The sequence below is a fragment of the Bradysia coprophila genome (assembly GCF_014529535.1).
Source record: "Bradysia coprophila strain Holo2 chromosome X unlocalized genomic scaffold, BU_Bcop_v1 contig_416, whole genome shotgun sequence".
NCBI lineage: Eukaryota > Metazoa > Arthropoda > Insecta > Diptera > Sciaridae > Bradysia > Bradysia coprophila.
This window is the reverse complement of record NW_023503334.1, coordinates 22771-166949: the sequence shown is the minus strand read 5'-3', so window position 1 is coordinate 166949 and position 144179 is coordinate 22771. Positions and strand designations below refer to the sequence as shown.

Below are 144179 nucleotides of genomic sequence, written 5' to 3'. Positions count from 1 at the left end.
TTGCCGCGATTCAAGCTTCAGTATAGAGAACATCAGAAAATAGCAGACCCTTCTTCTATATATATACTAACTTACCCTTACCACTGGGTTAGACAAATCGCGTTTCGCGGACCGTCCATTCAGGGTTGTAGCCGAGTTATTTTCTTGAATGTATTATTTTGCACACATTTTCGGATATTGAAGAAATTTTTCGGTGGAAAAAATATTTTTTTTTGTTGTGCGTCGGGGATGATGTATACAAATACAACGTCGATGCTCATGTTTGTCATGTTTAGAGGGCTGTTGAGTTTGGTTTTAACATAATTTTTATGATCGATTGGTGCATTTATAAAGCATTGCCTGTGCGTATGTGTGTATGCGATGAAATTTTTAAATTGCTGAATGGTTGAATGGGGGATTTATGTGCGTTCTTACGGCTCATATAATCGATAAATCTATATGATAATGTGGTCTGGTCGAAATGATGGTTTAAAGAAATTGGACTTTGTACCATACACGCTAATTTTGTGAAATTGTTTGACGCTGAGTATGACATTTTTTTTGTTATTCAACGGTTCAATAAGTGAATATTTTTGGACGTAACTTTTGAGGAAAAAATAATTTAATATTTTGACCACTCGAATTTCGCTCGGATCAAGTTTCCTCAAAAATTTCCGATAAAGATTATTCGCGACATTCGAGATTATACAAAAAAAAATATTTTTTTAATTTAAACAATTAGAAAATAAATTTAAAATTCGGACAATCAATTGTTGCATCACAAACGAATAAGTCGGACTTAGCGTAATTTTTTTTTAAATTAATTTGCTCAATTTAAAAAATTAATTTTCCTCTCGCAACAGGTAATTTAAATTTCAACAAAAAATCATAATTTTTTTGCAACGACACACGACATCGAATGCCGAAAAATAATAGCCACCAATGATACCATTTATTTAGTTAGTAATTGTGCGTTTTTATGTGCTTAAATGCAAACCATACACACCAACGATAAACTCACGCGTGAAACATATACTTCGACAAATTATAACAACAAAAAAATATTTTGTCAGTAACAACATCCGCATGCATGCATGCATATATAAACTGTAACTCAAAATCAATCTTCAATATTTGCAACAAAAACACAGCCAAATACATATATATCGACATAAACACCTACAAAACTTAATACTACCTACAGTACAAAAACGAAACACACGAGAAAAAAAAACCAACAACAACACACAACATTCAAAGCAATACATCTTGAATGCACTCCTGTCGCCATTCTCGACCCTTCTCATACCCCACTACCATTTACATAAGCATAGCCGTGTGGCCGTCCTCGGATCCGCGAGAACGATGAAGTAAAAGGCAATGGCTAGCCAACATATAACAGAAACACATACTAAACGAACTGGAGAAAACACACATCACTTTTAGTTATCAGTAGTCAGAGAACCGCCAAACTTTGAAGAGAAAGGACCGAAAACATCTTAGAGGATATATATTGTGTGCTGATCAACCGTTTTATTTTATTTTCTATATTTTTCGAATATTTAGTGTACAATTTGGCTCGTTGCGTCGTGTATTACAAAACTTTATGGAAAATATGTGATTTTTTACGGTTGCAATTTTTGCTGGTTTGGATGCAGCATTTATGAGTGTGTGGTGTTATACGATATTATATCTAGATAGATATATACGACGGATTTATTCTTTTTTGACACTGAATCAATAGAATTTTTGTAGAAACGTGGTTCACGTTTTTATTGAACAAAAAAAAGTTTAGTTTTGGTGTGCAAAAAAATACGAAAGATAATAAAATTATTCGGACGCTCAAATAATAATAATAATAATAATTGCCAGTGGTCGACTGACGACAAATTGACATTTTATTTTCAAATATAAAGTTAAGACCGTTGCGCGTAGTGGCTAATTGATATAGTGAATTACATTCTTTTTTTGGTTGCAAACTATACTCGGAACTACACATCCACTAAAACCATTAACCGACAACGAAAAAAATCAGGTAATTTTAGCATTTAATTTACGTTGCTTGAAAAGTCGTTAGTGAAGGTATATTACACGTAAATTGTGTGCCGATTAACCGGCCAATAATAATATTTCGCAAGAATTTATGAACTTATCGATTTTCGCTGTATAATTTCATGTTATAGCTAGAAATCCGTTAATCTTTTGTTGGGATGACGCGATTCGATCAGTTGACAAGAATTTTTGAGTTTCAAGTGTTTCATAAAACGAAAACATTTTGTCGGGATTGGACATTATAATTTTCATTCATTTCTGTTGCGTTTTAATTGAAGACGCCAAAGGGGATTTTTGAAATGTGATTTTGTTTTGGAATTATTTTTATTAGCGATAATTAATGGTATATAAACGAATGAAATGTGACGAAGGTGGGTCACGCGGTTCGTTTCAATTTTTCCAATTATCATTCCATTCAGTTTTGCCAATTTTTAATTGATTTATAGGTTCGCGACATTTCGTTAATTGTGTCCTGGATTTACTAAAGCGTACTCGCTGGAAAATTTTTCCGCAACAAATATTTTACCGAATTATTGTTTTATGGTCGAGTTCTCACCGATTTTTTTGTTGTTGTGTGTGCTACAATAAATAAAATTTCATTAAATATCTGGTGGACGGATTTGAACTGATTCCTTTTAATAAGAACCACACACATCCGCACAACATAATCTTTTGAATTGATAATAAACTGAAAGTTCTGCACTCAGATCGCATTCATCCTGACAAACCCACAATTGTTACAAACATAAAATCCCAAAAGAATCTCTCTCTTTTTTATGTTATTTGCTAATGCTAAATGCAGGAAGCAACAAGCAAACAAATAAACAAACCAACTGACTATCTTCTGCTTGTGAGTTTTTTATTGTTTGTTCGCGGTTTGTTGATTAAATATATCGAAAATTCGTTGAATGAAAACAACATTTTCAAAAAAAATCAGAAAATGTTCATTTTTCCTAAAAACTTTTCCCATTTTAGAGAATGATAAAGAGTGTATAGTGCGGCTAATTGTTGGGATGTAGCAATAATTAGTTCTCGGTAAAAATTAAAGCCAAAGTAACTTTTCATTATTTATTCATACCGAAGTTTATATATTATATATACTAAAGTCTTACTCGCTAAAACGAAAATTTAAATTCACTTTAGATCTTCATGAGCCTTCCGTCAGTGGAAAAATTTCAGCCAAAATTCATTAAATTAAACACACGAACAATTTGTGGTTTGTGAATCTCGTGAGTCTGTGTTGCGAAGCAACAGATTCAGTGAAATCTTTGAACAAAACAAAACAAAAAACTCGAAATTACTCCATTCACATCTTGTTTAACGATTCTAACTTTTGTCTTACACAGTTTACAACATCCCTTTCCATATGAAGAGACGTTACAGTAAACTATAGAAAACGAGCAACAGTTGTTCTACGTTCTGGCCTATAAATTGCGATAAAAAATTGACCAATTTAATAGCTCCGGCCAGCTAAGAAAATGAAATAGCCGATGATTCACTTCGATATCTTTTTTGCAACATGACCACTGCTTATAATGTCTACGATTAATCATTTATGACATGCCTAAACTCCCAATGAATCGAGAATAAACAGCCAGATCGTCATCTAATCACTTTACGTATCGAAATTTTAGCATAATAACAGCGATGTCCGTCAAGCAAAAAGAAAATTTCAATTTTAAACAACAGCAAAAATCTTTTTCCTTTTGAACGGAGAAAAAGAACTTCGGAATACATCCCAAACAATACGACTATTATGTTCCCGGCTTACGTGATGTTCCCGGCTTACGTGAATGGAGCGACACACATTATTGTCTAACTAAAATGTTATCCAAACAATATTTACTCACTGTAATGAATTACAGTTTTGATATCCTCATTAAAAGGGTTCACTAAAATAAAGACCGGCAAGCAAATTTGATTATGGTCATTCCGTTGAATATTGCAAATCACTTTCGTCGAACTTTACATATTTTATCGTTGCCGATTATAATAATTTATGATTTTTTTCGAGCCCTGTTCAAATGTCGTTCAATTTTTCAAGTTATCCACAACAACGATTTATGTTAGAAATATTTCTGTGGACACATATGCCTAAATGGTGCCTAATGGTTCGATTTCTTGAAAAATAGAGTGTGTTGAAAATCTATTGTCTGCCACAGATCAACTGTACTAACTTGACATTTAAACAATAGTGTACCATAGCTAAAACAGTTTGAACGACAATCGAACAGGGCTGGTACCAGTGGTACCTCCAAAAATCAAAAATGTGCTACTACCACTTTACCATAAAAATTGTCGTAAAATACCATCGATTTTAGGCAATTGCCGAAGACAATTAAAAGTTACTATAACAGAAAATCGTTGTTGCCGAAAACTATAACTATAACTATAACTATTTCTTTAATTAAATTAATAAAAATTTGATATTATTTAAAAAAAAAACCTTGGAACGAGCCGAACAATTCGTATGATCTGGAATTTCCAATTGTATCACAGAAATCGGTTAAATTTGCATTTAAAATGTTTGTCGATTTATTTGACTGGATCTGCGTTGGGTAATCAAAATTCCAGATCATAAGAATTGTTCGGCTCGTTCCAAGTTTTTTTTTACAATAAGAATCAGATTTTAATTAAATTAATTGGAGAACTAGACGCAAATGCGACTTTAATTCGCCACCCACCGGTTCAAAAAATATTTCGGTACATGTTGTGGTATTGTCGGTAATGCGCTGAGCCGGTATTGCACACAGTTTGTATATGGAATTTCAACCTAACAAAAAAACATTCAGAAAATTAAAAAACGATTCGATGTTTTTGAACGACATTCAACAGGGCTGGTACAAAAATCAAAAATGTTCTAAGCAGCGACAATAAAAATTGTTCTAAGTTACACCCCTGTGTGATAGAAGTGTATGAAACACCGAATGTTTTCGCCACGAAAAGTGTAGTGTAAAATGTCGAGGAAGCCGATTTCTACACATTTCGTTAAGTCTGTTTTCAAAATATAGAATCCCATTCATAATTTACTGTTGGTGTATGTTGTGCCATCGTTGTAAGAACTCATAAATGCCGTAAATTTGCCGGTTGGATTTTGTTCAGAAATATTTTTATTAAAACTAAATTAGGGACAATTTGTAATTGAATGAGTTGTTAGAGTATGGCTAATATGCAGTACTAATACGTTTGTCGTTAACGGAAAAGGATTGAAATTTTGTTTGAGCTAACTCATAAGATCAGGTTGTGCGGCTTGTGACATGCATACCAAAAGTTGCCTAATATCGTAACGAACCCTTAAGACTACGCGTCTACTACTAAGCATTCGTTATTCTTTTGCTATGGTGTCAACCATCGCAACAACCTGCAAATTCAAACACCCTTCAGCATAATTGACCGATGATAGTTAAACGGTACATCCATCCTTATCCTCTATATCATTTATCATCATCATCAGCATAATTCGATGACAACAGTAAACAAACGTGCGAATGGACATATACTGTTCGGCAGGAGATGTATCTCGATACAATTTCAAAAATCTACTGATCATTTCAACGACGTAATGTTCTTCAATTCCCAGTTTAGTATATCTCTTTTCGTAGAATAAATGAAACTTTCGTTTTATTTTCTCATAACTGAATACCGAAAGAAAAAATCGGTGACGCGCAGGCGTCGTAAAAACCATTGAAAGTAAAAGTAATTGCAAGCACAAATTTTCTTTTTATTTCTAACTTCATCGAAGCCAGTCATTATCTCTCTGTAAGCGGCGCATAGAAAATGCTTTTAAAACGAAAAGCAATAAATTTTTTTCTTCTCGGCCACGTGATTGTTGTGAGAGAGGATCAGGTACTACATTATGGATACAACCATTGCGACGACACATCACCAAATTGAAATCGGAATTTTATTGAATGGGATGATATTTTAATTGAATGGGTTGATATATTACGTTGGAAAATAGATAATTTTTGCTGTTATCGGATGGGCTATAATTATTCTAGAGTTAATTCGATGAGTCGCTTTTTTTCGGATGAAATATTGAATGACTGTGGCAGTAGCGCCGAGTATAGGGGGGCGAGGGGGGCGATTGCCCCCCATGACAATGCAAAACTTCTTTAAATTCCTAGGGTTTTTCACAATTTTTTTATCATTTTGTGCTCTTTGCCCCCCATGAGCCCCCCATGAACGAATTCAAAGTCGGCGCCTCTGGACTGTGGTACATAAAATAGCGACTAGCAAACTCGACAATTTTTTTGTCTGATCATGACATTAATCTAGGGGTAAATGTCTTGGCCTTTTTGCGGTCAGCTTAATTATGAACAATGTTTTAAGAAAATTGCAATCTGTTCCAAACAGACTGTTTTATGCATTAAAGAAAAATTTAAATTTTCAAGTTGGTTAGTTCCAGTGACATATTTAACATACGACCAAAATTGCATTCATACTCTGGTATACGGTTTTCCAAATGGAAGGAAAAAGTTTTTCTTTTGTTATAATTCCCCAAAAGACGACTTGTTAAATGAAAGAATGTTCGACGTTAACAAAGCACTTGCTGCATATGCTTTTTAACTTTTTGAACGTATGAAGCAGTATGAATATAATATTGACAATAGCTCTGTAGATTTAAATGCTGTAGATGGTTTGTTCCATGAAAATACCACCGAGACATATTCCGTCATCAGACGCTCTATTTAACTGATTCTGTTCTTTAGCTAACTAATAAATTGTTAGCACAGACCTCTGTGCCATATTATGACACTACACACATATCGTCAGTAACCCTACGTAGCAAGAGTGTCGGAGGGTGCAGCAGGAATGTTGACAGCTGGTGTATAATAAGCGGGTGTGAAAAAGTATAAATTCTGTGCCAACAAAATCTGTCGTTTTTGTTGTTCGAAAAAAAATTATTTTTTTGGTCTTGTTGCATCGTCATCGAATTTGTGGCGAGCCTGAATTGACTGACGAGGGCCAGATGACTGAATATATATAATTTCATTTGGAAACTTTACTCTTCAAAATCAGTACTGCCCATAAGTTGTACATGCACTCATCATTGACAAATATGTAGCGATGTGAAAGGCGTCAAAGGGTAGTACATTTTGAAATCTTGAGGTGTTAAATGGTTGTTCTTGAAAATTTGCTTTTACTCTGACGTAAAGAATTTGTTTGAATTGAGAATTGTTAAGAAAAATAAATTTTGAATTTGGCTTGGTCGAAATAGGCAAAAGATATTCATTTCTTCCGCAAAATCTGCTAAATTCCCTAGGTTCTGAATGCTGAGACACATTTGAGTTAATCACGAGAGCAGTGCCACCCAAATTTACTGCTGGCGCCTCCTCAAACTTATAAGTGAATTTTCTGTGTAATGAAAATTTATATTGAAAATAGCCACTGTACGACTGTGCCGTTCAAATTTGGGTGCCATCTTCTGCCTGCTAAGTCTTAGCCTGTTCTGCCAGGACCTAAGCATATTTTCAAATAATTCTATCAAGATCGTAATTCATGAATTGTTTTAAGCGATTCGATGACACACATCATGCAAATCACATTTTATAATTATACGTGAACTAGCGAAAGGTATATTCAATACCGTGTACATACCACAGCACATGGCATTATTTGTTTACAAAATCAAGCATGGTTTTCCGTAAACAATCAACATTTTCCCCTAAACGTAATTTATAAAACATTCACGGACAAACATGAAGAATCCAAGATTTATTCGTTTCTATTTGTTCAGACCAATTTCATGTGCTTTACTCACAGACATTTTGTATTTCTCTTTTTCATTCTCTTGCTGCTTGCTTTATGTAACATATCATCGTATAAATGAATGAAAACATAATCGTTTATTATTCCATCCAATAAAAAGTTGTATTGTTGTGCTTTACACTATAAATATTTGTGTTACGTTACGTCGAAAAATAGAGAGAGAGAAGCAGGAATTGATGTATATAATACACACACCAAACGTGCACGTATATAATACCGAACAGATAAAAACGGAGAGATAATTTACTTTTATATATTTTTCGATCTTTTTTCTTACTCTCTGTCCCAATCAAAAGGAATAACATCGCTGGAGACTTTTTTGAGAGAGCGGAACGCATTTTCAACGGAATGAACTTTAAAATCAGCTATGTTTTCTTCACATTTTTATTTTCCCAATTTACATTTCTTCATCTTCATCTTCTATGTTTTACATTTGTGAAACATTTTGAATGCACATTGATATTAAATACGCGCTTTTTGTACGTCTGTGCTTCTCCTTCATTATAAGTTGTACGTACAAATGTTTCGTAGTTCGATTGTGGCAATTTCCCTTGCTTCTGGGCTGACATAATTTTCGATATAAGATGAAATTGGACCGGTTTCAGATAATTGAAAACATCATTTGGCGCATTGGGATGAATCACATCCAGTAGTTCACCGGAATAATCTTTAATTTTATTTGCAACTAACCGTCTGTCTTCAAAGCGTTCGGCGTCATTATCATGTTCATCAATCGTAATGGTGCAATGAAGTTGTTCGTCCTACTGGTCCTGAACATTTTCCAACTCATTCATGGCTGCCGATTCCGTGACTGCGATTTCGTTGGTAGTTGCTTCAACAGGATATGATTCTTCATTTTTGTAATGCTCCAATAAGCCCGTACCAGAGTCGAATTTCCACAAAGTGTTGTGCTGCATTTGAAATAGTTTCTTTTTTGTCAATGGTTGAACGGTCTTTACGGAGGCCTAACTTACCTGCTCCAGAATTTGACACAATGCCTGATGGGTTTTTGGCATTTTCAGTCTGTAACATCGAGACCCTTCTTGCAATATTGTAACGGTTAGTTTCCTCTCCTTCAACTTACTACTTCGTCTTCGTAATCTATCAGATTTACAGCCATAAGTTGGCAAACTTTTCTCTTTTAATTTACTCGCGAGCTCTTTAAGCGTTGACATTTTGAACGTACTGTACGGTACAGGTATTTATACATCTAGATGAACGAAAGAAGAAACAAAAGGGGTATAACGTGCATGCTATAGCAACATCTAACAGACTTTTCCGTATATAGTCGGTATATTCCATATGTGTGATTAGCAATGCTTCTGATGCCGTTTTGTATCATCATGAACTTACCACGATATCTGATGCAGTTTTGTTGGATTGGCAAATTAACGTTTCACATTAGCTTTAATTAATATTTCTGTACATTCTGTATCTTTAATTTAATCACCAGTAACCTCGGCAGTAACGCATTTCAATCGTTACTCGGTCAGACGACCAGAATATTGAAACAGACTGAGTCATTGAATGTGCTAGCTATGAATTTAATTGATTTTTATGTACTACTTACTCACGACAAAATTGAAATTAATTTTCCCCCTTTCGTTCATGTTACAGATTCACGATGATGCCCTCAGCGAAAGGTAAGCGACCGTTGCGTCACTTAACTGCCTGCGACAAAATAAATGCAATTCAACGAATTCACGATGGCGAATCGAAAGCATCTGTGGCAAGAGACATTGGTGTGCCCGAGTCCACATTACGTGGCTGGTGCAAGAACGAAGAAAAACTGAGATACATGTCGAACAATGCCGGATCGGACAATAAATTAACCGTTGATAAATTGGCGGAAAAAATGTCCGACGATTCAGCATTGGCAGCAGCTGCGGCTGGCATGTTTGGTGGACCACCCGAAAAACGGGCCAAATTGGACAGTTCGCTCAATTTTGTGTCGAATGGCAAAACCAAATACGATGACATGAACTTCAAAAGCAGAAATTCGATTGGTGCAATTGACTTCAGTAGCGCCGATAAAGGGCTGGGAGCGCTGCATTACAACGGCCTAGGTTCAACCAACTATGGGGGATACAAAACATCGCCAGATTTGTCCACAAATGGTCGAATTAAATGTGAAGAGAATATGCTACGCGGGTATGGAGCTGATGTTAAACCGAGTGATCCTACAAAATCCGACCTGTCAATGGCCGCTATCAGTCCGTTAACCAGTCTTAGTCATTTATCGGGCATGTCCGGCATCGGTCAGAGTCCCTTGGGTTTGAGCTTTAATGAAATAGCATCAAATCTCAGTCTGATTGCTCAATTAAATAACCAATCGAATCTTGCCAACGTAGCCGGACTAAATAATTCGCAAAACAACGGATTACGAACAGTAAGACCAAAGCAAATGTCCCAAAGTTTAACCGTTAAAAATGTTGCTAAATTGCAGCACAAGAATTCAGCAATGGATAACATTGGCATGGGAGTTGATATGATCGATAAGCCGAAGAAGCCATCAGCAGCTTCATTAAGTCGAGACGCGCCGGTCGGTGGAGCACTTTGGTATTGGATCAAACATCAACAGATGCTAGGCTTAAACAATTTGTATTCGGCCATGCCGAGTTCGGCCAGCCCGAGTCGTTCATCGCCCGTACAACAGCAACAGCAAACAACACCACAGCAACAACAAAAACCCCAATCAATGATGCCATCGACAACGACATCGTCAACACCACCGCCCCTGTCACTGACGCCACAAACAAATTCGTCAACACCAACATCAGACGATACAAAGAATTCGTCGTGGTTCTGGCAGTGGTGCAAATACAATCAATTTAACGGCGCCATGATGAACAACAAAACGAATTGCAATAATAACCGGGACGGCAGCAAGCAAATATACGATAACATTTTGTTCTCGCACCTGACCAAAGACATTAAAGAATGCTCAAATTCGCCATCACCCAGCAATAACAACATCAGCAACAATGCAAACACACCCGAAGACCTATCAAAGCCGAACCGCAGCAGCCCAATAACGCCCGGCATGCCGTCCACCCATTCAATCAAAACCGAACTCGAATTGGACTTAAACGATATGGCCGGCTCACCGACCACATCGCCGCCGATGCTGAACGACCATTCGGAAGACATAAACGACCGACAGACCGCATTGGACAACATTCTGTACAATAATAACAACAACAATGTGGTCGTCAAGAATGAAAGCGATGCCGAATTGAATGGACTGCCGGAGGCGGTTCAATATGCGGAAAAGTTCCTGAAATGGTTGGAAACGTATTCGGATCCAACGATAACGGCACTGGACTTTTTACAATTCCAAACGCTGCTGAATAAAATTAAGAAAAGTGCCGAACGAATCAACAATCCCATTTTGGAGAGTTCGAAAATCCGTCGGAGAAAATAGGAAATACCGAAAATGTGTGTGGTAGACGATAATGATGATGATGTTGATGATAGTGATGATAATTTTGATGATTATCGATAATCTCAACATCATTTTTTTTGGTAGCTAAATATTTTCTTTTTTAAACATGAAGAGAACCCCTTTTACGACTTTTTTTGTAAATATTTTTTTTTCTGTTTAAATTATCTTAATTCTTAGATAAGGACACTAGCGTATTGAAAATTCTAGTAAATTTTCGGATATACCAAAAATTGAAGAAAATTAATTTGTAAAAATGAAAATACATACAAAAATGATGAAGAAGAAAAAAATGCATCTCCAACCACACCAAATGTGTAAATAACGATCTCAATTTAAATGTAATTAATTAATTTAATGGAAAATCTCAAAAATTTAATGGTTAAAATGTAGTGCAAAAGTGGAATGAATTGAATATGTATTTCATTCCAATTCGATACAAAGTTATGCATAAGATGAAAGAGTATTAATGAATTAATTAGCATAAAACGAATTTATTATTAAAAAACAAAAAATAAAGAAAAACAAAGAAAATAATTTAAAAAATGAAGAAAAAAAAATTGAAAAAAAAATGTTAAAAAATTCCAAAGAAACTTTTTTATATTAATTTTATTGTGATTTCCTATATTAGACACTCTCACACATATAATAACACACAAAACAAACAAAAACAAAGGTCAAACAGTGAAAAAAATGTTTTGGTCCCAACAACAAATATACGTAAATACTCAAAATATGTGAAATTAGAAAATCTAAATAAAATGAATCTTTTGAATTAATTAGATAACAAATTTTTTTTCCAAAAAAAAACGAGAGAGAGACAAAAAATTAATTACAGTGATCTCAAAACGGAGGGAGGATAGAGAGAGAGAGAGAGATAGGCATATTTATACCAGAATCGACAAATTGAAAATTTTAATGATTCAATTTTTGAATTTTCATTTTTTTAAATTCTTTCGAATTCAAAAAACATCAACACAATAAAGTAGACTCGGCAGAGGCAGATTGACATAGAAAATTCTTTGACACTCAAAAGAAAATTCTGTGCTAGGAATATCCTCAACTTTGTTGAAAATCCGCAACAAAAATCCTTTTAATAAAATCGTTGACAATTATAGAAAATCCCTTAGAGGGCGTTCAAAAATGCTTCAAAATTCTTTGAAATTGACACCAAAAAAACCTTGAAAATACGAAAATTCTCAGAAAATCATTAGAGGATACAACATACACGATTATTTGCCCCTCCACTAAATCTCAATCCAAACATTTTTATTTTGACGTCTGTCTAGTCTCGTTTTATTGCTAGAATTGCGTCGGCAGCCATGCATTACGTCCTTCTGGTCAGTATGAACATTTTGTGTCGGTACGACATATCAAATTGGCTTTAAAACATTTCCCTGTAAATTTGACTGTCTCCACCTGTAAAATTTGGAAAATGTTTAGTGAACCACTTTGTGCGAAAAAGTGCTTTTGTCGCTCTACGCGTGCAACGTTTAGTTACAGTGCATTGATGATTTTGTGGTTGAAATATCAAAAATTCCAGTACCTCAACGAGACGTTAATTTCGACAATCCTTTTGCATTACGTCTCGGTAACAACGTCTGCGTAGAAACAGAAATGAGAAATATTGAATCCCTGTGTTTATTCGCTCTCGGGTATGTAAATAAAACCGATAGTTCGAATGTTTCAACCGGTATTTTCTCTAGATACATTTACAGATATTTTCCTCTTTTCCATGCCATTTTTTTTCGTTAGAAGAACATTTCCACGAATCGGTAACCCTTCGAGAGTTTCATAAAATCGGATCGAAGAAACTTATCATAATTTTACACCGTATCGTATTACACTGTCGTCGTTCGAATTTCCTAGTTATGCAAAGCTAACATGAAATACGTAATGTTCGATAGTGTGTGCGCTGGGCCTTTCTAAACTATGTGGGCAATTTTTGGCGGAATTTTTCTAATACTTTTTGTCAAAATTTATAACAAATTCTACAAATGCTACGGCTACATCACAGCAATGAAAACAATTTAGTTTTGAATGCTTGGTGACAAAGGTGTATCTTACACATTGTAGGTGTCCGGACCATATTTTCACGTGCGACATACCTGTCTAGTCTAGGTATAATTAGTCTCAGAGCATAAGTACGTAATGTTATACTCTTGTGATAACACATTGAATTGAATAGAGTTATTTCGGTTGAAATGTTCGGATCTTATAATTCCTTCCCATTACAAAGACTTACACATTTGCGTTCGTATTTAAAGTTACAGGGGAATTTGGGGTGTTAAGGGTTCAGAAGTCGAAACGGACGTATTGCTGAAAAAGTGGGACCTCCTATATTGTGCTGAAGAAGGATATAAGGTGTTGCTTCTTTTGAGATGGCTTACGTTTTGAAATAGTTGTAACAAATTGATCCAAGAAATTAGTCAAATTAGATGAATATCGACGAAAAATCGGCTTCTGAGCACAGAAATTGAAAATTCGTTCCACTGCAAAAAAAAAAAGATGAAAATTTTCTCATTGAATCATTTGTCAATGTCGATTAACCAGCCAAAATAATCTACAAATGTAAATTAAATTTAAACTAAATGAAAATTGCCAAAAACAAAAACTTAAAACAAATGCAAAGAAGCTCCTAATTTTTTATATTACAAAATAGGATGTGAATTAAATGTCACTAGTTATAAGAGCACTTCATTTCTTCTATATTTGATTATTAACAAATTTTCGAGATTGATCCCGAACAGCGTATGTGACGGGTGTAGATCATATTTCATGACCAGTCCATCTAACAAAAATACGCATATACACATCAAAAGTAAATTCCAAGTTCCATTAAATTATTTTGAAAATCGAGCGCCGAACGAGTGTGTCAGTGTAATTACATCAGTAGTAGGACAAACTTTTGGGTTATCGATTTGGACGAGATATACTTAACAAACCTTTTGATAAAAGAGATTTGCATAAATAAATTTGTTGTAGAAGTTTTTATTCGGAAATTGAAGCATAGGTCGGAACTTTAAGGTATCAGTGATGCAAGGACATGCATCCCAACAAATCGTTTTCTACTACTAATCGATAAAGATCATTCTTCTCTAGTACCTCAACATTACGTGTTTCACAAACAAGGGTTCGGAACAGTCACCCTCAATAATAATCATTCACATTTTGAAAATGTTTTTTGCCTTTTGTTGGTCAAAACTCAAATTATAATGAGGTTTCGTTTCATTTTGATGATGCTCTTTATCGACTAGAAGTAATAAGCGAGTCGAGGCAAAATCCTTCGATGCGACCCAACTTTCCGTATAACAATAAAATTCGTCGAGTGACTTAATTTTGTTGAAAATGTGATAGTGAGGTTTTGTGCCATAAAACTTGAAATAAAAAATTTATTTCGATACTGGAGGGTATCAGTGCAACAAATCGCATTATTTGTCTTTTGAGTGGATTCAATTCGTACCAACAATTTTGGTAAGGCTAACGTTTCCACACTTAATGCTATTAGAGATTTTACTTTTAAAATGAGTTGAAAGCTCTTTCGAGTTATTCAGTCAAACCAATTTTGCTCAATAAATGATAAGTTTGATATTTTTGAAGTTATTCTTGCAAGCAAATGCATAGGGAACATATATAAATATAAACTCCGTCCGTCTCGATGGGAGACTGGAACGATTTTACTGTACAAAATGTTATTTTCGCCTAGAGAAAAAGATTCAAGGAATCTAGCAAAAAGGGAGTATAGGAATTATGAATGATCGTTTGCAAAAATTTTATCGCATCACAAAAAAATCGCTCAATCGATGACTTTGTTCATAATGCATTGGCATGGTACATTGCGGTAGGAAATTACTAGACTTCTGCTTTAGAGACTGTTTGAATTTTTTTTTTTACCGAGTCTTAAGTTGAGACTAGACACTAGTTAGGTGCAGTGGTTTTTTTATTATAGTGAAACAAGTCATTGACCTTAGCATTCCATAGACGTTCCTTCCGTTACAATTACACGCACATTGTTAGATACGAAAAGAAATTACATAACTGAAATTTAGAATAACTTTTCCCAAAGATATATTAAGTCATGTGTGCCAATTAAGAAGAATCGATTGACTTTAATAAGAAAATTCTACCTCTACGGATTTTTAATTCAATTTTTGTTTTTATGAAAATAATAAATTTTCGGATGTTAAAAATATCGATCATGGACAATTTTGCATTCCATTCGAATACAGTCGCCAGAAAATAGAAAGAGAATTTTAATTATTATTTTCATGCCTTAGATGCGAATCGGTACAAACAACCCAAAAAAAATGTTCTTCTCTATCGTCGGGCGACTGGCACACAAAAAATAAAGAGAAGAAACAAAGAAAAGGACAAACTGATTTCAATTTTGATTTCTTAGTTATATTTAGTCAAGAGAAAGTTTGTGCTTGAGACTAACAATTCTGTGTCAATCAGAGAAAAATGAATAAGAACAAGAAAGGAAAAGAAACAACCGGGAAATTTCTTGGCTTTACGAAAATATTTAAATTATATCTTAATGTTTTTCAAAATGTTATTATCTTATAATCGAGAAATGAAAGTCATAAACAAATCCTTAAACTCGTGTTTCTACTTACCATCCCCGGAAATACCGAAAAACCCAGGCAAGTACAAGTTCAACAAGTAGTCTAATGTAGCTACAGAAATACATTCGAAAAGGTAATGAAGATTTGTAGAAGCTGATGAAGTGATGAAGTGAAGCAGTGATGAAGTCAGTACAATTTGGACATGAATTTGGTTCAGCTGGTCAACTCATCATTATAGAGTTACTCATACAAGTAAAATATCTACCTCGTACGTTTTTACAAGGATGAAAACATAGGGTAGTACTGAAACCGTATGAGCAGTTTTGTTGTATGAGTGGCCCAGCTGAAAAACAACTTAAGCAAAAGTCGACTTATGAAGTTGGAAATTATAAGTTACACCTTTGTACACGAAGTTCTGGAAAGTTAGTTATAACGTAGTGACTATTCGTAAAGTCACAAAATGCTATTGGCAGACGAACTTGCCTGTGAATAGTCTTTTTACGGAGGCTATTGACAGGCGCCTGCCAATAGCATTTTCTCTTTTACACAGGCTATTGGCAGGCGCCTACCAATAGCATTTTTTCTTTCACAACATTGGCGAAATGGCGTGCCAATAGCATCAACGTACTTATAATTTCCAAGTTATAAGTTGACCTATAAATTATACGTCATTTGCGCAAACTATCTAATCTTATAAAATCTACGGAAAAACATTTGTTAATTATTGTTCATTCACTTACACCTTACTGGAAAATTAAATTAGAAATCGGGTCAGTTGGCCTGGCTGCGGCTTAGGTACAAAAATTTTTTGGAGATCGTTCTACTGTTATTGACACCATTTAACAAAGATCACGATACATCAAACATATCTGAAAAAATGAGAGACATTAAAAGTAGTGATCTTTGCTAATACCAACGCACTTCTAAAAAAAAGTACTGAAACTAGACCGTGCATCGAACAAATTATGGCACTGTAAAAAGATTTGTAACAAACTTTTATACAAAATAGTCCTCGATTTAGCAACTGTCATTTTGGCTTGAAGTGCGTTGCTGATACTCATGTTTTCATATAAAAATGACGCCCTCTATAGTGCAGCTAAAGTGTTAATATTACCGGTTAGAACTGAATTTCAAAAACTTTGATTCAGCAATAGCAATAGCAACGGCAAAATGCCGAAGGTTTCAAGAATGCATACAAGTTGTAAAAATTGTTGAAATTTTTACAACTACCAGATTTTGAACAACCCTATCTTCTAGCAAATTTTTTTAGAATAATGCAGCAACTGGAAAAAATACATAGACACTGTATATAGAGTGGTGACTTAGTGAAGATGTTACACTGTGCAATGGAATTTTTCTGGTAAGCTCCTTCTGATTCGAACTTTCAAAAGCAAAATGCACAGTTTAACGAACTTTGAATGACACAAATAAAAGGCGATGCAACATATTCGAGCGAAATTTCGAAAACGTTTGAAAGCAGAGATCCCTAAAAGTTCCGTCAGTGTGCAAATAATTTTATTTGGAATGAAACTCATAGAGGTGAATGAACATCGTCACACTGAACCAATAATAGAAATTGAATGGCTGTATATTGGGTATATTCATGTCCATGCTCATTATTATATGGCTCGATAAATATGTGTACGCATGATGAAAATTTGCTTTTCCACGAAGTGAAAACATTGATGAAAATATTATGTACATCATAGCACACGTTTTGATTCGGTGTTCCTACACAACAGTTTGAGTTTTATTCATCTCACTCAACATACACATTGTATTTTTATGTGTATACGTTCATCGAAAAAGCTTTTCGTTTACGAAAGACTGTTTCTTATAAGAACATGGTTCTAAAAGAGTATGCTGCATATGCCTTCAGGTAAGAATCATATTGGAATAATAAATGCAGTAAACCTTCAAAATTTATATAGATGGAGCTGTAATTCTGTGGATTTTGGTTTGGGTCTGGATTCGTGGTTCTTTCAAACAATTTCATTAAATTGACTCTCTTAACGGAGTTTACTTTCATTTTGATGGTTGTGTTTCAACAATCAACAATGTAAACATGATAAATGTTTTCGGGTTGTAAACCAATTCGCTTTCTTATGAGTAATAAAATTATGGCGAAAATTCATACAAAATACTTGTGACACCCATTTCTACGTCACAACCCTTGAACAAACACTTATCAGCAAGAAAAATAATTGTTTTCCCATCAATTTTTTCTGATATTAATCGAACTTCAAAAGTGAACATATTTTTGGTAAAAAGAGACCATTGACCACTCTTGTACCACGTAAAATTTTTTTTCTAACAACAAATTGGAGCATAATGCCGCCCAGTGTTTCAGGAGTATTTACGAGTTACAATCGACCAATTCCCTATCAACTCTCAATCAACAGAAATCTTATGTAAACTACACGAATGTCGGGTTTAAAAAAAAAAACCTAAAAGCCACTTTAAAACCATGAGAATCGGCGGACGATTTTGGTTCGGGATTTTTGAATTAAAATAAATAAAATAAAATTTAAAATTCACCCTGCAAGATATGAGCGAGGATACTTATGATGAATCAATCAATGGACCTAGAAACCGTTTTTTTAATGTTTATCCGACGTAATTCTGAGCAAAAAATTCTTTTACTGTATGCGTCGTGAAATAGTATATTGTGTATCTGTTTTGGACGATTGTTTTTAGGCAATTTCGGAGTTGTAAAATTGTTCATGTAAGGGGTCGAAAACCAGAGAAAAATCTCAAAACTCCCTCATTTTCGGCACCGACACATGAAAAAAAAAATCGAAGATTTTCATTTTGAAGTAATAGACTTTCAGGAGCTATAAAATGGAACAATTTAGAGGCGTGCTCAAAATGAAGAAATGAAGAATGGCCGGAGTTATTTAGTCTTAGAGCCAGTTCATCGACTAAAAATAAAAAATTGCGGTTTAGAAAGTTTGTTTTCGTTAAAGATAGAATCAATTAGGTTGATGTGCGATCGTTTGAAGTTGATGGATGTTCATCCTGCTCTGTGTATTTTTAGGAAATCTGTGAGTAGTTGTAGATTTAATTACTTGTTGCGTTCTTGTAAGGCTTTTTTACTGTCGGATAAGCTGAAAGCTGTAGACGAGATTTTCCGTTCAACACCCGAAGCTGTTACTAACGTGAGGGTGGACGGGTTTTCATGGGATCAAGCGTCTCTGCCATGGTCTTTTGGGGGTATGGGTAATAGGAAAGTAGAAGATTTGGCAGTACCAGCCTATTTGTCATCTGTTTATTCTTCATCAGATTTGTTAAATGAATTACTCCGGAATTTCAATTTACAAATAATTGATGGCAACATTTTACGTATGATTGAGGCAATTCCTCAAGATTATATTCCAGACAATGATATCCATAGAAAAGAGCAAAAGAATTGAGATCTCCCGAGGATCAACGGTAGATTTTCGGAAATGTTTGATTCAGCCGACTGCTTGTGCTCGACTACTTGCGTCATCAACTAAAGAATCTTCAAAGTGGCTGCAAGTGGGCAGTCAATTGTGCGAAGAACATAAATGTATTTGTGGAAAGACGGTTACGAAGGATGGCTTACACGGTTTATCTTGCAATAAAAGCGGAGGATGGATTCCTGGACATGATGAAGTTAAAAAAATCTTTTCTCATGCATTTTCCTCTGCAGGTTTTCCGAATCTAGTACAGCCTCCGGGCATTTCTAGAGACAACGGTAAAAAACCGGACTGTATGACACTAATTCCATGGAGTCACGGTAAACCGATTTTGTGGGATGTAACCATTAGAAACACACTAGCTCCATCTTACATAAGGCAATCATCCAATAAATCTGGATCAATTGCAGATAATGATGAAAGATTCAAGCATAATCATTACATACGTTTAAAAGAAAATTACTTATTTACACCTGTTGCTTTTGAATCACTAGGTTGCACGGGTCCTGAAACAAGTACATTTATAAAGAAATTGGGTTCATTAATGCGAAAAGCTTCTGACGAACCACGATCAATGGATTACCTATTACAAAAGGTTTCTATTGGAATCCAACGGAGAAACGCTAGTTGCATTTTGGGGACTTTAGGACGTAGTAGAATTGATGATTTTTATTTATTGTAACTGGTTTTTTACTGGTTGCGCATTGCAGCCTTTTCTTTCGCTTTTAAAAATAAAGAGGAAAGAAACAAAAATTGCGGTACGGGTTCATTGATTTTCATCCCTTTAAAATCCAAATTTTCCGACGGAACATCAACTTCACACATTCATTTATCCTTTTAGTGATATCGATAAGGCTGAAGAAAATAATTAAGATGAGGATGCAGTAGAGCACTAACCATCTGATAAATTCCTATGTCATATGGAAGGACCGACCAGTTTTCGTTTCTTGACATAAAATCATTTATTTTTTCATATTTTACAATCCATGGATTTTATCAATTTCTTCAACGAGCTTCTCATCTAAATTAGAGGAGGGTTCCCATGTATTATGATCCTTCCTGTATCCCTTCCATTTTATTAAATATTCCACCTAGAGAAGTAGTGAGAGAAAAACAGCTTCGATTAGATTATGGTCAATGAAGCAACCGTCGTATCATTGTTAACCTCTCCTTTCCGAATGCGTCGTCCCAGCACTTTTTCTACGCGATAGTACTTTTTCCTTTGTCGCTTCATCCTCGTTTTGTTTGAAACAGAATTTTTCTTGGACACAGTAGAACAATTCAATTCCATTCTGCTTTCGGTTATTACCTAAGTGATGAGACACACGATATTAGCAGCGAGAAAATGAGTGCTCACTGAAACTTACTTCTGAAGGAACATCCATGTCAATTTCTATCACTTCATCTTCTTCATCATCAATTTGGTTGTAAGCATTATCCCATGCAGTAGCGCATTCATCGGTGTTAAATAATCTGAAATTGGCCACAAAAGCAATGACTTGGATTAGAAAATTCTACATCTATAGCACTGCTGTGCTACATTCGAATAGGGAGCAAGTTTAAAGTTGACAGGTTAAACGTAACGTTCGAAAGAAACTTAAAGCAACACCTGATCCACCGGAGTTTGCTATTTTTCTTTCTGAACGTTGTCGTCAGACCCAAATACCGAAGAAAATTTCCAGTATATTGTGATATTGTCATACCTAACGGCTCTGAACGGTGAAAATCTCACTTGTTTCGTCGGATTATGGTTGAATGACGTCGAGGGTGTGCTTGTAGCAACGTTGGTATGCTTTAAAATCTGAAATGAAAATTTGTATTTGGAAAATTCTTGTCGGAATTTTATTTTAGGTGATTTAGTCGTTCACAAATCCTAAATTAATATCGAATGCAGTCAACGTCATACGTTCTGAATTACACAAAAAATGTTTTTTCCGTTTCCAACTAATGAAGTACATTCTCAATTACACAAAAAATGGACAACAATGTATAAAACAGAACTTTGATGTCGACTCATTTCAAAGATCACTTACGGATGTGTTAGCTTTTGCCATTTTTTGGTAAAAAATATTTCGTAAAAATCCTTAACATTGATAAATTAACAGAGTGTACAGTACAGCTGCGTAAAAAGTAAATAGTTACAAATCAACAAAACAATTTGTGGTTTTTCGAAAAGAATTAATTGAAACGAGCACTGTCGAAACCGTTCATCAGATGCCGCAATGCTATGAATAAGGGATTTCATATTTGGGAAATTTTAGACAATTGAGACAAAGGCTTTTTGTATTAAACTGTTGGCTCAATTCTGAACACAAAATAAGACCAAACTTTGGCTGAACTCCGTCCGAAGCACTAAATTTGAAATTAATAGTTATTTTCATGTGTCGGGGCCGAAAATGAGGGAGTTTCGATATTTTTCTCAGGTTTTCGACCCCTTACTTGAAAAATTTTTTGAGTATCTGTTTTGGACGATTGATTTTAGGCACTTTTGCATGTAGCCCTCACTTCGTTCGGGCTACAACAAGCGAAATTGCCTAAAAACAATCGTCCAAAACAGATACACAAATAACTATTGTGTATCTGTTTTGGACGTTTGATTTTAGGCAATTTCGCGAGTTGTAGCCCGAACGAAGTGAGGGCTACATGCGAAAGTGCCTAAAATCAAACGTCCAAAACAGATACTCAAAAAAATTTTCATGTTAGGGGTCGAAAACCCGAGAAAAATCTCAAAACTCCCTCATTTTCGGCCCCGACACATGAAAATTCTGTTTACTATTTAAATACTATTTGGTCTAAGTCGGGAACAGAAAAGTTGAAAGTTATGAAAAAAAATGGACTCGAACCGCAAACACTCCACTATAAATTGAGTTTTTGATTCCTTTCTGCATTGACATTCACAGTTTCTAGAGTGAAAATTGATGTAAGTGTTTGAACCATAGAGTTATGCTCGATTTCCTCTTATGCCGTTTACGCTCCGTTTGCACTCCATTTACGTTTTAAACAATTAAAAAGAGGCGTGGTTAAGTTAAACGCAGCGTAAACGGAGTAAGAGGAAATTAAGCATTATACTAGAGGCATCCAAAAAATACATGTGCACCCAGATATGTTTAAAACTGACAATCGAACAAACGAATCTCTTGCTAACCAGATTTTGCCTTACATTTTGCTTTGCTTGATGTCAATCGATAAAACTCACTAAAAGTTGCAAACAGACACGTCAGTGTACAGTTAAAACGAGTCCTAATACAAATGCATTAAAGGAATACGTAAACGATTGTAACGGGATATAGGACCAACCTTTGAATCACTGTTTCAATGTTTCAAAAATTTGAAATATTTTTTATAATTTGTTCGCGCCAAGCTTTCTGATTCCATACAGCCAGCGTGTGACTTTTTTTTGACATAAATTAGAATTCGAGATTTCGGATCAACATATTTTATAAATTATAAATCACAGAATTTGAATTTTTAACGAATGAATCGAAGGACGTATGAACTGAAAAATACGCTGCAAAGCCCCAAAACTTCTGGTTTGTGAGCATTCCTCATTTTAATTCTCGATTCTAAGCGCATTTATTACGCACGAGTTATATGCTACAAAAATCTACTTGTCCAGCAAGATACGAACCACATATTGTTTTCATGTCTTGGGTATAGATTTCAGAATAGATTGCGGAAATTGTTATCGTCACTACCGCAAAAATCAGCGATGTCACTGCCATCGAGTCGGCCTTTTGAGATACGAAACTTAAAAATCAAAATTATTTGTTAGGAAATTAAATTTTCGATCACATTGTCAATGAAAATATTTTTCGGTGAAGTGACAGAAGTGACCGACTTGCCTAGAGCGTCCATCGTTAAGAGTCCTGTGAAATAGTGCTCAAATCCACGATCTATTTTTTTTTTTAATTTGTGCCCTTACCCTGAGAAGTTGTGTACGCCAAGGTTCAGAAAGAACAGGTTAAGACACTTACGAAAGAAAACTTGAAAGAAAAAAATTCATTTTTATCAAGTTGACATTTCACACAATCTGTAATGAGTGTGGTTTAGCAAAACCTATCTAAATTGCTAAAATTTGTGTTTCACCGCCTTCATGATCAACTCAGAAGTGTCTTAACCTGTTCTTTCGGAACCTTGGAAAATTCAACTTGATTTTTTTTTGTTAGGTTGAAGACGTCATTATTTTATAAACGTATAAACGCCAGAGAATTTTTTTTTCACTGCCTTCGTGATCAACTCAGGGGTTTCTTAAACTGTTCATTCAGAACCTTGATATACACGTCTGTTGTGGACGGTTTATTTTAGGCATTTTCTCTTGTCACCCTCACTTCGTTCGGGGTACGACTCGCGATTGCCTAAATTATAGCGTCCACAGATACGTAAATAACTATTGTAGCTTCTTTGAATTTTTAACAGTCATCAAGCACTGCAAGCAACAGTAGTTCAAAACAAAATCATATCGACAACATTTTTTAAAATATCGCCGCTCGTGAGATGCGTACTTTAAAATCTCCCTATTTTTTCGGAATAATCTAGCGACAATAACCTTCTATTGCGTAATAAAAAATCCTTTGATGCGCTTTAGAAAAGCGTCTTTTTTATCATTTATCTAAGGGTAGTCGACGTAGTCGAGCTGTTAGGAAAGAAAAAGTGAAAAAGCACGTGATTTCAAGCAAAAAGCTGAGTAAGTTACGCTTCAAATTCCGTAAAAAAATTGCATTGAAGTAAACTTTGCAAACTGTGTACTGCATGTACGTAACTGACTTCAATTTTAAATTACCAAATGAAAATTTTCAGATTATTTTAAGGTTATTCGCCATATTCTATTGTCAAAGCATTCCAATTCTCTTTTGCAGTCAGTGTACGGTTTTTTTTAAATTTGTAGATATCTTCCAGTCGTAAGCATGGATCATATGTGCAATTACTGTCGTAGGCCGGCAGAATTAATGTGTCAACGATGTCGCGATCGATATTGTTCGAAAAAGTGCCAGGATGTCGATTGGCCACAACACAAATTATTCTGTTTCCCAATGCCGTAAGTAAACGATATCGAATCAATACTTTTTCTATTGTTTTTACGAGTCCCGCAACCATATGAATCAAATTCAGCCACTAGGGCGCATAGGTTTTTTACAATCCTTAGTTTCTGTTGATGGCAAAAGACATTTATTTATGACTTGCGTCTTGTTACAGCTCACTGGTGAGACCACCGGACGAAATGACCTTCGTTAAATCAGAACCAGTTGAAGTACTACGACCTCCGAGTCCATCTTCGAAATTCCGAAATATGAAACTGGCAACCGACAATGATACAATTTCAAAGGCTAGTCAGCTTGGAAGTGCCGAAGACATTTTAAAAACGAATGATTCCATCAAATCGAATGGCATGTTGGGCAATAATGTTCCATCCGCTAATATAAATTCCAAGACTGGTCAACAGCCATTGCCCGGAAAAGATGATATTATTCCGAAATCGAATGGTTCCGTCAAAGACAATCGCATTTTACTGAATAATGTTCCACCAGCTGTCGTTCAACAGGAAGTAAAAAGTTCAGTGAAGCCAGCGTACTATAAGACGGACAAAGTTGATGCTGCGTTGATGAGAAAGCCGGGAACGTTGAGTGCAGTTATGCCGAAACCGGTCCAACCACCATCAGCTCAACCACCGAAACAAACAATTCAAGAGCCGAAACAAGACAAAGTTGAGCCACAAAAGCAAGATAAGGTTGAGCCGTCCATACAACAGAAGGTCGAGCCTCCCAAGCAACAGAAGGTCGAGCCTCCCAAGCAACAGAAGGTCGAGCCTCCCAAGCAACAGAAGGTCGAGTCTCCCAAGGAACAGAAGGTCGAGCTTCCCAAACAACAGATGGTCGAACCTCCCAAGCAACGAAAGGTCGAGCCTATGCAGCAACAGAAGGTTGAGCCAACCAAGCAACAAAATGTTGAAGCACCCAAGCAACAGAATGTCGAGCCACCCAAACAACAAAATATTGCGCCACCCAAACAACGAAATGTTGAGGCACCCAAGCAACAAAATATTACGCCCCCGAAAAAGCCTGAGCCAGCACTTTCGCCTGTTGAACAACCAACATCTGGACCGTGGATGAAACCTTTCCCGATGGATGATAACGTGTTTGTCGAGATTACTATTCAGTATGTGGCACAAGATGGTATTGTCTGGGTGTCTTTGGCAAATAAAGAGAACGAGAACAACAACCTTCTCCGAAAAGTCAACAAAATCGTGTCAGTGGCATCCACTCCGAGCCCGACCGACATCAAAGTTAATTCACTGTTTCTCGTACCGTTCGAAGACATTTACTATCGAGGCGTTGTTTTGAAACCAGTTACGTCGGACGACACTGTACTAGTCCGATTAGTTGATTTCGGTAAGATTTTATTGATCGAATGTCCCAGCCATCTCAATTTGATGCCTTTAACTTACAGGAAACGAATGCGAATGCGGCATCGGGCAGCTTAAGGCAGCCCTTCCATCTGTGTGCGAGGCGAACGCTTATGCATTCCCTATCAAATTCAAAAACCCACGCGACACCGAAATCGGCAGTTCCATCAAAGTTAAAAAGGTGTCGACTGAACGCGATGTCATAACAGTCATAGTCGAAGGTGAAGCGGATGTGACGCCCAATATGATCACAATGAATGACATCGATACAGTTCCCCTGCCCGTGGGTGCAAACAAAGATCTTGTTTGCTTGGACTTCAGGTTTTAATAATTTTATCTATGGGTTTTGTAAAATTAGCTTTTTCTTCATTTATTAACTCTTGCTATTAACTTCTTCTTAGCAACGTTGGATCTGGTTATGTGTCATTGTGTATTGCCGATGCAAAGGCTGTCAAATTTATCGAAGATATGGGACCGCAAATGAGCAAATATTGCGAAGAAACGAAAGACGAACACTGTCCCCAAGCGACTGAATTGTGCTTGGCCAAATTCGAGGACGAAGGATGGTTCCGAGCACTTACACTCAAAGTGATCGAACCGAATAAGTTCGAAATCATGTTCATCGATTATGGGAACATAATCACAGTCAGCAGTTCGGCCATCCGAAAGATGACCGACGACTTCACACATCCGTGTTTGATGAACCCGTGTTACATAAAAGGTGAGTGATTCGTGAACACGGTGAATGTGATGAGGAAGGAGATAAATTTTCCATTCGCAATTGTTCACAGATTTTCCTGAAGCACCGACCAAAGACGACATTACGAAGGCTGCCATTTACTTTGACGCGAATCCAGCTCTTCGTGCTGACTTAATTGAGAAGAACGGTGACAAGTACTTTTTGTCTGTCAAATTCTAACTTCTCAATTTGCTGTTTCTCTTTTCTTTCAATTTCATTTCGACGGAATTCGTATTTTCTTCGACAATTTAATTTGACTAAAATGAACTTTATTTACTTAAACGATGAGATGTTAACAAAATGGGTAAATTTTGACCTACCCGCTAATTGAAAAATGATTTAAGCGTTGACGCAATAAAATGTTAAATGAATTTTGTAGGCTTTTTGATCAGCGTTGGATAAAATTCTTGCTGCCGGAATATACACTCACCCAATTCATAGGTCAAAGAATATTCAATACAAGTACTGTGTCAAGCCTTAAAATTAGGGACTGTTAGCCAAGGATTGCGCTCTGTCGTTACGCCTGAGGATCACAGGTATGCATGTGCTAACGTAACAACGTCTGCTGCGTTGTCAACTCATTTTTTTTATTAATTTTGAGAAAAATGTTCTTTTGTTGACAAAAATCTTTTGAATTCTAAATGTAATTCAGGGTCTGATCGTTGTTCCGTACAAATCTATTTTTTGCTGGTTTTACAAACCTCCAACAACCGATCAAATTTGTCGGCCATTTGTACCATTGCATCTTCCAGCGATGTAATTCTTTCGTTTAGTCTGAAATAGGATACAAAGACGAAGTGTTATTGTTGAACTTTGACTGGTATTCGGTAGATAGAAAGGTAATTTGAAGTTATGTTTCGTAGTCTGGAAACAGACCATCTCAACCTGACGAATCTTATATGTTTTTGGGGGGAAATGCTTTATTCAAATTCTTCGATAAAATTAATTGAAAATCTCCACGAAAATTTGCTCCTGTGACATTAAGTCTAGTTTCCATCGACTTCGGAAATTTCTGTACAGACAAAAATACCTTCATCAGAATGAAGGAGCAGTTGGGATATTGGAAGATCATGTTATTTATATGAAAAACGAGTCATCAGAACAGTCGGAGCGTTTGCTGCGACTGAGCCCCGTACAAACCCGTATATCTATTTGACCGTAGGCCTATTGCGCCCGTTAATATAGTTACAAATTATTATGTAATGTGTACATCTTAGAAATTGCGCACAATGCCATTACGAAGCGTACGACGTTTCTTTCAAATGAAACAAAAATTTGAAATTTTTTTAATTTATTGAGTATAAATACACATAGAGCCTCGTATCGGCCTCAATCCGAGGACCCAAATTTAAAATTTTTTGCAACTACATTCTATTGGGCCTTTGATTACCTTCCAAATGAAACAAAAATTACGAAAAACGGATGAAATTTACTCGAGGTTTATGTAAAATGCACATAGCGCCCTAGTAGCGGCCTTAGTCCAAGGACCCAAATTTAATATTTTTTTTCAACAACATTCTATTCGGTGTTTAAATGAGACAAAAATTAGGAAAAACGGATCAAATTTACTCGACTTATATGGAAAATACACATAGGGCCGAGTAGCCTTGCACTTCTAAGACCCTAAAAATTTTTGAAATCGGATTTGATTTACTCAAGATATCGTCGTGACGGACAGACAAAATTTTTATTGCGGATTCGTCATCTAACACTTTGCCCTTACCGTCTGCTTCGAATGCCATCAATTACACACGGCATCGTAAAAAAGCTAGCAAACGGACGAGAGAATTTTAAAAAAATTCGATAATTTTTAGAAATTAAAATTTTGAATAAAAAGTGCTTTCAGCCTCAGAGGTGGTTCTGCAAATCGTGTCTACATTCTTGGAGGACTGCTAAGTTTTTTCGACTTTGTTCTGTTAAAGAACTGAACTTACCCGTTAAATAGGGCCGTCAAAGTATCGTCGTCAATGCATCGAAAAACGTCTTCAAAGAGTACACTCGTCTTATCTCTGTAATTGAACAGTTTTAGAGTTTTTGAATTTGATGGAAAGATGTATGGAAATATTCACAGATCATTTGTTTCTCCGTCACTACCATCGACAGTTTCCTTTTTTCGACGCTTTTCATGCATTTTATTCCTGGTTTTCTTTAGGAATGGCATGCAAGCCGCTAAATGTTCCACAAATCGATTACACTTCGCCTTAATGTAGGACCCAATTTGAATGTCGCTGGAAACGTTTTCGCTTTTCACTTCCGAATATGTGTCGTTTATGATTGCCAAAAACATATTCTAAAACGATTTACAAATGGATTTATCTGAAGAAGCTATTCGATCGGAAAATTTGTTGCAACACTTGCCAGCAAAACGAAAAACATGATGAAAATGTAGGTGATAAAGAATATCGGCCCAAGAATTCGATTAGCCTGTTCAATAGCCAAATAGTCAAAATCGCCCAAAATCGTTCGCAGCAATGTGAACAATGAATCTCGAAAAGTTCGGAAATTTTCATTTTCCGTTCCGAATAATATATAGCCAAGCTGAGCGTATGCAATGAATGCCACAAAGAACATAAAACCAAATCCTAAGAGATCTGTAGCACACTGGAAGTCATAACTGCTTTAAATCAAAGTTTTTTTTCGTAGTGACTATTCGCAGGCGCCTGCCAATAGTCAAATTATTACTAAAGATGCAAATGGCAGGGGCCTGCCAATAGCATCTCCCTTATACAAAATGCTGTTGGCAGGCGAATAGTGTTTTCCCTTTTACGGAGGCTTTTGACAGGCGCCTGCTAATAGCATTTTCTCTTTTACACAGGATATTGGCAGGCGGCTGTCAATAGTATTTTTCCCTTTACAAAGACTATTTGCAGGTGAAATGGCCTGCCAATAGCATCTACGTTTATTTTTCGTATTCAAAATACTCTCCATCTACTCTACACTAACCCGTTTCAATGTTGTGCAGAACTGCTGCATTGTTTTGTTGAAACTGACGTACTTGAATATTTTGATCCACACCAGAAAAACACAGATCGCAATAAAATTATTGTATTGCTCTTCGCAGAAAGCTAAGACATCGAGGCTTATGTATTTATTCGGGAATTTCATGTACTCATCGAACTTATGTTCAATATATTTTAGTCGATATACTGAAAATGCAAATGAACCGAAGGATATCTGGTGGAAAACATACAATGAAATGGTATTAAATTTCTTGTTAGTGTAGCCGGTAATAATTCACCAATATTATTAACATATCAACGATATTCCACACTGATTTGAAATATGACCAAGACTCACTGTACAATTCGAGTATCTCGACCATGGTGTACCTAAAAAAATCGATGGGGTGAGGATGTGCTTTCAATTACGTTTATCGCGCGATAAGGGATCATTCATAAGTAAATTACGTAAAATGTTAAATAACTCGAGAAATGTGCAGCCTGCGAAGTTATAGTATGCTACGGCTACATGAAGTATATAGCGAGACATGTACGTACACGCGGGCTTGCATGACTTATATGATATTGATTCCTTTTTATGTATCGTCCAAAATCATTAAGAAGGGAACAAAGAATGATTAAGTGATAATAATGAGGTGAAAATTGTATTTTAGAAGGGGAAACATTCTCTGCAGACATTCTCAATTGTAGTGAATGTATGAACTGAACGAATTGAATTTCTCTCATCGTTTCATATGTATGATATCATAGCACTGTTCCAAGCATTAACACTGTTAATTTAACATAGAGTCCACAATAGACCGCTAAGGTGTTCACACAATTTCTGGCACTGACACATGTACACGTATCAAAATTTCGAAGCTTATTGACGTCTGACACACGATTGCTAATCCTAGGATCAGTGCTATGGTGATAGGCAAACAAACGTACGCCAACAGAATCTATGTGCTGAAATGCTTACCAACAAACCATAATTAAAAAAGTGATTTCACAAATCATCAGAAAATAGTTCTGTGAATTGACAAAAGTCAACAGCTTCAACGTTCGAATTGAGAATGATGTTTTAATACCGCCAGTGGCTGGAATCTCTGCAATCAGTCTAATAGTTTAATTGAAAATGGATTTTGCTGACGTTAGATCGCCATTCTTACTTAACAATACAGAAGAGGTTTTGGTTGGTGTTAAACAATGAAAATTCCAGTAACACCAATCTAGTACCTCGAGTGATCCACCCTCCGTCCTGCAACTCTTTTATCTGGCTTTCGCTTTTGCATGAATCAGCCGAGATGTCTAAATAATAACCACCACCAGCATAGATGTGTAAGTTGCCGTACAGAAACATGTCTTTTAATTCTTCGGAAGTGTGATATGTCCACCTAGCGAAAGGTATTGAAATTAATTTTTGATTTACGGTTTAGCTAGCTTTTAAGAATACGGAGTTCCATTGTTCGGCCCGAATGGGAGAGTGTCTTCAAGTGAATGTTGATATGAGCCATAGCATTCGCGAAAATTTCGCTTAAAGATTTCATCGATAATGCACGAATCGTTACGCACTTTCAGTTGTTTGAGTCTTGGTGGTCCCATCAATAAATTTTCCTTTAGAACAGTAAACTTTTGATACTCCATATTGGTTCTGGCATCTTTATCACACCTTCCGACATCAGCGTAGATACCGCTCAAGAAAACGTTATTCACGTACACCCAATAATCGTCGATGAGACAGATGTCTCCAAAGGTTATTTCCACATCATTGTCCACTTCGAACGGCCGTTCGATGAATAACTTTTTTATCATGCTTGACATGTAGAACATACTTGTGCCTGACATGTCCAGGGTGACTATACGAAAATTGGTAGAGTCAGTTAGTTGTAAGCGTTTAGAATTGGAATATAACAAAAACTGTTTTTACTTATCGAAATTACAGCTAGGAACACTATAAAAAACAACAATTCAAGCAAAGTGCTTTTAATTGTTAGTTCATCATATTGCTTGTTACTTTTAGTTTTGCGAAATAATTGCAAGAATGACATTCCGAATTCTATTTTGACTTTAAATTGACGGACTACTATTAGTTCAGGACTTTGGTTTACTGTTAATTCTACGGCTCACAAACGTGCCTTGTTCATCCTAATGTTTTAACGACGTTTTCAGTTTACTGAAATCATTTGTAGTATTTCCGACATAAATTTAACTTTCGGTAATATCTAAAGGAAGGCTAGCCTTATCAAGACTACAATAAATTCATCAAAAGTTATATTTATCAGCAAGTTTCGAAGGGACTAGAATGGGTTTCAAGTCCTGAAGTAACAGTGTAGCTAGGCAATAGTTCTTTAAGATTTGTTTCTTATTGTGTTGTTTGGAACATTAACATCATATCAGGGTTTATTTTTGAGGAATTTCAATTCTCAAAAACTTTGAGAAAGTTTCAAAAAAAAAATCCTAAAAATGCAGAACTTTTTCTGATTTTTTTGGAACTTTGTCCAAAATTTTCAGAACACAAAAAAAAGCCTTGCATCATATACTTACCTAAAAGGAAGCAAAGACAATAGGTCATATAGTGTAATTATGCTAGACTCGTTTAGGTAATTGTTTGGACACTTTCAATTTTGGCTAGTGACATGCTCTTCCTTCCTCTCGTCAAAAAAAATGGAAAGCGTAAATGGATGATGTAGTGCCATTTCATTTGTGTTTGTAAAGCGGTATACTCTTCAATATAAATTTTGTGCCATAATCCTTTGCTGTTTTAAGTTATTTCTGTATATAAGGCTGCCTCTTGTGTGAAGCAGACCAACAGACGAAAAATACATAATTTCAGGAAACTATCAAGTTTTTACGGTACGGTCTGGTATTCAGATGATATCCGGAGCTAACAGGTTTGGCCATTTTGTAGTTACTTAGATACTTGCCTCTTAGAAGATTTTAAAATGACAAACAGCATATGGGGTTCAAGGTTCAAAACAGGTTCATGTAACGTCAGGTTCAGGTAATCGTGATGTTCTAAAAAAAATTCCCGATAAATTCAACGACAATTCCAGATTCAAATCCGATTTATGATTGTGATGGCCGAATGGTGTGCAAGATTGTGATGAAAATTTAAGTTTTTTTTCAGAAAAAAAAAGATTTTTTTTTATATTATCGAGGTCTATTACTAGGAAATCAGCTTTGATACAAAGTAAATTAAATTTTATATTTATTAAACTAGTAAGGGTATAGAGCTCTTTATTACACATGTAATAATCGAAAAATTAACTCTCTTTCTCTCTGTCTTTTCATTAGATTCGTTTTTCCATTTTCTGTTGTCATATTTTCTTTGTCAAAATCGAGGGAGTATGCACTTCCTTTGAGTAACCTGCATCAATCATGTCCATCAGGTTTAACGGAGAGTTCTCAGGTTAATCGGATTAATTGATAGTTCGTTAACTTTTTGGTTAGTCGGAGTGCATAACCCCTCGGTCAGAATTTCATTTTTTGTTTTGCAATACACTCGACGGTACTTGACCGAATTCATTGTATAAGCATTTCTTCCGAAATATTTCAAAATTCTGTTGTTTTTTTTATATAAATTTTTCGTTTTTATTCGTTTTTTTGTTTTGTTTTAATTTGAATTTTTTTAATTTTATTACGACTAAAATCATATAAAAAATTTTCTAGAATTTATTTAAATGCTATTGCGCCATAATTTTTTTTTGTATTTTTCTTTAATTTACATTTTTATTTACTAGTGGGGGCATTTTTGTTATATAAATTACTATACTTTACTCGAATAATGTCAGACAATGGTTCAGATATTTCCATTTTTTTAATTTTCTTTTACTAATTGGTCAATTTTAAAAACGGGAAATGGTCCGTCAATGATCTGAGGACACAAAAAAAATAGATTTCATTACCATTCGGCCCACACTATCCGTTTATAGTGTTCAATAGAAAAGTAAGTGAAATCGTTTATTATTTTTCCGAATTTAAAAATTGAAAATTTGAAAAAAAAGTTAAAAAAATGAAAATTTATGTCGTCCAAAGTCAAATAATTTCTTTCATTTATTTTCATTGTACATAAACACACATATATAATAATAGGGATTATTTTCATTAAAAAAACAACAACAAAAATGAGTTTATTTTTCTCGAATTTTAGACATTTAAAATGTTTGTCGAATATAATTGAAATAATAAAAAAAAATATTTTTTGTGACAATACGATTAAAAAAATTATTTTTTCGGTTTTGTTTTTCTTTCTTGCTCGTTCTTTCGCTCAAAAATAAATAAGTTGATTAGAAACTAGGATGTTGAACTATTTAACAAAAAATAAATTTTTTTAGTTTTTTGATGTTTTTTGTAAGTTTTTTTTTAAGATTTTTTTTTAATCAATTTTTTGTTTTGTGTGGAGGTGTGTTTTATTAGTCCTAGAAGCCTGCGGTACTATGTATACTCATAATATAATAATAAATGCTCACTTAAGTCTTATTTTTTTCAGCTCATTATAACGAAATAAAACAATCTATCGATTAATATGAATCGTTTCGTTCCATTTTGTTCTTTTCTCAGCGGCTTCTTGTTCATTAATTATTTTTCTTCTGTTTAGTTTTTTGTACACTCCTCTTATTTGAATCGGTGGACGAAATCACAGTTTTCTTTTTTTTATAAAAAAATAAGCACCGGTCGTCAACTGCGGTGAATATGCAAAAGTCCCATTTCTAATATTTTGTCGTAATTTCATTTTCTTTACAAAAAAAAATTTAAAAAGTTTTTCTCTTTTCGGATAATTTCTTTTCGGTTGTTTTTGAAAGGGTCATTCTGGTTTTCGTTGACAGAATTTTATATGATTTCCGTTTTTCACTTTTTAGATTCTTTTATACTTCATTTTCCATTACAACAAAAGTCGAGACCTTGACTTCCCCGTCCTACTTAGAGTGACTCGGTCGCCGCCATTCCAGCTTTTCGTTGCCGCTCGGAAGTGCTTATAGTATGAGTCGTACGCTGGTTCCAGCATCGGCAGGTACGTCTTTGGGTCACAAAGATCGGTGTAATATTTAAAGAATTCTTTGTAACCGCCATCGAGTAGATAGATTTCGGGATAGTGCAGTGCTGGATATATATCGTTGTTGGCATCTCGATCTTTTGTCCGTAAGAATTTTGCTCTGTAAGTGAGAAAAACATCCGTTAGAAACACAATTCCTTTCAATGCGCTCTCTCTGTAGCGATCTATGGCATCCACTTACAATTTGGGTCCTCGGTGTGAGGAGAATTCACAATGAAATATGATTATATTTCTCTTTGGTTCAACTGGCACCACCGTCGCCGTTTCAGTCTTTGTACTCATTAAAACACGATATATGTCATCTTCTGTGTATAAATTTTCAGCACCCCTTATGTGACCACCTTCAAATTCGTACGGATATCGGCAGTCAATCACACGGTATGAATTTACTGCATTTTTGTAGTCTCCATTTAAAAGCCTTGCCATTGTGTGCACGGAAATACAGGTCAAATCTCGTTGCTTACCGTTCGTTATTGGCAAACAGAATGGTTTACTGTGGTCTCCAATCAAGCCTAGATCAGCTGGAATGAACGAAAAAAAAATGAGTACCGAGTTCACACGCAAAATGTTAGCGAGGTCGCTTACCTTTTTCAAGCGCTTTCATAATATTGAGACTAGAATCGATCATTGAAAATGATTTTTGAAGCACTGGTCTAGCTTGTGGTACATTCTCCTTTCCCTCCATCTCTGATTTCCACCGCTTACTGTTTATGGGACTGCACACACCTCGTTCGGACCGCTTGAAACCATGCATCACAAACGGCGGACTATTTTCACCAAGCGCACTTACTCCTTCCAGGCCATCACTGCTAAGTGACTGTCGATTCCTCCTACTGGAAGTTGTACTTTCGTTTAAACTCACTCCTCGCCTCAGCGGCGGATGTGTCATTTGTCCATGAATAACCGAATCGAAATTGGCTGGTGGCAAATTATCATGATCTTCCATCGCATCCATTTCCAGCAATTCCATATCATAATCGTCATTTGAATTGGACGATTCACCGATACTGTTCAGTGGATGAAAAATGCTACCCAAATTTTTCGGGCTCAGTCGTGTAGTCGGTGTCCTTGGTGAATCCATACGTTTTGGTGCTGTGCCGGACGGTTCAATGAATTTCAATTTCCGACATGCACTCTTAGTGGTTGCACTGGTATCTAGTGTGTTGAAAACGACCTCGCTGAATGGACGACGTTCGATGTCACTGGATGGTGTGATTGTGAAATCCGTTGGCAGATTCTCATGTAACATGAGAGACGATTCGGATGGACTTATGGAACATGGCAGCGGACTACTTAGCGGTGTGTTATCATAAAAAGACATTTCGTTGGATTTTTCCGGTGAATTGCACGCATCCATTGCTCGTGGAAGCTCAGATGCTGATCCACAGACTAGGCTGCTCGCACTGAAATAAACAGAAAAGAAAAATTAAAATTAATTACTGGCTGAATGATTGAGGTGATGAAAGTTTAAGTATACCAAGTCTTATAAACGAAATGCTGTACATTCCTCCTCCTTTTTTTGTGTTAAAACGTAATTGCGTGAGTAAATTAAAATTATTGAAAATTAATTCACAAAATAAAAGGTGTTCGACACACAAACGAGAACTCGAAATGTGTATGCTATTACGCTGGCGCAAAGTGATCAAATGTGAAAACGTTTCGTAATAATATTTTGTTAATGTACCCGGGGAATGGATGCAGTACACGATAGACGATTCGTAACTTGTCCAAAACATACACACACACTTAGGGTGTAATATTGTGAGCCCTATATATAGGGACCCTTATGGTTATATTTATACACATTTTTTTTCCTTCATACAGTTTTAAAGAGGGTAGATAAGTCACAGTGGTGGCGCGAAGCAAAAAAAGAACGTTATGCCACCGGGGAACATATTGGAGGTAAATAGTCAAATGTTTGCTCATGGTTTAACATTACGTCATACACTGATTCGAGAGCCAGTAAATTATGTTTTGCCTATCAGCATAGGCCTGATTGCTAGTGTTAGAATTGTAAGTTTATTGGAAGATGAGAATCACGAACAATTTTATTTTGAAAATTTTTAGTTTTCCACATTAATCCGAACGGATTTCTCTTAATGTAATATGAACAAATATAAAACTTCACACACAGTTTCTAGACTCATCGAAACCTAATCAGACGCCTATGAACATTCACTTATACGGACGTGACTGTATGGGTGCACTGTTGTTAATTCAAAAGCGACCACATGGTAGAGGCAAAGAGAATAAAAATGCATTGCCCGCCAAGAAACAACACACAAATACGACGAGAGTTCTTTTTTTTTCGTGTTCAATCGTACCCTCAGCATGTGTAATAACTAAGTGGAACACCCTTCTTCAGTTCAAAAACCTACCAATACCACTGCATAGATATTTTTGTATACAGAGTCGAAACATTCAACTTATATTATGGTGAAAAAAGACGATATATATACGAAATTCAAGTTTTTTTTTTATTTATTTTAACTATTTTACTCGTCATGTACACATTTTGATTGTGCATACATATATAGCATAAACAGGAGTTTTCCCTCTATCTCTTGGTTAAATTAAAAATTAAAATGAAAAAAAATTCTGAACTTACAACACATATAACTATATGGATGATTTACAAGTCATACATGATGAATCAAAAAAAAGGGGGAAGACGGCACATCCGAATCACTCTTAATTTCTGCTTTGTCTCAATAAAATTAAAAACAAAAGAAATATAATTGTCTTCCGTGACAATTATTTCGAATTTATTGAGACAATCTCCGATTCATTCAAAAAATGTTACAAAACCAAAACAAATAGTGTTACGACGAGACACAACACTCATGACCTAGCCCAATAATTTGTTGATGTTTTTTTTTTATATTCTTCATTCATTTCGGATTTTTATGCCGTAAGTTTCTCGTAAATATAGGTAATTGAACTTTTAAAAACGGAATGACGAAAAACGAAATAATATAATGAATGTGTGGGCATTTTTATTTATGAATAAATAATAAAAAAAAAACATTCAAGAAGAAAAGAACAAAACTGAAAACATTTTACGATCAAGACGATCTGGTAGCCGATATACAAACCATCGCCAAAAAATTCTTATCAAAACATGTGATTGGTGAAAGGAAAATAAAGTTTCGTTTTTTCGTATGCTCTTTTCGCTTTCAACTTTTTTAACGATTCACCGAACGTGATAATTTAATTCCTCCTTGAGTTGAGATGTATATAAGGTGCAAAACATTAAAAAGATACAGGCGCGAAATGTTAAGAAGATGATGCATTAAAATGTATTTCTTCCTGATTAGGCTGATAATCTGTTAGCAGTGAAAACACCTTTCTTTTGGAATAAAAAAAAAAAAAACAAATCGGTAAACGGTTTGTGGTTAAAGAAGACACGTTGAATGAACGAACAAGTTGTGACCAAAGGAAAACGTTTGCTTAATTATTCGTAAATACTTTTAGCTGGAAAGAAGTAAATTTCTTTTCTTCTTTGTCATGGGACCCATAATGATTTTAAATCATGGTACATCGTACCACTCTGTAAGTAATTATTTTTTTTGCCATTGCACACAATGACGGTGTACCTTTTGAACAGGAGTAATTATTACCGTCGAGGTAAAGAATCGAAAACATTTACCGATAATAACCGAAAGGAAAGCCGTAAAATGGTTCTATAATGGGCACGCAAATAAAAAGAAGTTTGCGCAGAAGTCTCTTGGAGTCATAATTTCAGATTCAACTCCAAGGCTAAATACTGCAGTTTCATCCATTTTAATATAAAAAAATATGGAAAAATAAAAGCAACGATTGTTACCCACACACACAGAATTGTCGAGGAATAATCATATCAACAATCTTACTTATTCTTGGTCATATATATGTGCATTTGGTATGGTAAAGAAAACCTCTTGAGCCATGCTGAAGAACTTGTTGTTTTCTTATTCTATTTGTAGAAAAAGAATCGAAAAACGTATAAAAATAAACTCAGCTGCATTGTATGTATTGCACTCGAGATACAAAATGTGCCCTTGCCTTTTGTAGTCAGCTATATATGTGACTTAACGTTGAACGCGAACCGATGATGAAAAAGACGAAGGTATTATTGACAAAAATAAAGAGAAAAAAACACAACAAAATTGAAGTTACAGGTAATTGTATGTATCTAAAAACAATTACGAAATGATATTGAACTGTTTTGAGACGGAACGGGCACACACTGTTCTGTATAATGGCATGTGCATCGGAAGAATTCTGATTATAAATTATTTACACATTTGTTCGAAATTGCATTGTGCACGGCATCTGTATATAATGCAGATAAGTTTATGGTGACCGGATCAATCGGAAATGACCAATTCAAAGCGACAATTAACAGAATGAAATAAACTTTCAGGAAAAATCAATTACGAATTTTTATAAAAACAAACAAAAAATAATTGAAAGACACTTTATGTTCGTCGATAAATAATTGAATTAATTTAACATAACGAATAATTATGCGACAAAGTGGATGAGGAATATTATATGTATATATGCGCGGCAAAAGCGATATATGTGCTGTGTGTTTCGGGAACAAAATACCCTTATTAAGAAACCAAATTTATTTGTCCATTCTTTAAGTGGAAAAAAAAATATTTTTATTTTGGAAGGTATAAATGGCGGAAATCATAAATATATTTGCATTTGAATAGGATAGGGTTCGTTGTTGAGCCGATATGAACAAAGAGATCGTGCTTACGAGATATTATAGTTGTTTTTAATAGGTGTAACGATTTTAAAATATTTTTTTTATTCGTTCAACGAATTATGGGTTTTCCAAATATTTTTTTTTGTGAAGAGAAAAAATTTGAACTTTTCATTTACCTGTTCACATCTTTTTCTGAGCACGAGTCATATGTTCAGGATTGTAATAAAGGATTTGCCGAAATTAGTTCTCTGATTCGCGAAGGAGAGAGATTTTTTTCATCGGATTGATAACAAACTTTGTGCTAATTTTACCACCATCGAATATATTTGTAGCGAAACATTTTTCGTTTAAATTTATTTTGAGAATAATGACACAATCTAAAATACCAGTTATATTCACTGATCATAATTTGTAAAATAATCTATATAAAACGGACGAATCCTAATTAATTTCGTTGGAAATTTTCTTAAATTACATTCATTCATATCATGAACACAAATCTACTGAAGAAAGAAAAAAAATAAAATAAAAAATATTTTCGATAAAAATTTCGAATTTATAAAAATAATTTAACGCCGAAACTATATACCTCATACTGTTAAACCTTTTGATTAAACAAATTGATGGCGGTATCACTTTAGTCAACCGTTTGAATGACGAATTAATAAATTTAGACTTTTATTTATGAATAGAGACGAAAAAAACACACCATCTTAATGTTCATGTATTATAGATAATGTTACTGAAAATTTCAAACGATTTTTTTGATTATTTATTTAATTCGTACAACTGTGAGAACTTGAAGAACATAAAACTCTAAGGTTGTTAGAACATATCAACGAAATTAAAGAAAATAAAAAGTCGTTAACGTCCGCGCAAACCGTCCAACCCCAATTAGTAAATGTTAGACGTTCAGTTCTTGGGGATTCGATACAGTTTCCGTGTAACAAGTTACAACGATTAAGTACACACTTTGCGTCTGGTGACAAGTATAAAATTAGCACAAAAATTGAAAATAATAATCAATTGTCGTAGGCAGCTCAGGAAGTTGATAAGAGGAGAATTGAAGAGAAAAAAATCATTTTTCTGTTAGATTAGGCCGTCTGTTTTGTTTTTAAAATAGAACATTTCGAATGAACTCTCAATTTAGTCTATCATCGATTTGCCGGCTGGTTTATTATAAATTAAAAATTTAGCTTCACATAATTGCGGCTTATCTGACACAATTAGAGAAAGAGGAGATAGTAAGAGATCATTTCCCGTTTACAGATCAACAATTTATACTTTAACATAGATCCGTATAGCTAACACTAGTATATAGTTCTTGATGTATTTACCTTGTGCATGTCCATACAATTTCCTCGTCCGTCATATTAACCCAATTGTTCATTTAATCCAATTTTATATAAAAAATGAGTGTAAATTTGTTTAGAAAATCCGAATAGTGTCAATTTTGAGACACTAAGCACTCAAAAACACCGCACAACACACCACAACTCTTCACACACTGCAGTATGATAAACGAATTGTCGTCTCTTCCCTAACGATAACAGCTATAATTGTCCGATATATTCAACATAGATAAGTTGCTATTCTTTCTACAAAATGCTAAGCACAAAATGAAAAGAAAAATATACACGACAACGAATCTCACGCAACCGTACGAAGCGAATGTTGAACTGGTTAACAAAAAGTTACGTTCCTTCTTTTATCAACTTTCATTCATTCATCCCCCCTACCTACAGTTTTCATACGATATTTTTTCGGGGTTGTATGAGTAGAATAATACTAAGATCGCACAGACTATAATATACTAGAGACGAGATCAAATCATATGCTATGGAAGAAAATCTTTTGTAACTGAGGGCTTACATGGAAAAAAAAGCTGCTTTTACAAACATATTCATGCATTTTTTATGTTATATAGATCGAATATACCTGCATTATGTGTGGCTTTTTGTGAGACAGAAAATTACCTTATAGGCTTTGATTTTTGATGGATTTTGTTTGTAATTTATATGTTGGTGTTTGCCTGTACCTATTGAAGATTATTTGATTAAATAACCAGCACTGGATACATAAGGGTTTTATATTTACACTAAAAGCAGATTTTTTTTTCTCGATGGACATTACATCCACAATATACATATAAATGCAATTCCTTCTTCTTATTGAAGGAGTGTCTTTATCGGCTATAAATGGAATAGAAATTTTTCCCTTATACGCCTACACAATTAATCTATCCATTTCAATTTGATGCACTGTGATAAGCCAGTTATTTAATGTTAGTTAAACGTTTTATTTAGATCGCCGACAATATTGATATTGTTCCAATAAGAATTGAATTCAGCATTAACGTTAGATAATGTCTAAGTCCATTTGATGAGAGAGTTTTGTTGCAGGACTTTAGTTATGAAATGGAATCTAGGGTAAATCTAAATATCTTTCCGGTCGCATATATCACTCAAAGCCAAATCTTGGTTCGATTTGTTCGATCTGAGGGTAAGACATTCAAATTCTTTAATTGCATTTGGACTTTGAACCCTTCTGGAAAGTACTGAAATCCATCAACTAACACATTAAAAATTGGGAGGGAAATTTTGGTAGCCCAGCTATTTACCAGAAACCTCATCCAGCCATGCATAGTTATAAAGAAATTGGAAATACATTTACAAGACACTGAAATGTAAATTTGGACCATTGCCAACGGAGCGAGTTAAGTAGTATATGCAAAAATTGAAGATTTAAGTACGAAACCAGTCGCACTGTTTTTTTTTTCCTACATATACTCCACTCCAATATATCACCGTCAGCCAACACCAATACATTTTTACCGCAAAATAAATCAATTTGAATCTGTTAATCCAAATGGAAATCAGCTGTGATCTACATATACACTAAAAGGAATTCAACGGGAATGCCTTTTCTTCTTACAAGACTCTGTCTAGACAGAACAAAATGTATTTCTTTAGTAAAAGAATAAATAAAAAGTCAGAGTCAAAAAGCAATTTTGCCAGATACCTAACCGTAAAGGATAGACGGAGAAAGAAATATCCATCACAATTTTAAGGGATGAAAACATGGATCTGAAAAGTGCAAATAATAAAAGAAAAAGTTACGGGGTGACCGTGAATATATCAGTTTCATATGAAGCGAGAACTTTCCGAACAAAATGGAGATTCAGGACATTTTTGCAAGAAATTTCGTTATTTCGTGGCTATGACGAAGAGCCTACCAGCAGTCAATGACACACAATTTCGTCCATTTCTTACTAATTCTTATCTTTTCTGTTCTACAAATTTTTCGAATTAATGCACAAACGAAAGTGAAACTTAAGAACGACCCTATACCGAACGAAAAACGAACAGCCAAATAATGTTATGGTTACAATATCTGTGCGGAAAGTCTTAAGGGAAAGCAAATATAAAAATGTTGTACATAAAAGTTGAATGTACTGCAGACCTAAAGTGGATGAAACAAAAATGCACACACATACAGGAGAAAAAAAACGAGGGTATATATCTACTGCTCAGGGTAAAGAACGGGAAATGACGATGCAACGATTGGTTGAACGGAAAGGGAAGCAATATCAACTCATACATAATCACCGAGTAAGATTAAACGAAAAAAATCTTATTGGAATCGCAGTGGCAAAAAAGTAGTTTATTGAATAAAAGTGACCTTGCTGATCAGCTGACTACATTTGGTGCATTGTATTCGTGTATATAAGTCAGGTAGTTTTTCAAGATTTGAAAAAGAAAAAAAAATTGTATTGTGAACAGCATATTATATACGAACGATTGGCACCCCATATTAAAATGGGAAAAGATTATTTTGCCGCGCTAATTTCAATCGTATGGTAAAAGAACTAGAAAGGTGGTCGACTGAATTAAGTTGTTTTCCTTTGATACGAAATTTATAAGCACACCAATTTCTGATTTTGTATTTCCAATATTGAAGGGTACTTCTGTGTTTCACGAAAACAGTTATTGTTTTGTGATACATAGAAACTTTGCCTCTCATACCCAACAGTACCGAGCACATCAATTTAATGATGTTCGGTAAATTGAAATATTAAAAAGACATCAGGAAGATGTAGAAAAGGGGACAGAAATTTGCTCCAAGATCGCATAAGTCCTAACTTAGGCTCTTGGACTGATCATTCCCGATCGGTTTTTTATGACACCCTATCTAATTTGGGAAAACGAAACTCTGAAGCTAATGAAACTTTGAAGAAGATGAAATATAAATTTTAGAGCTGAAAAATAAGATGCAGACTCTGAAGACAGAAGTCAGTAAATTCTGATATAAGGTCCCATCAGCTCGTTGAAAAAAATACAGCCACAACTAGCTACAAGTACCTCATTCAGTAATTATCCTGACTGTCCCATGAAAAATTGAAAATTAGAGCCACTGTTATCTGCGATCCACAGCGACGACAAGAACAGCGAGCTCTGATTAGTGTGGTTTTATATATATAGCAGAACAAATTGTTATCCATAGGTTGCTGGTTCAAATCCGTCCATTGTTAAAACGATGTTATTTCTCTGATTGATAATCAACGAATGATCTTTGATTTGCAACTAATTTTCTCTTTGCAGTTACTTGGGTTTCTATGTTATTTTATAATCAATTTCCATACTTAGTTTTCACAGTAACACAATCGATACAATCAATAAAGTGTTGTGAACCGTTCGTCTAAAACAATTGCAAAATTTTAACTTCAAAACCACAATTAATGTAAAGTTGATTTCTGATTTTGTTTTTCTGATTAACAAGAGGCCGATTCTATTGGTACCCGGGTACAAATAGCCAAGCAACACAGGTAATGCTATTTGTATGTACCCGAGTACAAATAGCAGCTCAACACAGCTGATGCTACGGTCTACTATTGGTACCTGCCTGGGTACAAACAGCCTCACAACACAGAGCTTTCTATTTGTACCAGGGTACAAATAGCCAAACAACACAGCGCTTGCTATTTGTTCCGTTAACAAAATCCCGACATACTTGTTAAAATATCGTCTTCAGTTCTGTGTAATAACCTCCAGTACCATGAAATCTTGACTGCACGCAAAGGTCAAAGGTGTGATAAGAAATAAGGCTTCTTTCGATTCGAGAAACCGAATTATATTTAATGGGTGAATACATAAAAAATCACCTAACACTCAAATATTGGTGACACCAATATTTAACGTCTGTTAACTATATGAACCCATTCAATTCAAGTTGAAAATGTGGAAAAACCATAAAAGTTAATACGAATCGTGAAATAAGACGAGAATAGCTTCGATTCTATTTTATTATGTGACTTTGACTTGCATTCACACAAAAGTACCATAGTTGGTTCGTTTTGTTTGTTGCTCTGAGTAAAAATGAAAAGTATCCTTCACTATCAATTTTCCTACCTAGTGAAATGAAGAGTTGATGAGAACTTAATGTTTGTGTTTAGAACATTACAATCTTAGGTTCCATATGCTAAGCGAATGTAAAGGTGGTAACAACAAAAAAAAAAGATTTTTGATAAACTTTAACGTTCAATTCGATTTTGCATACTAACCCAAAGACGTTGATATAAGACGCATATAATCATCATATAGCAATAAGTTACAAATTCAATAAAATTCTATTGGACAATATATGTTAAGTAACAGGATGGAGATGGCATTAATAACGTTTTTCACATTCACCACAACATAATCATCATTATCATCGTCATCATTAAGACCCAATCATGAACTTATGATTTAACAGTTAATCATATTTAATAGAGAAACAAAGCAAAATCCGTGTTAACAATAGACAAACAGTTAACACTGTTACTTATATTAAAAAATTCGAAAAGCACGTGCCATCAAACCGTACAGGAACAAATCTGAAATGCAATGCGCAAATGCACCCTAATTTTCTGTATTATTCTCTTCAGAAATGAAGAATGAAAAGGAGAATTTACTTGTGCAGATGCTCGTCGAATTATAGGGTTGGACGCAGGGCTCTATCAAACCAAACATGTTGCTTGCACACATAAGCTATTTTGTTCGATGAATTTCACAGCCCTATAAAATACACACAGCTTAAGTGCTAAATTTGAATAGTTCTGCCTAGGGGTGGTGCATTATGATATTTCTCTGTATATATTTATAGATCTGTATGACGTCCCGTCTGCTGGTGTTCGCATTGGGGTTGACGTTTTATTTTATATAAAATATTTTTGGCAGTTGCGAATCGAGCGCGAAATTGGTATTTACAAGAAATTTGTCTGTCTGCGGTCAGTGTTCAACTGCTGTAACGCATTGATTTACAAAGCGAAAAAATATAGAGAGATTTGACGGTGGATGACGAAGTGCCATAGCGTACAATACAAATGTTTTTGTTACTAGTTGGCACATTTATTGTCACCTGATTATGAAAATTGTATTTCAGAATTCGTACATTACGATCGTAAAACCTCTGCTGTTTGGGTTTTCCCAGTACATGCCGAATGAATTTCTTGTTTCAAAGGAACATTTTTCGTTAAAAGCGTTGCCATATACGAGGGGCATATTACTTTCACATAAAAATGGAATTTTTAAAGATTTTAACAAAAATTCTTTAGAAGTGAGTCTTAAGCGTAGAAAGAGTCTTCGAATTTCCCTTCGACCATATTGCAAACGAAACGTCGACATAAAAAAAATGGAAACACAACTATAATTGCTAGAACGTTCATCGACAATAAATGCAGACATTAGATTTGCGGACGGACAACAATTTATCAGTCGGCTAGTGCGACAAACCTGATTAATTATTTTCAATTGGAAAACTGGAAGGTTTAGCGGGTTTAAAATGAGCAATGATTGATACAATACAATTGAAAATGTTGCCAGTTATTCAACGGGCAGCAACAATTTATTTCCCTAAACGTCTTCCTTACATAAACAAATCCAGTTTCCACGAACAGCCGAATACCATACCTATAACATATGTTAAACATATGAATCTTTATTTTCAAAAAAAGGGTACACAGATCCTCTTATATATGCATCCATGTATCTTATCCGCTCGCAAAAGACTTTACATGTTCAAAATATTTATATTATATAATAGCCAGGTACAAGAAAAGAAAAATAGTTCACACGCGGAAGTAATATAACGACTCAAATTGTTTGAGTTAACATGTCGAACGGGAATATTCACGCAGCAATTTCTGACATGTTGTTTTGATATTTTATGTTTCACGATTTGTTTTCTCAATATATAGAGACTTCAGACGATCAAAAAAAAAGTTAAGGACTTTAAACGAAGACAATCGCATTTGAAGGGTGTGCAGAACCCGGCAGAACCGAAAGTGTTCGGTCCTCTCAAATAAGATGTTTCGGCTTCCTTTCACTTTTGCGATGGATTCATTTTTTGCGCTCACATTGGGTGATGCATGCATCTGGAATAATGAGAAATTGATATACATATTCCATCAAATTGGACGGTTCGGATCTGAATATATCTTATGTAAATTATGCAAAAAAAAAATTGAGAAAATCAATATAAAATAGACCGAAAAAAAAACGAATACAATATGTGAACCTCAACCAGCACCACGGTAACACAATTTAAAATCAACGAAATTCTACCTACGGATCCCTCGACGATGTACGTAAAACTTGCAATATTAGTTTTGATGTGTAAAATCTGTTGGCTGAGAATATGATACGGTTACTTGAGGTTTAACATTTTTTTTTTAGGTCAACGAACTACTTTTGGGGTGTTTTTGGATGAGAAAATATTATTGGTGGGACCCGGGAAAAATATGCTGTCATTCTAGTTTAGGGTTTTCAGTTACGTAAATTTACATTAATTTTTTTTTAAACCAGAAAAGATTTCTCATTTATTCAGTCATGTATTAGGTGATTGGCTTGATTCAGATCGATTTCTCTCTTTTTTTGTTCCATTACCGTTTGAAGCAGAATTCGCACGGTTATGGGTAAGACAAATTTTGACTATAACCATGAAGAGAATGAGAAGGAAAGGGCACTTCCTATTGGTAACACAGTCAGCTTACATTTTATCTCGACGATATTGACTCAATGATCACTCAATGATATTGACTCCTTTTGCTGTATTGCTGTGGATTTGAACATCTCAATTTAGTTTAGTTCAGTGGTTCAGTATGAGGTACACATTTTTACTGAACTAATTACGTTGTTCCAGACGACTTCAATGAGACATTTTTGCTGAGCTAATATATTCCTATCTCTCCAAACAATTGGTGCAGACGACTTCAATGAAATGTATTCACATAATGTAGGAACTGACTAGATAACAATCGTGCGACACATTTTAGCATCAATGTCCTGTATGTATTCGGCCCACGACTTACTTATGCACTATACAGCTCAAATACCAAAAATAGCTCAAGCTTACTGTTACTACTTACTTATAAAAAGTATACCTGCAGCAGATATATATGCGGTACGGAGGTATGTCATATGTCACTCATGCATGTTATACTTTTTTTTTCAATTTTAAGCAGTAAGGGGAAGCAAAGGTAAAAGAGTAAGGGGTCATTCACAAATTACGCACACTCTACAAGTTGGAACGCTTCTGTCAAAATCGAACGCTTCATACAATTTCAAAATTTTTCGCATACACTTTGACGTACGCAGTGGTAGAGGGGTCTAAGATTCATAATTTTTTCTCATAAATAATTTGTGAACGGCCCCTGAGCTACAAAAAGATGCATTTACGTAAAACAGGCAAACATTGTGAATTAATATACGTGAGAAAAGAATTTTGTAACTTACCAATCTTAGACCTTCAGAGAAAGTTTCTGACTAATTACCCACTGTGTTTCTCTTCATTAGAAGTTAACGACTTGGGCAAATTAAGCTTTAATTTAAAAAAATTCAATGAAATAATTTATCTTCTCTTTACGAGACCCGTTTATTCAATAGTTTATCCCTTGTAGGAAATGTATCATTCTCATTATATATACAAACGGCAGAGTTTGACATACGTACTGTATTGATCTCCTAACAATACCTTGAAATAAGAAAAGCGAAACGTATTACCAAATTAGACACAATAGTATCCTTGACCATACTTACATCATACATGTATAGTTGATTTATCTATACAATGCAGTATGAACGGATTATAAATTAGTTTTAGAAAACTTTTCTAATATGCATCAGACAACCGTTATCGTAAGGACGTCCAATGTCTAGTCTATGCATCTCCCACGTACATTTTAACACTAAGCGTATGGTAATTACTGGCGCGAACATTACAGCACATTATAGTCTAATAAGTATGTTGTGCATTTTAACTGGTTACCATCAATGTATTGGTTGGTGTACAAGTAATTTGCCGAAATTCGCTATATAACAAAATTGGTAAACTGCCTTCAGTTATTTTTAATGCGGAATCCCTCTCTTTATAAAAATTCTTTCCCTTTAAAAATCCTAACCTAGGTCACAGAGATACAATAATGAAACGTAATGAAGTTAAGAAGAAAAAAAAACACACACAGAACATTCAACCATATAACTGTATACACATTTACCTATCGCAAAAGACAGCTGCTTTTGCAACATTTTCCGTCCAAGAAATCGCGTATGTGATATTTATAATGTAAGGAAACGAAAAAATCGCATCTGCCAAAAAGGATCTTGAAGGACATTAGACGATTATTTATTGGGATGCGATTTATCGTTTAAAAGGCATTCATGTGTGATAAATTTTGATTTTTAATGTAAATAATATTGGATGCTACATGTATATGGCGAGAATGATAGACACTAAAAAGAAAAAGGCGATTTTCTGTGACAAGACAGAAGACGTTCGCTGATCGACGTTGAGTTGAATATCAAATTTTCTCGTAGGGTGGTAGCGTCAATGGTAATACATACGCACATATGTCGCTCAAAAAGTTGATCAAAATGTTAATTTGTGTATGCTTCCGTAGGACGTAGGTACAGGTGCACCGACTATTACAATTCGCTGGACGGTATTCACTTCATATAAAATTTCATATTTTTTTCAGCGAAAATTACCATAAAAGACAAGAGTTAAGTTTCACCGGACGTAATCATATTATAGTAGTAATTTTGCCACACTAATGATCCTTAATATAGAGTGTGTAGACAGGCAGTGAGGTTTGGGAACTAATCTTTCCGATTAGTAAAGAGACCACATTCTCAATCGAAATGAATTCAGCCTATAAATGAGTAAGCCACACACAAAATTTTGGTGTAATTAATAATTTACGAAACCTTGACTTGTAAAAACATATCAGCACCCCAATATAAAACGGCAAATCCGCCACAGGAATAATATAAACCAGCCAGCTGGTAATTTGTGTGGCACACGCTATTTCTTAATAATAAAAGTAAAATTGCAATGTGTGTTTGTATCGTCTTTTCGGATTTTCTTAAAGATACTTTTCATATATATATGAAGGTATGTGAGATAAACAAGTAATGTATCGGGGTAGCCAACTTTTGATACAAATATAATTTATAAGGTAGCTCTCTCTCTCACTGGATACAATATAATATGGAACATTGGAACATACTTTTATTATATGCGGATGGAAGCATAAGGAAATTTTTCATTTCTTTCTTTATTTAGAGTGTATTTATTGCCGTGGTTTTAAACAACAATAAGTCACATCAAGATGTTGTATGGAGTATATAATTTTATATGGTTTTACTTAGGCATCACAAATATTTGAAGAATGTTTTAAGTCAGAAGGGGACGTTAGGTTTTCTTAGGGTGGAAAAATGTTTATAATGCACTGCAATTGCAGTGGAACGAAGAAGGCAGTTGCAAAAAAAAACTACTAGACATCTGGCTTCGTAAATATGCGAGTAAGTCGGCCCTGGCATCAACGTAAAGAAGGGACAATAATTAATGACATTTTTCCAATTAAAGGAAGATTCGTTTTATTATGTGATTTAAATGTACGCTGCGATGATAGATTATTTTTGAATTAAAATTTGTCGGATAGAGTGTCATTGTGGAAAACTGTTTTTTTTTTAAATCAATTCATACTCTCCTTTAAGTAAAACCATTTTCTCCTTTAAGTAAAACTATTTTGGCAGTTTTACGAATATTATTCGCTCTGCTCTAGCCATAGATGTTGATAATTCTATATAAAATGGTATATGGTAAGTGGGTACGAATCAAGAGAAAGTAACGGTTCAAAAAGAGATGGATCTCAACGGTTTTTCAAGTAATTAAATACAAAGTGATGATTGAAAAATTAATTCCGCATTCACAATGATTCACAACAATTTGCGAGATTCTTTGGGGAAATTGTATTGATATTTCATATGTTTTTATTATGATACATTGGTGTGTTGGTTATGTGTCTTTCGCTTTTTCTGATTTTGTAGTTTGGTTTCAATTTTCACTTGAGGAACATGTGATCTCTGATTAAAAATACCGCACCGCAGGTACCCTTCATTAATATCAGTCTAAGGAACAGGCGTGGCCTGCCTTTCTTCAAAGTATCCCTCCAATCATTGAGAAGCCAATCATTGCTTAGTGTAAAATTGCAGAGAAGGCAAACACAATAACTGATTCCCTTTGAAATCTGCCAAAACTCGGCTTCCTCAAGTTTTACAATCAGTTGAAATGTTGACTAAAATTATGGACATTAAGCTGAAAAAGGACAAGTGCAGCCCCTGTTAAAATTTATGAGATTTATGGCTAAATATTATAAACATTGAAATGAATTCCAACATGACATCATATTCACTGGTAACCGACAAAACCCTTGTCAGCAACTAAAGGCACATTTAAAGTAATATTGGAAAATTCCGACGAATTTATGACCATCAATATTGTATAAGAAACAATTACCAAAAGTTACATTCAAGTAATATTCATGCGAATAACAAAATTATTCAACTAAAATGAATGGCTTGAAGAGGCCTCAATATAACTACGAAACTTAATGTTTCACCTGCTGAACAAAGTACTCACTTCTATCACAATACACGTTTTACAACCACCACCTACACACCTAAAGTATACCCTTTAGTGTTATCTCAAGTTCCAATCTTCACGCATACTAAACCAATTTTCGACACATAGTTTGTGAACTGTGTCTGCAATCGAATGTTTTTCGATAGTGGAAATTATTTCTATGCAAATGCGAACGTGTATTGCGCACCTTTTCTTTGTTTCTAGGTAATTTGTGTTCAAGTGTTAACAACGACACTACCGTCCAGTTCAACCATCAGTAAAACCGATTATCCATTTATTTCAGTTGTTTTTGTTTATGGAACCCTATCCATACCTGATGGGCAGCATATTTTTTTTATGAACGTCCTTGTGTCGTACATTATTTCAGTACTACACATCGACGACAAGCCAAAAGACTAATTAGAAGGGAAAATTAGCATAATATGGGACATTCCATGGGGAACTTTCGTTTTATTTGATTTAAAACTAGAAGTAAAGCGATTTTACTTACTTTCTTATTGAATTAGCATTCACTTGAAGAATTTTAACAGAAAACGATGTACAGAAAGGCAATGTTTGAGCTCATACTCTTTACGGAAATGACGAGAAAGTAGTTAACAATAGTACAACTGTAGTGTACAACTCTTTTTGGCCTGCCAAAAAGAGTTGTACACTATAGTTGTACTAGTGCTAACTACTGAGAATAATTCGTTTATTATTACTTAGCGTAACAGTGGAATGCACCATATGGTAAGTCTAACAAGAGGATTTAGAGAAAAAAAGGTTGAAATGTACCGATTGTTTAATAACTGAAAATTCGTGTCAATCTTTGTTTTGTAAGCTCCTTTAAACGTGACCGGTGTTTATTAGTCATGATCCTGTTTCACGATTGGTCATTCAAAGTTAACCAAATTTCGACAGTCATAAATTGTAAATATTTATTGAGGCAACTAAATACTAAAACAATAATGACGTAAATTTTGAAGGGGTAGGTATATTAAGAAACCGGAACAAATTTTTTTAGTGCAGATAGTCTTTCGTTGTATGACTCAGTATTCAGAAAAAGAATCAGACTTACATAACTTATCGACAGTCAATTATTTATTGATATCACAATACTTTGTATATTGCCTATCCTTAATCTAAGGCAGGCCACAAATGTATTGTACCTCATCGCATTGTCCCATTTATGGTACTGTCCTCTTGCATATATGACAATTCAATACATGTTAACAACAACAACACCAAAAAAAATCGAAATAATTTCACTCACAAATCTTCGAAAAGGTCACCTCTCTCTTCTATCACACTGGTGGGGTGAAATTTTAATTTTTTCACACGGGCAAAAATTTATTTTCCTGTGGGAATCGGTCTGGTTTATTGACATTGTCAATTATAAAAATGATATTAATTTCTCATAACTGATGACTGCTTCACAAACAGACTCAATGTATCCGAGCTAATTATGCAAACAATGTCAGAGTGAGTGAACACCCGCAATACACGCGCTAATGCCGGATGTGTTTCGAAAATGTTAATTATAAAAGTTAGATAAATTGACATACTGCATCTGTTGGAAAATTTAAGTCTTCCCCATTTTCAATGCTCAGTCCCACAATATGAGAATTTTCTAGCGAGATATGTAAGAATGTGCTGCATTGATAAATTCGTTGCTGTTGTTGTTATTTATATTTTTTTTTATTTTATTTCGTGTGTGCAGACGATATGGAAGGTATAACAAACGTTATTCTAATATTATAGCGGTTGCTCTATTTGAGAAAATTTTTTGGAGGGTAGAATATTACTATCGGTGTTTATATTTTAAGATCGTTCAAAAATAAATTCTACATTAAATGCATCTGTAATGAATAAGACCATTGCAATGTGGTGCTGTTGTTGGTACGTTACATTTTTTTTCCTTCTTTTTCGAAGTAAAATACAGATTTAGTTTTCAACGGTTTTCTCTATTTTTAGTTATATTAAAAATAAATTTTAGTTTATTATTTTGTTCTTGTGAAGAAAAAAGCAAAATACTGATGGGGTTATAAGCAATCAACGGATTTTTTTGATGGATTTAAGGAAGACATTTCAAATAGGACATCTTAGATATTAGGTGAGTTATTATTATGTCATGATAATACTAATGGCTAAGATAAAGGACATTAAGGCATAGAACATTAAAGTGTTAACGCCAATCAAATTTGTGACGCAATTTCCAACATCTGTTTATCAGCTGGTCCACTCATACAACGTCACTGCACTCTAAGTGCTAATACGAGTTTAATTGGCAAATAGTCAGTAGTGGTAAGACCGTATGAACACATATACAGGGCAGTGATGTTGTTTCATTGCACTTCATTTCATTTATTTTTGAAATAATTGAGTTTTACATATTCATACCGCGTAGCTCCAGTTTGTTAACAATTCGAAGGAGCTACATGTTGTATGAGTGAACCAGCTGAAAAACAGCTGAAGAAAACTGAGTCACAAATTTGAATGGAGTTAACTGTAATTTCATATGTTTTTAACAGCTATGTTTTGCACCAATTTGTATAAGCTATATAAGCTAACTGAGGTACACACACGGCCCATCGGTAGCGGCTTGTGGCGACAAAAATATTATCCCGAAAATATCATATCATATCATAAACCACTCATTGAGTTAATCTCTTGTCTATTGGTCACACAAAATAATACTAAACTTTTAGCGTCTAGTTGTAAGTTTTGCATAAAATTTATGACTCACAACCATCTAGAAAGTTTTGAGGGGGTCAAACATGGAATTCAAATCCATAAAACTTTATAATGTAACATTGGTTTTGATAAATATTCATTCGTTTCTCGCAAAATCTACTTACAACAGACAAATGACCATTTTTTCCCCGAATTATGACCATGAAATGTGCTTAGAAAACACACAGAGTTTGTCTGCAAAGTTCAGTACAATTACATACAATACATTGGTATAATACGAATGTGACAATATTATATCATCATTCAAATAAAAACAAAGTTAAAGCGCGTCTAGATTCAATTTGGTTGTAAATAACTTTCGACAACAATTACTACACATCATCTTCCTTCGGGCGACAACAATAATGAAGAATAAATCGTTCTTTACGATTTTATCGTGAATCGTTTGATGCATAAATTTAAAAATTAAACGAAAAGGTTCTATCTTCAGGTATACCGGCAGAATTATGCACCGAGGTCTTTTTTCGAACAATTGTGTGTACATTGTACAACATTAAGCATACATATATAAGTATATTATACACATTATAACCGTCTAAACGAAATAGAAAATGTAGATAAATGAAAGGCGTTGTCAACTGTATTACATACAACAATAATTTAAATCGAAAAATTAATTTTACAATAAATTGATTTTCAATGAATGAAAAATGAAGAAAGAAATGTTCCTAATATGCGCCCATTAATTTATCGCTGTCGATATTGGATGCATAATTCATTCTTATAACCGAGGAGCGGCAAAAAAAAGTGCATTCAAATCCTCTAATGAGAAGAATGCACTTTCTAATATATCGGTTGTTCAGCTTCTGTGCACAATTTTCTTTCTATGAACTTAACGAAGGGATTATTAATGTGTATCTGTTAGACAGGAATAACAGGAATGTAAATTAGATTTTCAATCATAAATTTATGCAAAATTATTTTAATTTAATGCAAATGAACATCCTTAAAGAAAATGAATGCAATTTGATTTATGAACTGGAAATACAGTAAATTGTGTCGTTGGAGTTGGGAGTTTCAACGTTCCCATTTCACGATCGAAATTTATAAACTCTTAGAGTTTGTCGCAAGAGAAACGTTCAATTCAATGTTTTGTCATCAAAATGTATTTGGCTTTAGAATGAAGCCTACACAACTCCCTAAACTCTAAACGCCGGACAGCCATAAACTTCGTTATAACAAATGCGGGACTGATACTCCAGACACCTTTATGGGATTATTTATTATTTATTATACCAAAACATTAAATAAAAGAATAAAATCGTGCGTTGATGTAACATCCATGGTACAAAGAACACGACGACGACGAGAAGAAAAACGGACATTAGAGAGAATATTTGTTGTTAATAAAAAAAAAACCAACGCATGACCGCCAGTTTCATTTTGGGACTTGTTTTATTTATATTTTTCTTTTCTTTTTTACGATGTTGGAATGTGGTTGTACCAGTACCTGCGAAGAATGGCATATTATAAGGTTCTGATTCAAGTTTAACGAACATTTTCAAATCGTTTTAGTTTTTCTTTTCGCATTCATCCGACGAACATTGAAAAATTGAAGAATCACTTTGAAACGTGACAGGATCTTAATGTAAATTTTTTTTTCAGTTGTTAAAAGGCTGTAAGCATTACATTCCTTAATTTTTACTTGAATATGCTTAACAGAATTCGGTTCATCCTGCTGTTAATATCTACTTTAGTCACGAACCCAGCTTGACTGTGTTATGTCAAATGAATCTGCCTACCCTAGGATATTAAAGAAATGAAATAAAAAGAGTTTTAATATCTTGTAATCGTATGCCATTCAAATTTTGTTTGAATCTAGTTCAATCGACATTCCTATTCCAGCCTGAGTTCTTTCCATGTAACAAAATGACAATAAAAGTTCCAAATACTACACAAATTTCAGTGAACAGTACACCGATGACATAGTAGGGGTACTTCCAGGGCCGTAGCCAGACTCAAAAGTCAGGAGGAGCGCTAGGGGGGCACACAAAAAAATACAAAATTAAGTTTTGTATGGAAAAATTAAAAAAGCTGGATACGGCCCTGGATACTTCTAAAGTGTTTGTCGTACACGGCCGAGGTGTGCTCTGATCTCAAATTATTATGGATGGATTAATGAATGATGTCTCTGATGTTTTATGAAGCATGATAGGGGGTGCATAATATTAATGTCGGAATGATCGACAATCGACTGAATTCACCACATAAGAGCTCCTTCTAATTCAAAATTATAACATCTCAAAGCGTCGACTATTAAATTATGACAACCGTGCACTCAAAATACCCATTGGGCAAAGTACTGTATACAAAGCTTTATCCTCCACCACGGCAGAGTAAAATAAACTAGTCAGAAGCGCTTCCTTTAACTAAGGACCTGAGCTATCTGAGTCCGAAGAGATATGATGAAAAATCACAATTCATATGATCAAGTGACTTGTGCAATAGCACAACAGGCCCACTAGAGGCTTAGGTGCTGGGCTAACCCCCTTCCCATCTAATCCAATCCAATCCAAGGACCTGAATTATCTAGTAGCCTTATATTTTGCGCTCCTGCCTGGTTTATATTACTCTGCCGTGCCTCCATTATACTATGATAATTCATATTAACTTTTATTGACTATTTTCAAGCTCAACAGATGTCGTTTTCTATGTATGATTTGTGACAATATTTTTATCGCTGACGATTTATCTCACTACTTTCTATGTACAGTTAATATCAACCGAATATTTGTCTAAATCTGTTTCAACTGTTTTACAGCAGGTCCGCACTGATTGTACGTTATGATACAGGTTTCATAGTAACATGCAAGAACGAGGTACTAGAAAAACCATAGATCACGCATAAACAGTGTGATGGTATGACATGAGTAGACCAGCTGATAAAACAGCTGAAGCAATCTTAGACACAAATTCGGTTGACATTGACTGTACCACTTGGTGACGATATTTTTTCTGCGGTGCGTTTCACCCTTTATTGTATTCGATTCGACTCTTAACTCGTGACTATTTATTTTGCTAAAATGTGTCTCGTTGTTCTATAGATTGTGTATGAATTGAATATCAAAACATTGCTTCAATATTACGATAAAATCCGATATGGCACAAAAAATTGTAATAAAATTACCTAAACATATGTGCTGTAACGTACAACGCACGACACACACTTAACCTATTAGTATGGTCTAACTAATAATCATTAATAGGTTCAAACAATTTTATTTATTTAATTTTCATCCCCACTTTCATATTGAGTGCATGCATATACGTATGCGCTAACAATCCTCAATGAAACGCATAAATAAAATACACCCTCATTCTATTCCGAACAAAACACAATGCAGTTTCATTTTCATTATTTTCCTATACAAATACTTAAAATGTGAGAGGCGCACGCGACGCGATCAATAGAAAAATTCGTTATCAATCGATATTTTGTAACGGTCGTTGTTTTATATTGTTTCAGGGGAAAGAACTTTCGTCATAGACGAGAACTTATTATAACATTGCACTGAAGAATATTACCTTTTTTCGGGTTCAGTTGTGGTATATTCATCGCAGCTGAAAATAATTTTCGCGCCCTCGAGTTAGTTTTTTTTTCTTAAAAAAACTAAGTTGATGCGAATTTTGTGAAACCAGTTAGTTAAGAAAAGTCTAAAGAACAGCAGTGTCAAAACCTAAAGTTATCCCCCGTGTGATGTTTTCTGTTACCTACCTTTTTTGTCGATAGGATACTAGTTTTGTGAAGAATTATTGTTGCCAAGAAAAATCTCGTCACCCCTCGTTTTTTTTATTAGTTAAGTTCTCACCTATAAAGAAATAAAAATAAACTCATAAAAAATGGGTTAAATTCGGGTTTGATTTTTTTTTTTGGTTCTTGTTGTCTATGTTATCTAATGTATAAATTATGATTCTATTTACATAAAAAGAAAATTATTTTCTTTGTTTGTTTTTTTATGTTGTATCTAAGACAGCGAAAGTTATGGCATTTCGGTAATGTTCTTTTTCGGTAAAATATAAATTGAAATACCAAACTTACAAAATTTAAAAGGTCGTGGTCTTGATGGTTGGCTCACATAATATTTTTTGTTCTATTTATATTTCAGTGTAACTTTTTTATAAAACGAATGTTAAACTGACTTAACTGGATAGCTGTCTGTAGCAATGGGATTTTTACTTGAACCCCACGAAGTTTTTTTTTACAGTGAATGAAAGTTTAAAAAAATCATTTAACGAATCGTCAACCGAATCAAGGCAAGAATTTGAAGCATTTAAAAAGAACACATTTTTTAGATCTTCAACGATTTGTTTAAATGCCTAGAGCGATCACTGTCAACGACTGTGATTGTTTTTAGATTATATAATCAGCATATTATATCGAGCAGCAACTCAGCTCTGTTTATGGTGAACTTGACATGCAAATGAACACCATAAACCAGGAGATCCAAGTCTGGGATTGTGCACAATCTACCATTAGTAAACCAATTTGAACAGAAATTTTTATTAAAACCAAAATGTAAATGAGACCTTTAAACCTTTCATCTTCGCACAGCACTTTGCAAATCAACAATCGGCATTTTTGTTTATCATTCAGTGATGCAGACTGCTTTCACAACGAACCAAAAAAAAAATGCATCAAAACCCAACACACAAACCCTTCACATATTGCGATAAATTAAATAATCGTCGAAAACGATGTTTAATAATAAAAAAAATGTTTATTTAAACTCAACACCTACATGATATCGTGTGTGCGATCCACAAAGACGAAAAAGGAGAAAAAATAATCATAACGAAAAGCATAACACATTTAAAATCAGCAGAAATGCAACATTGTATATTAGGGTGGATTGATTTTTTTATCAATTTTAAAATTCACACCCAGTCAAATTCGTGTATGGCCAAGACTAATCCAACTTCATCGTTACTTTTTCGAATCCCACTACTTTTGAGTAGCGTTCAGCCGTTTGAACGAATTCTCAAGGTATCATGAACTTTGAAGGGTGCACCTACTACGATATACACTTTCCTTAACCTTAAATGACATCGAAATCGTAAATTTGGAAATATGTCACACATAACTTCTACTGACCAAACGTAGTACAGGAAAAAACTGACAAACGGTTGTTAAACCAAATTTTTCATTTTCGACCACTCGAGCATATTAGAACGAAAAAATTTAGTAAATCTACAAATTTGGCTGGATGTAGATTTTGAAGTTGGTGAAATTGACCCACCCTACGTATATTATATTAAAGTATGTTGCGGGATAAGACCCATTGCATATTTTAGGCGAGGGAAATGCACTGGTTTTGCAACTCTTTTTTCGAATGCAACCTTTGCAAATTCTTGTATCTCTTCGAAAATTTAAGCAACTCTTTTACACACAGTCCCCCTCGACTCTACGATTGTATTAAGAGCGGCTGTGGTAAGAAAATGCAATATTTTTTTTTTTCTTAAACGGATCACGTTCAGATGTAAATTGAAATAAAAATTGCGCTTTAGATTTTCAATTTTATAAATTCATGAAAAAGAAAACAATTATTTGTCCATACCACTTCAGTTTATGTCTGTTTAAAGCAAGGCTGTTTTAAAAAAAAAGAAGGGAAATGCAGCAACCGGTCTATTCAATATGAACTAGGTTCAATTACCTACAAAATAATAAAAGAATCGTTTCTAACTCTTTAAACTCGAAACTTATTTTAATAGTCTTGATAAACCACTTTTATCTCAACATAAACGCAACCACTCTCTACCCATAACGAATCTTCGATGCGCTGATACATACCATGTACGATGCAGAATACGTATATTGAAATTCCTTTATAGTTGCACGAATGTATTATTGCATTATATAATTGAAGTGAAGAGTTCTCGTAAAGAGAATATTATATACGCCAACATACAATGCACCATTGCACCACCTATCCAACCTACAGTCGGGAGAAGTGCATTATTTTCTTCAGTTCTTTTATTTTCCTTAAAACATAAACTTAACCACGCAAAAGGTTTATTGAACTCATTGTTATACCTAACATTTAATATTATGTATCGTGTATTGACAATGTAAACATATCCAAGACACTTATAATAAACACAATGCCAAGTTTGTTATAAGATCATGACTTTTCCCATGCCATTATTTTTTATAAATATAATGATTTTTAACGATACGGTGGGTATTATGTTTTCATTGATTTTGTACTTCATATACATTTATGTTTGTATTATATGTGGATGTGTGTATGCATGTAGTAAACATGTTCCAAAATATTTGCGGTTCGATTATACAACGACCGGGACATTTAACGATTTTAGTCTGGTATAGTTATTACTTGACCGAAATGAATAATAAAAGAGAAAGAACACCGAAGTCCTGGACACAAAAAAAACCAAACAAATAAAAAAGAAAGAAAAGTTTTATCAAATTTTTGCATCACACGCCTTTTTCGTTTGAAAGAAAAAATGTAGGCATTCAACGTGCTTTTACACATTCATCGGACTTTTTGCAATTCACGTATACACAATCTCAATTTGTGGTTCTTCTGCAACTCTTTTTCTTTCGTACATGTATACCTGTACCTTCTTTCAAACTCTATGTTTATTCGAATGATTGAAACAATGGGTGAATTTGAGTGATGCGCCTCTCCTGAAAATTGGCACTTATTTTTTATGGAATCTTTTTCCTCATTTGATCATAAATATCCAACCATTCTTATTATCCTCTTAATACGTAAATAAGATAATGAACGAAAGATGGTTGTTCATGTTCCAGTAAAATTCACCTGAAAGAAGTGACCAATACTTTATGTGATTCGCGGAAAATTTGCGGCAGGTACCTTCTCTACGACTATTACGTAGATACTTTGCTCATAAAATATTTGTATCATACAGTGTTGAGTATAGTGCTTAACTTCTCCTTTGATATACGAACAAGCATCGCACATTACAGGTGAGCGGGTGCGGAAAAAACGATACAACCCGACTCGAACTCAAGTTGCTAATCTTGACGTCTTGAGTGTATGTGTGTGTCGAGTGCTAAAAAATTTAATTGCGTCGGGTCTTGGTCGTGTCGGTTTTTGATATTCTTCGTTCTTTTAAGAATTCAATTATTAACCGCGTTGGATTTAGGTGTTTAGAACAACATCCCGATCAAGTGCGATCGCGCGTGGTCGAAAGTTTTGTTGAATCTATTACTATAGCAAGCTACACTGAATCAAGTTATGTGTGTCTTTTTGGATATTAATTTGAATAAATTAACTAATTTTTAGTGTGCGCTTCATAATGTTGTCGTTGTCAGACATAAAACGCAAACTTCTTTCATATGTGTTATGTTGTGTCAGTTAGAAATATTTTCCTCGAAAAACGAGAGATGGTATTAGTATATTCCCGTCTTGTCGGGACATTTTTTTGTTGATGCGTGTCGAAAGGTTGTATTTCGAGCCGAAGGCGAGGACTGTGTCCCACACATAAAAGCACATTTCCCAGCAAGACAAGACGGTATTTTGTTTGATAAGGCGGTAATGAGTGGTCTCAAGCAAACAAAATTATAAACTGTTTCTCGCGTTGGGGGTAAATCATTGCAGAAATAGATATTATGTACCTCAGTGTACGAGTAAATTTTTTTCCACAGCATGCATACATTAAACTTTAGGACCAGTCCTGAAACAATCCATATTGCGTCCCCCGATACACAAACTACTATTGTCGTTAAAAAAAAAGATTTATGAAATGCATGAAAGAAATGAAAAATAAGAAGAAAAAAATCTTGTCAAAAATTAAGCGTGTGTTGGTTTGTTTTGGCGCCAAAATCAGCGATTTAAAAACCTGTCTTAATAAACTGGATTTTTTTAAAGATTCTTTTTTACATGGTAAAAGTCTAGTTTCCTTTTAATATATACGTGCAACAGTTAATTTTAGCAGGTTCATAAGTAGTTTCAGCTATATACCGCTGACATGCTACGTTCTTTCTTCAACTTTTTATTTTTGTTGAGAAGACATTCTTTAATTAGCTTAATGTTGTATTACTTAGCATATAATGGCAACATAATTGCCAAGGCCGTTACGAGGACAATATTGTTGTAGATTATCACAAAGTCTAGGTCAATTATTATTTAGGAAGAAGTTATTGTGGTTTTGTTAGGTCGAGGTCTAAGAATATATCTCACGCCTTTTCGGAAGCCATCACCTTCAATGTTTTATATGTTTCCAAGAATTACTATTTTTGATCAACTCAATAATTCAGCAGAAGCAATCTTAATTCGTTGATCTGAAACAAATATTGACCAATTAACATCGAATCTGTAAATCTTTTCCAAAAGTAGACGTCGTTGAGAAATTATATTTGAGTGAACGTCCTACTCTCTCAGATTCCTGTATATAACAATTGCCAACATATCCTACACAAATTAAACAGAAATAAAAGTTCTGCTTTTCACTCCCAAATTTATGTATTTGTTGAATTCCCATGAATTTCTCGAGACAGTCAAATGTGTGGAAAGCGGCTCCACTGCTGTGTCACATCCCATCCCACATACATTTTATATTTTGTGTATATTTAGCTGTAAGTAAAACGATATGGCATACAATTTTCGGGTTCTTTTTTCAGTCTTTCGCAGTGTGATTTTTTTCCTGTTAATTTTCATTTGAACATTGGTAACAAGATAAGTCATTTTATATGTACCTTAAAAATGGTACAGAAAAAAAAATTAAATTCGGTTTCATCTAATGGGATTAACAAAATTAACAACCGACCAAAAAAAGCACACAGCACTGATCAACTCACACACAGTGAGACAGCATTAGAATGACCTTTTATACACTGTGTACCTTAGCTATCAGATTAGATTGATTTTGCCAGGGAATGACAGGTACAAGGAAAAGAAGAGAAAAAAAAGTTTTCGTATTGTTTGTCTTTTGAATCAATTATAACACTGAGATTGATATATATTTCAAGGAATTCGGATGTACCAATTGTATATGTAAGTGAATTTAACGCCTGGCTCTTAAGAAATTTCGTCTTATTAAGGTCCCGTAGGGTATATGCTTGAAGACGAACTGAAGGCAAAAAAAACATATCTTCATTTTGTGTACTTACTAGAAATAATAAGTGTAGGATATACGCTTGGCTAAAGAACAGTTTATAGAAGAGAACATGAATAAAGGAAATGTATAATGAAACCAGTTTCTTTGTATAAGATGCATTTTATGTTGCATTTTATGTTTACAGATAATGCGCATCGTGGTTGGTATTTTTTTAACGCTCTTTTGCGAAACCATTGTGGGACGTGGTTTGAAACAGATATATCTTCCATGCATATTTGATCTTGCCCAACCCAGAGAGTAGGTTATTATATATAAAAAAAATTATAAATTGGTGTATTTCTGACGATGAACCTTGAAATATATGATCAACTTGATGCATTTCAAAAGTTAGTTGCTAATGATTGTTAGGTTGGTTTTGATATTGACTGTATAATAAACATATAAACACAGCCAGCGCTATACAACACCAATATGAACACAAAATTATTAATTTTTTTTTCATGCTCTTTACTGTCGGTTTTGACATCCTTGAAACCATATAAAAATTATTAAGTCAATTGAAGTTGGTTAATTTGTTCTCGCATTTGAGACGAATTCAACTGATTCGCTTGTGCAAAATGTTTGTAGACACTTCAGTTTGGTAATATATTTATTTGTTGAGAAAACATAAAACAAAATGTGGTCAGAGTTGAGTTGGTTTATCGTTCAATTATATTGAAAACGAACTGTTCCAATTACGACATAATTTTTCTGTTAACAATCCAATTATTCTATTGAATTGGAATTTTTCTTTTCGATATCTCCCACAAAAATCATTTAGATTACAACATCTGCATGCTTTCTAGATTATGAACCTGCTTCCAAACGAAACCTGAACAACGGCAGTAATCTTTCTAGTCAAAACAAATAATTTGGAATCTGTTACGTGGAAGCTATTTCAAAACGGTGGGAGTATCCATCCTCGTGTGAACCATTACATATAGCAACGGTCTCTGTAGCAACCTTTTTCTTCAACAATGCGCCGGGATTTACAACTTTTCTCGATAGTTTATATTCCCCGATAGTGGTAATAATGACTATGATGGCTTATCAAGAGTTTTTGACTGATTGAGAGTAGCAATTCTTAAGACATCGTTCAAAAAGTATTATACTTCGTGGTTACAAAAGCCGCTCATGCTCTAATTCAGAGTGCTCGAGCTGTGATGTTAAGAATCCTCGAAGTGTGAAATTTGATTTGGAAAATAATACTTGGGTATTTCGTCATTCTCCTGCGGTACAGGATAGAGACTAATATATAATCATTGCAACTGTGATGCTGTAAAAACGTTACAAAAAACATATCTAATTATGCTGGCTGCAGACCAACAAAACATGAAACGTCTATTTGTATAGTAACTATATGTGTAGGAGAATGCCTGAGGTCTCTTTTTCGAGACAAGAATGGAAATATTTTTCATTTGTCAAAGGCGTTGTAAGAATAGTTCGTTTCTGGACGTCAATTTAGATAATACCTTAACAAAATATGACAACCCATTTATTAATTGTATACCTTCTGTACGCTTGCACAGTTCGCAACAACTGTACGAGTTAAAATTTAAATTATTAATTCCATCTAAAGTAATTTTCAATCTATACATACATTATTATTCGGCCCTATATTTAAAAGAAATGAGCGGATCGTCACAAAGGCAGCATTTAAATCCAATATCTGAACCTCAGCATAAGCATAAAAAAAATCACGTTTACAATTTACAAAGATCTCTTGTTCGGATAAACAATTTTAAAAGAAGAAAATTCTAAGAATTATTGAAAGGATTTTCAATCGTTTGTTGTTGTTTCATTACAAGAAGAGTTCATTTTACCTTCTTCGTCTTTTTTACTTATATAATTTTTATCGGCATGCAAACAGCTTCTACTCTCTCGCGTGTATTGTGTGAAACGAATTATAAAAATTGGTCAAATTGATGCGGAAAATGGTACTCGCATGAAATTTTTGTTCATAGCATTTATTACAGGTATGTGTTGTAGTGCTTTAGAGTGTTGCTTCGGTTTGCATTTTTTTAAATTTTATTTAAATACATATACAAAACACTGGTAGCACGAACATTGAGTGTTACAAATGGGAAATTTAATATGTTCATCAAAAACATCCTTTAGTCTAAAAGAGATCCTCCATAATGTATATTGCGTGTATCGATATCATGTGTACACTTCTTACAGTTACACAGAAATTTATATTAGTTTTTTTTAATGATGTACTGACCAACGTTCCGGTCGAACCTGGTCTTAAATCTACCCTGAGTAATTTACCCATATCGGACTAGTATGGATGAATATAACTCTATATATAGCGGCAAGTTTTATGCTCATCAGCATAAACTATGAATTTTCCAAATTCGGGTACATTATACAAAATGGTATCGGAAATCACGTTGTCAGTTTAGGCGGGGAAGGTTCTATCAATTACATTAACAAACATAAGCGACGGTAAAAAGTGGTCGCAGTAAAAAATGTTAAACTCTTTTTGGAAGCTGATAAACCTTTTTCTCGTCGGAACTAAAGTCAAGCAATCGTCTTGACGATTCTTTTTATTCGTATGGCAAATTCAGCAAGTTTCAAAAAAAACTACCAAAATTTTTGTTAATAGATATCCAATCATGCCCGCACGTTAGTAAGCGGGCGTACCGCAAGTGCACCACCAAAAAAGTTGTATTTTTTTTTTATAGAGTAGAGGCACCAGCAATCGCTTAGTAATAATGAGTTAGTATTTGTAAGGCTAACTTGTGTAATTGTGTTGAAATTAAATTGTAACTATTTAATTGTGCGTGAACGCCTTCGCTAGGCCGTCTAACGCAGCGGTGTCATTATCGCCAGTGGTTCATAACCTGATCCGAATTGACATCCTGACCTGAACTGATCCACACATAGGTTGCATTTTGCAGATTCAGGTTGTTGAAAAAATGACCTGTTCCGACCTGGAGCAGTCCCTACTCCTTCATCGCTTGAATGTGACATACTTTATGAATGGCACAAAAAAGATTGAGATGAAGAAAATGGAAAACCTGACTTCGAACGTAACACTGATATGTATGGTCAATGGAAGAGTCTGTCGTTATACCCTTACCTAGATACTATTTTATAGCCATTCATTACTCCACACAATGTTCACAGACGATCCAGATTTCTATGATATTAATCAGACAATTTCAAGTTTATTTAACAACATTGGATTGTCGTATAGAATGTTGAAGTCAAAATTCAAAGTCACAAAGGCTGTTATAAATTACAAAATGTAAATAAAATGTATGTGAATGAGTGTTATGTTATACAATGTTTAACAGTTAATTCCAACCGACATGCGTGTACAATACATTGTTAAATAGGCACACAGCACACACATACACCCAATAAAATTAACAGACGACAATGCAACGCTTTGTTTTAACATTCCCGAAAAAAATGAAATATTAAAGAAATTAGACTTTACGGCCAATTATTTTATGAATTATTTTCATTTTGTCTGTCGCATAACCACAAATAATGTACTAATCCATAACGTAACACAAGCACATTGTAATATGCGTAAGGCATGTTAGTTGTGAGTGAGCGGTTAAAATTTTCTTTCAGATCTCACATTTCCTTTATTTTTATTTTTAATTCAACAACAGTATACGATTCCGAGAAAATGAGCGTACACCACCATCGAAAAGGTATTGTGCACACACATGCATTTTCAATTCACCAATTTTTTCATGTGAATTCCATAAACATCCTGTCGCAAAGTGCAATAAGCTTTGGATAATTCACACATATAAATTTTTTTTAGGTCAAATTTTTGCAAATGTTTTTTTATTGACAATGTATTAACGTTTCATTGATAAATAGAATGAAAGATCCGAAAATAAGACGAAGAAAAAAATCATGTGAATTTTACCAAAAAATATAATTGAGAGAATTCCCTCAAGTGGCATTTCAATTGTTGTGCTCTATTTACTTAGATTTTCGCCGACATATATGTATGTTGATGATGGGTGTAGATATGTTATGATGAGAGTATTCCGATGGTTTTTTTTTACTCCTACTTACTTCATTCACGTAAGAACTAAAATATTTTCGGTTTTTGTTGTTTGCAAATCATTCATTGAGGTCCTTTTCATTGAAGTGGAATTATTTCACGGTGGTCGGAGAATTTAATGTCTATTGGGATATTTGATTGTTAAAATAGATGTTTACGGAATGTGCTGTGGAGGATGTGTGGGATAATTTAGTGGAATGTAGGGAATTCTGTGCGAAATAAATCGGTTTTCGATTTTAAAATCCAGGAAGGAAAAGATTTAACCATTTTGGCGCTAAAGAACAAATTCACATCGATAAATGTAACGAATTTGGGCTTATAGCGGAACGGTATTTGTGTGGGAGTGCAAAAGGTTCACAGACTGTAAGGGCAATAAAACTACCGGCCGGGTGGAATATTTTGTCGATAAAATTCACTTATTTTCACAAAAGTCTCATGCAAATAGAGGTAATTTTTGACCCTATTTACATTGTTTAATTTCTAAACTCGTTTTTTAATGACAAACTTAATCACGTCCAGTTTAAAAGTACAAAGTCTTGCCAAGGGAGTAGGCAAATTTGTGGAAAAAAAATGTTGGACGTCATTTTAAGCGTAATGGTAAGTATATTGCCGTTCAACACAAACACGAAGGTTACACCTTTTATTTCCGATTTCAGCTGGTCGTTGTTAGTGCATATCCTAGTATGAGTAGAGCGATTAGAAAGTTTACATTGAGGTGTGTATAAAAAAACGAAAGAACCAGTTGAAGCAAAACCATAAAGCTGTAACCTTAATATCAAATCACCCTGCAATTTATAATAAAAAAACAACAGATTCTTTCGACGTAGATAGCGTTGTGGGTGTATATAGACATCCCATTATGAGCCGCTTTATTGAGCGAGCATGTTAATTCTGATGGATACTCAAAACAATAATAGTAAACGAAAAACAAATTGTAAGAGATGAAACGTAAAAGAAACCATTTAGAACCGATTAAAACCACAAGATAGATGACTCGAATAAAATGAATTATATAATTGGTTGTCCGATCCTCGATACCGACTAAAACCAATATTCCACTAGCTAACGATTTTTTATAACGTTAATCTTCACATTGAAAATGCAATAAATAAATAACATAAATCTTAAAAACATTCGTTCCTTGTAACGAACATTTAATCCTCTTATTGTGCACGTATAGTACGTTACCTACATCTAAATAGTTTATCTTGTATCAAATAGAGGGATGATATTAAAAAAAAAAATAAGAAAAAAACATACAACACGCACCCACCCCAGACACAATGTAAAAAATGCCTTTGTGTGTTTGTACGCACTGTGTATATGCAGCACTTGCTACAAAGAATTATATTGTTATTGGTTTTTACGCCATACGAACATTATATTATCTTTGTGCATACAATTTCTTTTTCTTTTTTTTGAGGTATATACACCATGGTTATTGTGTCTTAATAATTTTTAAATAAATATTTTATTATGGAAATATGGAAGCAGGAAATAATTTGATAGAATTAAATCCTTGAATTGGACGTCACCGGTAAATACAACTCTATGAAATGAATATAAATAATTTGGATTTCATATTAAAAGTATATATGCGCGAGATAAGACATTAAAAACGACCTTATTATACACAAAATCACAGCAACGAAAACAGGGTTAAAAATGTACAACTTTTTAACCGACAAAACACCAAAAAAAACGTTTTGTATTTATGTGTGGGGAATTAATCGTTTAAACTGATTACACTGTTCATGTGAACGAAACTGGAAAAAATGGTAAATAACTGAATGAAATTCTTTGATAAACACATTTGATATCGCAGCAAGTAAGACCCCCGATTGAAATATTTTTTTTTTATTTATTCATTCTGAGAGGATGTTAGGAATAAATCACATATTATAGCAATAAACTTGCAAATTAATCTAATCTAGGTCTTAAGTAAATATTGTACAGTGAATATAATATACGAAATCCGTTAATACCGAATGTTGGTCATCAAATGAGCGGGTGATTTGGTCAGTCGATAGTTTAAAAAAGACCACAAATAAAATGGTTATTTGATGGGAATTGGGAAGTTAGAATTTTCATTAATTTTATTCAAGTAAATGCATCGAAATTACATTAGAAGCAGATGTAATGGAGCGGTTTATGATTTTATGCAGGGGATTGGCTAAGCATTAAGTCTCTTTATGTAAAGACTGGATTAGAACCGTCAAGAGATGTGATTGCGTAAATTGACAAGCTGTGTACTCTGCTTCTACCTATTTAAATTCCATTCCAGTACAGGACGTTTCGGTTGCCAAACAAGTAATCAAGAATCTTGTAAGTGGCCGGTTTCTCGACCCCTATTATTCATTAGATACGTACAATGGCTAAAAAATTAATATTTTCTACCAGATTTACTACAGAGTAATGTGAGTCTGTTAGCATATCGAGTATTTTTTATACATTTCAACAAACAGCACAGAGATTTATCATGCAAATTATTTTCCATTCTTTTGAAAACATGATTTCATGCATTCGTTTATGATCTTTTGATCTATTCCCAAACAGAATATTTTAACGAAAAAATATGTTTTTATCAATGAATGGTTATAACATTTACACACATATTTAGCATCGACACAGAGCCGGAGAGAGACAGCAGAAAAAAAATGTGTTTGTTGTCGGTCTATTTTACAAAATCATATGACACGTTTTGTGATATTTGATTACTTAACTCCATAATATAGATGAAGAATGTACAGACTCTTTATCACCGCAAATATTGACAATATTTTATTAGATCAGCTTTGGCAAAACCGCAACATTTTTTTTTCTTCTTCATTGAAAATAAGTTTCATTCAAAATTTATTGTTATGCGTTTCTTTAAAAAATATAATCGAAATGTAGGAAATGCTGATTAGATAAGGGTAAATATATGTTGCAGTTTTGTTGTTCGAGTACACTAATATGTTTATGTGTTGGAAGAGGCGCTATTCGACAATAAATTCAACAAATAGCTCGGAAGATAAACAAAGATTAATATTTTCAAAGAATTCTGTTCGAATTCTCCAATCGGAGTCTTTTGATCAACAACAACAACAACAAAAATATCTAACCGAAATGTCTGGACATTTCGATAAACGTTCCTTCAATTGTTCAGCCGATTCACGTGCAATTATTGTTTGTAAAAAAATCGGGAAACTACCCAGAAGACAATAGTTCACGCATGAAACAAACACCACAGTCTGTTTCAAAAAAATGTCAATGAATCAATTTTAATGAATGGTTTTTCATTGGTATTTTCACAAAAACATAGCGGCAAATTGCTGACCTGATGGTTGCCGCTAATGGAAGGATATGAAGACTATCTAATGACTGTCTAATTATGAATATGACCCTACGATTCGTTGGAACATAATCCATTTTTTGTCTAGGCCAATCCGAATAGCAGCAACTAATAGTGCATGTTCAAGATACGTGAAGAATGAGTGTGATAACTCGAAGGACAGTAGTTTTAATCGAGATTACTTAACATCATTGTAATATCCATTTTCCCTAGTGATGATAAAAGAATCACAATTCCGTTCAAGGGTTCTGCACCAGATATCAGTGGTTTTGTGAGAGACATTAGAATGTGGCAACGACAAAAACTTGGAAGAAATTAAGCTATGAGTGAGGTAGTTACAGACTTTTTTTCAAGGACGCAAGTGAATCTGAAATATGATTCAATTTGAGAAATGTACATTATGTATGGGTCCTCAGCAAATTTAACATAATCAGAGGACAAATTCAATTGTAATAAAGTCCTTGAGACCAATTAAAATAGTTCTGCAGACCGCTCGATACACCTTTAATAAAATGCCTCTCTTCAATTCTCATATTAACATTTACTTTAAGTCTAAATGTTCCTATTGTATGAGCCACTTAACATGCCAAGATGTTTTCCACAACTTTCAATGTGCCATTATTATATGGAGCCAAGGTTACCGATCACGTTGTACAGATAGTATACAACCTGGACCTGTGTCTTGTGCTATTATTACCTACTTAACTGATCAATCAATCACTGTCACTTATGCACGATTCAAATTGCATTATTCGACATAATATTACCTCCCAAAATGACACTTGTAAATGTATGCAATGTACAAATTTCTATGATTTCTTGTGCAGTTGAGCGAAATTTTGTGATGTTATAGAGCATTTCAATCTTATGTAAACTGACTGATTGACGAAAAACAAACAACAAACAAACCAGCCATATTCCAACCAACGCGACGCTGAATGAACTGAATAGTACAACAGCATTTGATTTGAATGAGTAATAAAATGGCTTTTAGTTACGTAGACAGAAAATAATTAGAATTAGAAATTAATAAGTTCCATAAGTTCAATTGATAGAGTCGGGTGTCGGGCTTGTTTGAACAAAAAATTACTTAAAATTAGTTTATGGTTATGGTTATGTTCTCGAAACTCAAGTGTGTGTCATTAATCACTTTGTGTGACACACATTAATTGATATGGTTTCAGTTTGTTTCATTCGTTCATTCAGTCATTGACAAACGCACAACATCAAATTCTCACAACTTATTTTTCAATTATAATAAAAAAAGGTTTAAACTAAAATACCAATAAGGATTAAGGACAAACAGCTTTTAAGACTTATTGTGACGAGCTAAATTGAAATAAATTAAAATAAAATTACATTTTAATGACTTTGCGTCGAGTCAGTATCAATTCATTCATTTTTGTTGTAGATAAATTTAGTCTGAAGTACATCATTGCCACTTGAGCGCCACATCGTAGTTGAGTAGTAACTGGTAATGTAATAATCACAATACAAACCAAATTATCCTTGTTGGTTTACTTAAGTACTTAAAAAGTTGAACGAAATGTAATAGACTGAGGTTTAAACCAGATAACTTATCCGGTTCAATAATTATTTTAAAATGCGCGGAGGACTTTTTGCATGCGCTGAAAATCAGTAATCTGTGTACTGTAATTTTGACTTAGCTATTAGCACCGAATTCTGAATTAAATTTCGCTATAATATAATACTGTGTTGTGCATATCACAGTTGCATAGGCACTGTATAGACACTGCAAAATATACAACATATTCAATTATAAATATCGTTTAGCAATAATTTAAAGCAACCAACTATAATACATAAAATCGAATTCATAATTTAGTGTCCATATATTACACAGTATTGGTGTTCAGTGTGGATGTAATCGACTCGTGATAGGAAACACCGAGTAATCGAGAATGTAGTTTCCCGAAAACTAGTATTTTGTTAAGCGATATTGCTACTGTCATTCCTCTGCTATTGTTTCCAATACAAAAAAAAATGAAAATTTTCTCTGAACTAATAAAACAACCGTTCAGAAGATGATTAATAAAATATGTTCAAAGTAAGTGTTTAGGACCGATGTGAAAAACTGATCATTTGCCTGATGTGCATATTCAGTCTTTTATCTGTCTTGCAAATAATTGGGACATAATGAGGGAATGTGATTATTTTCCAAAAAAAAACTACAAAAAGGATTCAGTTCGACCCCAAAACTCATGCAGAGATAGAGGGTTGACATTTCGAATCTAGTGATTAGAAGATTCGGTCACAAATACCAATCGATTGAGATCAAATTCAATAAAATTCCTTAGAAAAATCATTTAAATTGTGATAGGAGTTCCTTCTAAATATTCGGTGGTTTAACTGTTTTCTGGTACCTATTTGAAAAATCGACGGGAAATGTATTCTTCAATTGTATTTCAAGTTTAAGTTCATTTTATTAAAGACCGTACACATTTCGAATTTTACGGTCTTCCTTACTTTTCAGTAGATAATGAATACAAGTATGAGATGAGACTGTAATCAAGATTTGAAATTCATCGGAAAAGGTATAAACTAAAAACAAAACTCTCGGATGTTCGCCTGCTACACATATAATATGAATGCTGTGCTTCACAAAGTATATTATATATTATACAGAAGTTGAGATTCCTTTTATATTCTTTTGTCTGTATTTATGTGATGAACTGAACATGCCGAAAATTCTGCGAATTCGTGTAGGGATCACCAAAAATGAAAAGGAATGTAATCGTTCGTCCTTTATACGAATGTAATGATGTCGATGTCATCAGAGCTGAAAACCGATAACGAATCTAAATATTTATTGAATCACAACATTCGGTGAAACCTGTTCATATTCGTATCAGTTGAATAAAAGCAAAAAGTAAAAAAAAATGTAAAATAAATTCCATCACACCCTGTATCATATGATAAACATAAACAATCCAATCATATGTTTTCCCGCGCAATGTTATATGACCTTACCAAGCGCTTGGAAGTCAAATTTTTATATTCTTCTGTAACTTGTTTTTTTTTGTGTTGTTTCTTAGGTATACAAGAGGAAAGATTAGGTTTTTTTCGGTTCGAGAAATATGTGTGTTATATTTACTGCAAGAGAATTCTTTTTCTTTTTTCGGGAGGTATGCGATCTTTTCGGTTTTTTAATTTTATTGTAGAGCAACGTACATTTCTTTCAATTTCATCCGTAAGGAGGATGGGGGTCCAGCACGAGTGCGATCTACTTGCTTTCAGAATTTGAAAAGAAAGGACTAGAATGAGTCCATCAAATAATCTCGAAAGAGGGGATACAATTTTTGGATGATTCGTAATTTCATTTTTAAGACATAAATGAAGCCGAAATTGTTTATTTGCTGGGAGTGTTAGTAAGTGATTTTATTAAAGCCTTGAATTTAAAGTTAAATATGAAGAAAGGATCGAGTAGTACAATGTGAGTTTACTGCTTAGGAACCGTTCATAAATGTCGTCCGCGGTGGGAGGGTGAACTCAAGAAAACGTGACGGGTCTAACAAAATTGGGTCAAATTTGACCATTTTTGCGTGACGATGGGGGAGGGGAGAGTCTAAAACCGACCAAAAGTATGAACCGCCCCTATACATTCGATGAGTTTCACTCATTATGCCCTAATTTCTCATTGAATCGTTTTGAAGTTGCATCTAATTCATGCCGTATTAGCGCTTCAGATATTTCTGTGGAGGACGTCAGTTAAATTTAGACATAAATGGAAACAAAACTACTTATAAGTCTTTACACCGCTTCCGTATGGCTATTTCAAACTTATAAACAAGTACAAGCACGTTTTTTGTATGAGTGGACCAGCTCAAAACCAGCTGAAGCAGATTCACGTATTAAATTCGTTGACGACCCCTGTAAGTCAACATTTCAAAAAAATCAAAGATTTCTGACATGCGAACATCGTGAATTAGAGTAATTCAACGCTGCGTTTGTTCACGCCTTGTCATTTTTCATTTGAATTCTCAGTGGAATTACAGCATTAATTTGTTTTAAAGATACAACTTGATTTTACGTTTGAGTACTTATAGGGTAATAATGAATACAGCAAAAAAGAAGAACGTTGGAGTTGGCAAGTGCCGCAGGACACTTTTTCAGATAAACAAATATTTTTTACACTGAACTGAAGTAGAAGTGGCCCTGTCAGTCGGAAGATAGTAGTATAAACAAGACATTCTTCACTTTTACTTTTTATATTTTCTCTTCAGAAATCAGAAGTAGTGTAAATGAAATAGGAACGAACAAACAAACAAAAAGTCTATTTACTCATCATTCCATTGTTTTACAGCTGATTAGACCATTATCTAAAATTAGTTTCCGATACGAATTCAAATAATCGTTTAGTCACACCCAGGCTTCGTATGCCACCGAAAAACGGTGAGATATTTGAAATTCTTTTCACACACTTGATAACAATAAACTATAATTCACTAATTAATGGTACCAATAATGAATTATCTCATATGTCATAATATTACTGAATGGAACCGAATTTTGCTTTTTTATCAATGACATAAAATTACGAAACCGGATTTTTTTCTTGCGAATTTATAAACCGCAAAAAGAATTCGAGAAGAGCTTTAAGCGTATATACATAATAAAACGTGTGGTAATACATATAGTCATATATACACATTCATGCTAAACAGCCTCAATGAGGTATATTGAGGTACCTCATATCGAGTCTGTTTAATACAGACTGTTTAATTATACATCCGATGAAGCTGTAGTCAAAGAGCTAATGGCCAAGTTCAACCAGTTTATATACAAAAAAAAAGTTCCTTCAGCAACGTATGGTTTTGTCGACAAATATTTATGAACTGTTGCTCCTTAACTAAGCCATGGGTATGCGCTATCTCTTTGGTATCTCGTTGGCCATTTAAAAATTGAAATTCTTGATGTGCGACTCTTTAAACATTTTATTTCAGATTTCATTCGCAATTTTGTTTTGTTCCTCATCAACAATTGCCGGTTATACGATTCTACCACAAAATTTATGCTTGAAACGATGCGAGATTATTTATGAAATGAATTAATTAAGGTAGGGGCTTCATTCATGTGAATTACCCATGCGAAAATAGTCTGCTGTTTCTGGCTGCTTTTGAGCGGAGTACTTTATCTATTGATTCGATTTGACGCTTTGGTTAATGAAAGGAGATGGGATTTAACTGAACAATTTGTCGTAGCTTGTGAACATAAATTGTGTCTTACTTAAAGTGTTTAAAGAAGGGCGCTGCGTGTATCAGGCACAACTTTTTACCTATGTTCCGGAAAAAACGGACAAACACACAGTCTTTGATTACAGCTAAAATAAAATTGAAATGTCGGTTTAAATTCACACCGTTTTGTCGTATGTAATTTGTTGTACCCGTTTTGTTCTGCATGTAGTATGTGGTATATTATTTCCACATGGGTGTTCAAATCGTATGAATAGAAGAATTCCAGAAAAATATTCATTCAGATGACATGTTTACACTTCCTTCACACGTTTGCATAACGATGTTTCAACCAAATCACATCTCGGAACGATCAACGAAAACTATTGACAGTTTTCTGTGAACGTTTCAGTAAATAGAGACTGGGTAATTCCGAAAATGATACAATTTTGTGGGTATATGATAAAATTCAAAGGTATCAGGACAAAAAGCATACGTAATGTGGAGTCGATGATCCTTACGACGCTATGAGCTTATGTAAATCTATCCGGAAACAATTAGAGAATATTCATTTTACAGTATCCCTTAAAAAGCTCAGAGCGAAGTAACAGAAGTCTTTTAACATTCCCAACTCACAATGAAATTTTAAATTATTGTAAGAGCGGCTCAATTTAAAGGAGTAAATGAGGATTATTACCATGTTAATCAATCAACGGTGCTCGTTATAATTAAAAATCGAATAACAACGCTGTTGGATTTCAACCGCTTGTTTGTTCGCATTCGTAATCATCGGCATTTCCTGATAAACCGACTTATCATCGTTGTAAGATTTTTTTATTATTGTTGTTGTAGGTGAAGTGATTCAAAAACATTCTCAAATTAATCCATTAAAAATATTACAATTTTATTCTTTCTCAGAACTCAGATGCCTTGTGATAGTAGTACATTTATAATGCCAAAAGTATATAATATAAAGAGACCAAGTTCGAAGTGTAAATATTCGCATTTTTTATCTATTCAAATATTAAATAATTTCCGTTTCGCGCTTTACATGTGTAGATTTTATAGGCGATAGTTCGTTACTTAATTTTTTTTGCTCTTGAAATTTGCTGAGAAAATTTCTGTCAGGAATGTCTAGACCCAGTGTACACATTACATGGCCGTTTTGTCGTTATTTCAACCTTAACATCAGACAATAATTAAATTTATTCGTGACAGAACCTTCATTTGAATCAGATGATTTAATAGGATTGCTGTGATCTTACTTGGTACAGAGCGTGAATAGCCTTAATCTCTCCACTCAAATGCTGTGATACGATGACGTTTTTTTTTACTCTCTCTCCAATGACAGTTCAGGTGAGAAATGTTTTTCCAATGAAACAAGAGTTTTTCTGTTCGCAACTGTCACTTTGATTTGGTTTTGAAACGTTGTGAAACAAATTGAAATGTTTGTTTCGTGGATAAAATCGGTTATTCAAGCCACACACGCATGAAACATTATGTGTTCACCTCGAAGAAATAGGAAATTCCAACTTGCTTCACTCTGGCCGCAATCTTTTACTCTGGTTGGAATCTCCTATTTTCTCCCCTTGGTAAATAAATTATCATTCTCCTGTCAACATTTCTAGGAGTAAAAATCGATTTTCAGGTTGACAACCAGGTTGATAAAGAACGAGATGGGACGATACTCAAGTACTAAGAGCTAGCTAACATTGGAGAACATTGGAACGAAGGATGCTGGGTGTGGTTAAGCCCAATAAAAGTCCATAGAGTTAAGTAAGGTGAGGTCTTACTAAAAGTTAAAAATTTGTTGTTTTAGGTTTGGGCAAATGATGAATTCCAATGATTTCCGTTAAAAAATGACCCCTATATGATGTTGTGTATTAAAATATAAAAATTAACTTGAAAGAATTCCAAGTCAAATTTTCTCAAATAGACACTCATAACCAAACAACATACCATTTGAGTAAACTACATAATTTAGCGTCGTCTCAACAGACACTTGTTCATACAGGGGATTGTGAATTCTTTGGTACTTTTGTTACAGTCGATAATATGCGACCGATTCTTTCTTTTTAAATGGAAAGAATAAAATCATTTAAAAAGGTGTGCTCTTCTCCATACATAATGTAACCGTTTTTTCTTCTTATTCTTCTTCTCTTCGTCGGAATGCTTTTGGTAGGGGTCGACTTAAGACAATTACAATATTGAAACAATGAAGAGAATTCAATAGATGAATAAATTTTGAAAATAAATCAGGCTCCGTGCCCGATCGTAGTCCATATGACTGTTATAGTCAATGATGGTGAAGACACTGCGTTTTTTTTTTATTGAAACGCACAATTGGTTTCAATTAATTTTGATTATGTCGCACAGTCGTGAAGATACAGTTTAATGTTTACCAGCACAGTGCATCATCATTTTATCATTTTTAATTCAGAAAATGTTTTATATTTTTTGTGATATCCGCTTTACACCCTTTGCGGCTGGAGCCGAGACTGAAATGGAAGAGCAGAGTTGAAAGACATTTTACTCTTCTTTTTTTCAAACACATTTTACAGAGAAGTAAAACGGTGCGATCATCTAATAGAGACTGCAATCATCATTAACAAACATATCTTTAATTTTATAAATGAGGCGAATGACATGGTATGTTAAAGTACACCCAAAACTGAAACAACAATTTTTCCCATCGAATCGACAATTAATATAATTTGAAGAAAGAAAAAAAGGAATTTCAGTTTGTCTGACGCGAGAGAAATAAATAAATTTTTATTTTTCAAGATCAAGGCTATCTCCTTGTAGGTATTTCTTATGTGTGTATATAAAGTCATAGATGGAATAAAACGAAAGAATCCTTCATTTTTTTCTTCATTTTTTTATGTAATACTTCAGTTTCAGGTCTTCTTCTCGGTCTTTGGTTGTTTGTAATATGTGTGTGCAGCATTAAATTGTACACAAACCAGTTCTAAAACTAATTTCTGATGCAGTTCTTACTCTTCCATGCAATCGCGTCTTTCATATTATATACCAGAAATCTCTACTCTGACCATTCTTCGTATTATTGTTGTTTTATCTTATTATTGTATTAGTTTCTTTAGTAATTTTTTTATCATCATTTTTATCCCTTTATGTATCCCATTAGTCGGTTCGTTTTGATGAAGTTTTTTTTATCTTTCAATTTTAAATATTTCTTCCTTATTTTTCACTTATAATTTGTATAAACCCTTTAATTCAACCATGTCAATACATAATTTGTTGATGTGAAGAGTGAGAACTTTTCGAAATGAAACTGAGTTTTGATGATTTTTTGAAGAAAATACCCGAAACATTTTTTGTACTTTGAAATGTCACTTAGTTATCAAAATGTACAATTTTTTCGCACTAGTGTGGCCAACGCAAATTGTATTACTTTTGATACCAGAGCAGAAACGGATGTTAAACAATAATTGGTGTTGATGTTAAATAATTCAGAAAAAGTCTCACTCATCCTCATTTTTACAAACGTCACTTTTACGCACTAGTGCGTAAAAAAATTATAAAAATCCATTTACACACTAAGATGATGTCACTACTGCACATAATGGTTATTATAATGGCTCTAGAGTTCGTAAGCCTAATGAAGTACTTTTGCACCGAGATTCTTATTGTATGCAACATTGGCATCTACAGTTTCACATTATGATACTGAGTTACATAAATCTTGTTCTGCATTGTTTTTTTTATAGTGAATTACGAAAAGTGCTTCTTCGACGTACTAAGTTTGTCTGCTTTGATTTCAACATCAAATTGCAAATACTATTGTTTGATAATTGTGTCGATATATGATTTAATATCACATGTTGCGGCTCCTATTGGAAAACTCAAATCAAGTGGGTAAAACTATACATCGACTGACAAAAAAGCTTCATTTCACAACTGCATAAATAACTATTTCGATACATCTATCGAAAATTGCTGCTACGCGCCTACATTTCCCAAATATTTTTTGATTAATCAAAAGATATTTATATGTTTAATGGATTTATTGCCATTCATTTGATGTCTCTCCTATCACACGTCTCACCAATGTCTCGGAATGGTTTTGCATTTTTTAAATATTTTTTTCGAATCACGTACATTTTTGTGCATTCAAAGCTACACGCTTCGAATTACAAGGTTAGATTTGTCTAACAATAGTTTGTGTGTACGGGCAAAAGAAATCACACCTTCGAATAGAACCTCCCTCGAATTTTGTTTTTGTTTGAGCGCACTTTTTCGGCCGAAACTCATTTAAGCAATAAATTTATTTCAAATGGAATGTGGAAGGAATTTTTGTGAGAGAAATAAGTTTCAATTGCTGTTACCAACAGAAAATCATTTTATTTTGCAGTCGGATTTGATTTTTGAAAACCAAATAGTCGAACAAAACTGAAAGTGAAAAAAGAAATACAAAAAATGTAGACTTCCGTCGTTGTATCTAATAGACATGAATTTAGATTGCAGAGTGATGGATTTGTGGCCCATCTATTCATGAGAGATGCTTCGACATTTCTATTTTCTATAATAACTATTGATTTTGGTGTTGATGATTTCCAAGAAAATTTATTCATTTGCATGAGTACTTAAATAGCACTTTTTCACACCGTGACCATTTATTAACTTGTATTTTGTTGAGTTGTGTTTGCTTATAAAGACTTTACCCATAGTTGTTATCACTTATCATCTGAAATATTTCTTTTTCTTTCATTTAATGTGGAAACACCGTAGACGCTCGCTTGTATGTATATCAAAATTCATTATAGCACAATGGACCCAACGGTGGCCCCCGCGTGCGTGCTTTGCAGAAATGGAGAGCTGGCTGTACGTTTTAAAATAAAAAAATATTCTAAATTGGCTACATTTTTTTGGAATATGGTGTGATACCGAACCAGCAAGACAAATAATTTTCTTCAATTTTATCAGATCTGTGACATTATACGCTTTTTTTGTGTGGCAATTATCGTACATCTCACATAAAGTTGTCCTCATCTCTGATTCTACGAAAAAATATATATTTTGGTAATATACAGAATTATCATTGGCCTATCATCAAATGTGTGCCATGGTATGTATCGTCGCTCGATTTGAAAGAGCTGCTTTAAAATTCAAATCAAGATTTATTCCGAAAGGGCTTTTATTTTACCTGACCTGACCTTTGAGCCAATCATCATCCTAATAACAATTTTTTTGTCGGAGAGAGTTGAAAGACTGACTTTTTGAGCAAGCGCTCGAAGAATGATGGTATTTTAAAACAATCAAGTAAAATTGAAACACAGAGTCAAGAGCGTTTAAAAGGTAGATGGACTAAGATGGACTCAAATGTTTTCTAATTGATTTATAGGAAAATTGTTCGCAGACTTTTTAATAACGAATCACGATGTAATATTAGAATATAACCTGATACGATACTACCACTCAACCAATTTTTTTTTTGCGGTTGTAATTTCGCATTCTTTGTTCGTAACCATTTTATGACACTGATTTTTTGCGATGATAAATTTCTGTATAGTTTTGATGAAGGATAAAATCGAAACAGACCACACCAGCGCACAAAAAAAAATGGCAGATGATTTATATTTTTGTTAGTGAACTTTATCAACGACACAGCTGAAGATCGTTTAATAAATAATTCGAAACAAAAAAACGACATAGAAATTGATGAAATTTTATCCTTCCATATAATTTACAGATTCAACATGTGTTTTAGGAGAGCATCTCAGTGGAAAGATCGTTGTTGAATTAATTCAACAGATGATATTAAATCATTCATTTCAATAACAATAACAAAAAAAAACCTAGCAAAATTATTTCGTAGGCAAAGTATTATTATTGAATTGAAATGTTTAAGAACACATGAATTGATCCTTTAAACACTTGACCGCCTTGGTTACCATGGTATCAACTTAAAATATAATTCTATTTCGAATCAAACAAAAAAAGTTTTTTTTTGATTACATAATTTGGTTAAACTGATGATATGCGTGTGTGAGCTAAATTCCGGTTCAAGGATTCAAAATAGCAAAAATGTTTTAGTTCAAAAACCTCAACAATCTTATTGTCGTTTGAGCATGGCTAGAAACGATTTTTTTTTCATTTGTTTCTTTGAGACACCTTTGAGAATTTCAGATAATAAAAAACAAATGAGATATAAAATCGGAAAAAAAATTAACACAGTCACTTGATCGGTGGGTATTGTATTCCTTAGTGTATAGCATATATTATATACGTATATCGTGAGCGGTTCTAAAATAGCTGTTTGCGTAACATCTGCTTGCATAAAAACGATTTTGCAAAAAATGTGACTCGAGGCGAAGCCGAGTTGTATATGCAGAACACTCATTCGGGCACGAGTTAGGGACAAGTGTCTTTGTAGGAATGTAGTGCTCCTAACTGTGTGCAGGTAAAATGAACTTTTACACATCGAAGTATACATAAAGAAAACTGTTGCCATTAACAATTTAATTGCTGTTGGAGAGATTCAAGTGTTAACCGTTTATGTGCATGTGAAATCATAAAAAAAACCAATCTCATCGACAGTGTTATGCTCGAAGAAATTGAATCGTATGCCAATATGCCACAAAACCTTTTGTGTGGTGTGTGGTTTGGTGGTCAATGTAAAAAAATGAATGGAAAAAAGGGTGAAGAACTAAGATTGCTACATTCATTTGAACTTTTGGTTAGAAATGGTACTCGCATGAATAAATAAATCATCGATAAAACAGCACCGAAACACGCTTGAAGATGTCATATGCTTCGCAATCTTTAATTACGATAATGTATTCAATTAAATCGGTCAAGTAGAAGCAGCATAAAAACCTTATCTTCGAAAAGAAAAAAGAAAAACAAAAATTTTGTCCAGTACGTTTACTCTTACGCCAATGTCAAATTTTTGGCACAAAAATTACGTCACTTCGGGTCGCAGATCTAGCAAAAACACAATTTTATTTTAATCGTTATCAACTCGTATAATATTTTATTGTTAGTGAACGAGTTTTTTTTAGTCGATGTTTAATTCGGGTTGTTGTACCGAATGAAGAATGAAGCAGCTGTATTGACTTACAGTGATATGAAGAATATTTTTTTGTCATTCAGAATTAATCTAATCTCACACTTAACAGGAAAAAATCGCAACAAGAAGTTTTGATAAGAATAGCAAGAAAATACCTTAGGTGTATGTATGTATGTATATACTATATTGATTCATTCCATCAATTATACTTTTAAAATTTTTTTGACGCGATATGTGAAATACCAGTTGATTGTTGTTGATTGATACCATATGTTAAAACCTTTCAGAAAAAGGCTAGTCATCAGTTAGTTATCAACAACGATAACTAATAGAGGTAAATGATGAACTCTGGGTGGCGCACTAATCGCATGTTAAGCTACACTAGGCGAATCTTTGAAACAATTAACAAAAATGACATTTTCTGGCTTGCCGTTTGCAAAATGTTAATACGCACTACTAAGTGAATAACATTTGTAACATGAGTTTCGTGTATTAACACTGCCTTCAGTTATGATTAATATAAAGAGTTTATTACGGATAAACACATGTACACCATATTTACCATTTAAATTCATTGAAGAAATGCGTTTAATGCGTTAAAGCAAAAAAAAAATAATAATAAAAATTAAAAGAAAAACATAAGAAAATAAATACAAGCATATGAGGAAATCAGGACCGCACTGGCCGCTAAGAGGCGCTTTGAACTCGTAGACGCACAATGTCGAGACGCCAATATATAAATTTAAAGAAAGATTCAAAAGGCGCATCGGGTAAGCCAGATTTCTCATAATTGCTGATGCGTGCCTGGTGAAAATAGTGTACTTGGCTCGATACAATATACATTCATATGGAGACGGTTTTTTATCATTGTTGACACACTTCAGCGATGCCACATCCCTGATGGAAATGTGACGAATTTTATGACGACGACGATTACTATTAGCGTTTGGTAACTTATAAGATCTTTTTTTGTTGATAGTAACTGAAAGTAACTAATTCGACTTTTCTAAACTCACATGATACATGACGTGTCTCTATATTGCTCAGAGAAACCATTTTCACAACTTAGTCTACGTCTACAAAAAAAAAAAAACGTCGAAACCTACAACAAATGGAACACAACACTATGAATACCCCTTCAAAACTGTTAAACGCATAAACGAAAAAAAGAAAACAAAAAAAGTATCAACAAAGTATAACTAATTAAATTGTCGCTCTTTGGGGTCTCATGTGTTATTACATCATTCTAAGCGGCCGTTATGATATCTTTTTAATAACACAGTTTTCTAAGCTGAAATAGAGGAATTATGATTTGTTTCGAAGATGATGAAGAATTGCTATTTGAACTTCAAACTTTGAAGAGGTTTATATTGCACCAGAAGTGCCACACCACAAGACTTTAACGTTAATACATTGTGATCGCAATTCATTCGCTGAATAGGATCCAACTGTCACATTTTTCTTCGTTTCAAGTTAAGTCGTCATTATGGCTTCTGCGGCAAAAAAAAAACTTTCGAAGCTAGTATAGTGAGATTCAGCATTCAGCAATTTACAGAATGCTGATAATTTGTTCGACGGCATGTAGAACATCTACTTGTGCGATGAGAAGGTATTACACGGTAGTAGATCATAGTTTGGAAAAGAAAGATGAGCCCTAATTTGTAAGGTTGCGGTAAGGCGTCGCTAAAATTGTTAATAAGCGACTACTGTTGCCTACTTTCACTAATGGGAGGTGAAAATATTTTCTAGTCGCCAAATCATTCGTTAAAATTCGCTAAAGGTTGTTATAAGCGAACGCAACCTGCACATTTTTATGCTGACTGCTCCTATTTTTATACATTCATTTAACGCTTGTATGCAAACTTATCTACAAAGTATTTAGTTGTTATACATATACAAAATAAAAACATTTTGTATAGAGAACAAAGCCAATAATTTCCTTGGACTAACGTTCCAGATAATTAAAAAATTTCAATGAACGAATTGTGTCAACAAACAAATATAAAATTTATTTCTTCTTAACCCGTTGAAGTGTAAATTGTTGTTATACTAAATAACCTCATAAATAACAAACATCCTTTCAGTCGGGCTCTGAAAGTGGTTATTTAGTTGTTAATGTTACTAATTGTTTGTAGCAGTTGACGTTTATGCTAATTAAAACAAAGAACGAATTTGATACGACACTGTGGAGTAAACAATATGCAATTTATACATACAATGTAGTCTTGGTTACAATTCATATGAGAGACCAGCATTTTTTTGTCACCTGAAGATGATAAGAACGAAAAGAAGAAAATGGAACTGATTATCTTGGATAATGATGAACAAGACATCATGCCGACCATGTTCCTTAGTCCCTTACTGGCAGAGTAAAGAATTTTTCGTCTCAGACACATTCTTCTATTTCGATACCTAGCTTTTCATCAAGCAAAATTCAAAAATTATTTATGAGAAGACTCCGGTAATAATCTACATCGATTCTTAAGTCCTGAAGAAGTCACTTCGTTTTTTATATGAATGAAACAAAAACGAGTTTAGTCTAATGAACTATTGATTTTATGTAAGAACGAAGAAAGAAAGAAAAAAAAAAGTTCCCAGTGACTGTGCCAATATATATACATTTATTTAACCAGACGATCCTAAATAGCTGTAGAACTATTCAATATTCAGAAGACCTTGTTTCCAAGCGAACACTCAAAACTTCATCAACTTTTGTTCCTTTTGGAAGACTATTCTTTCAAAAAATAGCAAAAGTTTAATTTACATATTTATTGAATGCTATAAAAGAATAGAATATCTGATATAAGCAAAAAAAAACGTTAAATAATATGTCAAAACCACTAGATGGCTAAGTACTCCGCATACATAAAAAAGAGAGAGAGGAGAGAGTTCAATGAGCTGAACATGGAATATATTTTCGCGGCACTTTTATTTATTTAACGTTTCTTTTTAATCAGTTTCGATTTTTAAATCCAACTGAAAAATATGATGATGTGATGTTACTTTCAATTTACCGTGTCTGGCACAATAAATTTATTAAATGATCAGAATTAAATTTTGATGGAGACACGATTCGTCTATTGTAACGATAAAGTGACATCATGAATTTAGTAAGTACATTTTGTTCTATGCTACCTTCTACAAAAAGTAATCTTTTACCGATGACGTCGTCAAAATGGGAGATCAATCGGATATTAGATAGATCATCATCCCGGCAAGGTGAAGATTGTGGGTTCGGGTCCACAAGCACATCACGATATAAGCACTGATGACGCATTCTTTATATGCCGAAATGGATGTAAAGATAAGGGGCCATTCACAAATTACGCACGCACCAAATTCGAAATTTCAGATCTCCTTCACCCTTTGCACGCGAGAATGTATGGAGAAATTTTCAAAAATGTATGAAGCGTACGCTTTTGTCAAACTCCCCCTCCCCTCTTAGGAGCGTGCGTAACTTGAGAATGGCCCCTAATGACTAACAAAGTAAAAGATGAATTTAATGGAATTTGAAGTACTAGATTCGCTGTGCTTGTCAGAATCGGTCTCAGTCAAGTTTTAAGCTACATAATGTATTGGATTATTATGAGATAATGAATTTTATAACTATATGTAAGTATTTTGGACACATATCGTAGTACAACTTTTTGCTTAGAATAGCGTTCTACGTAGAAACGGTTACCGTACTTAAATTATGGACTAGAGAGAATGTGATTTACAAAGTGTAATTCTCGTGTTTTACCTAAACTTCAACCTCCAAATTGAATCTTTCTCTTCGTACGGTCGGGTATTCCATCATAAACTCATTGAAACGATCTTGGATGTAAGTCAATAATGAAAAAACACCAAAATCGAATAGAAACTGTTTATATTAATTTTTAAATCCCACTGGCTATAACTACGTTTTTTATTGATTAAATTTTATGTAATGTCTTCATAGTGCGGGGGTTTGTGTTGAAATAAATAGGAGGGATTCTTTTGAAAAACAGCCTACCGAAATCGGACGCATTTTCTATTGGAATTTTTTATATATGCCTAGAAAGGACTTCGACCCTAGTGGCCAAAACCACTTTCAAAAAAATTCTTCGAAGTTTGTGTGGCTGGTCAAAGGTGAGCAAAAACCGAAAAGTTGCAATTTTCTTACAAAAATTGCTCCAGTTACACGAGCCGTACAGGGTCGTGTGGGGTGTCATTAGAAAGGTAATCACATGTACTATTGAGCCGAATAGGGTCTTGTTGGGTTTAAAATTCATCCACACTGAAATATGTGCAGATAAAGTTTTTAACCGAAGACGTACACTGTTCTTACTGAAATTTCTCGAGGTACACAAAATGTACATGGTCGTGTGGGGTATCATTTGAAAGGTAATTTTATGAGCTTTTGAGCCAAATAGAGTTTTATGTGGTTTGGAGCCACACAAACTTCGAAGAATTTTTTTGAAAGTGGTTTTGGCTTCTAGGGTCGAAGTCCTTTCTAGGCACATATAAAAAATTCCAATAGAAAATGCATCCGATTTCGGTAGGCTGTTTTTCAAAAGAATCCCTCATAGCTCAATGCGCCCTAATGTCTTAAAATTCTTGCATAAAAGATTTCCCAACAAAAAAAAATCCGGGAAAATAAAAAATCGATTTTTCGGCCGGAAATTATGGCTCAATGCCGATAGTTTATGGAAGATTTTTTTTAATACCAAAAGTACCCGTACTATCATGCGTAATGTAAGAATTAGAAAATAATTTTTTGTGCAGACGTTGTGCCCTAATGAACATATCGCATTACTGTTGTATAACAATATCGTGATATGCATACCAAGTGTATGTATAATACAGCAGAAAATTTAATCATATTCGCAGAATAAATACAATATCATTGAGGGTGACCACGACAAGAAGGAATGTTTCTTAAGTAAAAAGCTGTGAAAACATAGCTCATGAAATACAAACGTTGTCCGTTAAACTCAAAGGTCGCCAGATTATGGCATTCAAATCCGCAAAACGTTTCAATGCAGACAATTATCGGCAAATAAGCATCTTGTGTGCGATTTCGAAATTATCCGAACAAGACATATATGCGCTTATATCAACATGTTGCAGTAAAATAGTCACCGTGGTGTATCAAGCCCCGTGACTACTCTTACTGCCAGAATTTTTTGTCTATTGCTAAAATTTAAATGAAATTCGAGATAAAAACGGGATCAGCCAATGATCTCTTTTGAGAACGAACAGCAAACGCGCCGCAAACGAATATCGGTAGCTTACGTACAGTGAGCGCATGCCATTCCCTGGAGTATGCATATTCTAGTGTGATCGTTTTAGGAAATAATTTCCACACGAATTTTACTTTGAATTTCGATCATAGCGGATTACGAATATACGCAAATCAAGAGCCTAACGAAAGCAAATAAATCGTGCGCTTAGTGATTGGAAATATGGTTTATTTGTCTTCCTAGAACGATCATATCGCATTTATTCCTCTAGTGCAAAAATGTTTATCTCGATATAATGTGTTCTCTAGATATAATCATTTTGAACATTTTGGTGCATACGATAGTTTATCTGACGAGTACAGATACATCGAGAAAAACATTTTTGCAGTAGAAACTGTCATTTGAAGTCCCAGACCAAGTTGTCAAAAAATTTTAACATAAAGGCTGTATGTATTACAACATTCATAAGTAAAATCAATTCCCGCTAATACATTTCCTGAGGTTGATATGAGGAAGTTACGCAGACCGCCATTGTTTCACTGGGCCGTATCGCAAAAAATGTAGGTAACTTCAACTACATTTCAATACAAAATTTGAACTGAACTGAAATTGTACGTCAATTTTGTATGAAGCGTAGTTCAACGGATTTTGTGCGATAACGGAGGAACCTGCGTAACCTCCTTGAAAAACCTCTAATTTCCCAACGATTTTTAGACGAAGGTTCGACTTACAGGTATCTAGGCTGGCAGGATCCCATTTTATTTGAATGCCCGCTCATAATATCTACTTAAACTATTTAACTGAAATTATTGTCAGTGATTCAGAAACATTCATCTAGTAAAAAATTGTTAGTTTAGCCGATATAAAAAATAAGATGTTCATAAACTGTAACCGCTTCGCTAACGTGATTATTTTTTATTCCCCTTTATTGCCAATTTTTTTCTGGTCATGTATTCATTTCGTTTATTTCTTAGCTTCCACTTCTTAGTATAACATTACAGTGGTGTGTGCATACCAATCTTTATCTTCAATATGTTTTTTTCCTACGGATTTTGCTGAATGTTTTTGTAGATTTTGCTTTGTTGATTTCGTTTGCATATGTTTGTGTGCGATTCTTCGAATGCCGGGTCATTTAAAAATGTCTAACCGGCATTACAAGTTTTATGCTGGTCCCTTTAAATTTCGTTCGGCTTAACTTCGTGCTGACGTTGATTATCGGTGCAGAAAATATGTGTTGTCGGTTGTATATGAATGAATGAATATTAATCATATACATTCTGATAATAATTATATTGTGCGTTCTGAATATGCACAACGAATTTTTAGTTTATAAAAGATTAAAATCGAGTATTTTTTGGAAATTTTATTTACATGAGAGAGTTTTTGCGGTTATTGTAAGTATTTAGTTGATAAACGAGTGATGTTATTTTTAGACTAAATATAATTTTAGAGGAAATTTAACCAACTAAAGTAAGATGAGCAGTATTTATGAATGAAGTTTTATGACGTTCCATTATCATTTTGTCGATAAATAAACAAATGAGAACGTAAGCAGCTAGCCATTTAAACAAACCGAACAAAACATAAAAAAAAACTATTGTTGGGGGTGTTCTTACGAAACGAATTATGAAATGAGTTTCAATGCGTTAGGCAAACATATTTACACTGTGTTCATGACTTTATGTTGAAAGTTGAGATGCAGAATCTTTAGCTTCTTTACACATTCAAATATTTCTTGAGAACGTCGTGCACTTGTGTGTATACATATATACATGAATTATACCGGTATATAACCTCATAATATGGTTTTGTAGACAAAGAAACTGCCGAGTCGTTATTAACAAGAAATGCAACGGAACGAAAATCTGTTTCAACCTAAAATGATTTTATTATCGACAGTATAATTCGCCATGGATTATGCGATAAATGACAATGAAAGAAATTTATTGTCATAGAAATGAAGGAATGAAGACTAAACAATTCAAGATAAAATATAATTTTGAAATGATTTTTTGCCTGGTTTATCAACAGTGCAGAGGAATTTATCTTCTTTATAGTCAAGATGCAGCAATTGAAACCGAACTTGCCTTTAACATGTTTTGATTTAAACAATATTGTAAATCGGGAAAACATTCAGGCAGCGAATTACAGCTACTCGGTAATTAAGAGTCCTCGAAGCTATGCTATAATAATGATAACTTGAAATATTAAACTATTTTCACGGCTATCCGACAGACATACAAACTGCCAATCCCCACCGTTTCCATGATATAGCTATCACTCCTTAAGAGACAGGTAGTTTGCGTGAAACAATAGACCAAACTTTGAATAAATAGTTCGCTTAAAGTCCAATAAAAAATTTAATTTAAATAAATGGAGTTACAGATCTTAATTAAAATATCGCATAAAATATGTAGCAACAGTTAAAATCTGTTGATTTTCAGCATTATAATACTAAATAGCATCGGATCACGTAACGGAGCGTGCTTGAGTCGAGACTTAATACTTAATATAACACAACAAGTACTAAAATCGATATCGTGTGTAAAGATTGAATCATACTGAAATCACTGGAATCTCTAATTCGACGGCTGTGTTTGCATTACATCATATTGAACGATATTTTCGAATGAACACGACGATGTGTGTGCCTAAAGTTTAACGAATGTTTTTGAACCGCACCACCGCAACAATTATAATATGAATTCTTTGTGGGAGGTTGATGACACTATTAATACTTTCTCCCTTGGCTATAGCCAGAAACTGAAGCAGGTACTAGCAATTAAAAAACAGTATCGTTAGACAATCGGTTCTGTATATGAAATTGGATTACTGTGGATGATGCAGATCAAGGTATTTGGCTAGTGAAATACAACTGAATTATTGAAATAAGTTGAGTAACAGAACTACCAAAGTCCCAAAAATAAAATGGACACAAAATCAAACAATCTTTAACTGTTAATCGAGATATTTTCTGTTCCTTGCTGCACATGACTCTTGTCAAGTGATCACATGCAACAAAGTAAAAAGCAAAAAAAAAATCGATAATTTTACTTCTATATTTCATAACCGTTTTAACACTTGACTGCCAACACAGACCCATTAAGTAAATGCCATACGACGCCGAAAACATTTCCCTTACTACGCACAGTGAACAAATTCCGAAGAAAGTCCTGTTAGGGCTATTTAGCAAATATTAAGCGGATATTTCAAAAAGAAATTTGAGAAAAAAGTGACCGCTTAATAAACAGGATACACCGCAATATAGGATGTGTGTTGAATGTCACAAGCACACTCAATTTTTGTTATTGTACCGCTATGCAATTAGAATCATGTGCTAAATGGATGCAGTTGTAAGCGTGAATTCACAAGAAGAAAAACAGTCCCATCGATGGTCTACAAAAATAACTTCTGTTGGATTGTTTTCACTTTCATAAATTAATTGAATTGAACCTTGCATTGTGCACCACTTGCATTCTGAAAACAAAAAGTTGACAGTAAATTGTGTTCAATTGAGTAAATTTAAATGCTGACTGTGAGAAAACTGACGAACACCACTTTTTTTCATCATTCTTACCGCCTTTTCACATCGTATTTACTACCCAGTACCCAAACAAAAATGCGCGCATTTAAAGCGCATAACGATGCTGCTTTATGAAAATCATATGGTTTCTTTATTTCGAACTGAGGCAAAGAAAAAACTCATCTTCAAATTCATGTGAAAAGTACATATGTATGAAAAATAACGATGGAATATTCCCACGTCGATTCCTTTAATACACTTGTCCTTTCCTTTCTTGTACGCCTTCAAGAGAAACCCTACATATAGAAAATGATGTGTACAAAACACAAAACGGTTTGGCATAATGGACATTATTTGTTTCTATTACAATAGCCGAAGGATCGTTTTTTCTTTTCATTTTTTTTTCATACTTACAGTAGACGACCAAAGGGTATGATAACCTAGGAAATATTTTTGTACTTTGTTGGTGAACGGCCGCATACATTTTCGTACGTAAGGCTTTGAACGCCCGCTCAATAAATAAGTTACTCGAAGGTGATACGGCCTATACAATACTACTCTTACTTGAATAACTCTTAACTCATATACTCATCACAACGAATAATATTTTCTATAAAATAACCGAATGACTCTGGCAAACCTGGTCTTTTATAGCAAAATGCTCGTTATAACTAATGAAGTAAAAGATTTGGCTTATCTCTGAAAAATGTTTAAATCAAAAGAAGTAACAGGCTCGAGCATATCAAAAATAAATGTGATCGAAGTGATAGCTAACTGCACAAACAAATTATATTTAACTCTCAATATACCTATACGGAAATAATTCTGAACTCATACAATCGTGCTGGTATTCAATAGTTAGTCCCATCAATTTTTTCATTGGTTTTCCTCTAAAAAAAATTTTGCGCTCAAAATTCATAGACCGACGACCAAAGGTATGAAGTGAGAACTTTTTTTTCTCATCTTCAACCCAAAAATGATTTTATATCGTCCATAAAATCAGGGATAAAAAAATGCCATAAAACAGTTGCTTTTCGCGCCAATATTTTGGATTGATAAATTAATGAAAACGCACAGTGGATCAACTAACTTGTTAGGCGATGAAAATATTGACCTCAAAACCATTACTTTTTTCCGATAAACTTTTTTTTTCCTATTTGGTTGATGAAGGTTAGAGAGATGGATATTTATATAAATAAATCACAAAAGAATGCACTTTTATATGAAAAACGTTATTAATGAAATAACTTTCAAAAGAAGTAATAAATTTTTATCTTAATTTCGTAGTTTAAGGAATTGATTTTTTTTTGAGTTTTTAGTGGAATTTTCAAGAGAATTTTCGTTGCAGTATTTTGCCGACTTTGACCATTTTTTTACATGATTTTTTTTTGTGTTTAGTTTTATTTATCAGTTATATGGGATGTAAGACGATGACGTAAGCAAATATTTCTCTAGTGGCTGGTATATATCGTATCGGATTTCATACATTTGAAATAATGACACAGGCCCTTATTTTTTTGTGTGGAAAAGATTTTTTTAAAGGGATGTGAGAAAATTGGTTCCCGCTTTTTTACTGTTTTATGTAACAGATTTGTTTGCACATAGCTTTACGAAATAGACAGAAGAAAAAAACAAAAAACGTTATAGAGGTTCGGTATAGGAATAATATGTTCGTTATGTAAACAATTTGCATCTATTTGGTAATTTGAAGGAATAACTTGCATATGATGCATGATGTGAATAAGATAATGTTGCGGAGGGAATTGCTTTTTTTTTCTTCAATGGAAATGAGGTCAAGCACGCGCTCAATAAAAAACGAATAATTAATTTATCTTTTAGAGCAGCGGATGAAAATCGCTCAGTCATTCGATAATCTCATTAAATTGGATTTGAGCGAATTAAATATTTTGCATGAGAGATCTTCAATTGATTAGCATACCAAAGAGTTGCAGATTTAAAGCAATAATAAAAATGGGTATTTCGGTCCAGCTTTGTCGTATTAATACAATTAATTTATTGGAAGATAAGAATGAATGAATAAGTTGGTCAACTCCATTCAGTATATTCATGAAGAAATTCAAATTTCTGGGAACTGTAAAATTTCAACTGGATCAACTGCTGACTGATCCCATAAGCTGTACTGTTTTTGTTGTTCTTTGTGAATACGGTGCTTATGTAAATCTCTGTATTTATGCTTCTCTGTACTCTACATAAAAGAAATTACGTCTGTACCACTCAACATTGGCATTAGAATCTCAACATAACAGAAGGATCTTTCAGAATGTTAAATTCTTCATTACAATTATCTATTCTAAGGGTGTCGATACAATAACAGAGTCTTAATAGTACAAAAACAAGCAGAAGGAAAAAAAAACATTTTCAGATTGTAAGATGTGTAAATTCCTCAGTCTAAATTCTCCCATACACTTTTTTCACAACCAAAAAAATGGAATGGAATCAGGTAACATTATGGCATTTAGGTATAAAAATAATAATCTCAATGAGATGTGGATATAAATTGATTCGAATTGATTTTTTGTTGTTGTTGTTCTTGAGAGAAATGTTATTTGTCAAAACGAAAACAATATTTTGTGCCACCGAGAATTGAAATACGACGGATTTCAATATCGATAACTAGATTGAAATGTCCAAAATTACAACACCCGTTTTCATGGCTTATTACAACACTCAAACCAGTGTTGAAATGAAATTCGTATGAGTTATTACAGCATTCGTTTTAAAAAAATGCAAAGCAACGTGATCGATCAAATTCGAAGAGTGATTGTTTACAATGAAAATTCTGAATTTTTGTGCATCTGTCTATTTCAATTCTCGGTTGGCACAAAGCATGATGTGTTACACGTATTGTAATGAGATTTTTTCAGCACACGACCCAATTTTCCTTACTCGCTCCGCTCGTACGGAAAACTTGGGTCTAGTGCTGAAAAAATCAACATTACAATACTTGTAACACAACATACTATTGTTTTATATTTGATGGTAAGATAGGAGTGGTTTAAGTCGAAAAACCGAAATTTTTATTTTGAGTAAAAAGCTTTCTTCTGTAGTACGGTTTGGAACCCCGTGGAGGATATCAGAATCGCACATACATTGGATTGGTAGAAATCATACAGGCGAAAAATCAAAGTCGATATAAGACTGACCACCAACACTCATCACTCATCAATAGAACAAAATCGATCGTACTTCTACCATCGGATATCAGATAAGACTGACTTAAGTAAAGCATTTCTGTCATTTCTGTTAGTCAATACGAACCATTTGACAATTTAGAATAACGGGTAAGGCCGTTGATACTTTTAATGAAAACATCTTTACTTCTGACAAAAAATTAGGAAAGTGATGTAAACAGTAGGCAAAAGTATATTTTACGATTGTACTGCTAGTCGTTGAAAGTAAGTTCAGCTGAAAGGGATCATAAATTAAGAAAAATTGTAAATCTGTATATAAGAGACACTATACGGGACCACACACAAAAAATACTGTTCTGCTACATGAACCCTGTGAAGCATATCCACCCACAATTCGAAACATTTCAGTTTGTGTTACAAGACCATTATTTATGCTCTGATGCCAGTACTGTTATGATACAATTTTAATGCCACCTACAAGAACTAATAGAGAGTGTAGTGTAGCTTATATCGTGGAGTAACGAAGCATAGGTACCACTCGAACTTCAAATAGCTATTATTCTAACTTTGCTAACACAACAAGATTTTATGTGCAGCAACGGGATACTAATTTTTTACAAACTCAAACGTCAATTTACGCGCGAATGCATAAATATGAAAATCCATTTAGGTACTACATTGATCGCACTGACGTACATAATAGTTATTTATGCAGCTAAGCATCGTAATGTTCGAAAATTGCGAACCTTAGATGCCTCTGTTGCATTAAACGTTGTATGAATATCGGTGCAAAGTGCGAGGCCGCAGGTCATAATACACAACGTGAGCAATTAAACTAAACGACATTTGAAGTCGAAACCAGCAAATCAACAAAAAATTAAATTAGAATTTCTTGTAAAAGTTTTCTTGTTGGGGTTAGACTGCCAATTTGAAGCGGAATAAATCCTTAGTAGAAAAGACAAAATTCGATTTTCGCCTCGACGTTTCGACCTGTAATCACGGTCATCATCAGGAGGAACTTTATTCGAGAAGAGAAAGTTGTACGTTTTTCTTTTAAATTAGCATTTCGTTAGGTGTTCGAAGTGCACCAATAATTTGTTCTAGAAATATGTAGATGCTCAAATGTTGAAAACTTGATTTCTTCTAGTCGGTAACGTTTCGCGTTTAGTTTAATTATGACAATAATTAATTTTCTCCCACTCTTAGCGGTTAAAAACAATGTAGCAATGCTTCAAGTAGAATCTATTGCTCGATGTATCGTTAAGGGTGTCACCGTCTGATATAAGGCATGTATGTTGGATGTGAGAAATATAAAACTTAAATGGCGACTAAATATGCAATTTGTAGCTGACATTTCACACAATTCGTAAATTACGTTACCAAACTGCTACTTGGAAAATGCTCTTTCTTTGATCGAAATTTTTCGTGTGCATTATCCCTTACACGGTTACCTGTTTCCCAACGATTCAATAAGTTTTCTGAAGCATACACCAACCTGAAACCAATCATTTCTCACATCCGATGTACACAACAGAAAAATTCTCAAAATCATGAAGGAACTGGAACAGGTGTTGGCTTGGAATAAGAGTTTTTCACGACTGTCTTAAAGACGAGAGAGAACCCAGGTTCTATTTTCATTGTCCGTTAAATTTCTATTCTTCAATTCCGAAAGGCAACGAAAACATTCACATCGTTTATCAATAACAAAAAGTCATCTATAAAATTCCAGTGAAAATCGTTGGCAAAGAATGCCAACTAGGAAGTTTTCTCATGACCTTTCCACAAACATACTGCAAAATATTACAAACAAATAATAAAAACTATACCGAAAATACTTTTGTCGAATGTGAGAACGAAAATAACAACAAAAAACATATGATTCCTTTGTGGTTCCTTTAAAAAATCTTTTTTTTTGTATTTTGGTACCACATTACCTCCTACTTATGTACCTGACCTGAAGAAATTCGTTCTTTTTTCATCTTCGTCTTATTATAAAAATTAAATAACCATTAGCAAGTATAAATTATTGCTATTCTAAAAGCAATTTTACTTTTCGCGCCTATTTTTTCTCAGAAAACATTATACCTGTGGATATCCATTGAAAATTCATGAGTTTTATAAATAATTTCCAGTTTCATCATTTAATCAAACATTTCTCATAGAAAAAGTCGACAAACTATTTTTCAATGTCATCTTTAGCAATCAGCTGAGATCTCTTTTATGTATGTTCGTTCAGCCCTTACCTACATTCAACAATACCGTAAAAAAAATATAACATAAAAAGCGATTCTCACTGGCATACACCTACACCACTACGAAAAATTGGTTTGAAAAGAAAATTTCTACCTTTTTATTCAACAAGACAATTTTTTGTGCACACACTTCAGAAACGTGTCGATCTTGTGACTTTGGTTTATCACAAAGATATGTTGATATTATTCTCGAAACAGGATTGGATTTAGTTGATATCTTCGTACCCGATCGGTTTGAGTATAGTCAACGGACATTATTCTTTTCGACTTTTCAAAACAATTTATGAGATATCAAATACCCGTTCATCATCGTCGACTATTTGGAATATGAAATGAGTTATGGAATATTGAAGCAGATCGTTGAATCGTTTTCCGATTCCACTCTGCTCTAACACAAACCTCTTCAAAATCATACGAAACCTATGAATCAAGGGTCTATTGTCGCCCATCTTTAAAGACCTGTACAACAATTTTTCGTTTCGTTTTTTTTTATTGATTCTCTTTCTCATGTGATTTTACGGTGACTTCTTAGAAACGTACTGAGAATAACCGTCGAAACATAATTAATGGTCGTGTAATTTGTTGTAAGACAGCAAGAATTTATAGCACAATTACTGGGCTGAAGGAGCCAAATTTGATAAATATCAGTCTTTTGGAAAAAGTGGATAAGTATTGTTTGATTATGAATGCAAGACCAGGCTCTGGAGAGTAAATTAGTGGCAATGATTGGAGTACTTCATTAGATATACTCTTTTTATTGTTAATATTGGCTAATAGTAGTATATAGCTTGGTCTTCTCACCCTACAAGTTATTTATAATGATCCATTTAGATCAATTTAACTGACAGAAGGAGTATGTTATAGGAATGGAGGTTAAGGGACAAGCGGGAAAGCGACGAGTTAGAAGCAAGGTTGTACTTCGATTTGTCAGCGAAAAAAAAACCGCTTAGAACCCCCAGTAAAACACTAATGACTCCCACAACGCTGACACTAGAAGAATGTTCGGAAGAAACTTCAGTCGTTCGAACATTTAAATATCTAAAATCGATTAGACTTAAAGAAAAGGTTTTTAATACGGATGGAACACGACCTGGATTTGAAATGAAAATTACCTAAATGGTGGAACATCACCTCGACAAGTTTAAGGTTGCCAGTTAGTAAGTTCGAATCCCACTATTGTTCTATAAAAAGCAGTAACTCAGCGACAAGTGTGAAGCCCGACGAAGGACCAAGTAGTTGAATCCTGATCTCAAACCGTAGAACAGATATCAATAAAGTAAAGATATCTCAACACTAACTTTATTATGAAGCTCACATAGTCGTGGTTCTTACTAAAAACAAATAAATCAAGTGAATGGATTATGATCGCACAGTAACTATTGATGCTTCGGGACAGTAGCAATAAATTGAACAAAAAAGCGACAGTCCACTATCAGTACTAATACGCAAAAAAAACCTGAATCGACTAACACGAACAATGACGACAAAATTCTCAGCCATTATCCTGAAATTACATCATACAGTGCATAGAATTTGTTATGAAAAAGATAATAGGAAACATGGGTGCCACCAACATTATATATACTTAAAAGTGACAAAGAAAGTAATATCAAACAATCTATGAACGAGTCAGGTGATTCCCATGATCGTCAATGGTTGGTATATGTATTTTTTGCTCGTCTTCGGTTTGTGTATTCATGTGCACTTATATTCCAATGTTCCAAATGCCTTTTTTCCTTGTCAAGAACCTTCTCATTGAGAAAAACCTATCCTTTGTCGAAACGATATTTATTATTTATTTTTTTGGTCTGTAAAAAGTTCTGATTGAAATCTTGTCATAGATATGTAATTGTGCAAAAAAAGAGCCTAGCATTGTGTAATAAATTGTATTTATTGTACGGGAGAAAAAAAGGACAATTTGTGATGGACGTCTTTTAAATTATGTGTTTTTGGTTCTTTAAAAACAAATCGCGATAAAGAGGAAAGCTTGTCCATTGTAAAGAGGTCTTTTCGTTTTCTTTCAATATATATCTCCCAATAAAAAAGTAATGGTTTGTCGATGGAAATAATTTCAGTGTGAGAATGGAACAATAAAAATATTTAGTGGGTTGAAGTTGTCGGTGAAGGGCCGAGATAAAGAACTAATAACAGAAGAACGTTTTAACTGAAACTGCATTTCATTGTTTGAATTCAGTGTAACTGAGGTTATATAATACATCACTACCGAAAAGGTACTGTGCTTCATTTTTCCGAACCACATATTTTATAGTTGGCTTTCGTGGAACATCGTTTTAGTGTTGTTCATGTGGTATATAACATAATTTACAATATCAAAGTTTGTGTATATATAATTCTTCAGACTTCAGAACTTCAGACTGAAAGAGTGTCTATTGAATAACGCATTATTGCAGTTCATTGTATTTAAAGTTTGCTCCAAAAAAATATTCTAAGTAAACGTTTTACTCACATAAAAATCTTTGAATAATTCAGCGAAACAAACAAAAATTTAAGAAACCGTTTCATGTACCTTTTCTTTATAGAAACCAATGCATATCATGTATAGCACATATATATTGTACAGTGTTCGCATTGTTCGTCACTCAAATTAATTTGCATTCGCATATTTTGTGTGTTTTATCGATTACGCGACAAGTCGAAACGGTGACTTCAAATTTGACTTAATTTTGTTTAAAAGCCGTATCGTCTTACCTGGAAGAAAGAAGAAGGTAATTGTTAATGCTAATTATTTAAGACTGGGTGAAATGAGTGCGAAATTATACAAAGGAAATGTCTTTGTCACACTTTTCTTGAATCCAAATAACTTGAAATAAAAAATTCAATACAAGAAAATAGAACTTTCAAGCGACGTTCTGTGGAGTTAAGTAGCCGTAGTAGGTACAAAGAGCATTTTCCCAAAGACTACAATTTGACCGCCGCAAAGGACACGAATGGAGGTCCGAAAAAAATCTTTGATAAATTCCATTTGTCAACAAGGGCTTATCATCCCTACATTACCCCTGCATTATAATTCTTGCATTGTTATATAAAGGACATTCATGAAATACGGTCGTTGAGGTGTTCCCATCTATAGAGGCTTAGCTGGTGAATTGTAACATCATACACTTGTATGTGTTTTACTTTTCTATTTAACTGTGTTCTATTAAAGGGAAGCTTATAGAAATCTTTCTATTTCTCATGAATGCATTCCGGGAGATAAAAACCGAACAAACCGAACAATACTGAGGTTTTTGGCGCCAAACATTTGAATAAAAGTTTGTGTTCAAGTGAAGGAAAATTTAGATTTAGTTATCGGTCCGTCACGTATATACCTTAGTAATATTAAGAAAAAAGGGATAGAAAGATCAAAATTTTCACGTTTTAGATTTTTTGGCCCATACATGGCATATATGATGGGTATGCGACCACACAAATTTCTCAGAATTTTACTACCATTTTTCCCTTTGCTTTCCGCCTTTATGTCGAACCAAAACACCATATTTGCCACATTACAAACGTCCACCGAAGATCAACAATCGAAAAAAAAGGAAGAAAAAAAAAACGAATGGAATTAGTAAAAATATTTTCAAATAATGGGTCCTTTTTAAGAAATTTTGTATGAAAAACGTTTCATTTTTTGGGACTTTATGGTTATTTTGCTCAACACAATTATATTATAGAAGAACAGAGTAATATGAAACTATTTCGCAAAGGATACATTTCCAAGATATTTTATAGAATTATAAGACTGTGAAAAGCCGAAAATGTTTTTTTTTTATCTTCCCATTCAATAAAAACACAATTATGTGCCAAGGAATTTAATGAGTTCTATTCTGTATGTATCGGTCTCAGGACATTCGGTGAATTACACTTGAATGAATGGGGGCATTGATTTTGCTGGAAGGTACAATATACAATGTTTTATTGAAAAATTCTGATGTGAAAAATTTGAAATTTATTGGCGCCACAAGTGGTCGGACGGGTGAATGGAGAATGGGAATATGTGGATGTTTGCAGTTTTTCTTCACAATCTTTTTTTATCTCCAGTAATTTTTTTATTTAAATTTCGTTACGTTTTGCGTGCATCGATAAAAATTCGAAAAGTACAGAGAAAGCAAAACACGCAAATCTTTGCTATAAAAGACCAACAAGAGAATATGAGATGAAAAGAAAGCAAAGCTGTAACCCCTTAGTTCTTTCAAAACTGACAGTATCCAAGTTGCAACGAAAGTTTAGCTCTTTAAAAATTCATCTGTCAATGAATAGATTGTCTGGAAAAACTCAATTTATCTATGAATGAGTTAAGCGCGTGCAGTGTTCAGTGCAAATTCACCTAGCCAATTGTTGTCATTCATATCCACACCTGTCTGTTCATAAGAATGGTGCTAATTCTACGTACAAAGTAAGAAAAGGGTAAGTAGTCCGTTACAACTTGAATGAACTTCCTTTTTGCCTATATGTACCATACGATTGGAAGGAACAAATGAAAACAGATTTCTGAAAGGAACTAACACAATCTGCTAAATATTAAAAAACATTTACGTTTTTACAATTTGCATGCGTCCAACAGAGATGCGTTATTCTCGGACATATGGTCAAACCACGGGTCTCTTCTCTGTTCCACATATCCGTACGTATATATATGTGAATTGAATAATAACCTTCCTTAAATAATAAGATTTCTAGGACCTTCTCAAGTTGTTGGAAACGACATTGTTTTGCAAATCATATGACCGGATATTATCCAGCAAAATAGCAATAACAAATACTCTAAACATCATATTCTTTTGGCCTTTTAAATGTTTAAAAGACAAATAACAAAATACCGAGAAGTACACCCAAAATTAGGCAAAAAACATCTTTTTTTTGGCTTCGGTTACAATAAAATTTCATTTTTATTACTTGTACGGTTCTCATTGATAGAGAATTCTAACAACATTCATAATAGAGTGTATTTGTCCACAATGCGGATCGTCAGTTTTAGTTCTGATGTCCATAATTGTTCGGGGAACATTATGCTATGTTCCCATTCTATTGTTAAAAATTGATTTTACTTTTTCAAATCAAAATCCAAAGCGATCGAATATTTTTTTCTTCTTTTCTTATTATTCTTTTCAGTTTTTTTTCTGTTAGTCCTTCGTCTATCTAATTTATTGACCAGAAACGAGTTCTATTTTCATTTAATGCATGCCGAGTTCTCACGCACCGTACACAAGAGCAATCAATTAATCTAAAAAAAACATTCTCAAAGAATATGAGTTAATGAACTTAACCCTTCCCAATAATATATCGCAGCGTGTATTTCTAAAAGTATTAAATCTCAAACCTTATATTACAATTTCATCAAACAGGTTTCAAAGATAAACCTACGCCGATCTCGCATTACGTTGGTCGTTTTTTTTTTTTTTAAATAAGAAAAGGATACAATTTCGATCGTCAATAATGCATAGCATGCATGAGTCATACGAAGTGAAACAATTGATAATTCTTATCAATTATTTAATGGTGTCGGGACTGCGTATATGGGATCTATTAAAGGATTCAATTTAGTAAGAAAATAATCGGAACATTCATGGCACCGACAAAAATTTTGGTAATCGTAAATCGTCGAAAATAGGTTAAATGTTAGTCATCTAAAGTCATCTGCTATCAACAACGACAACACAAACAAGTGATGAGCTCTGGCTAGTATTGTATTTATGTGGCAAAGTGTATGATAAAAATGTTGAAGTAATAGATTTCGTGTCAAACCCTAAAGAAAACTTTGTACAAATGAAGTAACAGATTTAATGATTTTGTGGCGATGCGTTTTTCGTTTTTAAAAGGGTAATTTGAATATTCCAACTCAAAAATGACACATTTTAATGTATCATACTGCCAGGATCGATCTGCATTGTAATTGATTGAATGATTCTTTCCAAATAGACAATTCTCGAGACATAAGCTTGTGGTCGATCGGTTGAATTAATAAGGAGGATTGTTTCATTTCTAGCAATAGTTCCATTAGAAACGCATTGAGACCATGGAATTCTGCATGGACCACTCTCGAGATACTTTCTATTGAGTACATCTCAAATTGTCACCCGTTGAGTTCATAATTTATTTTTCGTAGCTGCATAACAACCAACGTTTCAGGCGTAAAATTATCATTACATAATCGTACGTAGAACAGGATTGCTTAAATATTTAGAGAGCAAAAAAAAAAATAATACAAAACCCGAACACGTCTTTCCTTCAATGTTTTCCCCGTAAAAATTATGCTGTTCAAAGATAATTTCGTCGAAAAATTCTTATGTCAACAACCTTATTCGATAACCGATACATTTTCCTCATAAATTCCCATCATAATTTGATGTTCTGAGTATTATGTATAAGTTAAATTTTTGTTATGTTACGATGAAAGGCAAAGAATATACCGCCATGTACTTTACATTGTACATCCTTTATTACCCGCGAGACTTGTAATTGAAGGGCAACATTGTGGCATTCAAAATTGCTTGTATATAACGTAACAGTATTTCTTGTCGGCTATGAAAATCAATAAGAAATAATTTGGATCAATTGAATTTGAATGTACGGATGTGATACATTGTGTTGTTGTTAATGCAGTCGAAAGAAAGCAACACAATAAAGTGTGTAGTTTAATAAAGCCGAAAATAAGTTTTATGATCGTTTGGAAATAAAACTCGACTTCTCTGAATTAATTAAAACAAACGAGACCATTCATTTTCAACTGACAAAAGAATTTAGAAACGTGGAATGTGTTACGTTTTAATTACCCTAATTTAAAAGGGTAAAACAACTATAGTTGGATGACTAGACTTTATTACATCAACCACTGTAAAACCACAAAAAAAATCTTAAAAAAGAGTTACACGCAGCGTTGGTCCTGCACTTGGTAGAACGATTTTTTTTGTAACAGTCACCATTGTAAATCCTTAAGTAAATTCTTACTTGATTGACTTACAATTTATTCGGATTATAGACAAGGTATATTCGTTAAGCGTAGCTAATTTGTGTATACAATAGATTGCGTTACGATGCAGTCAGTCAGGATAAAATTTTTGAATATTTCGACTGTTACCTCTATCAAAAAGTGTGTATAATACCAACCGATTCAATAGAGTGCTACACTATATACAACGAATTAAATCTAGCAACATTAATAACATTTTATATCCCACAACGAATTTAAATGCATACAGCATATTCGAAGAAGGATGGAAGAATAAAAACATGTAAAGTGTAAATAACTCAAGTCATTTTTCAAATCAAAACATCAGTGACGCGGCGAAAAAATCATAACTCTCCAGACCAACCCTTATAATATACGCATATAAATGTTGAATATAACACAACAATTTTAAATCCAAATAAAACATAGCGTCAAGAACTTATAGAAAAATTTAAATGATAAAAAAAACATTCCTTTTTATTTATCTCAGTCTCTAATTTTGTATCATCTTTACACATTATGTAGTGTGTTCCTCCTTAAACTTTTAACTATCAAATGAGATATACGGACAAATCGGATTTATTAGCCTCCGACACACCATGGAATTCACTTTTTATCGTCTATTTTGTATGGTTGAAGGTTTGTTAGGCATCGAGAAATGAATGACTATTATTATTGTGTGTCTATGATGTTGGAATATTTTGTGAAATGCATCAAAAGATTGTTTTTCGATTTTCGAAGCGGAAAATGAGCATGAATATTGAATGTACATAAACCAAAATAAATCAACTCCGGGTAAAGGATTTGTTTTTCTTTTTATAATTTTGTTTGTTATCGGAAATTGAACTGCTAAAATCGTTATAATCGTTACAGTTTGATTTATGAACTTAATGAGGATTGAGTTGATTTACAAAAGGCGAACGAAATCACTTTCGTCCATCCCTCACACAGTATTCGAACAGGAATACACTATCAAGTAAAGGTCCGGCTTTCCTCTTCATCTGTTATCGACAGCGATGAAAAATGTTTGCGATTAGTTCTTGCTAATTTAAAAGATCAATCCAAATCAATCTATAAATTTGAGTATTTTATCAAGCACAAGTAGCAGATTCGATACAGACTCGACAACTTGAATCGTTTTTGAAACGAAACGAAATGTGTTGATATGTTTCAAGCACTATTTCGGCACAGAGTCGCCAAATTACAGGCACAAAAAAGTTCAGTTTACAAGTGTTCATCGATACATCATGACTAATCCTACCTGAATCACACGAAAATTGAAATTTTTGATTCATATGCACCTATTTATTCCTGAATCAGACTTCTTCCCTACACCGGATTTTTAAGGAGATGTGATGAGTGCAGTTCCGGCCTGGCAATATGGGGATAGTTGGAGATTCTCAACAATTACGTCATCAGCTAAATGTAGCTAAATGTAACTTGTTAATAACTATGGTGACTTTTTCGCGACTCTCTCGAAAATTCATTTAAACGGCTGTTTTGTCCTCAAAGGTTATATGAAAAGGGTCACCAAATGGATGCGGTTTACACAGATATTAAGAAAGCGTTTGACACAGTCCGTCACAATTTTTTGATATCGAAACTTCGTAAAATGGGAGTCCACTCTGAAATGCTAAATTGGATAGAGTCTTACTTGAGCGGAAGGTTGCAATACGTTAAAATTGGAGGTCACTCATCAACTGTGTTCTGTGCTACATCCGGAATCCCACAGGGGAGTCACCTAGGCCCCCTTCTCTTCATATTATTCTTCGACGACATAACAAAAGTAATACAACGTGCGAAGTGTCTATTGTACGCAGACGATTTGAAGATCTTTCGGAAAATACGAACAGTATTGGACTGCTCAGCTTTGCAACGTGATCTCGATGACGTCACACATTGGCTCAGGATTAACGGCCTCACAGTCAGCATAAATAAATGCAATTCGATCTCATTTCATCGGAACTATCATCCAATTCACTTCGATTACAAAATGGACGGTGAAAGTCTGGTGCGAGTCAACCGAATTCGTGACTTGGGTGTGATTCTGGATACAAAATTAGACTTTTCAGCCCACATCGACCATATAACAAGTAAAGCGTACTCAATGCTCGGCTTCTTGAAGAGGATTTGTTCCGAGTTTCGTTCCGTCAACGCCCTAAAAAGCGTCTACTGTGCTCACGTAAGATCACGTCTAGAATACGCGTTCAACGTTTGGCAACCGCACTGCACCACGAAAATATCCGCAATTGAGTCCATTCAGAGACAATTCATCATCTACGCCCTAAGACGAACTGTACGGCGTGACAATACCTTCAGACTGCCTTCATATGATTCTCGCTGTAGGACAGTTGGTATTGAGGCATTATCAAGAAGGCGCATCAATTTGAGTGTAACTTTCATGTACGATGTCCTCACCGAACGAATTGACGCTCCCGAGCTGAAGTCTAAGATAAACATTCGACGACCTGCCCGCGATCTTCGTTCGAATGAATTTCTGCAAATCGACCAACACCGAACCAACTATGGATTATATGAACCAGTCAATTATATGAGCATGATCTTCAATCGATTTGCACATTTGTACGACAGATCAACCTCTACCAGAGCGCTATTCGTTTATCACCTACAGGATGAGCTAAGTGTTTAGCTGCCGTTTCGTTCATTGCAATTTGATTGATTTGATTTACTGATTTGTTTTCCTCTTTTCCTTTTCTTTTTCTTTTTCTTGTTTTTGAATTTTCTTCAGCTTTTTTTTATCTTTTTGACGAATATTTTTTCTTCAATTGTTTGAATATGATTCTTGTTTTCATCTTTAATTTCTATTTTTGTCATAAATATCAGTTGGTTTTATACTGTTGATAAATAAATAAATAAATAAATGATGAAACGAAAAAGCACTGATGGATTTCCAGTCGATTAAAATCAATCCAACCTATTGTGTCATTATTGTCTTAGAAAAAGTGACGTATGCAAGGTATTGGAATGGACATCAAAGGAAAAGGATTTTGTTATGTAATTTTAGATTTAAGAAGTAATTTACTATCCGAATGAATTCCAATTTCAGTGAAATTTTAAATTCGTTAAACACTTCTAATTAAGACAATCTCATAAAATAGAACTTATTTCACCAATCTTACCCTTTCTATTCCATTAAATAATAAAGAAAATTAACAATATCATCACACCAAATCTCTTCCAAAATCATCAGATCGATATCGACAAGTCTTCCCAATAAAACCGTAGAACACCCAACATTATAGTGACAAAATGTACACACACAAAAAAGAATCGATAAAAACAAATAACCATATCATCAAAGAAAACCACCTGTGTTATATGAAAAAGAGAAGAAACAAAAATTAACAAACAACACAAAAAAAAATCGTTCAACAAAAGAAAATCATATAATAGCACACCCCAATAAATATCACGTGGGTGCGAAAGAAATAAAATTCGTAGAAAACACACAATAAAAATAATATTCCCGCACACCGTATTCGATCATAAATTTTCACACGATAAGATTTCCGAAGAAAAATTCCTTTGCCAACAGATTAGTTATTATATTATGTATAGGCGGTCTTAAACAAGATGCTCGGTGGAGTAATTTAATCTATTGCAACGTTAAATTGTAAATTGTGCCGGGCTAAGCAATTTAAATGAGCAATTATTCGTACACATAATAAAAACATGTGTTTGTCGCCCGGTAAAACGAAATTTGTAAATGTAAAGAAGGTAAAACTTAAGAATTCAAGCAATGCAAGTGTAACTGATAAAAGCATTGCATTGTAGATACACACGTATATATATATATGCCCGTAATATATGTACAAGTACAACGACATTTATTTAATTAATTACATGCGGTGCAACGTATATTGCGCTAGAAGGTATATATCAAGGATTTTTATTTAAATGAAAGAGAGAAAAATATCGAAAATAAATAAAAAATGATATCCTGAGGAGTCTGGTAAACACATTAGACTTTAATTAGTCGTCTTCCCACGAATTTTTTTTTCGTCATGACATTCCTGCTTTTAACGTAGTCATATTATGAACAAATAAATAACTTATGCGTTGACAAATTCAAATTTTTTAAAACCAACATAATAATTAAGAGTCAAGTCTCGCAGAGTCTAAAACTTTGCAAGATAAGACGACAGAAAAATGCAAAAAAAAAATATTTTGAAATATTTAAATTTTTTGTCAACTGAATTTATTGAAATAAAAATTGTTTAAACGGATAAACACACCTAGTGTAATAATGTATAACAGAAAACTACTATTTAGTTTAGTGCACGATGACATTTTTTTAAGAGAATTCTTTCTATCTAAAAAAAATCATTTCCTTAGCAACTGGTGTTGCATAATATCCAAATCTAACAGGCTTTTTTCGTCGTCGGGACACGGATGAAGATTTGTGTAATGGTGAGACATTTGTTCTAGGATACTCGTTTTTTTTTGAAAGGCCTGCCTTGCCCATCGTTAGTGCCCTTCAAAAACAAAAATATTAGAACAAATGTTTTCACAGTGCAAAATTTAATAATATTACATCGATCTCGATCCGCGACCCGATTAAACAACAAAAAAGCCAGTGGGCCTGGGTCTATAAAAGTTACGAAGAGTAAACATTTCATGGATGTTGTCGGTGGTGTATGAAATGGTTTTTTATCACTAAATTTTCACTTTCATTGACACAATGTTTCGGTCATATAGTTAAATGTTATTGAGCCGGAGGCGAGCGCTGGAATCGAATTCGCTAAAAAAGCCTTTTAGCATAAGTTAGGAACAACTGTTTCCCTAAACGACGTGGGAAATAAGCGATGAAGTCGCGATATTTCCGCACTAGTTAGTGCTAGTATTGTATTACCAATATCGTTTAGGAAAAACGTTATTCCTAACTTTATGCTAAAAGAATTTTTTAGAGGCTCTTATTCCCTAAAAAAAGCATTTAAGCATGCGTTAGGATAGGATAGGATAGGATAAGATGGGTAGGAAAGCTGATGCTTTCCAAGGACCTAAGCCGCCAATGGGCCCGTTGTGTATTACTCATATTTTCGAGAGATTTTTCAATTGTGAATAATAAATCGTATGATTCATCTATTAAAACATAGGTGTCGCTAGTAGTTGACATTTTAGAATCACGATTGTGACTTATGCATGACGTACAAGAACTGTGTTCAGCATTTTTTGGTGTTTTCTCAGAGACCTATTACGGTCGATAGAGCTGGCTAGTGATAACTAACAGCAGAGACTAATCATTTTATGATTAGGAAAAACCCTATGAACTATGTCTGACACGGGAGTCGAACCCGGGACATATAGGGCGTGAGTCCATCGCTCTACCGATTGAGCTACCTCGACAGATTCATGCGTTAAGCAAATAACTATTTTAATACATTGCAACATTCGGTATTTATGTCCGCTTCTATAACCAACTCAATTACTCTCACTTGCAGCATAAATTACTATTTTGCTTTCATTTTTGTTTTATTGTCTCAGAACGATGCAACATTGAATTCCCGAATAAAATTAACAAGAAATCAGAAAAAAAAACAATTCGACTAGACATGCACAGTGTTTGTCAACGAATAATCGATTTCCTTAGGATTTCCTTTCGATAATACGGAAGTATCTTCAAACGGTCAATAGCAACAGTAAATTCAAACAAACTACACATCCAACCGACATTAAAAATATATCGCTCAAAACCTGTCCATCCATTGGATATTTGATAGTCAACGGAAAAAAAATAATTTTACTCAACGACATCAACATCACACCTCACTAAATGTCGTTTGGCTTAGTATGCAAGTGTGTCTTGTTCAATGAAAAATCTTAAATGAAAAAAAGACCACAATTTTTGATAGAGATATATGCGGAGAGCTGATTTTTATAGTCCTAAAATCTACGCATGGATATTTATATAGGAAATGGGATATATGCGAAGAGAATAAAATATTGTTTTCTGAAATAAACGTTTTTCTCATTTTTATATTTGTGCACAACGGACGACGACGCACCTATCGCCCATCGGTGTGTTAAATTGTTAGTATATATTATGATTATACATATATTGAAATGATAACGAGAATAAACAGAATCGAATTATAAGTAAAAATTATATTTTTGAAATTTTTGTGATGAAACAAATTTTATATTTTTATGCAAACATCCTGTTCTATCACAAGTCTAATAAAACGACCCATCAATTTCTATAATATTCCGAAAATAGTTTAAGATTTAATTTCATTGAGTAAATTATAATCCGGACAAATGTGCTCACATTTATCATTAAAGTTTTTTGTGTGGATTTTTCAGTCAATTTGATGGAGTTTTTTTTCTGTGACACTGGTCATTTTTCCTGATTAATAGTCAAGCATACACTGAAACATTAAATTCACCTTCCCGTTTGAGTAAAATAAAAACTAAATCGAGATGTGATTAGCCGAACGTTGTAGATCGAAAGGCGTATGGGAAGACGAATTTCATTCCACCATAATTTGTACTTCTTCCCCGCACCATGTTATGTTTATGTTACGGAAAAAAGGATTTAATTGTACAAAACACCTACATCGTTGAATGCAAACAATTTTTTCTTTACTATTATTAAGCTAAAGCTAACCATTCTCCTATTTTTATTAGTTTTAAGTATCATCTTCTTAAGTTACGATTTTTTTTACCTAACCTAACCTTACATCGAAGGGTTAATACGATTGTATAAAAGTAGAATTAAAAGAACCTTTTTTTGTTAGATGATTGATGTGTGAGATTCAGTGAGATTACTATATAATTTAGCGTCAATAAATTATAAGAAATGAAGTTGCTGTATTTTCGATAATAGAAATGGAGAAACGATAATTACATTCAAATAAGAAAAATCATTTCGAATTTCTACACACGTTGTGTTTCACCAGATTCATTTTAAATTCAAATTCTAAGTGAATGTGTGTATGGGTAACTTATGTCCAGCTGTTTCACCGTTTTGCCCAATTTATCATAAAAGTCGTAAAAAAAGATTTGTAATATCTGCGTTCCTTACGTAGAAAATTACACAGCAATCATAGACCCGTCATGCAGGGAGAAAGGATTTATGGTTTTCGTTTGATAATTGGAAACGAACAACCATTTCTAGTATTAATCTACAGATCCAATGAATAACATTTTAAATTGTCCGTCACCAGTTTACCAGAATTCAAAATTTATTTGAATGTAAATCCAGGTTTAACTCGAGACTTAAAGGAATAGCGTACCTACAAATCGTCAGTGAAGATAGTACTGCTCAGTCATCCCACTTTTAGTGATTATTAATTACTTATTCAATCGATCAAGCAGTTAGTCGTACTATTTGTACATTTACTAATTAATTAACAGGCTAAGTAGAGCCATGATTTACATTCAAATGATTGCTATTGATTTCGTTGTTATATAACGGATTCGTTGGCTTCCAACTTTCTTAAATTTCAATGCCATAGCGACACCATTCAACCCGGATATCTTGGGGTGAACCATATACGATTGCAGACGATAACCACATAATCAGCCAAACATATTGTTACGTTGGTGCTTAAGAACAACGTTATTTGTTATGGTGCATCTTGTTACAGTTTTCAACGATTTTTGTTAGAAATACGGGTTCGTATTCATGTCGTCACTGATGTAAATTAAGATATTTATGTTAAAATGGATGTGTTAATTTGACAATAGCTTCGTCAAATCAACGGCATGTTATTCATGGATGTATGTATATAAACAAGCGGAACGGAAGTGGTAAATATCTCAAATTTCAAGAATTTTTTTACTCATAAATGTTAGTTGATAAGAGCTACTGAACTACTATGGCTTACAGGGTTCTACCATACTAATTCTCTGCAAAGTTCAAGTAAAACTTTCCGAAATCTTTAAACATTTATTAACTCGGATGAGTCTGTGGTGTACCTGAACAAATGGAAACTGTACTTAATTAATTCAATTCTTCTTTCATCAAATTCTAACACCTCAATGCAACAAACAAAGAAATGACTGTCCAGTCCATTGATTTCTTATACTTGACAAATATTTGATTACATTCTATGGATGGTTTCGATATGCCTTTGTGTTGCTGATGACCATAATCTTCAGCAAGTTCTAAGAAAAATCATTGGGCACTTAGACCTATCCAAAAGTTACTTTTATGATAATAAAATGAAAGAAAACTTCACAAACATTTCATTCATTTCGTTTTTCATTTTTAATCAAATATTTATTTTACACTTCTCTCGTCTCTATTCATATTCATGGATAACCTTTTCTTTGAATTAAAAAAAAAAGATCTGAGACAAAGAACGAAAAAAAGGAGAATACTTCACCAAACAGTTCCATTATTTCATTGATTGAAGATATTTGCAAGGAAATCGGTTATTTAACAAACACAAAGGAATATGTGTCAACCCTTTTCAATCGCTTTAAATGGCACATTAACAACTCCTTTTTTTAGAAATTTAATTTTTTGTGGTTTTTAAACATTTTATTTTAAAAAAATTTTTAAAGGGACAAATGTATGATATTGAAGAAAAATGAACAATAAGAGCTGTGGTCAGTGTAGGAGATATGCATCGATATGGACATGAACATGTTAGAAAACTAAATTCTTTTATCCTCTATTCTGATTATTAGCATCTTAAAAAAACAGAACTTTTTTGTTGTAAATATTGTCAATATTTCATTTCGATATTTTAACCAGAAACAGTAGGGGGAACTGTATCCGTCGTCAATGGTACTCTATTCGCAATATTTGCATATTAACAACCGAAGTACAATACTGGTTAAGAACGAATTGTAACTCATATTCCAATAAGTGTCGGGGTAATGAAGGATTTATGCTTTCTTTTATTATTGCTTTGAACAGGCAATCATAAACACATATTGCTAACAGAGTCATTTAGGTTGGACCTTATTAGCTTTGGACGTATCGTAATTTCTAAATTTCTAAATTTCTTATATTTTCTATATTTCTTTTAAGATAGGTTGGGAATTTATATGATGGATAAGAAAGAGTCCACCTTAGCTCTCACATGAAAAAGGCATTCCTTATATAACAATGTTTTTAAACTATAAATAAGTAAAGAAGTAAAAGATTTTGTATCAAACACAAGACGATGCCTTAACGAAAAGGGAACTTAATTATAACATGGCGGATCGTTTGCTACTTTTAGAAAGTTTTACCACGAGATTTGGCCGAAACTAATTAGGCTAAATTCCGAAAGAAAGGGAGAGAATATAAAAGGAGAATCAAGAAATGAACATGAAGAGATCTACGCAAGAACGAATTTCAGGGACCCAAGTTTGGATCATTCACCTGTTTTTCACATGCACGGAGTGTACTTTGCTTTTACGTACCATTTCTCTGGAAGTTTTTCGTAGGCGTAATAGTAGAGAAAAACATTTTTTTTAACGCAGTATTGCACACGAGCGGTTGTGAAGCTCAGTATGAAATAAGTTATCAATAAGCCTAGTAGATAGTGACTCGCTACTTTTCTTTTAATTATCAATGAATAGATACTTAGCCAAAAATAACCGCCTGTTAGCGTGATAAGTTGAAGTACTTCGATATAACAAAACATTTTCGGCCACCTTGGTGTCATGAATGAAAATTTAAGTTGATTGATAAAAACAAGTTATTTCATCCATCAATTAAATGTAACGTGCTCGTAGTAACAGAGATAAAGGTAACATTTTATCAAAGTTAAAAATAATCAACACTTGCGTTTTGCCAAGCTTTTCTCCTAACTATGTGCGTCTTCTACACGAGCATGAATGAAAGCAATTGACAATACTGCAAAATTTATGGTCATTGATTGAAGACGGATTAGATTTGAAAAAAATCCGATACAGACTGAGAGTGACACAGATAAGACAACAGCGTTATCAAAAAAAAATCGACGCTAACGTTATTTTAGAACGTCCGTAGCGTTAGTGAAAAAGACGAAGATTCAGACTCAGACTAAAATGAAGATCGTAATGGGTCGACTCACTCCTGATCTGTTTTATTGTATAAAACAGGTCAAGCAGAATAAAGTTGATCATCTTCGACCAGTTTCGTATTTCCCTGTGTGTTTTAATGGAACAGGTCAGGGTTGGGTGGACTTATTCCTATCTTTGGACAAAAATTAGCACAGAAAGAACTGATTGTACAAAATCCGAAAAAGTTCGTGCTAGAAATGTGGGACTAGGTCACGATACTTAGGCACAAGTTATAAAAAGCTCTTTAAATATACTCAGCCGCAGAATAAGTGTTTACAGAGACATTGACTACTTTTACAGCTTATCGTCTGTTGAAATTTAAAATTAGCTTAAACATTAGCGGCGCTAGTGATAAATAGCATCGCTAACACAGCTATGTTGACTATATAAACTTTCGGTGAACATTCAGTGAACATTCTGCATTGGGAAAAGAAAGTTGTTATAAAAAACGAAACAAAAATGGTCAAGTTATTAAAGCTTCCGAGCACAATTATTCCATCTTTTATGGAACTATACAGAGCTGCAAGCTATCCACGGCATGCACTCACTTATTTCTCGTTAAAACATTTTGGTATCCAAAGCGAAAAATATCCAGAATTCAGAGAAAACCTGGAATTGTTGACATTGAACGATAATTGGAAAAAAGATGGTTTGTTTTTGATGAAGAATGGGCACACTTACTACTTTGACTCCTTGGAGGATCAGCCGTATAATCGCGTCAAGGAACTGTTGATGGGTATTGACTACTCAAAAGAGACGGTTTTCCGTGCAGTTCGTGATCAATTCAAACCCGTAATGAACGACGTTCTATGGCTAAATAACATGGAAATAACTGATCAAACTGGTACCACAATGTACTTTTTGGATAGGGATTTCCTGCTGAAATTGCCACCACAGCCGTAAGTATTTTATGGTTTGTCATAATCTTAATATTGTTTCTAAATGGCTCACTCACTTTAAGGATACCAGAGGGATGGTATTTCCGAAGTCTAACCTTAAACGATGTGGACGAGATAAATCAAAAGGTTCAACGTGAGGGTGGTGACAATCTTAGATACATCGAACATTCGATAAAATACAAATTGTCATTGGGTTTGTTTGACGAAAATAATGTGATGCAGTCTTGGGTTTATGGGGTAGATGTCGGCACATTGGGCACATTGGGTGTTACAGATGAACATAAAGCAAAAGGAGCCGGTAGTGCTACTTCAACAACGTTTGCAAAAGTATTACTCAACCAGGACACAGATTTCGATATAGTTTGGAACTGTGAACATGGTAATACTGCTGCACATGCGCTGGCTCATCGATATAAGGCCACAAACATTGGTACGGTGACATGGATGGCAGTGAACAAACGAATTTCTACGAAAATGTCGCAAATGGGAATGTATCAAATATTTTATCCTAAACCGAAGATGTAGATTGCTTCTTGAAAATATGTTTGAATGATGGAAGACTGCCAATTATTTTTACGAAATTCAATCCTTTGACTATAATGCTATTTTGGACATTATTTAGAAATACAATATGGAAATTGTTACTAATCTAAACCAAATTTGTAAGATCAAAAAACGGTGTTTTTTGTAACCCTTCTATAACTAATTGTTAAGTAGGATCTTACGGTTAGTCACAACAAAGTCAAAAGTTTCTAATCTACTGTTACCAATGAAGTAACAGATTTTCCATCGATCTGTTGATGTGAGTAAACGAAGTGACAGAATATATTTAGATATCGCGGTACGTTAAATAAAGGTTAAATAAATTTAAAAAAAGTAAATAATTATAAACTGACAACTGACGCGCGCTGTGGAGGAGTGTCCTAGGTCGTTTTCCTAAGAAAAACGAACACAAAAACGGTTACCTTTTACGGTATCATGGAAACAATCGACCATTAAAACCTCAGCAAAATGAACCAGAAAATCAGGTTCGCTTTGTTTCTATTCATTTCTTTACCTAGTCATCATAGATTGTATCGAGATATTTTGAAATTTATCCCCCTACTATGTGCGCTCAATTCGTTCGACTGTAAATCGTTTGGAAATATTTAAATAGTTTCATTCTGCAGAAAAGGGTAAGTGTAAAATTGTCACCTTCTTGTTGTCCGGTTATAATAAACAATATATTGTGTTGCCACACAGCCAACAACAAATGAAAATTTCGGTCGGCTTTCTTTTTACGCCGGGATTTTCTTTTTGCATATACATAATACAATTAATGATTATATGGTCGCATTATTCTATTAAAACCGAATGAATTTAATTTCTTGTGGTTAACACGGACAATACAGGTTTTTCCTTTTAACAAAATATGGATCTATTCATAAGTTTCTATGGGTGCAATGATTTTGCACTTTAAAGTTTTTGATTCATCGGTCGGCTTCTTTGCATAGATATTAAAGGAACGCACGCATCATGTGGTAAGTGTTAAGCTTGATTGTTGTTTTCGTTGTTGTGTTTTTTTTTTCGTCTGACCATTGATCATATGTCATTTTTACATGATTTTGTTACCCGCATATCAAGCCAAAAAAAAAAATCGGCAAAAACTAAATCACATCAAATGTGATATATAACTCTACGCTATTACCGTAATAAACACTCATTCATAAAATTAATCGCGTTCGTATAAAACGCCCCTTTTATTCGATAAAAACTTGCATCTGCCTAACGCCAATAGTTATATTTTTAGATATTATAATGTGTAGCACCACGTACAGACTGCCATTGACACACAGTCCCTTAGCTGTACTTGTTTTGGAAAAATTGTTACACGTGCAATCGAATTAATGTTTTTGCAGATGAATTGATAAGCTCTGTGCGATGACTCATGCCATACGGTTTTTGACTGTTGAATCAGGCGTGTTTTCAATATAAAATTTATAAATTGAAGAAAGATTGAGAAAACAGTTAATAAGTGTTAGAAAATCGACATTTGAGTGATACTAGCAAAATGTTGGCCGACACCGCACATCGTACCGATATTGTAACCTGATTTGATGAAAACCGTCTACCATCTACACCCCATATATTTTCACCACCAATTTTACCATAAGTGCAGCTGCCCGAATTGTTAGCGTTTGTTTAAGCCATTGTATTGCATTTTTAATTCAATATATTATGTAGGTTCTATTTTATCGTTAGAGTTGTTAGAGTAGTACAACAAGTACCACTATCTTTATTACAATGTATAACTGTACGAACTCGAACAGTGTACACTAACTTTGACGAATTGTACTTATTTCAATAGGTACTCAGTGAATGGCACATTATTTAAATATGTCCCGAAAAGTTGTTTATCAAGTCAACGGAGATATCGAAGCCATGGTAATTTTTTCACCGTTGAGATCATTTGGATTCGGTAATTTTGAGTAAATATTCTCATGTTCCGTAGCAATATCGATTACAAACGTTATGAAATGGCTAGTCATTTGTTATTGGCAATGATGACACAAACGAGAGATGAACCTTGGTTAGATTTCTCTTTAAACGAAAGAAGTAAAAGATTCTTCATAAAACACTAAACGATACTTTGAACGAAATCAGTAACAGATTTAATCTAAATGCAGTACCACGCTTGCCGTTTATAATATGTCAACAACTTAGGTAGGTTGATAGGTCGTTTACAAGGCCAATGGTAAGCAATTAGGTCTTTCTTCTACAGGAAAATGTGTGTTAAGACTAATGAACTAATAGATTTTGTATTAATCACCGGGCAATACTTTTTACAAACAAAATCTGCCACAGGTTTAATGATTATGAATTCCCGTGTGTTTAAGGATCGAAAATGAAGAACTTTCAAATTGAAATGATAGATTGATGAAATTATCTCGTTCAAATAAGAAGTCAATGAGTACCGAAGACTAAAGATCACAGAGACTGTGATATAGTGAAACTTTAATTTAGTTGCAGGTTCTTACATACAGCTAAAGTAGAACCACGACAAATTTCGCATCCATTACTAAGCTCATTGCCTGGTATTAAAGACAGTTTGCCATCGTGTACCCATGAAAAGGCCATTAGTGTTGCCAAAATAACGTCGTTACCTTCAAATTAAAGAAATGGATACAGATTTGAATGCATTTTATAGGAAACTAAATCAACTATAGAATGAAATATGCTGTCTCGTTCGAAAACTATACAAATCACGAAAATCGAAGTCTTTTTAAAAGAGAAAAACCGAAAATGGTGCACATCTTGTAAATACGATTATTTTCGATTCTACAAAAAACGCACCCAATATACAGCAACACGACACTGAATTGAATTTTACCAGCCAAAACCTTTTTATTATTCAAAAAACTGAAAATTTTCTCATTCTTTAGAAGATTATCTTTTGATACCTTTTAAGAGACCTCATACGGCCAACGACATTACAAAATATTTTGAAAAACTACGCAAAAAATTACGTTCTCAAAGTAATCTAAATTCAATAACCTAAACAATTCGGACGGCATTTCGGCATTGACGACTTAATGTCATTCCAATTGAACATTTTACTTGGGTGAATGCGGCAATCCTAATGTTTTGTGTAAAACACGTAATTTTACATTGGAATTTAAATTTTTATGAAACTTTCACAGAAGCATTGGCCTCACACAAAGTCTGTTTTTTAAAGAAAATCCATCACAGTATTGTGTTAAACAGAGTCAAAAGTAAATTACCATTGCATGCAACAATGATCTCAATCGAATCACAAGAAAAAAATCCAGAACGGATTGATTCCGAATCAAGACACAATTATTAGGAAAGGCAATGTAAATCGTTTTTTTAGGGGCATGATAAGAAGAGGAGTTAGATCATCTTCGATTATTCATTGTGTTGAAGGCAACTGTTTTTAAACTACCAGTCAAACAATACAGTGGAATAATCAAACCCACTTTGACAAGATTAGATCTCTGGCCTTTTTTTCGATTTTCAACATTTTTAAGTTCATGCAGCTATTGCTTCTCACTGGTAATCACAGATGTAACGAAAAGAAGGATTTTAATCGGACGCCTTCACAGAAGGATTAAATTTTAAAATATTCGATTTCTCAGTGCGGTAATTTAACTCTCTTAAAAAGATCAAGAAGAAACCCTAAATCAACGATGATTTAAATACCCGTATATAAGACAATATTCTGACAACCAACGAAATCAGATTCGTATTTTCTTCCACACGTATTTACGCAGTTATCTATCACTTGTTTCCTTATGGAATTCCTTTTCTATTGCTGTACTTTTATGAGAATAGAACATAAATAAAAGATCTAAAACGGTAATGATTCTGTGTGTTACATATGCATTCCATCGTATATCGTAACGTTTACGACGACGATAGCACGGCACAAAAGTAGAGTCTGAATTTTAGTAGAAATTTTGAAAAATTAGTATAATTTGTTCTGAGAAGATAATGTCATTATATTGATATTACCGGCATATCCAAGTTCTTTTTCGATCATTTCAAACCAATCAATGTCGTCGGCAATCAATCACGAATTGATAAAAAATCATTTTAGATTTTTTTTTTGATGATAATAACTTTGGATCACCCTGCTCTTTATGGATTTCTTAGATCTTTTGTGTTTACATTTCGTATATTTTTTACTTCATGTTTTACAATGCAGATAAAGTGCCATCGTCGTCTCTTCTCATTCAATGTTTTACAAAAACATCCTTACAAGTGAATACGTTTCATTCAGTAACGCACACAGAAAGCACAAAGACGTTCATTTTGATATATGAGAATCGAGAAACCACGGTAGGGGTTCCTCTTACATAACCGTCCAAATATAAGGGAGGTCTTTTGACATGATTTATTAAAAAATATTCATTGTTTATAAAAATAAATCTATTGTTTTGAACTAAACTATATTATTTGTCGGGCAACATGTATACGTATGCAATGATTGCATCCATTTGGCTTTTTCTTCTTTTTTTTTACTTGAGAGGAACATTGCATTTTTTTGTTAAACATAAGTGCAAATGAAAATACAAATTTATTTGTTTACACAAGTCGACAAGTTAATATAATCTTTTTAAGAAAAAACACTGTGCTACTAATTGGGTCAAGTCGCCAACTTTCTCAATGAAAAGTCCACATATATTTTGCTCACTGAATGTGTGTATGTCTCACATACGACATTCAATAAAAACAACAACAACAAAAAATGTATTTTCTCGACAAGACCTTCCGTACAAATATCGAATTACATAATTTTTGGCTAACCAAAATCCATTACGATACTCGAAACGACCAATTTTCCAAGAACAAATTTTTTGCATCCTTTTGAAACAGGCCGCAATTCAATATGATACTCGATTTTCAAGTGCACCACATAATATATCTATAGATTTCGAAAAGGAAAACGAAGGAAAAAAAACAAACGGACGAGATGTTTATACATATTTCGACTAGATATTTAAACTGTTTTCTCTCTATTTTGCGAAATGATTTCAAATTAGTTAAAAATATATTTAAACCATATGTCCACATTCGAACACACACATTTCTCGATTAAAGATTTCGCGCCAAAATCTCTATTGATCGTTTTACAGTTGGTTCTGTGAAACAGCAGATTTGGGTATTAGGATAGAAAGTAATTTACTTGGAATGTAGCTTTTATTTAGGACAAGACGTTATGTGTAAAATAAGGTAATAACGACTTGTTGCTTTGAAGTTAAACGGTATGAGTTACACAATCTTTTATGGTAAGGATCCCAATAAAAAAAAAACATTTCCAGATAAGATTACACTCGATGGGACATATTGAATTTGACAGGAAAACCTTAAGAAAACACCTATATCTAATCAACGTTGTCAATGGTTAAATACGATTTGATTTATAGAAAGTGTTAAAATTCGGTTGTATTTTTACTCGTCAATTGTTTGTTATTTCTTAGACAATGGGGGATGTGTCTTTTTCGTTTTATTGAATATTGAAGGATGCACCATTGAATGTCCTCATATAAAATTTCTCCTTGTTCGTTTTTTGCAACAAACAAAACAAACTGAGAAAAAAAATTCTTGGCGCCATTTGTAACGACTTTTCGTAAAAACTTAAATGAGGGTCCTGTCACTATTTACATTATTTACTGGATTTAAATACTGAACATCCTAGCACATATATAGTATTGTGCATGACAGATTTGTTGTTTTTCCACATACATAAATATACAATTCTGCAAGGTTTAACTTAACCAACATAAATTTAAATGCCTTTTTAAATGGCTAATCATAAAAGCAAATAGGTAAATTTTCATAGAAGTCCTAAAGTAATCGAAATTGTGTGGCGAAAGAGCACGTTTACTGTTCTAATGACCCATTCGTTTCTCTAATTCTATGTAAAGGTATATGTATATTGGCTACGAAGGAATATATACTTTTAAAAAGTTAATTGCTGAAATGAAGATGAATAATTTAGTATACCATTTCAACAAGGACATCCCCAAGACAAGTGTAATACGAACTGTTCGAAATGTTTGCAATGCATTCGTTTGCAGATAAAATGCAGGCTCTTTTCTCAGAGTCATTTGCATGCTATGCTGTTGTGTAAATATTGAATCTTCTTATGAATGGAATTCAACCGTTTAAAACTGTTTTTTTCAATGAATTCTCTTCGTTCGTAGAAGAATTTTATGGTAGAAAAATGTATTAGGAGTAGATTTATGACTTCTTGATTTTTCCGAATCGGAAAATCAATGTCTGTGTGAAAATAGTTTTCGCTATTAGCAGGCAAAAGACGTGGTTCGGTATTTAAAATTACTGTAACCACACAGCGCTCCACAGCAAATTGTTTTATTCGCTCTAACCATGCACGTATTCATGTAATTAATCGAAACCATTTACAGCCCGTTGGACTAATTTATTAGCTATTTTATGGAGAGGGTTGGTGTTCAGGGTATAGCGACCGTTAAATCTTGCAATGTCTTACGACTATAAACTCGTTTATGAATTGTTGACAGCTTTATCCGAATCGATGACGAGTTTTATGCTTAATTGTGATTTGCCTGGCGGGATTTGCTTTTTAAATAAGTCGGGAGTCAAGTTCCACAAAAACGAGAAATGTCTCACGGTCATAATTTCAATAAATTGTATCGACATTAACTGATATTGTGTCTGTGAGACTGCATTTTTACTTGAGCTGTATAGACTAGGATTAGGATAACGTCGGTGAGATAGAGGCTCTCAGAACCATATCATCTATGTATTGACTAATTGTAGATCAGATACACCAACCAACCACCACCAATCAACTGCAATAAGGAATGCAGAAGAATTATATTTTTCAATGCATTCCCTTCTAGCAACAACATCAAATTCACCTGAACCAAATGTGGTTCGGATGCTGAAATGAAATATTATCGCATCAGCAATAATTACACCTTATTTAAGTAGAACTGTTTACACAAATCATCCAAAAAATTATAGACCACAAAGAAATGTTACCGTTTAAGTATCAATGACCGGTACAATATGAAAAATTCGATTTTTTTTCTTCCTTTTTTTGCAAATCATTTAAACTATAGGCGGTCTTCACTTTAAATAAATGACTCCTTTTTGTTAACAAAAGAAATACCAAAATGGCAACAATGGTCCTTTAAAAACAATTATACTGAAACCGTAGCAAGTAATACAAAAACATATCCACACGAATATGTGTGTCTGATAGCTGAATTTTAGAGTCTATTCTACCTTTTTTACTAGCAATTTTTTAGACTTTTTAATAAAGAAACCTTATATGGCCATGGCGCCGAGATGGTTGTATATATGGTTGTTTACTCAGATACACTTTACAATATTTGAAATGATGGATTTAATAAAAAAAAATCTTTTTATTTAAACTTACCTGTTAGCGGATCGATTGTCATACTGCAACTCGTTTTGCAACCAGTTAAAGTCCATTTCTTCGTTATTATCTGGAAATTAGAAAATTTCTTGAAAATATTTTATTTGGCAATAGATCATGCGGATGGATATATGTTTCGTGAAGAAATTCCAACTTTTCAGGATTTTTAGACACTTCAACGTAAAACCAGAATATCAAAAACCTAAAAAATTTGTTGCAATCCACACATAAATTACGCTATGGAGACATTTCATCCTTCGGATGCGGTGGAATGGAAAGCGGTAATAAATTTAGCGGTCGAATTTTCACAGCATGCTCCCTATTTACAGTTAAGAAACGATTACGAAAATGACTGGGCTTGCCCAAAATGATGTTAGATCTCACGAAGCGTTAGTGCAAATACTAAGAAAGTATTTGAAACTTCGTAGACGGATTCTTTCAGTCTTCAAAATTAGTGAATGAGTGATGTGTTTGATAAGTTTGTAGTCATTCTTTCTGAGAGGAAAAGTTAATGTAAAACGATATGAACATACACCGTTACTTCCAAAAATCATTAGTGTAATGTACACAATACCAACAATTTGTAAAAAAATTGAAGGTGGATTACATCACATTTACATAATTATTTCATTATTCCCGTTTGTAATACATGGCCTTATTTCGATTTTAGTTATACGACGCATTACAGTGTACAATGAACCTTGTTCTCATATGTTTTTAAAAATAATATATTTTTACAAAATAAAAGCGCCGCACAGATATATGCAGATACTATTCTCTAATTTGCCTACCAAATTGTTCTGTGAAATTTTATTCACGAATTGAATGGTTGGTGAAGACATAAGCGCTTCTTTTATTCGGATTATACAATGGGTATGACCTTTTCTAGACCCATTTCTTTGTCCTCTAATCTAAATTGGACCATCTATTTTTATTACTTTATTATTTTAAAAAAATATTTTTTTTCCTCCTCGATATCTTTTACTGCTGAATGGCTGTATCAACGATTTTGTATGCGCACAAAATTTCCTTTATGTGCCCATGTCATAACGTACATTCAGGATTAATGCCCTTAATTCTAATATTGTTATTAGTACACGCTAAATATTTATATTACAAGAAGGTTCAAGCGATTACATTTTTTCTGTTTTTGTTCTATCACAAGTTTTACCTACTGAAATATAATTCAAAAAAAAAAAAATTGAACTTCATACCAGTGGAATCTTGGACGGAAACCATTGAAATTAAAACCGGGAAATTTTATGGGTTATTTCAATGTTCATTGGTGTGGTTAAAATTTGAATCAAAATTTAACATGAAATTCAATTTTTTTCTTCGTATCTCAATTTGACGAATATGACGACGGGATGGTTTGATTTCGTTTCTTTCACAACGTAATACAGGTGATGCAACACCAGTTATAAATAAACCGTTACCGATGATGCAAGAAGGAAAGGATAACGAATTGAATTTCCTTATATCCAAACACGAAACGACGTCAGTTTAAATAAATCTTTTATGACAGATTCAAATACTGAACCAACATTGGAACTCACAATAAATTGTACGTAGACAGGTAGTAATTGCAGTAACTAATACCTTGAATGAAGTATCAAAGAAAACAAGTTACGCAGCTCGTCACTGTGAGAAATTCTATCAAAATTTACCGTCCAGAAATTAAAGTATCAATCATTGTTTTGTTATTACCAACTGACCTTCTTTGTACTCACTATAGCGAACAAGAACGTTAGAGTCCGACTTAGTGTATTTGTTACTTACAAACTAAAGAAACCCGTCATAGGCTGCTTTTGAGAAATAGAAACTCCTCGGGTTCTTCCACGATTTTCCTGAAATTTCATTCAAGAAAAAAGGGGACCTTACAGTCGCTGTCGCTGGTATTGTGATCAGACCAGCTAGCTTTTTCAATTTTTTTAGTGATAGTCCCATAAATGTCTATACCAACGGAGGGATCAGCTTAAATCAACTTTTCTGCTGAGATACAAAGAATTGTTAAATAGCTTCGCCCAACTACAAATTCTCAGCCAAAGCTGATGCACATATTCTTATTCTTGAAGGGAATAGGACTAATCACGACTGAGTCGTAGTCGATTAGGAACAGGTAATCCACCTGTCGACAATAACGATAGACCGATGACCAAGGAATGCAGCCTTATATACTAAATTGACTGTTATAACAAATAAAGTACAAGATTTTGCACTAAACAATAGGTAATACTTTAAGCAACAGAAGTAAAAGTAGTAAACATTATATATACACATTTCTAAAACGTAAATCGTGAAAGGAGCACGTCTCAAAAATATTCTAAGAAAGGAGAGAAGCACGGTATAATGACTGAGATTAAAAAGCTTGTCAAAGACTCCGTTTTAATAAAAGGAAACCATTGATTAATTGAAACCTTACTTGAGTATTCAATCACAATATTAATCACTGTCAATCATATGTTTTTAACTGATTTTTTTTTGATAAACATTGACGTTGGTGTTCCGTTGAGGAAATATCGGGGAATATATTACAATGATCAACGCATTGAATAGTATTGCATCCACTTAACGAACGTATGTATTTATCATTTACTTTAACGAATATGGTGTAAGGTAATGGACATACAGTGTAATCATTATTCTGGAAAGTTCAACGTTCGACTTTCTACTATGATTATAGGAATAACAAATATTTACATTTATTTGAAAAACAAATTTATAAAATTCGAAATAATGGTCTCACTTCTCAAATATATGTAAAAAGTAAGATAGAGAGATATTGTACGTTAGTGAAGAAAAAGAAGTGTACCCAAAATATTCTAAAATATTTACCGACGTTTTTATGTGTTAAACTTGTCCATGTTCAAATATATTTTTCTTAAAGAAGAGAAGAAGAAGAAAAAAAAATCAAAAGGATTGTGTACACTCACGGTATGCTTACACATTTACTTTGCACCTCCATTGTATTCTCTTTCTCTATGAACACAGAAACTATAAATTTTCCAATTTCATATCAATCATTGTCGATACACTGAAATGTCTAAATATTTTATTTTTTGGAACGACAAGCAGAGACGGTATTATACAGTCCCTAAGGGTTACATAGATTTTGGAGATTTTGGCCTTGAATAAATTTAACGAAATTTGAATGTAAAGTATCAGGGGCACGATAGAATTTTAACAAAAATTCTACTCGGCCAAAATCAGAATTAATTCAATGCAAAAGACGAATTTGTTTTTTGAATTAATGTTTTCCATCTTCCTTTCTGCATTTAATAAGTTAAGTCATTATCTACACTAAATCGTCGTCACACTACATAAAGTAGAGTTCGTTAAGAATGAAATTAACAAAAAAGAAAAAAGAAAAACGAACCCTTTGATGTCATGCACATTGAATTCACGAAATATTCGAAAAGGAAGTCGATGATTTTTTTGTCTCTCTTTTATAAAAAAAAAATCTTGTTATTTCGACAAAACAATGCTGAATGTGATTGATATCAAAATGAGTTTTCAGATGAAACAACTACGTGTATACAATCAGGACCATTAGTTGTTTTTCTGCTCAACTAGCATTTTTAATCAACTCTCTGGCTGGTAGTAATCATTAAAACAGTCGGCAAACAGATGTAAATAGTCCATATATCAACATTCAACATTATTATCAGTGTAACTACACTCACTTTATTCTAATTTTTTAAATTCCTGTCTCCTGTCACCATTCTTCTTATACAAAATGATATTTAAATTCCAACAAAAAGAGCAGCCAATCTCATTTTTGTTTGGATTGTGCATTGATAACGCTTTTTTGTTTACCTAGATTTCTACGAAAATTACCTTAAATTAACGTGTTGCAATCATATTTTATTTATAATAATACGAAAACTGTCTATGTTACCTGATTATGGTCGGGAAAAAAAAAATTGCAAGCCTATACACTGAAAAGAGTTTTTTATCAACTACACGCTTGACTAAGATATATATTTAATGCAAATGCCAATGGTTCTTATTCTTATTATAAAAATAACGTATAAAGTGTACACAATGTACGTATAACGTTTTATGCCTTTGTACAAAAAGTATAATTATTCCGTTTGCTCGAACACGTGCATGGCACAAGGCATCGAAATCAGAGATACTTCCCGTAAATATTCAAATATCTTCTTTTGTACTAGATATTTTTTTATATATTTCATCTTACACATAACATGAAAGAAAGAAAGAAAAAAATTCGTATTTTAAATAGCCGAAAAATTGAAGAGACACATTAGAAGCATAAATAGAATTTCAAACATTACACTCCTCTATTTAGTTCTTTCGTGCCTAAAAGTATATGGAACTTACTAAAATTGAAATTTGAATAAAAATAATGTTCACTATTTGGCGGGCATTTGATGACCGGAAAAGAATCTCTATACAATATCACAGAGACCATAATATAGACGACGTTAAAGCAAGGAATTCTGTTTTTTTTCCCTACTTTATTTTCATTTAAACATTCTACAAGTTTGTCTACACAGCAAAGTTGTTTGATATAACACAACAAAGTGCATACAATATCACATAATATTAAGAGATATGAACAAGATAAACTAAATATACGTAAAAGGACAACAACCTGTCATATTAGTTCAACTAGAACCGAAAACCCTATTTTTTCAAATTTACTTTCTGGGTTAATTCTGTAATATATCAACCATATAGACGGTTTAGCATAAAGTTTCAGTCCAGTGCATAACAGTCACATAGCACTTGTTCAAAAGTGTTGTTTCGAAATTCGTCGGTTTTCGTATACATATACCTTACAGCGCGGATAATTGAGGAAATTCAACGTTGAACTTGATTGATTTTGGCGCAAAGGGGAAATTATTTACAGGTAAAGTGGAAGACAATACACGAACAACAATAAAAAAATGTTAACAAAAAACGCGGGTGTGTGTTCGTATAAATTACTTTTTGTGCAATCGGACATGGTAGTTTGCAAAAATGTAATTTCACTTGGAATTGACTGAAATGCAACGGATACCATAACGTTAAAAGATTTCCCGCGATTTCGGTAATGACAGGATCACGAGAAAGAATTATATATATTTGTTGATGCAAACGAATGGAATTAGAAATAATTTCTAGTTTCGGTTGAAGTAATTTAGACTTTCAGCACAAGGAGGTTTACAGTCATTTTGTTACTTGAAATATGTACTCATGTCTCAAATTAGTGTAAAATTACTCCAGCAAAAGGTATTGGGTACCCTTTTTTAATAACATATGTATGTAGTTTAAGTCATCGACACCCTTGATTACAATTTGTGTTTTTTTTTCTTCTGTTCTCTTAGTCACCAGCACCCTAAAATTATGATCGCAAAACATAATTCCAAATACATGGGCCATATAATTTAACGATTGTATTGATTTCAAAAGATTCTATTTGTAATAAGTTTTACGCATTGAGAATTGAGAAAGAAACGAAAAAAATGTATTTCTACATAAGAATTCTAACAATGTAACATCGTAATAATGTTTGAATTATTATTATTATTTATGAAATTAACGGAAAAATGGGAAATAATGTACCAATTGCAGTTGACAATCTTGTGGAAATCTTAATAGTATAATATTCCCATTCACCGTTTTCACATTATGCCGATTTGGTGTGCAACATAAATTTTTTGTCGTGCGTACGGTGTGATTAACCTTATTTTCTTCACTTGGAATCGCCGTGAAATGGAGATTTGTTGACCTTTTATCTGATGACAATTCAGGAGAGAAAATTTCTACTTTTTCTCCCATGGGAAGAAAATAGATTTTTTCTCACGTGAACTGTCACTTTGTTTTTGTTTTTAAAAATGTTTTATAGAAATGTTTTCGTTTTCACCGTCGGGAAAATAGGGAAATTTAAAGTCGAGTGACTTACGGCTCTCTCCTCGCTCTGACCGAAAACGTCGCTCTTATTGGAATTTGTCCCCTCGGTAAACAAATGACTATTTAAATCAGATGATTTTTTTCACCATCGATATCCACGACAAAGTTGCACTCTTCGAACTTTTTGTTGTTGTTGCTTGTTGACGAATTCACCGTGCCCAGACATACAGGAATATATGCCCAGATAAACAAACAGATTCACATCATTTTACCGAATTGTAAATTTGAAACGTGCATTATTTCCCTCTCTCAGATACATCCTAATAGTATATGACTAGATTTATTGCATGATGATGTTCGAAATTATAGGGATGAACCAATGTTATACGCAGCTGGTCGCTATATTATATTCAACCGTTTCTATTTATGGATCGCTGGTTTAAGGTTCATTGCCCTACAAAAAAAAAATATTGTATGTGTTCCACTTTCTACGTTAGAAAAGTGTAATTGTAAAAAAAGGATCATACAATCCTTACTAATCGCATTTGGATCATTTTTTGTTGTAGAGTTTAATATGAGAAAGTGAAATAATTGATGAAATTGAAATTTTATTTATTGTATCCATCAACAATGCTAGCAAAATGCAGCGTTAGGTATATATTCACTTTCTCATGGATATTCATATGATATGTTGCAACATTCACTTCACAACCATATAATAAAGAAAGGAATATTGGTTACGGTATCAGTTAACTGTTAGAAATTGAGTTACTATATATAAAGACTTGATCGAAGTACAATCTAAAGCCAGTCTAGGTTCTTAATAGCTCGACCAGATAGAACTCATTTTGGGCAGTAAACGTTAAAACACAGTGTTTCTTTGCAATTAACTGGCTTAATGACATGTGCATAGTGTCCTCGTGTAAAAGAAAACATTTCTTATAGCAATCGCGGTAGCAGAATTTGTGTCCAACAGAATAAAAATGTTTGATCGAAAGAGCTAACTGAAGGAACGTAACCTGTTTGTGAAATGTTAAAAATTTTCAATTGATGGATTGTGAATGGAGCAATTCCAAATACTGAACCGCGTGTGATCATCTTTTCGAAGAATGATACAATATTGTTCGGTTTACCGAAAAAGATTCTAGAGCACAAAGGGTATATACAACACATTGTGGACCATCATATCTCACAGTCATTTTTCATTTTCTGGACACTACGATGCTAAATAAATATAAATTGTAAATTGTTATCAGTAGATAGAGCAGGCAATGAATAACAAAAATTTATCAAATTCCCTTCGTTCATACAATAAAATTGAAAAGCTCTTCTGGTATGGTTGGAATGACCACGGGGCCCTGAGAGAGACGTTTTATTTTTAACTAATTAGTCCTAACAAAGAGAGATCTTCAATGGTAAATTGTCAATTTGTATGAACACATTTTCTTCCGCATAGTTCTACAGACTCTAAAAGGATGTATGAGGGCATGCGAATAAATATCGAAAAATATGATGAAAAATATGATGAAACATATTCAGACAACGATTTTTGAATTTCTTGATCGTAAATAAATACCTTCAAAACGACATTAAATGGATGCATGGAAAGGTGATGATTATGGACCGGAATTGCGAAAAAGCTTATAATAATCCTTCGATCACTAAAAATTTCTCTCGCTATCTCTGACTTTGAGCGAATTTAGAATAAAAATAGGATAAAGTGGAAGCAAATTAAAATGATCGACTATGAGTGTATCCGGATTTGAAAGCCAGTATAGTCTTACATACCGCCCATTTGAACTGTTTATATTGCATTTGTTAGGTTTATTATCTGTAAACAGTTCCAATGCACACGCATAAGCCCGAATTCGAAGTAAAAACGTGCGCGCGCAAGCTCAATACACCGAAAAAACATTGTGAATGCTATACAAATCGATCGAAAGCTTGTTATTTAATCTTCATAGTCGACCATTTTGATTTACCCTGCCTTTAATTCGTGGAAAAGTGCACTTATCTCATGCCTTATTTTCCTGGCTCTCTCACGGAGTACTTTTTGCTGAGTGGAAAGCATACTTAAGAGATACTTTCAATTCGATTGAAGTGATTGTAATAATTCCGTAAAGTTAGTGTGTCCCCGAATTTATGAATTAAACAAAAGGTCATTAGTGTTAAGGCCTTAAATCGGTTAAGATCAAGCTTTATCCGATGCTGCAGCAATAACAACTACTGTGTTGTTTACATGTATTTATTACCAAACAAAAATTTATCGAAATATTAAAAATATAACAAAAGCGTCCGTCGGTCGGTCGGTAAAGCAACACAAAAAAATAATTGTCTCAAAATAAGAAAATTCCTTAATTTAAAAACTTCTCACGAATCTAAATTTAGGTAAATTATATGCACTAATTTATTTCTTAAAATCCTCAAATTATCATATTGATGTAATTTAAATGTCATTCTCATATGCAAAAATTGTGCCAAACATATGAAATCGTTGATAACAAAGTAATAAAATTAGCGACTTCACCAACAATATAGGTATAGCACACGCGCGAATATTATATTATTGTTATACATTCATATAACCATAATCTGCAACTGGATTTTTTGGATTTTACTGAATGAAACTCTTAGAAAATATTTAAAATGAGATGAATACTAAGAAGAAAAAAAAAGCAGAAAGAAATGTAAAACGCATATTATGTGAGAGATGCTGTTGACCCATACCGACCCCATCATAATCAAACAGAGTGTTAAAATGCTTCAAATAATTTTTGTACAAATAGTTTTTTATTTAACGTGAATATGTATTGACCAAAACATTTAATGTTTCCGGATAAACATTCATTTATATAGTCACGGATTTATGTGATTTTTTCTCGTTTTTTAAGAAAAATTTCGGCGAAAAAAAAACCCAACAAATCGCATATCACATCCCAAACTCAATCTCTGCTCTCAAACTGAATGGACAACGGGCAACATTGTATATAATGAGTAGAATGACATCATTTTCTACTATCACCTCATATATACTTTTATAAAAATGGGTTTAATCTCTCTTTTTGCTAAAAATTATCTGCATTCTCTTTCTGTATTATCGTTGCTGTTTTTTTTTGTTCTGGTCATTTTTATTAACGAACTAATTAAGAAATTATGTTCAACCGACTAAAAAATAATTAGTTTACATTTTTTTGGCTATATGATGGGCGAAGAAACAGGATATCAAATTAATTTTTTTTTTCCAATAATATTTGAAATTTATTTGATATGAATGACCGAAACGAATTCCGTGGCAAGGACACATTTTTAATAAAAAAAGAAGAAAAAAGAAATGCCACCAGAAATTGATTCATTCAAATTGGTACACAATTTTCCATTCGAACCTCTCACGTACCCAGAGTCAATATCCAAATATTTACACCCCTGCAGGAAAATTAGACACCCACACAATACACAAAATTATCCGATACTACCACCCACACTGTTTTCATAATTTATCAAAAATTGCTGGCGGTTATTTTCACAAAAAATATTCAGCCGTTGCTACAATATAATAGTGTATATACATATACAGTTCATCAACGGTTCTGTTGAGACGATAAAAAGCTCTGAGCTATTAGACGAAGAAAAAAAGTTGATAATAAAATGGAAATATATGCGACGATTAAATTGTGATTGTGAACCAATAATGTGGAGGTCCCTTAATAAATTGACCGCTCTTCGCATTGTCGGATTGTGATAGTTTTTCAGTTAATTAAACAAAGTCCAATGATCATCATTATAGTGAGTCACATATTTTATCAATGCAGTCCGAGAAAATATTGCAAAGTGTGAGGGAAATTTTTTTTATTTCCAAATTTTTTTCGTTTGAAAGCCAGGTGCTGATTCTATTCTAGTCCTACTCAACTATTGCTAATATATGAAACGTTAACAGTTAACTATGCTCCCATTCATTTGTTGTTGTTGTTTTTTTTTTCTCTTCAAACAAACTCTATAGCACCCCTATCATTGTGAGGTTATCGAACCGGGACTATAATTTTCGTTAATTTATTATTGAAATAGAGAGTATGCTATAAATGTTTGTTGTTCTACTGCAAGTTATAGTCTAAAACTAAGCATATAAAAAACCGAAATACATAAAACACAATTTATTTCAAAGTGTCTTATGTTGAGAGTAGTAACGTATATGCAACTTACACGTTATGTAGCAACAAAACCACACGTTGAATCATTTTGTTCTAATAAAAAAAAATTCTGCATTTTATAATCAAAGTCCCTGCATCTCTCTACAACACCACCACGGTACAAACATTAAAAATGTCCTTCAATCTATGCTGTGTGTACGGAGCTAATATGATTAATTCAATTTTGAGTTAGTTCGTTAAGCATACAATTGTATTACATTGTATTCTCGTATCTTATGGCATAAGCTCCCTAAAATTGTGTTTATATTTTTGTTTGAAAAAATGCAATGCTGTTTTCCAGGAGGTTGTAATGTACTGGTCCATACATTTGTTGGTTGGACTTGAACGAGATAATGATCGAAGTAACGACTAATCATAAAATACGATCAACGAATTTAGCAAAGTTATTTTGATCTGCTGAAATTATGATCGGAACAATCATAAAAATGATTCATTAGGGCATGGACAACAGATCAACTTTTGAATGTGATTCGATTGATACAGTCAATTTGATTTTGTTACTCGATCGCCATAAACATAACATTTTATTGATTTTATTTATAAACATTGCCTGTGCGATTCACGGCAAAAATAGATAATATAACAATGTGGAACGCATTAGGCTCAAGTAATAAGTTTCACTCTCGGTCTTTGTAACGGAAAAGGTTTCCGATTTTTTATTTGAAGAAAGGTACAAAATTCACATAAAATTTGAGAAATAAATCAGAATCTATGTTCGGGGGAACTCCGTGCAAGTAGCAGTTCTATTTTTTTAAATTTTGATAATCAGTCTACCGACCGAATTCCATCGATACACTAACAAAAAGTATTGTCCAATGTACCGTTGTGATTCGTACTCTAAAAACCTGAGTTTTCCGAAAAATGTTTCCAAATCATAAAATCAAATTATCCGAGATTACACAAAAATTTTGTGACAAAATCAAATGCATTTTTATATATATATTGTGTCATTGAGAGAGAGAGAGAGAAAGAGTAGAGCATAACGGCGAGTAAAATTGCATACCGTCTACAATATACCCGTACCCAGTCTATACAACATATACATTAAATGTAACCATATGGCGAATTTCCCGCGCATATACAGTACAGTTTAACAAAAAAATATTGAGGGTTCACTATCATGATCGAATATAAAATGAGGTAATATTGGGGATATACTACGGTCAGGAATAATATTCATGCTTTTGTAGCACGAGACAATGCATATGGTGGTTTTAACATAAAAATTAAATATTTTTTTATTATCAATTCTCACTTCATATCAACACGAGAGGACTGGTCTTCAAGAAAAGACGTATACAAATGCGGCATTGACTTATGTTTACCTTTTTCTGTTTTCAAATACGGAATAAAGTCCTCGCAGATCAGTTCGGGTAAATGGCAAATTTATAATTATTACGTTAAAATGTAATAACCATAGCCATGAATTATTTATGCTATGCATAACGATAATATTTAAGTGCGGTCGCAAACGTACTCATAGCGATACACACACAGGACACATATATAAAGAATAATAACGTAACGTAAACTACCGACAGAGTATTTACATTCTTGCATTTCTTTAAAAAGATTAAAAGTTTCGTTCGTGATAAGAAGTGAATTGTAAATAAAAATTAGAATATTTTGGTTTCGGTACGATAAACATGGTGGAACTAAATAGACAATAGTGGTGCGTTTATTTTATTTCAATTTTTTTTTCTCGAGTATTTTTGTAGCCAACTACTAGAAAAGGTAGAACAGGACACATGTTTTATCGGTTGACTCGTGTCATCACTAAAAAAAAGACAAGAAAAAAAAATAGTAAAAAGGTCATTCAACCAATTTACGTTATGTCTGACCATAGGTGATATAGAGAATATGGCATCAGGTTAAAATGATTATGTTCGTTGGTGCGTCTTTAACATTTTTTGTTTCGATGAATTTAAACTTCGTTATTTCTCACACCCCACATTATACAATTGTCTTGTGTAATCAATAACCTAGCTGAGAGTTCTTCTAGTGTTGATTACCGATTATTATTTATGAATTCACAAAATTAAATGAATTTTCATTAATATTATAAATGGTGTCAGTATTTCCAAATAAAATGCAATTACTTAACACTCTGTTTGAGCCATAAAAACGGTGCTACGCTTCATTAGACACTGAACTTGAACGACGAAAATGTGATGCAGTTGCAAAGAAGAAGTACATAAAAAACCCACACAGGACCACCGAATGTGAAAAAGCTAAGAAAATACCAGCGACAGAGAAGAAAAAAAAAATCGCGAAATTTTGCTTCATCGCATATTTGCGTATATTAATTTAACATATTTCTCTCGTCAGTCAGTTTATTTGAATACACCCATTTACCATATGTACATTATATTTTGATCGTGGACGATATATGATGCCATTGTGTACCTTAATTAGAGTGTAAAATACATTTATATGCTTCAATGGCAGCGACAACGACAATTTTTTCTTTTTTTAAATATTTATAGTCTTTGTGGAATTAAAGCTAAATTTTTATTTCGTACGATTAACATAATTCGGCACAATAAATATCTTCTCAGCATTATAGTCCTTAGTTTGCTTGCCTTTGTCCTCGTAATATTTAATATCAAAAAGATTGTTGCCATACGATAAAATGGACGAAAAAATCTTTCCTCTGACTATTTAAAAAAAAAATGGGTCGGGACCGCCAAAGAAAATCGTTCACCCTTAGACCAACTAAACTACCAATAGACTTTTCATCTGCGAATTTTCCACACGATAATTTATTGGGTGAACTATGACCGAGAAATGTCGAACGATAGTTATATAAAATATAATTTTTCTGCCTGTGGAGACAGTGGTCGTCTGTTCGAAAAAGGTGATCCAATCATTAATCGATTCAAGATAAATTGTTTCATTAACCGAGATTTTGAGACTTCACTTTAAAATTCGGTGACATTCAGAATGAAGTTCCCTTCAAAAGTTTAACGGTAACACTTCTCGTTACGAATGTCGATTCTAGGTTTTTATGAAACGTAAACGGAATTAGTGTATTTGCAACTAATTCCATTTATGTTAGTTAAAAACCTAGAATCACGACCTTATAAACAAACACACGGAACTGTGTTCTAATAAGAAATTTTGTTGATTTTTTTTTAGCAAACAAGGAAGTTTAAAGCCCGCGAAACCGTACATCAAATACATGTTTTATGAATTTCAAATAAAAGAATTTTTTTTTCTTTGACAATTTAAAGGGACAACAACTCTTTGTCATACAGATTTCCATTTATAAATTCATGTATCAAGCGAACAATCCGTATATTGATTCTATTAAGTTATCTGTCAGACGGAAAGAGTCGGAAAGTAACGTTCGTCTGGTCGGTATATTATTTTGTAATGGGTGTGCGTATTGTAAGATTGTGCAACTTAACATTATAAAGAAATCTTGATATGTTGAAAACAGGTAAAACACGATACCCATTTTTATGCTAATTTATTGTTCATATAATGTGCATTTCGTCAGTGAAGGAAGGATAACTACAGCTACATATAATAGTACAGTTTCTAATTGACATGCTGCAACTACTACATACAGCTAACGTTGTCATTCACCTTCAACTGATGCAGTTAAATAATTTTGATCCAAAGAAAGTTTTTCTCTAAAATTCAATTATTCCTTAACGCATAAACTATGTTATGCGGAACAATGTAATAATTTTATAAAGAAAACAGAACACCCTCTGTTCAAACACGCGCCAAAAAATGTATTTATATTGTTCCTAATGATTTCATTCATTCGTGTTTCGTAAGGAAAAATGTTAGAATCAGAGGGGTCAAATAAAAGTTTTTGCCCGTTGCATCGTAACGGTAACTCAAGGTGTAGGATATATCTCTAACGAAAGAAAAGACACACACACATCCCATTCGCCTAACCGATTTTTATTAAGAAAAGCAATGATTAATTATTTATTGATTTACACATCGATCGATGCAAAAGGGTTCATATTCTTTTGTAAAAATTTGTTTTGAGACACAGATGGTTTTTGTGTCGGACGTTCGGTTAAAAATCGATCAAAGTATCTTTTGACTTCTGTTTGGGGTGTTGAGATTGAGATTATCAAGACGATGAAAATGATCTTTTAAATATTGGGTTCTGGTTCAGGCAAATTGATGTTGAAGCTTCGGTTCTAAACAGTATTTTATGAAAATTTGTACGGCATTGCCTAGTACTTGCTGATTGAGATGCATTGAAATAAATAACGATTACAAGGCTGAGCGTCTCATAAAGTCACCTATTGTGATTGAACTATTTCTTTTAAACGTTAGGAGAGTCCTAGATCGAACGATAATCAGTTATATACCTCAGCCACATTGTAGAATAACCAAATTGCTCTGCAAATAAAACTTTCGGCACCACATGCAGAATGACATTTAAAAGTAAAATTTTGATAGAAAGATGAGTCGTGCCGGAGGGATCAACTTCCCGAATTATAAACTAGTCCGGCATGGCACACAATTTAATAAACATTTTATTTTTAACATTTATATTACCTAATGACAGTAGTACCTCCAGTTCATAACCAATTTGATTTTTCTTTGATATTAGCTAAATGAGTCATACACCCGGCCAAAAGTTCGTTAACATTTAAAAACAAGAATGCCAGATTAGGTTTCAAGTCGATGCCTTGAGGTACTGAAGTGCACGTGGGCTCTCCGCAGTTTCAGCACCAATCTCAAGAGCTTAACTATAAGAACTTTAGCCTACAACATATCGATATTTATGGATATCTGTTACAAACTGATTGAGCTTCCAAACTCAATTCCATTAAGTGATCCGATCAATTAGTTTATTAATTGTGAACGGAACTAATTCTGAACCATTTATTACCTCGTAAATTCAAAACTTAATGTAAACCTAAACCTTACCATGTGTGGTACGCACATTAAACAATAACGATAAGAGACTGAAACAAAGTTAAAATGAAAATAAAAACATTTTCTTTCCATTTCGATAAAAACGGTTTCTCGCTCAAGACTTTTCCCGCTTGCCTGTTAACGTTACAACGGTATGAACATATTTACCTTACCCCTAAATCGTACCCATAATAAATGTGCATTTATACGTACCTTTAAACCATATAAAAATTGGTTGGTCCCCTTTTTCTTAAAAAAAAAACTCAAATCCATATAGCACCAAAGAATACATCAATTTCGTGACATATGTGATCCTGTCGTCTTATAAGAAGTTTTTCATATAAAAATGTGCACTCTGCAGTTTATGATGTTTCTAAGGGACTTTGTTTTTATACCTTCGTCTTCGTGTAATAATAACGCATTTTCGCATCTGCTGCTGAATGGTAAATAAAATAAAAATTTTCACCCAAATGCGTGTACGGGATAGTTTAGGGATATTTTTATAGTTTGGATACGGTAATTTACTTATTACATTACCCAACATACCGATCTACCTAAACTCTACCTACATACAATTTTCATAATAAACATTTCGTTGATACGAACCCCGACATGAACTGAAAACTTTTGATTTAAGAAAACGAAAAAGGAAAATACGTTACATGTCTACTATCTTACGATTTGTTGATGGTTTATTCACCCTCTTTTTCGGAGACTATTACCTGGTCGATTGTGTAATAGGGAAAGTATTGGAAGGTATTCCGTTTCCATAAAAACGAGAACATGTGAAGAATTCTATATATCAATGCAGTGGTAAAACGGATAACAAGAATAAACTACCCCATGTACTACACGTGTATGCAAGTAAAAGATTTCGAGTTTGTCAACTTTTTGATGGGTATAAAAATTAACACCGATATCCCGTAAACATTGAATATTAATATGGAAATGCGTTAAACATGCGATCGAATGCATGAAAGAAGCAGCTTGTAAATTGATTATTAATTGAATTTATGGATGCGGTGGGCGAAAATCAATTTATTTGATTAATGATTGCTTGTTGAAAGGGTTCATAGATTTCAATGAAAACTAAATTGATCGACAATGAAATGAGCGGCGAAAGATGTTCACATTGATTGACGAGACGAAATGTAGAACGAATTTCTCGTTTGAACATTGAGAAAGCAGAATACAAGTGGGTTGATGGCGGGATGGATGGAAAGAAAGATATCGAACCAATGGATAATCTGAACTTTTATTGAAAGAAAATTGTGGGTAAACGAAAATTGTATAAAAACTAAAAGAAGGAGTGGTGTAAGTGCTTTGTTGTAGAATTGTCGTTTTTTCATGTGATTCCCTGAAAACTCTTGAATCTATGCCGAAAAATTTTTTCTGTCTTTTATGTCTTCATGAGATACATTTGCAGTTAGAGTTATCCAAGGATTAAAAGTCGCTAATGACAAACTATTCAACACATGTGTTCAAACTAGGGCTTTCTAAAGGATCTTAAAAGGACGGGAAGGTTTAATTGATGCGCATGATGAACGGGAACAGGATTAGGGAATAGTTTCATGGTCTGGAAACGCAATACACCATCGCAACATGACAAATCTAATCTAAAAATGAATCCATCTGCGTGGAAATAATTTTTAGTTTCACGGCAACTCATGCCGCCTAAGACTCGGAAAAATAATTACTTTTTGTAATGCGTTCATCGCCAAGTAAAGTACCGTGTCAGACATAACTCAACAATTCAAAGAAGAGACTAATATCTCAGATGTTAAACAATAGCTGTCAATGACGTTCATTGATTGTAAACAAAGAAAAAAACGCTAAGTCCTAAACTACGAACAAAATGAAATATTTTCCACAAAAATGAATCACTTGCGTACTCACCTACATCTTCCCTGAATGACATATCGGTTGTATTAAGATCCATTGCCGATTCATCTGTTTCGCGGATCAATTCAAATGCATGCCGAGTGCTTTCATCGATTAAAAATTCTTTACCGTTCGTACGCGAAGGCGTTTGAAAGCTGTTACTGTCGCCACTGCCATAACCTGAATCCGTTGACTCTTTTTTGGTAAATTTGTTTGATGCAACGTAATTGTTCGCTTTTCTGTTTGATTGGCTTAGTGAATGTGCACCATTTGATGACGTTGTCAAGGAGGAGGCAGTTTCACAGTCTGGCTTTGAATCAATCACCAACTGGTCAATCATGTTGAATTCGATTTAAAAAAAATTAAAATTGTAAAACTATTAAAATCTGAAAATGGAAAGCAGAAAATGTTAGGATTAGTCGTCAATATTGGTCACTTCGGGGTGATGACAATGTTTTACCACTAAAATATATAAGAGGCTTGGCTTGGGAAATACTCAATCACAAATTGACTCAAGTCTATTGTGTTGTATAATTGATAGTTAACGTCAATTTGTTGTATGGGTTACTTGATTCTCTATTGTCGTCAATGTGTTTTTTAGATCAACTTTTTATGTGCGTTGCGGTAAAATGCAAACAGATGTGCGATGTAAATTTTGGTAGATTCTGTGCTATTTTCAATATTTCTATGAGAGGACGGCAATCTAATCAGTGGGATCGGTAACTATTAGGATATAAATTTTTAACCATTTTGAAATGAACTTTTCGATGATTCGTGAAGAAATTGCTCGAAATTTTTGAGACATTTGCAAACGTCGAAGTTCTCCATAGACATTTTGGCACAGATGCTGTGTCAATAGCATGGAAAAGTTTCATAAATGGTCATTGGTCTAGACGAGATTCTTTTGAAAGTGAAAATGATATGTAACGATTGCATCAATTGATCAACTTCTTGAACAACTTCACTATAGCTTCACTGTCAAGTTTGAGTGACCCTCATTCTTTGACTAAAAATATCGAACTTTTAGACCAATTTTTACCTAAGGATCAAAATATGCTTACAAGGTGATGAGTCTCCCCTGTAAATGGGCTAATATTTAAGACAGAAAAAAAATACCGGGCATCACAATCAGTGTATGAGTGACTGAAATATTGAGGTTAAGTCGGAACGAATCTATTTTTAAAGTTTATCGCAAGATCCAGATATTACATTTTTGACTTCATTTGTATTACAACAACTTTGATTGAGTACTTCCTCTTCCAAGCTCCACCATTTTTGGTGCAAATTTCACTAGTTCTTTATGATATGTTATGTTTGTGTGTATACTCACGATTTGGTAAAATAAGTTATAAGATGCAACCCGTTGAATTCTAACTGGCCATTTAATAAAAAGTAAAAATAATAATTCGTAAAAAGTCGATAAAACAAAAAGTTCACAAAGGAACTGCAAAACACAATTAACAATCACACTAATCGACCGACTTTCATCACACGCTGCTGGTACATTGAAAGGCAATTTATGTACTATCGTGGCAGAGGGATTTTTTAATTGATAATTGTTGCCCGATTCGACTGATTAGAGTGGTACCACACAACGCATACCTAAATGGTCTGTAATTGTCGGTGGTATGCAGCAAGTTTTCTACATTTTATAACCAAAGTATTTAATATTTACGGGTAAAGTTTGGATTTATAATAGCTCAATTCCCGTCGGCGCTGATAAATTTATTCTGTCAACTAGTCTCGAGGATATTGTAAATTTATCCAGATAACCGGCAGCTCTTAAATTTATCATTGTCCATATGCGCTGATGGAAATACACTCAATACACTTATGAGGACGATTTTATAATTCTCGTTATCTCGTTTCATTAATCTTAACTTTTAATTCAACGGGACTTACAAGACTTAAAGAACTCAAGGATCTGAAATAACTTACATTCACAAAAATTCCCAGACCTTAATACATGATAGGGGGGGTTTATCAAAATCGGACAAATTGTGACCAAAAATTGGAGAAAAAAATAAAATTCGGACGTCCACTTTATTATTCGATTTTTTAGTCACTTTTCGTAAAATGAATTAAATATTGTTCTAGTATGGGTATTTCATTTCGTCAAAAATTGTATTTTGTAGACATATTCCATTTAACACCTTACACACATTACTGAGTTATTGAAGTGAACAGTTTTAAGAGCTTCCGAGCGTAGGCTGAAATTGTAGCCTACATTTCTGCGTTTCGAAATTTTTGATCGTTGATATCTTTTTACGAGAGCCCCTTTTAAAAAATGTACGACCACATTTTCGAGTAAAAATATGTCAGCTTTGAATAAAAAATAAAATTGTCTGTGAAAGTTCCATGTGCTTTGAGAAAAGTGTACCTTTGATGCAAATTTGGGGCATCGGTACAGTTTTCTCAACGCACATGAAACTTTCACAGACAATTTTATTTTTTATTCAAAGCTGACATATTTTTACTCGAATATGTGGTCGTACATTTTTTAAAAGGGGCTCTCGTAAAAAGATATCAACGATCAAAAATTTCGAAACGCAGAAATGTATGCTACAATTTCAGCGTACGCTCGGAACCTCTTAATTGTCAATTTGTTATTGAAAATGAGGGTAAGCCCACGAGGAAAATCACATAATACCCTAGATTTTATTTTAGTGATTAGAGTTCTCGAATTTTTTACTCCTAAACATCAGACTTACCCTTTAGTCAAATAGAAGAACACAACACAGACATTTATCATTGTTACTGAAAAAAGCCAACAACTTTTGACACAAAACGATAGTCCCACTTTTTCCAGAAAGGACGTGGACACGGAGTTTTCATCGAAATTATATCATTTTTCGCATAAATTTAGACTTCACTTTAGCATTGTCTTAAACGAAATTTCGGAATTTTTTCGACACTTTTTCAGAATTGAAAATCACAAAAACATTCACTAAATCCATGCAATTTGTGGCACATTCGCCTATGTTAGATTTTGTATGGAAATGAAGACAGAAATTGATAAAACTTTCTTAAAAAAGAAGTCTCTTCATTTCCATACAAAATCAAGAAAAAACGAACTGACACACCAACAAAAGACAGAAAAGCTCACCGAATTCGCCACTATTTGCGTGGATTGAAGTGACTTGCATCGCTTCAGGAGTCTTTTGAAGAGAATCAAAAAAATTTCGCCAAGTTGTACTTTCACATAAACGCGAACCGATTACTTATCTTTACATAAGTAATACCTAGCAACGTTCTAACACCGCTAAGTGGCTCAAAGTCGACGCATCTCCAACGATCGATAAAATTGAAAATGGTGGAATAACGAATTCACTAGCGTCATTCATTGAAATTTTCAATTAAGAAAAAATTGTTTCGGCTACATGTCCGTCCATACCCCCATATAATACACTCATTTCTGCAAAGCTCTCAATGAAGTCGACTCGATTAATTATTCTTTTCTTCGTGCCAACGAGCGGTAAACTTTACATCACTGTTTGTGACTGTGAAGAAGTGCTTATCGGGCGCCAATATGTAAAATGTGATACACCCAAAAAATTATTTTCAGCACAGCTGAACATTTTTTTTGAAGCGAGATAAGTACAGATGTGTAACGTAGCAGTATAGACATGCAACTAAAATGCATTTATATTCAGCTGAGCAGGGCATCATTCTCATCTATCTTGTAAATGTACATATAGCTCAATAGACAATGTTACCTTAGCCTTAAAAAATTTTTTCCGTGTATGTACGTTCCTGCGGGAAAATTTGCTTATTCAGTCTGGGGACTTTATCCTTCGCTTTCGGCTTTCGATACAACCTTCCTACACGTGAGTAAGCGAATTTTCCTGCAGGTATATTGTACATAACATACTATGTTCCATTCAGACATTTGTGACCATGGTAGAGTAAAGTGACATTCTCATAAGAATAATATTGATGGTTTAATTGCAAACAACACTTTCCTTCTTTCTTCTTCTGTACCTGAAATGCCTAACAAATTTAAACTAAACGCAGATACACGGATTTCTAGAAAAGCAAATCTCTTAACAGAGGGCTGTTTCGGCCTCAGTCAGAAATCCGGTGGCCCTTGGACAGTATAGAACTGTCCATCTTCTGTTTTTCCACCGGTTCCTTCACAAGAAAGCACACAGTAATTTCACATTGAACAAGTAATGAGTACCAAGGCGCTAAATTTACTATCTTTATGGCAGCCAGTTCTTAGAGTTCTAACGGCAGAGTAAAGTAAACCAGGCAGGAGCGCTTGATTTGACTAGGGACATGAATTATCTAGTGTCCTTATTTTTTGCGAATAAAATGTATGTCAGTGTTCATTTTCATACAATGTGTCAGGTACCTTATTTGACATTTCAAAAATTAACCGCTACTGACTGGTTTATTTTACTATGCCGTGTTTGTGTCTGATGGAAAATTTTCAGATCTAGATGTTGAAAGTAGTTTTCTTTTCCGTCAAAGGTTACATCTGCATTAACATGGAAAACTTCCAAACATAATCCTTAAGAACCAAACGAACAACATTTTCTGCAATTCGGCATTCTTATAAACAAACGAACAGTCAACCCAGGATGTCATTTTTAAACGTTACCTTCTCGGTTTTCTCCAATATGGGGTTGGGTAACGGCCAGTAAACTAATTTTCGTTCGAATGTGTTCATGTATTCTAACAGTCAGGAGGACCAACGTTTATTGATACCTTTCCAAACCAATAAGTGAGATCTAAGATGTGCGGAGATGTGAATTTTCATCCCTTCACATCTCTCTACATCTCCGTCTAGGATCCATTGGAATGATTTTGAATCCAACCAACAAGACAACAAAAGACAAAAAATTTGAATTCGATATCGGTACCGACATCGTAGCAAGTTCTGAAAAATAGGTTCAGGAACAACTTGAATGCATACGTTATAACAACATGCAACTACGGCATTTCATTTCTGATCTAAGAATTCACCTT

General features: G+C 33.7%; 6 protein-coding genes across 9 annotated transcripts; 3 read left to right on the top strand and 3 right to left on the bottom strand.

Moving 5' to 3' along the window:
* The first annotated feature begins 1261 nt into the window (after positions 1–1261).
* On the top strand, positions 1262–11785 carry LOC119069926 (protein distal antenna). 2 transcript variants are annotated; one of them, XM_037174150.1, is made up of 3 exons: positions 1329–2014; positions 9421–10192; positions 10250–11785. In XM_037174150.1, exons 2-3 carry the CDS (start codon positions 9428–9430, stop codon positions 11225–11227), a joined length of 1743 nt encoding a protein of 580 aa, XP_037030045.1. In that variant the 5' UTR covers positions 1329–2014; positions 9421–9427; the 3' UTR covers positions 11228–11785. The 2 variants fall into 2 exon arrangements, with proteins under 2 accessions (XP_037030044.1, XP_037030045.1); XM_037174149.1 differs by having other exon boundaries at positions 1262–2014; positions 9421–11785.
* Positions 11786–20196: 8411 nt separating this feature from the next.
* LOC119069925 (M-phase phosphoprotein 8-like) lies at positions 20197–21471 on the bottom strand. Of its 2 annotated transcripts, none has more exons than XM_037174147.1 (5): positions 21284–21471; positions 20954–21051; positions 20618–20723; positions 20416–20559; positions 20197–20341 (listed from the first exon to the last, which is right to left on the bottom strand). In XM_037174147.1, exons 1-5 carry the CDS (start codon positions 21302–21304, stop codon positions 20228–20230), a joined length of 483 nt encoding a protein of 160 aa, XP_037030042.1. In that variant the 5' UTR covers positions 21305–21471; the 3' UTR covers positions 20197–20227. The 2 variants fall into 2 exon arrangements, with proteins under 2 accessions (XP_037030042.1, XP_037030043.1); XM_037174148.1 differs by having other exon boundaries at positions 20416–20556.
* Positions 21472–23983: 2512 nt separating this feature from the next.
* LOC119069921 lies at positions 23984–26760 on the top strand. Its single transcript, XM_037174142.1, has 6 exons — positions 23984–24001; positions 24136–24285; positions 24444–25636; positions 25695–25971; positions 26052–26371; positions 26442–26760. The coding sequence occupies exons 2-6, from the start codon at positions 24155–24157 to the stop codon at positions 26567–26569; spliced, it is 2049 nt and encodes a 682-aa protein (XP_037030037.1). The 5' UTR covers positions 23984–24001; positions 24136–24154; the 3' UTR covers positions 26570–26760.
* A 240-nt stretch (positions 26761–27000) lies between these two features.
* Positions 27001–31176, bottom strand: LOC119069942 (polycystic kidney disease 2-like 1 protein). Its single transcript, XM_037174167.1, has 9 exons — positions 30785–31176; positions 30501–30725; positions 30311–30448; positions 29628–29718; positions 29333–29563; positions 28748–28990; positions 28459–28679; positions 28324–28398; positions 27001–27163 (listed from the first exon to the last, which is right to left on the bottom strand). Exons 1-9 carry the CDS (start codon positions 31174–31176, stop codon positions 27067–27069), a joined length of 1713 nt encoding a protein of 570 aa, XP_037030062.1. The 3' UTR covers positions 27001–27066.
* Positions 31177–33755: 2579 nt separating this feature from the next.
* Positions 33756–140772, bottom strand: LOC119069923 (M-phase inducer phosphatase-like). 2 transcript variants are annotated; one of them, XM_037174143.1, is made up of 6 exons: positions 140539–140772; positions 139224–139594; positions 122371–122440; positions 34970–35787; positions 34566–34905; positions 33756–34484 (listed from the first exon to the last, which is right to left on the bottom strand). In XM_037174143.1, exons 2-6 carry the CDS (start codon positions 139546–139548, stop codon positions 34214–34216), a joined length of 1824 nt encoding a protein of 607 aa, XP_037030038.1. In that variant the 5' UTR covers positions 139549–139594; positions 140539–140772; the 3' UTR covers positions 33756–34213. The 2 variants fall into 2 exon arrangements, with proteins under 2 accessions (XP_037030038.1, XP_037030039.1); XM_037174144.1 differs by lacking the exons at positions 122371–122440; positions 139224–139594; positions 140539–140772 and adding an exon at positions 40421–40765.
* Positions 113959–115294, top strand: LOC119069924. The gene is made up of 2 exons (XM_037174145.1): positions 113959–114443; positions 114506–115294. Exons 1-2 carry the CDS (start codon positions 114004–114006, stop codon positions 114966–114968), a joined length of 903 nt encoding a protein of 300 aa, XP_037030040.1. The 5' UTR covers positions 113959–114003; the 3' UTR covers positions 114969–115294.
* Positions 140773–144179: the final 3407 nt, after the last annotated feature.

What these genes read in the sequence shown, in the direction of transcription:
- LOC119069942 (XM_037174167.1), bottom strand. Translation starts at nt 31,176, where the DNA reads ATGTCAGGCACAAGTATGTTCTACATGTCAAGCATGATAAAAAAGTTA. An exon ending in TCTGCACAACATTGAAACGG is followed by an intron (nt 28,991 to 29,332) that starts GTTAGTGTAGAG and finishes TATGACTTCCAG; the next exon opens with TGTGCTACAGATCTCTTAGG. An exon ending in TTGACGGCCCTATTTAACGG is followed by an intron (nt 27,164 to 28,323) that starts GTAAGTTCAGTT and finishes ATCCTATTTCAG; the next exon opens with ACTAAACGAAAGAATTACAT.
- LOC119069926 (XM_037174149.1), top strand. Translation starts at nt 9,428, where the DNA reads ATGATGCCCTCAGCGAAAGGTAAGCGACCGTTGCGTCACTTAACTGCC.
- LOC119069924 (XM_037174145.1), top strand. Translation starts at nt 114,004, where the DNA reads ATGGTCAAGTTATTAAAGCTTCCGAGCACAATTATTCCATCTTTTATG. An exon ending in CTGAAATTGCCACCACAGCC is followed by an intron (nt 114,444 to 114,505) that starts GTAAGTATTTTA and finishes ACTCACTTTAAG; the next exon opens with GATACCAGAGGGATGGTATT.
- LOC119069925 (XM_037174147.1), bottom strand. Translation starts at nt 21,304, where the DNA reads ATGGCAAAAGCTAACACATCC. An exon ending in ACATGGATGTTCCTTCAGAA is followed by an intron (nt 20,560 to 20,617) that starts GTAAGTTTCAGT and finishes CTCATCACTTAG; the next exon opens with GTAATAACCGAAAGCAGAAT. An exon ending in GACGCATTCGGAAAGGAGAG is followed by an intron (nt 20,342 to 20,415) that starts GTTAACAATGAT and finishes CTACTTCTCTAG; the next exon opens with GTGGAATATTTAATAAAATG.
- LOC119069921 (XM_037174142.1), top strand. Translation starts at nt 24,155, where the DNA reads ATGGATCATATGTGCAATTACTGTCGTAGGCCGGCAGAATTAATGTGT. An exon ending in TTATTCTGTTTCCCAATGCC is followed by an intron (nt 24,286 to 24,443) that starts GTAAGTAAACGA and finishes GTCTTGTTACAG; the next exon opens with CTCACTGGTGAGACCACCGG. An exon ending in AGTCCGATTAGTTGATTTCG is followed by an intron (nt 25,637 to 25,694) that starts GTAAGATTTTAT and finishes TTTAACTTACAG; the next exon opens with GAAACGAATGCGAATGCGGC.
- LOC119069923 (XM_037174143.1), bottom strand. Translation starts at nt 139,548, where the DNA reads ATGATTGACCAGTTGGTGATTGATTCAAAGCCAGACTGTGAAACTGCC. An exon ending in GTCATTCAGGGAAGATGTAG is followed by an intron (nt 122,441 to 139,223) that starts GTGAGTACGCAA and finishes TCTAATTTCCAG; the next exon opens with ATAATAACGAAGAAATGGAC. An exon ending in TATGAAAGCGCTTGAAAAAG is followed by an intron (nt 34,906 to 34,969) that starts GTAAGCGACCTC and finishes CGTTCATTCCAG; the next exon opens with CTGATCTAGGCTTGATTGGA.